Below are 144179 nucleotides of genomic sequence, written 5' to 3' on the forward strand. Positions count from 1 at the left end.
TGATAGGGGTGAATGGAGAATGGTTGTGTATGGATGATGCTGTGATGCATGTAAGGAAGTAGGTGGGGGATGGGGATGAGGTAGTATGTGTGAAAAATAAATTGACACAGCTCAAAGGGATTTCTCCTTGTCTTCTCCATTTCTCCATGAGAGGATGGAAAGGGGAAGTCACCAATTTAATGAAGCAACCTTGCTGTGGATGTGTTGTGTCTTACAACACAGCTTCTGACCCAGGGCAGTGGGCGAGATGCAGGGATGACCCATCATACAAGAGGAGCCAAGATAAGAGGGATGGATGGGAGTGGAGTATGTGGGGATGGAATGGGTGGGAGTGGATTTCGTGCCTTTTTTCTGGCTAACTCCCTTGTAAAGGGGAAAAAGCCTTTGGTATATCATGTATGTACGTATATATACATACACACACACACATACAAATATATATATACATACACACACATATATATGTATATATATTTATACATACATACATACACATATATAGATACATTTATATATATACATATACCAGTGGCTTTTTCCCCCTTACAATGAAGGTAGCTAAAAACAAATGCATAAAATCCACTCCCCCCCCATTCCATCCCCACATACTCCACTCCCATTCACCACCCCTCCCTCCCTTATATTCTGGTTCCTCCTGGATGACGAGTCATCCCTGCATCTCACCCACTGCCCTGGATTAGTAACAATGTAGCACGACACAGCACATCCACAGCAAAGCTACTTCATTTAATTGGCAACCCCTCTCCTTCCACTCATGCAGAAAAAGAGAAGATGGGGACAAATCCCTTTGGGCTGCATCAAAATATCATTCACACATACTCCCTTACTCAACCATTCCCCACCCACTCCCTTACATGCATCACAGTATCACCCATACACAACCATTCTCCACTCACCATCTTCTGTCTTCTCCCTTCCTTCCTCAACAGATATTCCACTTCTTCCCCATGCCCCTTTTACCCTATCCATCCATCTCATCCTTGGTCACCCCCTCATGTTCACTCCTTCCACCTCTGGCTTCCACACCTCTTTAACTATTCTTTCTTCACTCATTCTTTCCATGTGTCCAAACTATCCCAATACTCTTTCATTAACCCTATCTCCCAGTTCCCTTTCCACCCCCACTCTCCTCACCTCATTTCTCACTCTACCCAGCCTAGTAACCCTTACCATACTTCACAGGCATTTCATCTCAAACACATTTAAACTCTTCCTCACTTACATTCCCTGTTTCTGCCCCATAGAGTATTGTTGGCACTATCATGACTTCACACAATCTCCTCTTAGCATCCATTCCCAAATGTCTATTTCTCATCACACTTTTTAATCCCCAAAGGTATTTACTTGCTTCTCTCAACCTACATTCCACCTCCACTCCTTTTCCCACCATATTCACGCCCAAGTATCTAAAGCTACCTATTTCCTCCAGCCTCTCTCCCTTAATACTCACTTCCATTTTGCTGCCACATTCTCCCCTTGTACACCTCATCACCTTACTTTTACTCACATTTATTTTGAACTTCCTTCTTTTGCACACCTTCCCAAACTCTGTCAGTAACTTCCTTAACCCCTTCTCTGATCCTGCCACAAGCACAGTGTCGTCAGCAAACTAACTTATCTCTCATTTTCTCCATTTTCTTTAACCATTTGCAATTCCTGACTCATTACCTTTGTGTTTACCTCTCACACCACCCCATCCATGTATAAATTGAACAGCTATGGTGACATAACACATCCCTGGCAAAGTCCCACCTTTACCTCAAACCACTCTCTCTATTTCTAATTCTAACACAGGCTCTATTACTCTAGTAAAAACTCTTGACTGCTCTTAACAGCTTTCCTTCTCTCATATATCTGCAATTCCTCTCACAGTGCCTTCCAGTCTATCCTGTCACATGCCTTTTCCAAATCCCTAAAGGCCAAAAAAAACATCCTTATCTTTTCCTAACACTTTCTCACATATCTGCCTTACCACAAAAATCTGATCCACACCACCCCTACTTGTAACCCACCTTGTTCTTCACCAAATACTCCCTCTGTTCCTCTCCTAATCCTTTCAATCAAAACCCTCTCATAAGACTTCCCAACTACACTTAACAAACTGATTCCTCTGAAACTACTACTCACACTTGTCCCCTTTTCCTCCTCCAGTCCTCTGGCACTCTACCCTCTTTTAGACAAATATTAAACACCATTACTGTACCTCCCTTTTTTAGACCCCTGCATTACACCCATCTAACCCAGGTGCCTTGACTGCTCTCATCATTTGAATAACTACTTTCACCTCATCTTTCCTGATTTCTCTTCCATTTTCCTCATTCATCACTGTCATTTTCTTAGCGATTCCCACTAGAACTACCTTTCCCTCCCTTTCCTTTATATTTAGTAACTCCCTAAAATACTCTGCCCATCTTCCTCTTATTGCCATCTCTTCCATTAATTATCATCTCTCCATCTGCACCTTTTACTTTTTCTTTTCTACTTGATTTACCTCCCCTTCCTTTCTTAATTTCCTTCTAAAGCACCTTTTATTACTTTCAAAAATTTGTCATACCCTTACCCCATTTCACATCTGCTCTCCTTTTTGCTTCTATTATCTTATGCTTTACTTCTTTTTTCTTCGTACCTCTCATATGATTCTCTCATCCTATTTTGCAACCAATCTGTGAATGCTTGATTCTTCTCTTCTACATCCTTCTTTGCTTCATCATCCCATCACTCACTACCCTTCCTTCTACCTCCTCTAGTTCTCCTTGTTCCACACACCATCTTTGCACACCTTGTGACTCCCTCCTTGAAATGTACACACACACACATATATATATACATACATACATATACACACACACTTCAACGAATGGACGGCTTAGAAGACGTTCTGAAGAAAATTGCAGTTTTGTGGATCCCAACGCAAAGAGAAGTGCCTATTGTATTTACAGGGTGGGGGGGGGAAATTGCTCGTGAGGTAGTAGGAAAGTAGGGAAAGAGGAAAAGGGGAGGGATTACTGAGGGAAATGGAAGGAAATGAGGAAGGAGTAGACTTGGCCCAGGCAGACAGGCGAAAGGTAAACAAACGGCCCCCCGACGACGATGAAATGTCTAATAAAAATGTAAAGATTAGAAGTATAGATAAGAGCAATACAGTAGAAAGTGATGAGAATATTTTCCAGGGATTTAAAGAGGGTGGGGGGGACTTGGAGAAATTAATACAGGAGGGAGTTGAATACACTGAGGAAATGGAAATAGCGGAAATTATGAGCAAACATTTTAAATCAGTGTTTACAAGGGAGAACATACAACCTGAAGAGAACGAATGGAAAGAGAAAGTCCCCCCTATGGAAGAAATAGAAGTAACAAAGAATGAAATATTAACACACTTGAGTAATCTTGATGTCAGAAAATCGCATGGACCAGATGAAATAGCAAACTGGATACTGAAAGAATGCAGGAATGAACTGGCAGACAAAATACATAGCATACTAAATAGTTCCTTGAAAGAAGGAAAAGTTCCAGAAGATTGGAAAAAAGCAAATATAGTACCTATATATAAAGGAGGAAATAAAGAAGAACCTACCAACTATAGACCAGTCTCTCTAACAAGTACAATAGCAAAAATTTGTGAAAGAATTATCAAAAGTAGATGGGTAAAATATTTAGAAAAAAACAAAGTGTTAAATCCAAGGCAATTTGGATTCAGACAAGGACGATCATGCGTCACCAATTTAATATGTTTCTATTCAAGGCTAATAGATATAATACAAGAAAGAGATGGATGGGCAGACTGTGCATTTTTAGATCTAAAGAAAGCTTTTGACAAAGTACCACATAAGAAGTTGCTTAAGAAATTAGAAACTGAAGGAGGAATACAGGGCAAACTACTAAATTGGATGGAGGACTTTTTGCAAGAAAGAAAAATGAGAGTAGTGATAAGAAACCAGCACTCAAAATGGGATGAAGTAATAAGCGGTGTTCCGCAGGGAACAGTTCTGGCCCCAATAATGTTTGCTATATATATTAATGATATGGATGAAGGAATTGAAAGCTATATGAGCTTCTTTGCAGATGATGCAAAACTACTAAAAAGAGTGAAAACTGAAGAAGATTGTGAATCACTACAGAGAGATCTAAATAAAGTACAAGAATGGAGTAGGAAGTGGGAGATGGAGTTCAATACAAAAAAGTGTAGTATAATGGAATTTGGAAAAAGCAAAAACAGAATAACAGGAGCATATAAATTGGGAGAAGAAGGAATAAAAAAAGTAGAAAATGAGAAGGACCTGGGAGTCATTGTTATGAATAATATGTCACCTGAGAAACATATAAATAAGATTTTTGGAGAAACTTATAATTTAATAAGAACAATCAAAGTTGCATTTACATACCTGGATGAAGAAATGGTGAAGAAAATCCTAATCACCCTGATAAGACCAAGATTGGAATATGCAGCAACGATATGGTCACCAAGTACAAAAAAATGTATAAAAAAACTTGAAAGAATACAAAGAGCAATTACAAAATTGGCACCAACACTCTCAAAACTATCATATGAAGAGAGACTAGAAAAACTTGAACTACAGACACTAGAGCAAAGAAGAGAGAGAGGAGATTTGATAGCTATTTACAGAATCATGAAAGGCATAGAAATTACTGATAGAGAGAATCTGATAAAATGGGATGACAGAAATACATGAGGACACGGAAAGAAAATAAAAAAAGACAGCTATAGAAGAGATTTGAAAAAGAACAGCTTTCCTTACAGAGTAATAGACAGTTGGAACAAGTTAGATGAGAAAGTGGTGTGTGCAAAAACAATACATGAATTTAAAAATAGTTTAGATAAAATGAGATATGAAGACGGGACCCCACGAGCATAGCTCCCCTTCCCGTAAAATACAACTAGGTAAATACAACTAGGTAAATACACACAATTTATAAAATTATGAAAGGCATGGAAGTCCTTGATAGAAGGCTTATTAAATTGTGATAGAAGAAAAACACAGGGACACAAAAATAAACTGAAAAAGGACAGTTATAGATCTGAAAAAAAAAAAAAAATCCACACAGAGTGGTGGATGTCTGGAACAAATTGGATGAAACAATACTATGTGCAAACACCATACATGATTTTAAGAGTAAACTAAATGTTGCAAGATACAAAGATGGGACACCACGAGTATAGCTCCTCTTCCCACAGAATACAACTACAGTACATAAATACATACACATATACAGTACTTGTCAAAATTATGTGGTGCCTACCTCTTGCAGAAGATATTTTCTGAAGTGAAATTATGTAGATAGAATGTATCTGGTAACCCCCTGCTGCTACACTGGGCTAATAGAGCATGAGGGAGAACCCAGCCAGTCACTCTCACCCTGCTGTGGGAAGAGCATTTACAGATAACCTCTCTCTTTGGGACTTTGCCTTTTTTTACACTGATTTCCTTTATTTCTCAGGGATTTGTATCATTACCATGGACCCTACAAGAATTAACTAAATATATAATTGCCAAAATCATTGGACTAAAGAAAACAGGCCACTGACCTAAAGAAATCAGTGAAATGTTGAAGGTGGCTAAGTCCAAATTCAAGAGATTCATGGTGTGATTTTGGGAGGATGACTGGAAATACCATTCCTGTAACCTGGTACAGGGGGTCCTAAGATGACTTCTTCAGATATTTTGCTTTTGTCAGTAGATTTGACTCTAAAGTATGCTTTATTATGTTAAAAAACCCTTGCAGAAGTCTTCTTAGGATGCCCTACCCTAGGTTTCTGTGATAGTATCTCCAGCCATCCTTTCTCCCAAAATCACACCATGTATCTTTTGATTTGGACTTGGCCACCTTCAACATTTCACTGATTTCTTTAATTCCATGGCTTCCCTTTTTTAGTCCAATGCTTCAGACAATTATATCTTTAGCTAATTCCTTTGTAGAGGGCACAGTAATGATACGACTCTAGGGAAATGAAGAAAACCAGTGTGAAAAAAGGCAAGGTCCTGAAGAGAGGGGTTACCTGTAAATGCTCTACCATATCAATGTGGGAGCAACTGGTTGGGTTCTCCCTCACATCCCACTCTGTTGGCCCAGCATGAGAGCAGAGGCTTGCCAGATACATTCTATCTACATAACTTCACCTCAGAAAATGCCTTCTTATTTTTGTCAAAAATATGTAGATGCAAGGGGTAGGTACAGCATAATTTTCATGAGTACTGTGTGTATGTGTGCATATATATATATGTATATATATATATATATATATATATATATATATATATACACACACACACACACACACACATCGTCGGACTGATAGCAAAGATTGGAACTCCAGAAAAAAAAAGTGGATTTCAGCGACCAGGGAGTACCTGTGTTATATTATTAGGGAAGGGGAAAGCTTGTGGTGTAGTAGGCAGGTGAAAAAAAGGTGAAGAGGAGGCATTATTGTAGAAAATGGAAGGAAATGAGGATGGGGATGAACACACCCCAAACACCAGAAGGGGAGTGAGTAAACGATGTGCAAACGACACAGATGATGTCGATCATGCAATGCTGTTAAAAGTAGGAATATAGATAAGAGCAACTAAGTGGGAAGTGAAGATAAATATTTCTATGGATTTAATGTGGGAGGAGATGACAACCTCCCCTGATTAGCAAGTCTAGAAGAAAAACTAACAAAAATGAATGAATCATGGAAGATTAGGTTTAGCCAACTCGCAATAATTACACAAAGAGTTGATAAATTGGAAGAACTAAAGGAGAATCAAAACCTAACTAAAGAAATACATACATACATACATATACCAAGGCTTTTTCCCCCCTTACAAGGGAGGTAGCCAAAAAACAAAGACATAAAAACGATTCCCACCCATTCCATCCCCAATACACTCCACTCCCCTCCATCCTCCCTCTTATTTTAGTACCTCCTTGATGACAGATCATCCCTGCATTTTTTCCACTGCCCTGGGTCAGAAGCAGTGTCGCAAGACACAGCACATCCACAGCAAGGCCACTTCATTAAATTGGTGACCCCCTCACTGTCCCATGCAGAAAAGATGGGAAGAAATCCCTTTGGCCTGCGTCAATTTTTTCTCACACATACTACCTCACCCCCTATCCCACACTCATCCCACCTCATGCATCACAACCTCATCCATATACAAACATTTTCCATTCACCCCTGTCTTCTGTCCTCTCCCGTCCTTCCTCAACAGACATTCCTCTCTTCCCCAAAGTCTGTTTTACCCCATCCATCCATCTCATCCTAGGTTGCCCCCTCATGTTCACTCCTTCCACATCTGCCTCCCATACCTCTTTTACTAGTCTTTCTTCACTCATTCTTTCCATGTGTCCAAACCATCCCAATAGTCTTTCATCCACCCTATCTCCCAACTCCCTTACCACCCCTGTTCTCCTCACTTTCTCATTTCTCACTCTATCCAGCCTAGTAACCCCTATCATACTTCTCAGACACCTCATCTCAAACGCATTAAAACTCCTCTCTTCCTCTCTTATATTCCATATTTCTGCCCCATACAGTGCTGTCGGCACAATCACTCCTTCATACAATCTCCTCTTAGCTTCCATTCCCAAATGTCTATATCTCATTACACTTTTGAATCCATGAAGGCACTTACTCGCTTCTCTCAATCTACATTCTACCTTCACCTCCACTCCTCCCTTTCATGCCACATTCGCACCCAAGTATCTAAAACTATCCATTTCCTCCAGTCTCTCACCCTTAATGCTCACTTCTAGTCTGCTGCCACTTTCACCCCTTGTACATCTCATCACCTTACTTTTACCCACATTTATCTTCAACTTCCTTCTTTCACACACTCTCCCAAACTCTGTCACTAACTTCAATCCCTCCTCTGATCCTACTACAAGCACAGTGTCGTCTGCAAACAAAAGCTGGCTCACCTCCCACTTTTCTCCATTTTCTTTGACCATCTCCAATCCCTGATCCACCACCCTTGCATTTACCTCTCACACCACCCCATCTATGTATAAGTTGAACAGCCAGGGCAATATAGAATTAAAAAGACAGATAAGAGAAGTAAAGGATGAGAATGAGGAATTAAAGAGGAATAATAAATAAAATAAAGAGTCCATAACAAAAGAGGTAAGAGGTTGGAAAAAAGTACAAGGAAATAACAAAATTGAATTTAGAGATATAGTGAAACAACAGATGAGGGAACACACTCAGGATACAGTTATCAAATAGATGAGAGAGGAGAATATAGTAAGAGACTTATCAGATAAAAAGAAATGTATAATTATATTAGGAATGGAGAAGCATAATCCAAACAGAACTACAAGAGTTTCTAAGAGATGAGAAAAAGTAAACAAGGTATTAAAAATATTTCAAGAAGGTGAACAGGAAATAGGGAAAGAAATTGAAGAAATATATAGACTAGGGAAATGCATACACAAGACCAGACCAATTAAGGTTAAATTCAGGTCACAAATGACAGCAGAGAATGTCTTATCAAAAACAGGGAAACTAGCAGAAAGTGACCAGTATAAACAGGTATGGATAAAAGGATGAATAAAGAGGAAAGAGAGGAAGAGAAAACAAAAAGAATCAAAACTAAAAAAAAAAAAAAAGAGAACAGAAGAGTCAAAGAGAAATTTTATTGGATAGTGGATATGAAAGTGAAGAAATGGTTCATAGGAGAGAAAAACGGGGGAAACAAAACAGGATGGAGGTAACAGAAAATTAAAAGTGCCCTTCACAAATATAGATGACTTAATAACAGGCTTGAATGAACCGAATGATTACCTGAAGTAAAAAAAAAAAAAAAAAACTGACATAATGGGAGTTGTGGAGACAAAATTGAAAGGTCCATTACCACCCAACAGTGTAGGGCATGGTGTATATAACTATTGGATTAGAAACAGAGAAGTAAAACAAGGTGGTGGGGTTATGTTCCTGACTAAGGATATAAATGTGAGAAATGTTACATATGGAAAGAGTAGAGTGGAGATGATTATGATGGAAGTTGAGGGCAGGGATGGGAAGAGCAGGAAGTTTGTGGTAAATTATGTTCCTCCTAAAACAGCTTTGTGGGAAGAGAGAGAACACAAGAATATGTTAGAAGACACAAGGATAACACTAAATAAGATAATGGAAGATGAAGGAAGAATAGTTATAATGGGTGACTTTAATTGTAAAGAAATCTGCTGGGAAGAGATGACAGTGAAGGGTGGAGACGACCTATGGGGAAATGTACTACTTGATATGATTATAGAACATACAATGACACAATGGATACAGGAGAATACTAGGTATAGAAATGAGGAAGAACCACTGAGACTGGTCCTAATAATCACATCAGAACCTGAAATAGTGGACAAGATTGAATATAAGACACCACTTAGTAAAAGTGACCACATATTAGTTGAACTGGAATTAAGTGAAGAAAAATACATGGGAAAAACAAACAATATAGAAAGGGAAGAATGATGTATGGAATTTTTTTTTTTTTATATAAAATGGAAAACATATAATGATTATAGAAATGAATACATACAAGTGCGCAGAGAAGAAAAAAGAAAATATGAAAAGGATGTCATAGAAAAATGTAAAGATCAACCAAAAATATTTTATAGATTTGTAAACAACTAACTGAAAAACAAACAAGAATTAGTGAAACTACGACAAGGAGGAATAGAATACACAGATGATATAGAAATGGCAGAAATTACGAACAAGCATTTTAAATCAGTGTTTACGAGGGAGAACATACAACTTAGAGACGTAAAGTGGGAAGGGAAAGTCCCCCCTATGTAAAGAGATAGAAGTAACAAGGAATGAAATTTTGAATCACTTGAGTAATCTCAATGTTAGAAAATCACATGGTCCAGATGAAATGTCAAACTAGATTTTGAGAGAATGCAGGAATGAACTAACAAACAAAATACAAAGTCTAATAAGCAGTTCATTGAAAGAAGGAAAAGTTCCAGAAGATTGAAAAAGAGCAAATATAGTACCAATATAAAAGGGGGGAAACAAGGAAGACCCTACAAACTATAGACTGGTTTCTCTTACAAGTATGGTAGCTAAAATTTGTGAAAGAATTATCAAAATTAGATGGGTAAAGCATTTGGAAAAAAAACAATGTACTAAATCCAAGGTAGTTTGGATTTAGACAAGGAAGATCATGTGTCTCAAACTTGATATGTTTCTCTTCAAGACTTATAGATATAAGAGATGGATGGGCTGACTGTGCTTTTCTAGACCTGAAAAAAACTTTTGACAATGTGCCACATAAGAAATTGCTAAAGAAATTAGAAACTGCAGGAGGAATACAGGGCAAACTGCTGAAGTGGATGGAAGACTTCTTGCATGAAAGGAAAATGAGTGGTGATAAGAGACAAACATTCCAATTGGGATGAGGTGATTAGTGGAGTTCCACAAGGAACAGTTTTGGCCCTAATAATGTTTGCTATATATATTAATGATATGGATGAAAGAATTGAAAGTTGTATGAGCTTCTTTGCAGACGATGCAAAAATGTTTAAAAAAGTGCCAAAGAAGATTGAAAGTGAACACTGAAGAAGATTGTGAGTCGCTACAGAGTGATCTCAATAAAGTATGGGAATGGAGTAGGAAATGGGAGATGGAATTCAACATTAAGAAGTGTAGTATAATGGAATTTGGAAGAAGCAAAAAAAGAATAGTGGGATCATATACATTGGGAGAAGAAGAAATAAAAAAAAATTGAAAAAGAGAAGGACCTAGGAGTCATTATTATGAATAATATGTCCCCTGAGAAACATATAAAAAAAAAGTTTGGAGAAACTTATAACTTGATAAGATCAATCAATGTGTCATTTACATACCTGGACAAAGAAATAGTGAAGAAAATACTAGTCACTTTGATAAGACCAAAATTGGAGTATGCATCGATGACATGGTCACCAAGTACAAAAAAAATGTATAACAAAGCTAGAAAGAATACAAAGAGCAATAATGAAGTTGACACCAACACTATCAGAATTACCATATGAGGAGAGGCTGGCAAAACTTGAGCTACAGACATTGAAACAAAGAGGAGAGGAGACTTGATAACTATTTATAGAATCATGAAAGGCATGGAAATTACTGATAGAGAGGATCTATTAAAATGGGATGGAGGAAATACAAGAGGACATGGAAAAAAAAAAAAAAAAAAAAATTATAGAAGAGACCTGAAAAAGAACAGCTTTCCCCACTGGATAATAGACGTATGGAACAAATTGGATGAAAATGTGGTGTGTACAAAAATGAGATATGGAGATGGGACACCACGAGCATAGCTCCCCTTCCCGTAAAATACAACTAGATAAATACACACACATATAAATATTAGCTGCATATTATTGTGAGTTTAAAACCTGCTAAGTAGCATGCAGCTGAAAATTTAGGGTCTGTATGGGGCACCTTTATGGACCAGAGCCACACATCATTTTGTCTGTGGTAGACGAAATCTCTATTCACAGAAAAATTATACTTTATTATACTGCAACTTTCCCTCCATTATGCTGTCCCCTCACTCTTGTTACTGTCCTGTACCATATTCTCTGAATATTAATTTTCTCACCTTAAAAAAAAAAAAAAAAAAAAAAAGGCATAATTAAGAGGGCCTAGAAGTTTTCCGACAAGTACCCTAAGGTTTAGGTCTTTTAATGTGTGTGGATGTGGTACAGATGAGAGTAAAAGGGAAGAGATAGGCAGTATGTTTGTGAGAAAAAAGATGGATGTGTTGGCATTGAGTGACACTAAGTTGAGAGGGAGGGGCGAGCCTGAGTTTGGGAGTGTAGTTGGAAGGATCTCAGGAGTGAAGAGAGGACAAGAGAGAGAAGGGGTGGCTATACTAGCAAGTGAAAAAAAACAGGTAAGCATGTGGTGGAGTGGAAGGTTTCTTCAAGGTTAATGCGGATGAAGGTGAAATTGGGAGGGGAGATATGGGTTTTTTTAAGTGCACATGGGCCTGGTAGTAAGAAGAGTGTAAAGGAAAGAGACTTTTTGAATAGATTTAAATGAGTACATAGAGGGTTTAGGGACAAATGTCAATGTAGTGGTATTGGGAGACCTTAATGCTAGGGTAGGAAATGAACCAATAGATGGGGTGGTTGGGAAGTGTGGAGTTCCAGGAAAAAATCATAGTGGAGAGTTGATGGTGATGTATCTAGAGAATTGATGATAGCAAATACAGTGTTTAGGAAGAAAGTCAAGCATAAGTACACATGGAATAGGGTGGTGGATGGAAGGAAAGTAGAGTGTTAACCACTTCTATACGGTGTCGCCTACGTAGGCGTCATGAGGAGCAAGTGGGTACGCGATGATGCCGACGGCGGCGTCTTGATTATATTCATTGTAGTTGTACCTACGTAACCTCCATTCTTTCTAAACTGGCTTCATCATATTTTCAATGGTTATCAAAATTCACGGGTGAAAGAGAACGAACGATTGAGCACTGACTTTATTTTCTATAATGCGATTATTATGACGCAACATCGCACGTCGGGCAGCTAATGCTGCCAGACGTGCGATGTGCCCCGGAGTGAAGAGGTTAATGGACTATATAGTGGTAACCAGGTGAATAGTAGTAAGAGTTAAGGATGTACATGTTCTAAAGGGAGGGGGGGGGATATCTGATAACTTTTTGATGGAAGGTAAGTTGAGAGTGGAGGATAGATGGAGAATGAGGAAAAGGACGGGAGGTAGGGAGGTGCTTAAAGTGAACTACTTAAATGAGAAAGAAAAGGAGAATGAGTACAAGAAGCTGATAGAGGAGTGTTGTGTAGGGCTGTTCAGGCTTTAAAACAGTCAAACCAACCCTTACTGGCACTGAAAGTTGACCCATCCTTAACTTCATATCCTTTCTTATGTACATTATTATAAATTGAGAGGGCTTTTGTTGTCACAAGGGAGGTATAAGAGAATTGCTGCAGCAAGACAGGTCATCAATCCAAAGCCATTTCCTCCATTATTGGTTCCCTCTGCCTTGTCAGCATCTTTGCCATTAATGTAGAAGCTGTTTCACCAGTTTTCTTTACACTACCTCCTCATTTGATTATTGTGGAGACAGTTTGTTGATTGGGGCAACTGCATGATTCTGGTGATGGACTTAGCCCCTTCACCTCCCTCATGGCACTTAACAATTTCAATTTTTTTTCCCCAACAATAAACTCTTCCTCAGTCTTTTGGGCTTTATCTCACCAGTAGTAGTTGTTGCAGGCTGCTTGGAAGCCACCATGTTATGTATTACTCTCATAAAAGCAACAGTGAATGTGAAATAGTAGCACAAAACACAGACACTGATACATGGGCTGAGGGAGTAAACACAACTGAATAAAGAGCAGGAACAAGTTTCAGTGGATGGCACTGCGATTGTGGTGCGTTTGTTTACAGTTTGGTGATCATATAATCGAGCGCCTACATAAAAAAAACGAGCAAGTGGTATTAATTCAAAAGGATCATATAAACAAAATATCAGATATCAAACCACTGAATAGTGAGGGAGACCTGTACATATTTATATATATATATGTATATGTATATATATATATATATATATATATATATATATATATATATATATATATATATATACATATATATATATATATATATATATATATATATATATATATATATATATATATATATGGAGAGAAAGAGTAAGCAAAAGTATGGAAAGTGGTGGGTGGAGTAAACATGAGGGAAATATAAGAAAATGAGGTGGATGGACAGTATGAAAGGGACACTGGGTGCAAGAAAAGTTGTTGAGGAAGGAAGGAAAGGGCAAGATATGGGTATAAATGGAGAATGATTGTGAAGGGATGAGGAATTGATGTGGTCCAAAGAGATTTCTTCTTGTCTACTCTGTGAATTTTCAAATGCATGAAAAAGGGTGTGGATCATCATATAATAATCAGCGGAGATAAACCAATTTTGGTTGCCAGATCCTGCTGTGAATCAGCTGTCTTGTACACACATACTTTATACACATAACATAATCAAATAATATGCATTCAACAATCCCTCCTATTTCAGTACCTCAGGGATGAAGGTACTTTCCCTGCCACATTGCTTGGGTCACATACAATGCAGTGATAGCTCTTCTTTAGCAGGGTAAGACAGCCATCTAGCTTACTCACCACATCTTCATATGATGACTGTCCCCCTCATCCAGCCAGATTAGAAAATTTCTTTGGTGTTGTGTCATATTTTCATCAATTCAAAATCTTCTTCCATTCACTTGTCTTTTATTTTTTTCTAATCAACAGACATTCCATATGCATCAAAAATCCCAGTCACCCCATCCATCCATCTCATTCTTGGTTTTCATCTCAACTCACTGCATTCACTTCTGCTTTCCACTCTCTTAGCTAGTCTTCTTTCATTCATTCTTTCCATAAGCCCAAACCACCTTGTCATTCTATTTTACCCTAACCAACAACTCCTTTCCCATCCCAATTCTATACCTCTCCTTCACACTTCTCACTACTTTCATTCTTCTAACAGCAGTCATATTTCTCAGACATACAATGGCTTTTTCCCCCTTACAAAAGAGGTAGCCAAAGTCAAAGATATAAGTCCATTCCCACTCATTTCATCCCCACATATTCCACTCCCATTCACAACCCCTCACTCACTTTTTCCTTGGCTCCTACTGGATGATGGGTCATCCCTGCATCTCACCCACTGCTCTGGGTCAGAAGCAATGCAGCAAGATGCATCACATCCACAGCAAGGCCACATCATTTAATTGGTGATCCCCCTCTGTCTCCTCAAGTCATCAAACTAGTGTCAGACTAAGCCTTTCCTTTAAACAATCATTTCATATATTTAGTTGATTTATCTAACTGAAGTTTGAGAGATACAGAAGTGCTGAGCTATCTTGAGCAGTAGTCACATAACTTGTAATATTCCCTGTTGATGCTCTGCTTCGGCTTGCTGTGAAACTTGTATCTGAGAGCACAAGTTCTCCACCATTCTCGGTCAGAATATCCTAAGAAAAGAAATATTATATCACATCTCTGCTATAGCAGCTCAATTTATACATAACCAATTAATTATTATAACTAAAACCAATCCTTTTGTAAGGCACCATCCTGGCTCCAAACAGACCACAAATAATGTATAATATAGTCAAAGTTCTGAAACTTTCTGCAACTTATTTCAAAAGCTTTTAATATTCTAATTCTTTTGTTGTCGTTTTTAATAATAAAAAATATTGCCTAAGTTTCAGTAACTGGAAACTTGAAACCCCAAAGCAATTGGAAACAGTGGATAAAATGGAATACAGAACACCAATTGGGAAGAGTGACCACATACTAATAGAGTTCAAACTAAAAGAACAAATTGATCTGAGAAGAAATGAGAAACATAGAAAAGGAAGATTAATGTACAACAGAATGGATTTTGAGAAATTCAGAAAATTCTTTCAAAATGTAAATTGAAAAAACTTTTTAAATGAAGAAACAAAGAAGATGGAAGAGAAATGGAACATATTAAAAGGAACTTATAATGAGGGAATAGACAAATACATACCAAAGCAGAAGCAAGAAAGGGTGTACATTAAGTGTTGGTACAACAAAAAATGCAGTGAGGCTAAAGATAGAAGAGACAAAGCTTGGAAAAGATGGGAAAAAAATTAGTAAGTGGCAAATATATATCAAACTAAGAAATGAATATGTAAAAATATGCAGGGAAGAAAAGAGAAACTATGAAAAAGACAATAAAAAAAAATCAAGGACCAACCTAAACTATTCTACAGGTATATGAATGGTAAACAAAAAGATGAACAAGAAATAATTAAATTGTGTCAAGGGAATAATGAATATATAGATGATGTAGAAATGGCTGAAATTATGAACAAACATTTTAACCCCTTCCATACGGTGCCGCACACGTAGGCGTCATGAGGAGCAAGTGGCTTCGCGACGCTGCCATATCGGCGTCTTGATTATATTTATTGTAGTCCCTCCTGTGTTTTTACATTCTCTCTAATCTGCTCTTAATCCCATTCTCTGTGGTTTTCAAAATTCACGGGTGAAAGAGAGAACGATCGATATAAGCCGTGACTATATTTTATGATGCAAGTATTATTACGACACATCGTATGGCTGGCATTGGCTGCTGCCCGCGAGATTTAAGTTCCGTACCGAAGTGGTTAAATCTGCATTCACAATTGAAAGTACACAAAATTGGGAGGAAGGACAGAAAGATCCCCCCAATGAAAGAAATAAATGTGACACAGAAATAAATATGGGACCAAATAAAAAAAAACCTTGACATCAGAAAATCACACAGTCATGATGGAATTACAAATAGGATATTAAAAGAATGTATTATAGATGAACTAATGGACAAAATATATAAGATAATTGAGTACTCACTCAAAGAAGGAAAGGTACCACAAGATTGGAAAAATGCAAATATTCTACCAATATGTAAAGGAGGATACAAGGAAAATCCAACTAACTACAGACCAGTCTCCCTTACAAGCACAATAACAAAAATATGTGAAAAGTTATCAAAAGTAGATGGATTAAACATCTAGAAGAAAATAATGTACTGAATCTAAAACAAGTTGGCTTTAGACACAGAAGATCATGGGCCACTAACTTGATTTGCTTTTACTCGAGGCTAATAGAAATAATGCCAGAAAGGGATGGATAGGTGGATTGTGCTTTCCTGGATCTACAAAAAGCATCTGATAAAGTATCACACAAAAAGCTACTCAGAAAAATTGAAACAATAGGTGGTGTACAAGGAAAGTTATTGGAATGGATGGAAGATTTCTTGAACGGGAGAAAAATGTGGGTGGTACTTAGAGACAAAAACTCGACCTGAGAGGAAATGATTAGTAGAGTCCCACAATGTTCTGTATTGGCTCCAATAATGTTTCCCATATATATAAATGACATGGATGTTGGTGTGGAATGCTATATGAACTTCTTTGCAGGTGATGCAAAACTACTAAATAAAGTACAGAGGAAGACTGTGAATCACTACAGAAAGACCTGGATAAAGTCTGGGAATGGAGTCAAAAGTGGGAAGTGAACTTCATCAAGAAATGTAGCATAATGGAGTTTGGAAAAAGTAAAAATAGAATATCAGGACAATATAAAATTGGTACAAGAGAAGTTAAAAAAATTTAACTTGGAAAGGGACCTAGGAGTAATTATCAACAAAGACATGTCACCAGACAAGCATATCAACAAAATAGAGAAACCTTCAATTTACTAAGATCAATGAAAGTGGCCTTTGACTACTTGGATGAAGAAATGGTAAAGAAAATATTAGTTACACTGATAAGACCAAGATTGGAGTACACTGTGACACTATGGACACCCAGCATTAAAAAGAATACAAAGAAATTAGAAAGAATTCAAAGAGCAACAACAAAGATGGCACCACCATTCTCTAAACTGACATACAAGTATTGTCCAAACTGGAACTACCAATCCTGGAACAAAGAAGAGAAAGAAGAAATCTATTGATCATTTACAGAATTATGAAAGGGATGGAAGTCCTCGACAGAGATGATTTATTAAAGTAGGATAAGAGAAAAACAAGAGGACATGAAAAGAAACTCAAAAAGGATAGTTACAGAAGAGATCTGAAAAAGAATAGTTTCCCATACAAGAGTGGTGGATATCAGGAACAAATCGGATAAGGAAACAGTGAGTGCAAAAACTATACAAGAATTTAAGAACAAACTTGATGTTGAGAGCATAGCTCTCTTCCCGTATAATACAACTAGGTAAATGTAATTATGTACAAATTAAAGTGTGAGAGGTGGTGAAGGATAGAGGCAGGAGTGTAAAAGGAATGGGGGTGTTTCAAGAAAGGAGTGACAAGGTGTGCAAAGATGTTATGTGAAACAAAGAGGATGGGAGGGAAAAGAAGGAAGGGCAGCAAGTGGTGGGATGATGAAGTGAAGAAGGTTTTACAAGAGAAGAAGTGAGCATTCAGGGGCTGGTTGCAAAGTGGGATGAGAGAAACATATGAGAAGTACAAAGACAAAAGAAGAGAAGCAAAACATAAAATATAAGAGGCAAATGAAAGAACAGATGTAAAATTGGGGAGGAGTATGACAGAAACTTTTGAAATTAATAAAATGATGTTTTGGAAGGAAGTCAAAAGAGGAAGGGGAGGTGAGTCAAGTAGAGATGAAAAGGTAAAAGGCACATATGGATTGATGTTAACAGAAGAGGAGGCAGTGGGGGGAAGATGGGCAGAGTATTTTAGGGAGCTGTTAAATGTGACAGAGAATAGGGAGTGATTGGTGGTAAAAGTGGGAGGCACTAAGAAAATGAAGGTGTGGGAGAGAATGGAGGAGAAATAAGAAAAGATGAGGTGAAAGTAGTTTTGAAAATAGTGAGAGCAGGTAAGGTTAGATGGGTGTCATGCGTAATGTCTGTTTAAGGGAGGAATGGTAATAGTGGACTGGCTAGTGAGGTTGCTTAATGTGTGTCTAAGGGAGGGTAGAGTGCTGGAGAACTAGGGGAACACCTGTGTAGTTCTGCTTTACAAGGGAAAAGAGGATAAATGGGACTGTAGTGGTTTCAGAAGGATCAGTTTGCTGTGTGTAGTTGGAAAGGCTTATGGGAGGGTTTGAGAGGATTAGGAGGGGAACTGATGAGGAGTATGGGTTTAGGAAAGGTAGGGGTTGCATGGATCAGATATTTGTGGTAAAGCAGATATATGAAAAAGCTTTAGAAAAATTAAGGATGTTTTTGGGCCTTGTATTTGGAAAAGGTTTATGATAGGGCAGACAGAAAGGAACTGTGGGAGATTTTGCAGATATACAGGATTGGGGGAAAGCTGTTAAGGGCAGTCAAGAGTTTTTATGAGAGTAATAGAGCCTGTGTTAGCATGGGAAATGGAGAAAACAAGTGGTTTGAGGTAAATGTGGGGCTGCATCAGGGATGCATTATGTTGCCATGGCTGTTCAATGTGTACATGGATGGGATGGTGCAGGAGGTAAATGTGAGGATAAAGGGCAGGGAACTGGAGATGGTTAAAGAAAATAGAGAAAAGTGGGAGGTAAGCCAGTCATTGTTTGCTGACAACACTGTGCTTGTGGCATGGTTAAAGGGGGGTTTAGGGAGTTTGTGACAGAGTTTGTGAATATAAGCTATAAGAGAAAGTTGAAGGTAAATGTGGTTAAAAGTAAGGTGATGAGATGTACAAGGGGAGGATGGCAGCAAGTTGGAAGTCTTAAAGAAGAGAGGCTGGAGGAAGTGGATAGCTTTTGGTATTTGACATCGCATGTGTTAGGAAAGGGAGAACTGGAGGTGGGGATAATTTGTAGACTGAGAAGCAAGTACAGAAGAACTCCAAAACTATGGACACTAAAGCAATGGATTTCCATTTTGGAAAGAGTTAGTGCCAGTTTTGTTAATGCTCTTTGTATTCTAATTTTTTTATATTCTTTTTGGTACTGGGTGTCCATAGTGTTGCTGCATACTCAAGTTTTGGTCTTATTAGTGTAGTTAATTTTTTTTTTATCATTTCCTCATCCAAATAGACAAATGCCACTTTTATTGACCTCAATAAATTGTAGGTTTCTCCAACTATTTTATTAATATGCTTGTCCGATGTCATGTCTTTGCTGATCATCACTTCAAGGTCTTTTTCCAAGTTTACTTTTTTGACCTCTTCTTCACCAATTTTATAATCTCTCAATGTTCTGTTCTTACTTTTTCCAAATTCCATAATACTACATTTCTTGATATTGAATTTCACTTCCCACTTTTGAGTCCACTTCAAGACTAATAGATATAATACAAAAAAGAGATGGATGGGCTGATTGTGCCTTTCTAGACCTGAAAAAAAGTTTTTGATAAGGTGCCACATAAGAAATTGCTAAAGAAATTAGAAACTATATGAGGAATACAAGGCAAACTACATAAGTGGATGGAAGACTTCTTGCATGAAAGGAAAATGAGTGGTGATAAGAGACAAACATTCCAATTGGGATGAGGTGATTAGTGGAGTTCCACAAGGAACAGTACTGGCCCCAATAATGTTTGCTATATATATTAATGATATGGATGAAGGAATTGAAAGTTATATGAGCTTCTTCGCAGACGATGCAAAAATGTTGAAAAAAGTGAACACCAAAGAAGATTGTGAATCACTGCAGAGATCTCAATAAAGTATGGGAATGGAGTAGGAAGTGGGAGATGGAATTCAACATTAAGAAGTGTAGTATAATGGAATTTGGAAGAAGCAAAAAAAGAATAGTGGGATCATATACATTGGGAGAGGAAGAAATTAAAAAAGTGGAAAAAGAGAAGGACCTAGGAGTCATTATTATGAATAATATGTCCCCTGAGAAACATATAAACAAAACTTTTGCAGAAACTTATAATTTAATAAGATAAATCAAAGTGGCATTTACATACCTGGACAAAGAAATGATGAAGAAAATACTAGTCACTTTGATAAGGCCAAAATTGGAGTATGTAGCAATGACTTGGTCACCAAGTACATAAAAATGTATAAAAAACTTGAATGAATACAAAGAGCAATTACATAATTGGCACTAACGGTCTCAGAACTATCATATGAGGAGAGGCTGGCAAAACTTGAGCTACAGACATTAAAGCAAAGAAGAGAGAGAGGAGACTTGATAAATATTTATAGAATCATGAAAGGCATGGAAATTACTGATAGAGAGGATCTAATAAAATGGGATAGTAGAGATACAAGAGGACATGGAAAGAAAATCAAGAAAGACAATTATATAAGAGACCTGAAAAAGAACAGCTTTTCCCACAGGATAATAGACGTTTGGAACAGGTTAGATGAGAATGTGGTGTGTGCAAAAACGATACACGAATTTAAATGAGATATGGAGACGGGACACCATGAGCATAGCTCCCCTTCCCGTAAAATACAACTAGGTAAATATAATTGTCCTGGTACACAGTTGTCCAGATATACAATTGTCCAGGTCCCAGTTGTCCAGGACACAACTGTCTATTCACCCCTTCATCTATGTATGTTACACTCAACACACAGAACCTACAGACAAACAACTAATGAAACAGTAGTCAACCCCTTTAGTCCATTGCTTCAGGGTTCTGGATCAAAAATTGTCATGAGAAATAGGCATCTGGGAGTGATTGTGTTGATAGCACTGTATGGGGAACTGTACTTGGAATTTAAGAGAGGCTGAGAGGAAAAGTTTAAATGTGTTCGAGATGAAACACCTGAGAAGTATGGTAGGGCTTACAAGGTTGGATAGAGTGAGAAGCAAGGAGGTGAAGAGCAGGGCAGGGAGGGGTTGGAAAAGGAGATGGCAGATAGGACTGATGAAAGAGTACTGGGATGGTTTGGACACATGGAAAGAATGAGTGAAGAATGATTAGTAAAAGAGGTGTTGTAGGTAGAGGTGGAGGGAATAAACTTGAGGGGATGACTGAGGACGAGATGGATGTATGGGGTGAAAGGGGTGTTGAGCATGAGGGGAATCTCTGTTCAGCAAGGATGATGGCAGGAGATAAGGCTTTGTGGAGAATGGCTGTGTATGGATATTACTGTGATACAAGGAAGGACAAGGGTGGGGAATGTGGGTGCTTACGTGTGACTGATATTTTGACACAGCCCAGAGGGATTTCTCCCTGTCTTCTCTTTTTCTGCACAAAGGGGCAGAGAGGGAGTTTGCCAATTAAGCAAAGGGGCTTTGCTGGGGTTTGCCGATTAAGCAAAGGGGCTTTACTGGGGTTTGCCGATTAAGCAAAGGTGCTTTGCTGTGGTTGTACTGTGTCTTGTGCCTCTGACCCAAGGCAGTGGCAAGATACAGGGATGACCCATCATCCATAAGGAGCTAAGATGAGAGGGAGTAAAGGATTGTGGATGAAAATGGAATAGGTGGGAGTGAGTATGTGCCTTTTGACTTGGCTATTTCCCTTGTAAGGGGAAAAAAACCTTGGTATAGATGGACTATGTATTGAAAATAATTACACTTAATTATGCATCCCCAGGATGGTATCCAGCAATCAAGAAAACAAAGACAATCTACAAACAACATAAAACAAAGCTTTATGAACAAGAACTGGCTACATTAAAACAAAACCCAAAACCAAAATACCAGAAACTTAAATTCTTCTTCCAAGAGTACAACATATGAAATATCTCTTGAAGACCTACCCACACATACACATACCATGAAATGCAACATAAAACAAGCAGCCTTCTATTTAACCATCTACAACAACTTACAGCAGTACTCCACAATATTTCCATGCAAAAAACAAAAAATATATACACTAAGATCACAGAACAGGCACTCCTTAATGCATACATACCGAGTTAATGACATGGACTGCTGAAGGGACAGCAAGAGCACTGGGATTTGATGGATCTTCTATGGTATCATGGCTGCTTCCAACCAAAAGGGCATCTGTTTCTGCTGTGATTAAGAAAACGAAAATGACAGATTACATTGCTGTAAGACAATACTACTATTACTATGATCATCAGCCAAATGTTGCTTGCCAATGACATGTTTGCAGCTGAGTTGAAAGATGGACTAAAGCAGTTAGTGGTGGAATCTGGGAAGGTAAATGAGAGGAGGAAACCGAAAAGGTGAGGAAAAGTAAGCTGATGAGATGTACAAGGGGTGAGGGTGGAAGTGGATTGTAGGTGAGTTTAAAGAAAGAGAGGTTGGAGGAAGTGGATAGTTTTAATTGTTTCGGGTCTCAAATAGCAGGGAATGGAGAAGTAGGGGTGGAGGTGAAATATAAATGCTGTCTTGCTGTACTGCCTCCATCCTAAGAAACATGGTGAGGGAGAGAACATTCATCTATGAGCAGCTAAAATGGGAAGGGCAACAAATGTTTGGGTGTATTCTTTGACTCAGCTATTATAAGGAAGAAAGGGCCTTAGGTATTCATATTTTTGTGCATTAGTCATGCATGTTCTGTGATATCTAATTTATTTTGTATTTTTTATTCTTTTTTTTCATGTGTATACAACAAATTCATATTATGAAAAGTTCTCAATATAATCTTAAATCTAATATCATAATCAACCATAGAAAATGACTGCTTTAACATACCTTCAACTACTGGATTATCAGTTTCAATAATTGTTGGCTCGGCTTCCATTCTTGGAATAATAAATGCTGGCTGACCATCTATAGTTATTTGATATGCAGAGGAAGAGGGAGTAGTCTCACCAGTGGAGGATGATACATTAGTTACTGGATGGCAGCTATGAACACCACTTGAGGGTGATGTGAGTGATTGTACAGCACTAGTAGTTGTGGTACTACTGATGTTGGAACTAGAGGTAACACTATCACACCCACTTACAATAACTGATGACTCAATCTTTTGAACACAGACTTGAATATCTTTTGCAAAGTTTCTATTTTCAGTGCTGAAATAAGAAGAGTTAAAAATCTTGAGAAAAAACATGCTCAACTGATTCTGTCTTTGATTTCCAATATAACTAACATGAAAGAAGAAAAATAACTGTTACTGCACTTTTAAGCAATACAAAGGTCTAAAGATTTGTTGTTCAAAACAGCCAGAGGAAAGAAAAATTAATGGAAAGGGAAAAGAATGCCATCACCATGTCCTGCAAGTGTTGTAAAAAGCAACTACATGGAATGGAGCGATGGGACTAGGGATCCCCGTTCTGTATTTTACTCCAACAGAAAATCAAGGCATTAGAGAGTTTTGCAGGATGATTGTAACCACAACCATAGTAATTGGATTGTTAAATGTGCATAAATATGATATGGACAACAGCAAAAAGGAAGATATTAGCAGCATGTTTGTGAGATAAAAGATGAATGTATCATCTTTGAGTGAAATGAAACAGGAAGGGATGGGTGAGCTGGAATATGGGAGCAATGTGGGTAGGGTGTTGGGAATTGTGGAAGGGAAAGGGAGAGAAAGAATAACTCTGTTGGTTTTTGATGAGATGTATAAGTGCATAGTGGAGTGAGAGAAGTTTCATCAAGGATAATATGAGTGAATGTGAGACTGGGCATTTTTTAGTCCATCTGGCCCTGATGTATGGAGGAAAGGGAGGCATCTTGGATTAATTTATATGCATGAGTTCAGTCTTGGGATAAATGTACTCGTAAATGTAGTGATATTTAGAAGTTCTTAATGCCAGAGTAGGAAATGAGCTAACAGATAGAGTAGTTGAGAGGTATGGGGTGGCAGGAGGGTACTATAGCTGAGAAGATGTTACAGATATATACTGAAAGAGGAACAATGATAATGAACAGTGTTAAAGAAGAAAGCCAAAGTATTCATGGACCAAGTTGGTAGGTGAAAAGGAAGTTGAGAGGGTGTTAATGGACTATGCATTGGTAAACAAAGGGAACATTGAAAGATCTGGATGCAAACGAATTCAGAATAGAGGGTAGTGTACTGTCAGATCACAATCTGGTGAAAGGGAAATTGAGAGTGGAGGTATAGTAGAGAAGAAAAAAAAATAGAGGCAGAGAAGTACTGTAGGTGAGCAAATTAAATAAAGTACAGGAGGAGAAAATGCCAAAGCTGAGAGAGGTATGAGATGTAGTGAAGGCTAAAGGAGAAACAGGAGCAGATAGAATGGGTATGTTTCAAAGAGTAAGTGCAATGGTAGTAACAGAAAAGAAATATATGAAAAATAGTTGCAAAGAAGAAATGGAGAAGAATACAGGAGGTACAGAATAATCATAGTAGAACCAAAATGAAAGGTGGGGAGGCCAAGAGGAGAGCTATGTAAGATGGGGCAGGTGACTCATGGAGAATTTTGAAAAGAATAAAAAATATATATTCTGTCTACAGCTAAGAAACATGCTATGAGAAAACAATCACATGCATGAAGTACCTTATTGGTAAACAAAAAGATTGCTTAATGTCTAGTAATACAATTACTGAATAGGATACATGCACATAGAGATCAAGCCAACAATGGCTATTACTGACCCCCCAGTATGTTGCTTCATGTGTCTTCGCAAGGCAAACTTTGTGTTGAATTTCTTGTGGCACACACTACAATGAAAAGCTCGAGGATGCCGGTGAATAGTCTGCACATGATTTCGCTGTACTGACCGTGTTTTGAATGATGCACCACAAATTTCACAGAGGAAGGAACGTTCTTCCGAGTGAGTTGCCTGATAATTACAAAAGGGGTGAAAAAAACAAAAATTAATGACTAACTCCTTCTATACCATGTGTAAGTTATCTCTTTATCCTGACTACCACCAGGTAATTTCAATAGGTTATGAAGGGGGCTTTGGGGAAGAGGGGAATGTCTGTTGAGGAAGGATGGGAGAGGACAGAAGACAGGGGTGAATGGAGAATGGTTGTATATGGATGATGTTGTGATGCATTAGGTGGAATGGGTGGGGGGATGGGGGGTGAGGTAGTATGTGTGAGCAAAATTTGACGCAGCCTGAAGGGATTTCTCCCCTTCTTCTCCTTTTATGCATGGGGGGATGGAGAGGGGGGGTCGCTGATTTAATGAAGCAGCCTTGCTGTTGATGTGCTGTGACTTGCGACACTGCCTCTGACCCAGGGCAGTGGACAAGGTGCAGGGATGACCTGTCATCCAGGAGGTGCTAAGATAAGAGAGAGGGTGGAGGGGAGTGGAGTGTATTTAGGGATGGAATGGGTGGGAATGATTTTATGCTTTTTTTTTTTTTTTTTTTTTTGGCTACCTCCCTTGAAAGGGGGAAAAGCCTTGGTATATGTATGTATGTATGAACCCCCTTACAAGGAAGTTAGAAGCCTTTGGTATATAATTATGCATAATAACCCCTTTGAAAAGAAAAGTGTTAGACTGATCATAACTTGGTGGTCTCTTCTCTTTACCTTGGCTGCTACCATGTTATTCTAGTCTGTAATGCATGACCCTTTCAGTACCTAGGGGGTTAAGGATTTATAGGTGGAAATAATAATTGCTGCCTTAGTTTCACTGACAAAAACATATCTATATACCAAGGGCTTTTTCCCCCTTACAAGGGAGGTAGCCAAGCCAAAAGGCACATATCCACTCCCACCCATTCCATTCCCATCCAATGCCCTTTACTCCCTCTCATGGATGATGGGTCATACCTGTATTCTGCCTACTGCCCTGGGCCAGAAGCAATGCAGCAAGACACAGAACATCCACAGTAAGGATGCTTCACTTAACCAGTGACCTCCCACTTCTCTGTCCCCTCATGCAGAAAAAGACAAGATCAGGAAAAATCCCTTCGGGCTGCATCAAAATATCATTCATACACAACCACTCCCTAACCCCACCCCACATCCCCTTCCCTTCCTATTCAACTCCACACAGCCATTCATCACTCCCCACTATCTCCAGCTTTCTCTCTTCCTTGCTGAACAGACATTCCCCTCTTGCTCAACATCCCTTTCACTTTATCCATCCATCTCATCCTGAGTCATCCCCTCAAGTTCACTCCCCGCACCTCTGCCTTCCAACCTCTTTTACTTATCTTTCTTCACTCATTCTTTCCATGTGTCCAAATCATCCCAATACTATTTCATCATCCCTATCTACCATCTCTTTTTCTACCCCAGCTCTCATCCTTGCCCCCTTGTTTTTCACTCTATCCACCCTTGTAACCCCTACCATACTTCTCTAACATTTTATCTCAAACACATTTAAACTTTTCCTCTCTGCTTCTCTTAAATTCCAGGTCTCTGGCCCATACAGTGCCGTCAGTACAAGCACCCGTTCATATCTTTGCATCCATTCCTAAATGCCTATTTCTCATGACACTTTTTAATCCCCCCAAGGCATTTACTTGCTTCTCTCAATCTATAATTTACTTCCACTACCACTCTTCCCTTTCCTGCCACAAGTAATCCCAAATACCTAAAGCTATCCACTTCCTCCAGCCTCTCTCCTTTAACCTATACAGCACCGGAGCCAAAATAATCTTTTTTTATTGCTTAAATCAACTCAAAATGATGTAAAACCAACAAATCTTGCTTATTTTGATTCACCTTAGCCTAGAAGTGGAGAAACTGGGTCGATATTGTCGAGATATGCATACAAAAGTTTGGTAGAACTCCGTAAACTTTTTTTCGCTCCTCATGCGGGTTGAACAAGGTTGTATTTTTCGGGAAAGCTTCGTTAGAATTTCAGTGAGTGTAGGAATTTTACATTTATGATGTTTCAAATCAATGTACAGTCACCCATTATAGTCTGACACTTATGGAAAATGTGTTTATAAATAGTTTTTGTGGATTTTTTGGCAAATATTTACGACTTTGTTGTGGTAAATTGATTTTTTCTATATTCTTTTTTATAATTTCATGGAGGATAGGTGATTGTGATGTTTCTTATTGTTTTGGTAAATGTTTTAGTAAGCATCCATCACACCATTATTGCCTGTCCACATTTTGTATTACGCATTTATTACAAAAAACTGGCAGTGCGAAATTGCCAGTTCTATATATCTGAATATGTACTAAATAGCACCTGCCTTACTGTTTTAGTACAACTTCACCTCCTCATACTTCATTTTGTACACTAGAGTTGCCTAAATCACGTCCTAAAGGCCAATTTTATACCCCAATTTACCCCTGAACAATTGCTGCCGGGGCTGCTGGTTTTCACAATAATTAAAAAAGTTTGGGTGTTTTTTATAGCCAATGGATAGGGCTACTTGGTCATTACCATGGATTTGACCCTTCATATAATGCCTATTTTTGGCAAATTTTTTAATTTGCAGCATACAACATATGTCGCTGATGCTGTAGGGGTTAAGACTTATTTCCAACTTTCTGCCATCCTCTCCCCTTGTACATCTCATGACCTTAATTTTACCCACATTTACCTTCCATAGCAACTTGACACATCCCTGTTGTAGTCCCATCTTTACCTTAAACCAATCACTCTCTCCATTTCCAGTTCTAACACTTGTAAAATCTCTTGACTGCCCTTAACATCTATCTGCAAAACCTCCCTCAGTGCTTTTCTGTCTTCCCTGTCATAAGCCTTTTCCAAATCCATAAAGGCCCCAATAACACCCTTACCTTTTACTAAAGCTTTCTCACATACCTGCCTTACCACAAATATCTGATTCATGGAACCCCTACCTTTCCTATACCTATAATATTCCTCATCAATTACTCCCTATGCCCCTCCTAATCCTCTCAATAAAACTCTCCCATATGCCTTCCCAAATACACTCAACACACTGATCCCTACGAAACTACACTCATATTTGTCCCCTTTTTCCTTTGTAAAGTGGAACTATACAGGCACTCTTCCAGTCCTCTGGCACTACCCACCCTTACACATTAAACAATGTCACTAGTCAGTCCACTATTACTGTTACTCCCTTCTTCACGCTCTGCATGACACCCATCAAACCCAAGTGCCTTATCTGCTTTCATAATTTTCAAAACTACTTTCACCTTCTCTTTTCATATTTCTCCTCCATGCTCTTCTCCCATCACCTTCATTTTCCTCCTTCCACTGCTACCACCAATTCCTATCCTCCTCCACATCCAACATCTAAAATACTCTGCCCATCTTTCCCTTACCACCTCCTTTTAACATCTGTCCATCTGCGCCTTTTACCTTTCCTTTTCTACTTGACTTATCTCTCCTTCCTCTCTTAATTTCCTTCCAAAACACCTTGTTATTACTTTCAAAATTTTCTGTTTTACTCCCCCATTTCACAGCAGCTCTTCTTTTTGCTCCCTTTATTTTTTTATACCTCTCATATTTTTCTCTTATCCTACTTTGCAACCAGTCCCTGCTTGTTTCTTCTCTTCTATTTTCTTCATTTAATTATTCCACCACTGACTACCCTTCCTTCTATTCTCTCCTATCCTCCTTGTTCCACATACCATTTTTGCACACCTTGTCACTCTCTTTGAAACACTCCCATTCCTCCTCCACTTCTACCTCTACTCTACCCTTCACCACCTTCCACACTTCTCTCAACATCTACTGGTACTCCTGCTCCTTTTCCTTCTCATTTAAACATCTTACTATAAGCACCTCTCTACATTCTGCTCTTTTCTTCTTTCTCCACCTATCCTCCACTCCCAACTTACCTTCCACCAAAAAATTATCTGATGTTCCCCCACTCTCTCCCTTAACCACTTCAGTATGAGTCAAATTCTCACGTGCAGCATTGGCTGCCAAATGTATGATGCAACACACTACTCACATTATAAAATATAAACTCACTGCTGTATTACTCATTCTCTTTTACTCTGAGTAATAATGAACACAGAAAATGTGGTCAAACCAGTTCACAGAATCTGGGGGTAACATGTACAACTACAATAAAAAGTATGTATATAATCAAGATGCCAATGCCGGCATCATCATGTATCTACTTGCGCCTCATGATACCTACGTAGGTGTCATCGTACCAAAGTGATTAAGAACATGGATATCCAGAACTCTTCCTTCTCTTGTCCTGGATATCACTACATTGTCCATTAATGTCTTATCAACTGCTATTCCATTCACCACCCTCTCCCATGTGTACTTATGCTTGACCTTTTTTCTATATACTGTGTTAGCTATCATTAACTCTCTAAACACATCTCCACCATTAACCACTTCCATATGGTGACGCCTACATAGGCGGCATGAGGAGCAAGTGGGTATGCGATGATGCCGACGTCGGCATCTTGATTATGTTTATTGTAGTCGTACCTACGTAACTTCCATTCTCTCTAAACTGGCTTCATCATATTTTCTATGGTTATCAAAATTCACGGGTGAAAGAGAACGAACGATTGAGCACTGACTTTATTTTTTATAATGCGATTATTATGATGCAACATCGCACGTCGGGCAGATAATGCTGCCAGACGTGCGATGTGCCCTGGAGTGAAGAGGTTAACTCTCCACTATGATTTCTAACTGGCATGCCACACTTCCCAACTATTGCAGCCCAATAATAGCCAACAAAGAGCCTCAGGTCCTGTCATAGATTTCTCTGGGAAGAAATCTTGGATTGTCTGTGTTGTATTAGTGTGGGCCTGTTTCTATATCATCAGACTACAGTAATAGGAGGAGAGAAATCACCAGTTGTCAGCTCTCCTTATGTGAAAAGATGGAGAAATACATCTGAAATTGATAGAGTGATCTTGGGCCAAGTCCAGAAATTGACTGTTAGCCCCTCAAGGCTGAATCCCCAGATATAGGTGAGAGCATGCTGATAGATTCTGAAGATGAACAGCAAGGAAATAATTCTCTGATGCCCATTTCTCAAGACCATCACTTGCACTGGTCCCATCCAAATGTGTTCTATATTCTTTTCTTATCTATTCTATCATATGCCTTCAGATCCCCAATACACAGGTATAATTTCATCCCTTACACTTTTTTTTTACTGAGTTTATTTAAGAGTGAATATCTGACGCAGCCAGAAAGGATTTCTCCCTGTCTTCTCCTTTTTTGCGTAAGGGGATGGAGAGGGGGGGGGGGTCACCGATTTAATGAAGCAGCCTTGCTGTGGATGTGCTGTGTCTTGGGACACTGCTTCTGACCCAGGGCAGTGGACAAGATGCGGGGATGACCCATCATCCAGGAGGTGTAAAGATAAGAAGGAGGGAAGAGGGTGAAGGGGAGTGGAGTGTATTAGGGATGGAATGGGTGGGAGTGGTTTTTATGCCTTTATTTTTTGGCTACCTCCCTTGTAAGGGGGGAAAAAGTCTTTGGTATATATATGTATGAATATCTGATCTATATAACCTCTTCCTCCACTCCACTCCATACCATGTCAAGAGCACAATCAGTCTCATACAATCTATCTACAAACCAAGGACCTCTTCTACCTTATAAAGGAGGTAACCCTCTACTACACAATCAACCCCATATATCTATTTCTCATAATACTTTTCATTACACCTGACATTTACTAGCCTCCTTTATTCTATAATTTACCCCTACCTCCACTCCTCCATTCACTGCTACATGTGACCCCAAATAAGCTCTCCATTTCCTTCAGCCTCTCACATTTCAAACTCACCTCCAACCCACTCATGTTATCACTCCTTACACATCTCATTACCTTACTTTTGCTCACATTTACTTTAAATCTAATCCTGAGAAATGTGGAGACAACAGAGTGGGGGATGTAAACATAGCTGTTAGATAGTGCAAATCAAAGAGTGACGAGATGGTTTGGGCATATAGAAATAATGAATGAGGAAAGACTACTAAAAAAGAATGGAGAAAGCAGAAATGAATGGAGAGAACTCACGAGGAAGACCAAGAATGCAGTGAATGGAGAGGGTGAAGAAGGCACTGGATATAAGAGGAATGTTGAACAATGAAAAGAGTGTAAAAGATAAGTGGGAAGTAAACCAGCTAATGCTATTGGAACCTGCCATGGAACCAGTGTCTCACTGTGGTGGCCTTGACCTGAGTGGTGTGGTGGGGGGGACAGGGTACCCTTCATCCATGAGGTGCAATGATGGGAAGGGTGGTGAATGGGTTAGAAGCGTGTGGGATGGGTATAAGGTAGGTGTATGGATCATGGATGAGCTAGGTCAAACCACCAACTTTTGTGAGATTGGTTTTTGTGGGAGAGGAAGAAAAGTCTGTAAGAAAATGAAAGTATAGATATGTGGGTGTATTATTTGACTCGGCCACTGACCACCCCTTACATGGGGGAAAAGGCCTTTCAGTACTTATGTATGTACAATTCCATACTGTTCTCCTATCAACTCCCTTATTTCTTTCATTATTATCATTTCTTATGAGTATGAGTCATAGTTTCCATCAACTAAGACCTGATTGAACTTAATCATCATCAGTTAATTACAATACCAATTAATCCAAATATTATAAAATTGTACTTTCAATTAATATGTGGATAGAATGAAGATATCTTATATATAATTTAACATGATTTACTTTCACATAATCCCCTTACCATATGCTCCTTCAGGTAAGCAGATGATCGACATACTTTCTTGCATACATGACACACATAGCCAATACACGAAGCTGCAACTCTATCACTGTCACCATGCTGCTGATAGTGAGTCACATGATGCTGTCTGTAAAAGGATTTCCCATAACCTTTACAATTCATACAAACCATATCTCAAGAAAAATAAAGTTGCCCTACTTGCATTATCCATCTTCAAGTTTAAATACATGATACAATTTTTGAATGGAATGTTCAAAAAAGCCAAAACACAAACCTAAAATTATATACATATAGCAAAAGGCCTTTTTCCCTTTCATAAAGGAGGTGGCAAAGTTAGGGCACATACCCATCCTTCAAGCATTTTATTCCCATTTGTTGTCCCTCCTATCTTTGCTCCTTATAGATGAAGGGTATTGCATGTCTCCCACCCACTGCTTGGGTTAGAGACATTATAGCAAGATACACATCTCCAGGGAAGGTCCCAATATCCAAAGCTAGTTTACCCCCACCGTTTCATTACATGGCAACCCTCTCCCCTCATCCAACTGAGTATTACAAAGCAGACAAGAAGAAGTAACTTTGGGTTGCATCACTTTCTTGTCTACTCACAGCCACTCTCTACTCGCACCTAAATCTTGCCCTCTCCTTTCCTGGTTTGACAGACACTTCTCTTGCACCCAACACTTCCTTTCATCCAGTCCATCCACCTCATTTGTGCTCTTTCCCTCCAGCTTACTCCAGCTAGCTCTACCTTCCACACTCTTTTTGCTAGTCTTTATTCACTTATTCTTTTGTTATGCCTAAACCATCCAAGAAGCTTTCATCAACCCTGTTTGCAAGCTCTTTCCACACCCACTCTCTGCCTCACTTCCACATTTCTTACTCTATCCTAGTACATCCACTCATACTTCTTATGCACTTCATCTGAAAAATGTTTGGGCTCTTTGTTTTTGTTCCTACATATTTCAAATCTATGCTCCATATAGTGTCATGGGCACAACTGCCAATCTGCACAGTCTTCTATTTGTACTCATCTCCAGATACCTATTTACGATGACACTTTTCATTCCCCTAGACATTTGCTTGTTTCTCTTACTCTATAATTCACACCCACCCTGACTCCTCCATACCTTGCTATAAATGACCCTAAATACTCAAAGCTCTTCACTTCCTCCAGCCTCTCTCATTTTAAATTCATCTTCCACTGCCACCCTCTCCCTTAGTACATCTCATCATCTTACTCTTGGCCACATTTACTTACAGCTTTCTCCTCTTCCATACCCTACCAAACTCTGCCACTGCTTCAACCTCTCCTTTGACTTAGCTACTAGTGCATTGTCATTCACAAACAACAGCTGGCTCACCTTCCACTTCCTTCCACTCTAACTTACCAGCACCAAACCCTTGCCCTACACCTTCACATTTAACTCCTATTCCACCAAATCCATGTACATGTTGAACAACCATGATGACAATACACAACCCTAGCACAGCCCCACCTTCACTTCAAACCATTCAATCTCTCCATTCCCACCCTCACACAAACTCTTCTACTTGTGTAAAAACTTTTGACTGCCCTCAAGAGACTTACCCCTATCCTGTATATCTGTAACACATTTCCTAATGCTTTTCTGTCAACCCTGCCATATACTAAATCCATAAATCCAATAGGCACCCTTACCTTATGCCAAAACTTCTTGGATATCTCCCTTATTATAATAAATTAATGTATGCACCTCTTTTTTTTCCTAAACCCACAGTACTCTTCCCTAATTATTTGTCCCTTTTTCCTTTATATAGTGGAACTATACATGCACTCTTCCAGTTCACTACAACTGCTCCTCCCTTCATCAGAAAATCCATGTGACAACCATCTAACCTAGGTACCTTACAAACTTTTATCAATTTTGCATCTCATACTAGGAAAAGCTGAAAGCAGTAAGGGAGGTACTGAAGAATTAACAAAGAAACAAAAGTAGAAGAAGAATGGGTAAGTTTCAAGGAGGAAATCTGAAGAGATGGTATGTGGGATGAGATGAATAGGAGGGAACAGTAGAGGCAGCAAATAGTGGGATCAAGAGGTGAAGGTGGTGGTGGAAGAAAATATGCAAGCATATAAAAATTGGATGCAAAGCACATAATGAAGAGAGTAGAAACAAAATGCAAGGTGAGGGAAGCAAAGAGGACAGCAGATGTACATCTTATAAATACAAATAATTTAATGTATTAAAAGAAAATAAACAGAGAGCCTTACTTGAGGGCATCCTGGCGTTTGAAGGCTTTCCCACACACATCACACAGATATGGGCGGTGATTCTGATGAACATTATTGATGTGTCGAAGAAAATGTTCTCTCCGTGCTGTTTTGTAAGAACACTGTAAAATCAAAACACCCACAAATATTTAAAACAATTGTTTGTTTATCCTTTTACTAAACACTGTATGCATTTCATTATTTACTAAGTGACCTAAGGGTAAAAAATCAAAACACCCACAAATATTTAAAACAATTGTTTGTTTATCCTTTTACTAAACACTGTATGCATTTCATTATTTACTAAGTGACCTAAGGGTAACTTTGTGGTTATGATTGGAATCCTGTGGGCCATGGTCTCCAGCAAGAGAGATTTGGATCAATGGAATGACTGATTGCACCTTGTATCTATTTAAAACCAATCTCCAATATTGAACAAAAAATTCATTAAAAGTAAATACTAATTTTAAATCTGAAAAGAAATGTGTCACCAAAAAATTATAGGACCACTGACAGATACATGCTAGTAGCAGCCCTACAAGATCCATGTCAGAAACTCATCTGTCACTACTCTTCAAAACTTATCAACACACTCACCTCCATCTGAAGGTGCAGCCCTCAGGGACTGGCACTAGGTCTCCAGATGAGGCCCAAGATCTCTCTGTGTCAACTTTAACTATATTTACTTCACCTTTTCACATAAGGAGTGCTGACAACTGATGACTGTTCCCCTTCTCCTACTACTATAAAATAACAACACAGAAACTGCCCTACACTAATACAACATAGGTAATAGCCCAAAGTTCCTTCAGAGAGAAATCTGTGGAAGGGCTTTTGTACCACTGCCAGCCACAATGCTCACTCCAGTCACTAAACCTATTGCCCCTAGTCTCTCTTGCAGGAGACCCACAGTTCCCAGGTCAGCTAACTGCAGACAACCATTGAAAAACAAATAAGTAAATATGATACCTGTCTTTCAACACACACCTCATGGACCTAATAATGAAAATCAACATACTAAGAGTGGTAGTAAGCATAGTTTTTGATAAGCAGAAAGACTAATCACAATCACAGTCTACAAGAACTTCTTAAGATCCACACTAGACTATCCCTCCTTAGTATGGTTCCCTAAAATCTGGAAAAACATACACTTAAAAAGAAAAAGAAAAAAATTATAACAAGATGCATTAAAACCACCCAATAATACATATACACACAGAAACAAAATTTCTCTCCACAGAACAAGAAAACGATAGGCAAAGGTGTATGCACAAGCCCTTAGTCCCATACATCCACCATATACACAAGCTCAATCAACTGACCTAAAAAAAAACACTGGCAGTATACTACCCAAACACCACCACCACACAACACATTCATACAAAAGCACACACAGTCGTAAGCAGTCGCAGAGGAAGGTGTCAACAGCGAGCTCCGAATTAGTGCTTTGTTGCTATTACAGGAAAAACGCCTTGTTGTCATTTTCGGGGTAAAACAATATGTTTTCGTGGGACTGGCAAGGTATGTATATGATCCAGTTCTTAGAATCATATTTTTAGCACAAAATAGAAAGTAACAAAGAAGAAATAAGGATTAACGAATCAACCAAGAGGGGACTGGATATATCCAGAGTTGAGTCCCCATTGGGAATTATACAAAAACATGTTTAAACGATACTCCGAGGACAACTGGCAGGTACATCAATGATGATTTATTCTCGAGATTTAGGAGGCAAGAGGAAACAATGGATAAAACTACGGACACTGACAGAGATATTAGGATTAGCAGGGCAATAAGGAATTGAGAAATTAACAACTTAGCAGAAGAATTGATTGATTTAAGATTAGACCATAGCTTTACAACTAGAGGTATCCAACTTATGCACAACTAACGAGGTGATATTAAGACAATCAAACGAGCTAAAAAAAGAACCGAGTGTGATAAAAAGAGAAAATGAAAGAAAGGAAAATGAGGTTAGAATTACAAACGAAGAACTGAAGAAAGAGGTTAAAGAACAATTACAAGCAATAACTGAAAAGATGGAAGAATCAAAGAGACCAATCTGAACACAATAAAAAATCACTGGAAACAGGAACGTGAAAATCAAAAAATCTCATTCAAAGAAATAGTACAGCAGCAGGTAGAAGAGAATGCAAAGGAAACAGTGATCAAGGTGATCAAAGAAAAGGAAAATTGGGTGAGAGACATAGTGAACAAAAAGAAATGCATTGTGGTTTATGGTATCAATGAAAAACACAATGTACACAAATACCAAAGAGAAAATAAGAGAAATTGCGAAGGAGATACTAAAAAAAAGCGGTTCAAGACAAGGGTCAGAATCTGGAAAAGGAAATCAATGACATGCATAGGATAGGTACATACTCAAAAGAAAAAAACTACAGACCAATGAAAATCAAACTAAGAGCTCAAATGATAGCAGAAGAAATACTATCAAAAGTGGCAAAACTAGTAAACAGGGAAAAATACATAAATGTGTGGATAAAATAGGAAATGAATGAAGATAAATAGAGAAAGATAGGGCACTGAGAAGTAAAGCCAAGAAAAAAACGAGAAAAGAACGAAGACTGAAAAAAATTAGTTTTTCTGGAGAGTGCTGGATCTGAGATTGAGAAAATAGTACATCAGAAAAATGGAAACATAAACCAAAAAGGAGAAGAAAAGAAAAAAATTAAAAGTGACATATACAAACATGGACAGTATGATTTCTGGAATAAATTAAATGAATGACTATCTGTCAATAGAGAAACCAGACATAATGGGAATTGTGGAGACAAAACTAAAAGGTCCTATACAATCAAGTATGGTGGGACAAGGTTTACAGCCTTTGGTTGAAAAATAGAATGGAAAACAGGAGGAGGAGTCATGCTATTGAGTAGATAGGACCTAAATGTAATTAAGACAACAGAAGGAAAGGATAATGTGGAATTGATCACAATTAAAGTAAAAAATACCAGTATGAAAAGTAGAAAATTCATAGTTGTATATGTGCCCCCAAAAACTAAGGCTTGGACTGACAGCGAACACTCAAAATTACTAGAAGACACAAAGAATGAATTAACAGAGACACTGAAATATGGAGAAAACATAGTAATTATGGGTGACTTTAATGCAAAGGAAATAAATTGGGAAGAATTGACAATGGGAGGTGGAGAGGAACACTGGGGCAATGTCCTACTGGATATGACCATTGATTACACATTGACTCAATGGGTCAAAGAAAACACTAGATATAGACAAAACAAAGAACCATTAAGACTAGACTTGATATTCACCTCTGAGCCTGAAATTGTGGAAGAAATAAACTATAAGACACCAATTGGAAAGAGTGACCACATACTAATAGAGATCAAGCTTAAGGAACAAAATGTTGTGAGAAGGAATGAGAAACATAGAGAAGGAAGATTAATGTACAACAAAACTGACTTTGTAAAACTTAGAAAAAAAAAATCAAAATGCTAATTGGGAAAAATTTGCAAATGATGAAACAAAGATGGAAGAGAAATGGAACATTTTTAAAGAAATATATAAGGAAGGTACAGATAAACATGTGCCTAAGCAGAAACAGAAAAGGGTGTACATAAAGTGCTGGTATAATAAAAAATGTAGTGATGCTAAATATAGAAGAGACAAGGCTTAGAAAAGATGAAAAAGAGAAAAAAGTTACTAAATGGCAAACATACATCAAAATGAGAAATGGATACATAGACATATGCAGAGAGGAAAAAAGAAACTATGAAAAAGATATAATAGCAAAATGCAAAGAGCAACCTAAACTATTTTACGGATATGTAAACGATAAACTAAAAGACAAACATGAAATAGTGAAACTGCATGAAGGGAATAAAGAATACACAGAAGATGTAGAAATGGCTGAAGCAATGACCAGACACTTTAAGTCTGTATTTACAGTTGAAAGCTCACAATTGTGGGATGATGGTCCCCAAGAAGGATCCCCCAAAATGAAAGAAATAACAGTGACACAGAAAGAAATAAGGGACCAAATAAAGAAACTTGATGTCTGAAAGTCAAATGGGCCAGGCAGAATAGCAAACTGGATATTAAAAGAATGCATAGATGAACTCACAGACAAAATACACAAGATAACGTTCTCACTCAAAGAAGGAAAAGTACCACAAGACTGGAAAAATTCAAATATTGTACCAATATATAAGGGAGGAGATAAAGAAAATCCAACAAACTATAGACTGGTATCCCTTACAAGCACAATTGCAAAAAAACGTGAAAGAGTTATCAAAAGTAAATGGACTAAACACTTGAAAGAGAACAAAATACTAAACCCCCACCAATTTTGATTTAGAAGTGGAAGATCATGTACTACAAACTTAATATGCTTTTACCGAGTGGTAGAAATAATACAAGAAAGAGATGGCTGGGCAAACTGTGCCTTCCTGGACTTACAAAAGGCTTTTGACAAAGTACCACACAAAAAGCTATAAAGAAAAATTGAAACAATAGGTGGAATACAGGGAAAATTACTGGAATGGATGAAAGACTTCTTGAACGAAAGAAAAATGAGAGTGGTACTTAGAGAAAAGAACTCAAATTGGGTAAATATGGTAAGTGGAGTCCTGCAAGGCTCCATATTGGCTTTGATCATGTTTGCTGTTTATATAAACAACATGGATGAAGGAATCAAATGTTATATAAACTTTTTTGCAGATTATGCGAAACTATTGTAGAGAGTAAGTAAAGAAGAAGATTGCAAATCTTTTCAAGAAGACCTGGACAAAGTCTGGAAATGGAGTATAAAGAACGAAGTGAATTTCAATATTAAGAAATGTAGTATAATGGAATTTGGAAAAAGTAAAAATAGAATATCTGGTCAATACAAAATTGGAACAAAGGAAGTTATAAAAGCAAACTCAGAAAGAGACCTTGGAGTAATTATCTCAAATGACATACCACCAGACAAACATGTAAACAAAATAGTTGGAGAAACTTACAATTTAATAAGATAAATGAAAGTGGCCTTTGACTACATGGACGAGGATATGGTAAAGAGAATACTAGTTACCCTGATAAGACCAAAATTAGAATATACAGCATCACTATGGACACCCAGTACAATAAAAAATATAAACTAGAAAGATACAAAAAGCATTGACAAAGATTGCACCAACACTTAGCAAGCTGATATACAAACAAAGATTGGACAAACTAAACTTACTAACTCTGGAACAAAGAAGAGAAAGAGGCAATTTGATAACCATCTATAGAATTATGAAAGGGATGGAAATCCTTGATAGGATGATCTACTTAAATGGGACAGAAGAAACACAAGAGGACACGAGAAGAAACTTAAGAAGGACAGTTACAGAAGAGATTTGAAGAAGAGCAGCTTTCCACACAGAGTAATACATGAAATAAATTGAAAGAGAAAACAGTGAATGCTAAAACTATACATAATTTTAACCTCTACCATACGGTGCCGCCTACGTAGGCGTCTTGATTATATTTATTGTAGTTGTCCCTGCGTAACTGACATACTCTCTAAATTGGCTTCATCACATTTTCTATGGTTATCAAAATTCATGGGTGAAAGAGAGAATGATCGATATAAGCGGTGACTATTTTTATGATGCAACATCGTACATCTGGCAGCTAATGCTGCCCGCGAGATTTTGGCCCGGAGTGAAGTGGTTAAGAAAGAACTGGATGAGGAAAGATACAACTGCAGGTCACTACGAGCATAGCTCTTCTCCCACAAAGTGAGATCTGAAAAAGACCAGGGGTGATCATCACAAAAGATATGTCCCCCAACAAGCATATAAACAAAATTGTCAGCAAAACCTATAACTTGCTAAGATCAATAAAAGTGGCTTTTACTTACTTGGATGAAGAAATGGTAAAGAAAATACTAGTCACACTGATAAGGCCTAAATTGAAGTACACAGCAACACTAAGGTCACCCAGTACTAAAAAGAATATAAGGAAGATTGAGAGAATCCGAAGAGCAACTACCAAGATGACCCCAACACTATAACTGTTATATGAAGAAATAGTCAAAACTAGAGCTACCGACTCTATATAATTCACACCCACCCTGACTCCTCCATACCTTGCTATAAATTACCCTAAATATTTAAAGCTCTTCACTTCCTCCAGCCTCTCTCATTTTAAATTCATTTTCCACTGCCACAGAATTATGTGAGGTGTGGAAATCCTTGATAGAGATGACTTACTACATTGGGATAAGAGAAGCACAAGAGGACATGGAAGGAAACTCAAAAAGGGCAATTATAGAAGAGACCTGAAAAAATACAGCTTTCCCCACAAACTGGTGGATGTATGGACCATACTAGATGAAACAATAGTGTGTGCAAAACAATACAAGAATTTAAAAGGAAATTAGATATGGCAAGATACAGAAACAGGATACCACAATATGTAGCTCCCCTTCCCATAAGATACAACTAGGTAAAAAAAAAAAAAAAAAAAACTCCCCCAGATATTAGTCCTACAGAGAAATCACTGTCAGAAGGAAGAACTACACTAGTTGTATTTACATACTTGTTTTATACAGGAAGAGAGCTATGTGTGGTGACCCATCTTTGTATCTTTCAGCATCAAGTTTTTCCTTAAAATCTTGAGTAGTGTTTATACACACTGTTTCCTTATCTAACTTATTTCAGGTATCCACCACTCTATGTGGAAAGTTTTTTTTCTTCAGATCTCTTCTATAGATATCCTTTTTGAGTTTCTTTTCCTGTCCTCTTGTTTTTCCAGTGTCCCATTTTAATAAATCATCTCTATCTAGGATTTCCATTCCTTTCATGATTCTAAAGTCAGTAGATCTCCTCTTTCTCTTCTTTGTTCCAGAGTTGGTAGTTCCAATTTGGACAAGCTTTGTTTGTATGTTAATTTGGAGAGAGCTGGTGCCAACTTCATTGCTCTTTGTATTCTTTCTAATTTCTTTGTATTCTTTTTAGTACTTGGTGTCCATAGTGCTGCTGTGTACTCCAGTTTTGGTCTTATTAGTGTAACTAATAATTTCTTATCCATTTCCTCATCCAAGTAGTCAAATGACACTTTTATTGACCTTAATAGGCTGAAGGTTTCTCTGACTATTTTATTTATATGTTTGTCCTGTGTGTCTTTGCTATTATTACTCCAAGGTCTCTTTCCAAGTTCACTTTTTTGACTTCTTCACCAATTTCATAATTCCTTGTATTTTATTTTTACTTTTTCCAAACTCCATTATACATCCCACTTTTGACTCCATTTCCAGATTTTGTTTAGGTCTAACTGTAATGATTCACAATCCTCCTCTGCTCTTACTTTCTTTAGTATTTTTGTGTCATCTGCGAAGAAATTCATATAGCACTCCACTCCTTCATCCATGTCATTTATATATACTGTATATGGCAAACATGATTGGAGCCAATACCAAACCTTGTGGGACACCAATTATCATTTCTTCCCAATTTGAGTATTTGTCCCTAATTACTATCATCATTTTTCTCCCTGTCAGGAAGTCTTCCATCCATTCCAATAATTTTTCTTTGATGCCACCTATTGATTCTATTTTTCTTATTAGTTTCTTGTGTGGTACTTTATCAAATGCTTTTTGTAGGTCAAGAAAGGCACAGTCCACCCATCCATCCCTTTCTTGTATTATTTCTATTAGTCACGAATAGAAGTAGATCAAGTTTATTGTACATGATCTTCTTTGTCTAAATTCAAATTGTTTTGATTACATTTGTATTCATGCTACCATTCAGCTATAAACACCATGAACACAGATTAGTCTTTATCACAGATGCTATCACCACACAGAAGATACTCAATGCCTTTACATTGCCCAACTTTAGCCTTACCCAAAGAACAACACATTATCTCTTCAATAAGTGACTTGTGGGTCAATCCAGTGCCTACTCATGGTTACCTGGGAACAACTGTGCTCCTGCAGGAAAGACACGGGGCAATGGATTGACTGGCTAAAATTATAAATGCTACCATTATATCTACATGTAGTTCCTACAAATGTATCAGGTTTCCAATCCATACAACCCTCTCAACTGTATACAATATAATGAAACAATAACAGACAGTAAACCCACCTGTGGACAAGTATGGAAAACAACGACTTTATTGGAGAAATGAGATCTCTGGTGCCTCTGGAAAGCATAAAACCAACTGGTTTTGTATGCACACTCCTCACATTTGTATTCTTCTAGTGCAGCCCCTGACTGCAAATAAATAAGCATTATATAATCAATACCAATCTGAAATATACCTATTATCAGTATTGTGTACATGAAAGACCCTTTCCCCTTAACATGAGTGGTAACTAAGCCAACTCATGCATTCACATATAAAATAGAGAAGAAGAAGAAGAAGGAAAAAAAAAAAAAAAAAAAAAAAAAAAAAAAAAAAAAAAAAAAAATCCCTCCCAGCTTAACACCTTGGGGCTAAAGGGTCACCCTATCCCCTCCCTCACTGCTTGGGTCATAAGCAGTACAGTGAGGCACAGTTCTTTCAAAACAGGGCCATCCCTTCACCATATGAGGACATCCTCTCTCATCCATTTACGAATTGAGCCACACAATTCCTTCATTCAATTACAGTGGCTCTCCATTAATTTCTATCTTTAGCACTCTCTCTTTCTTACCAAATAGAAATATGTGCATCACTTCATTCCATCCATCTCATTCTTGATTTCATAATGAATATAATTTTTACCATTAAAGGTCAGGTTCTCTATGCTTTTCATGTAATCAAGCCACTCTAGTGGCTAAGACCCTAAAGGTAAATTTTTCTAGCTCTAGTGGAATGAAATAAGGATGTGTGAAACCTCGATAAAATGAGGAATATTAGCCACATTCATACACATTTTTTTCTCTTAAAAACAGAATGTTTCTATTCTAATGAAATGCGACAGTATCTACATAGTATTCCTAAACTAATACTGTACATACATATACAAAAGGCTTTTTTCACCCCTTACAAGGGAGGTTGCCAAAAAACAAAGGCATAAAAACCACTCACACCCATTCCATCCCTATCACACTCCACCCCCCTCCACCTTCTTCCCTCCCTCTTATCTTGGCACCTCCTGGATGACAGGTCATCCCTGCATCTTGTCCACTGCCCTCGGTCAGAAGCAGTGTCACAAGACAGCACATCCACATGAGTCCCCTCATGCAGAAAAGGAGATGGGGAGAAATCCCTTCTGGCTGCATCAAATTTTTCTCACACATACTGTACAGTGAGACCTCTCATTAACGGACGTTAATTAGCTGTGTTTTCAGTATTTTGGAGTGGTTTTTGGGTGGCATAGTGATTGCACACACTAAACAACAGCACCAAAAACACCGAAAACACAGCTAATTAACGTCCATTAATGAGAGGTCTCACTGTACTTCCTCACCCCCAACCCATTCCACCTCATGGACCACAACATCATCCATAAACAACCATTCTCCATTCACCCGTCTTCTGACCTCTCCGGTCCTTCCTCAACAGACATTCCCCTCTTCCCCTAAGCCCCTTTTACCCCAACCATTCATCTCATCTTAGGTCACCCCTTCATGTTCCCTCCTTCCACAAGCTGCCTTCCACACCTCTTTTACTAGGAGTTTTTATAATACATGGTGAAAAATAAAATATAAGGATAATTCCTTCAGTAGATATATGCTTTTCAACAGTCATATCATTGTGCAGACCAGGTGTCCTAAGAGGTCAAGGTCAGGTTGGCCTAATTCCATTGTTAATTGGGACTCCAGTCAGGTTCTAGTTAAACCTGATGCTCAACAGCCATTCGGTGCTCCTCGTGCGGCATATGCAACATTGTATGGTTTGCTATCTTCTTGTAGTGTGACATCCTATGATGTGTAATATATCAACTTTCTACTATGTTTTTTACCTGGTACTCCAAACTTCCCAAACTCTCCATCTTTTGGTTCATCCCCTACTCTACTCTAGCATTGAGATCTCCTAATACCACTCCATTGACATTCGTCTCAGAAATCTCTAAGCACTCAAATAAATCCAAAAAGCCTCCTTTTTTTCTATATTTTCTCACTACCAGGCCCATATATATTTACAAAGACCGACATCTTCCCTCCCAGTTTCACCTTCATCCACATTAACCTTGAGAAAACTTCCTTCCACTCCACCACACAATTTCCTATCTCTTCACTTTCTAGTAGAGCCACCCCTCTCTCCATCATCCTCTCTTCACTCCCAACATCCCCCCTCTCCACAACTGCACTCCCAAACCCAAAATCACCCCTTCCAACTTGGTTTCACTGATGCCAACACGTCCATCTTCCTTCTCAAAACTATACTGCCTATCTATTTCCTTTTATTCTCATCTGTACCACACCCAAATCTTGGGGTTCTGGTTGGAAATCTCCTCCCAGACCCTCTTACACCTTTGACTTCTTATGCAGAGAACAGGATACTTATTCCCATCACTTCATCCCATTTTAGCCACCTTTTATAACCTACATGGGAAACTTGGTGGCAGAATTCTTTCATGTCCCACCACAGGGGACAGAGGCAAAAAATAGAAATATACACTCAAAACAGTAGTATAAAACAGTTTCAAGAGGGGGCAGCATAATAAAGGGACAATTGCAGTACAAAAAAAAAAGCATATTTCTCTAGTAGAGATTTTCTCTAACATAGGCAAAATGATATGTGGCTCAGATCCATAGGGGTGCCCCACATAGACCCTAAAAAATTTCCTGCATGTTAGTAAGCAATCTACACTGCACAATAACATGCAGCCAATAGCCAGCTCAGGGCCAGATTTTACTTTTGATAAAGAGAACATCAATTGACCACAGTATGTAGTTATTCCAAGTACAAAGGTCTACACAAACAGATTAATTCCAAACATACCTCTTCTTCATTTTGTTTGACTGCAGGGAAGTGTTTCACTCGCATATGTTTTGCAAGAAGCTTGTGGTCATCACAGGTATAAGTACAATGACTGCAGTGTAAGGTTTCTTGAGCATGTGACATTTTATGCCTTCGAAGATGACTCAATCGAATAGACACAAAATTACAATCATCACAATGAAATAAAGTTTGGACCTGCAATCATAAACAGAAAATATCTGAATATCTAAACCAATGAATCAAATCTGGATATAAAAAGGTAATACCTTTGCAGCAAATTACATCTCATAACTGTAAATTAGAAATCTATCCTTATAACATTTTCTACTACTACATGTGATTGTGTATAGATACCCATGACCCCAGTAAGGATAGTGTCAGAGTCAAAGCGTACCTTTGTTCTTTGGAAGAGAAAAGGGCAGAAAAAGGGATCCTTAGTCCCTTCACTCTGTCCCATTTAATCACATTTTATAACAAATATAGTAACACAGAGGTGACATTTCTATCTCCCCACCACAGGAGCACAAGAAAAGATGTGAATTTGCTTTAACATGTGATAACCTTCACAAATATATCAAAATATATCTACCTCAAAATTTTACCCACAAGTACAAAGAATTACATAAAATAAAACCTCATAATTACCCAAATTCAAATTCCTATTTGAGTCAGTATCTTACCTTATCATGTAGCCTCATATGTTTGATATAATGATTTTCTCTCATACTTTTGTATGAGCATATGTTACAGGAAAACTTGTACTCTATTTTAGGTTTTTCTTCTTTATTCACAGCAAAAGAATCTTCTTCACTCTTGACCCATACTTCTGAGAATTTATTTACTTGGCTAACACATGGCTTAGATACTGTCAGAGCCATATCTTCTGTAGATGGACTGACTAGATCCCGTGCTGAAAGATTATGGATCTCACCAGAATATTCTTCTTCTGTATCTTGCACAGCCACATTTTCCTTGTTATTTCTTTTCAATGTCTCACTAGGAATTCCTCTATTCTGTCTAATTATCTTTGGAATTAAATAATCAGAGCAACCTTTTTTGCCTGTTCTAAGTGTTGTTTTAATATTAAATGTACTGTCTGGCTCTCCATCACACTCTGGAACCACTTCTTGTTTGACTTTCAGAAGTGTTGGATTTTCAATTCCTTCTTTTTCCACATTAGCTGGACCACTGAAATGTATATTATTTGGAGAGGATGGTCTACACTGAAAAACCTTGTTAGGTAGTTTTTGTGGGTAACCTTTGCTATAAGTATTGGGTATAACACCATCCCCATCAGTTTGCCGTAAGTTTGTTGATAGATTTCTCATACTAGACATCAATTTACTATCGTTAATTTCATTGGTTAAGAAATTTCCTTTTGCACTGCACTGAAAGTTTGGACTACATGAATCTAAACAATGGAGTGATGTACTGAGGGGTTTATGTTCAATATCCTCCTTTGAATCACTAGTTAACACAATTGTATTATGACCATCAGAACCACAAAGCACATCACTGTTGGAGTCAAAGTTCTTCAAGTTTGGTTTAATGTCTTTAAGTGAGGGTTTTACAGGACTCAGATTTTTTCGCTGACCTATTCCTGAACGACCCTGCCTTCGAGGTCTTTTCCTGGGTGGTGGTGGTTCTGGTGACAGTGGCTGGGACAACACCAAGTGATACCGCCGTGCAGTTCTGTCTAGGCCAAGGGAAGAAGTAAAGTGTCCACTTGGAGAGTGCAAGTTACACATCACACCCACATCAGTGGAAGGTTCACATTCCTCCATAACATCTTTTCCAAGATTCCTTAACTGTGTCACAATTGCTCTCTGCAAATGAAAAATAAGAAACATGATAAAACCATAAATAACACAGTTTTTCAAACCACTTGGACCTGTGGTATACCATTTTGTTCCAGCTTATACCAGTAGATCGTTAATTTTACATTAACACACACACAATTATCATATTTAATTTGAATTCTTGTACTGTTCAAGCTTGGGCTATATCAGGTGATATAACCCAAACTTGAACAATATATTAATTCAAATCTAAATATAATAACTGGAAATCAAGGATATAGATTAAGTTGAAATTGTGCATTCTCTTGGATATCAATGATTTTACAAAAGATTATAAAGGTGGAGCATGCTGACCTTTTGATCCATAACTAGGTCGGATATAAAAAAGATAAAATTATAATAATAACAAATAAGTAAAAATTATAATAATATAAATGATAATAAATAAAATAAATGCATAGGTATAGTTAAATAGTAAATGAACAGGTAAATAGTAAATAATAATAAATTGATATATAAGTATTTGAAAATCAAGCAAATAATATTAAACAGACAATAACAAACAAATAAACAAATAATATAAGATAAATGGCAGGCATTACAGCATCTTGCTTAGGTGTTTATCTAAAAGCTTATCTTAAAGCTTTGAACTGAACCACATTGCACTGCCTCTGCAGGAAGTTTATTCCATTCATTGACTATGCAGTTGGTACAATATAGATTAAGTTGAAATTGTACATTATCTTGGAAATCAAGGATATAGATTAAGTTGGAATAGTACATTCTTTTGGAGAGAACGAGTGAAGAAAGATTAGTAAAAGAGGTGGGGAAGGCAGAGGTGGATGGAGTGAACATGAGGAGCACCTGTGGATGAAATGAAAGGGCATCGAGCAAGAGAAAGGAAGGGAACAAGCAGGAGACAGGGGTGAGTGGAGTGTAGCTGTGTATTGATGACACTGTGATGCAAGGGAGTAGGTGGGGGATGGAGGTTAGGGAAGGGTTATGTGCGAATGATATTTTGAAGCAACTCGAAAGGATTTCTCCCCATCTTATATTTTTCTGCATGAGGGGATGAAGAGGAGGATTTGCTGATTAAGTGAAGTGGCCTTGCTGTGGATATACTGTGTCTGGCTGCACTGCTTCTGACTCACGGCAGTGGGCAGGATACAAAGATGACCTGACATCCATGAGGAGCTAAGATGAGAAGGAGGAAAGGGTGGTGGATGGAAGCAGAATGGGTGAGGATGAAATGGGTGGGAGTGGGTATATTCCTTTTGACTTTGGCTACTTCCTTGGTAAGGGGGAAAAAAAACTTTGGTATATGGATGAATGGAAATTGTACATGAAATTGAGACTAGAATGATAAACTAGAGTAAGTGACAGGACCCAACAAATGTTGCTCCTTTCCTGTATGCTACGATTAGGTAACTACCCAAACAATGTATAGAGAAATGAGCGAGTTGAAAAAACAAAATGCAGACCTAAAAAAAAAAAAAAAAAAAAAAAAAAATGAAAGGATGAAAAATGAAGATACTAGCAAAGGTGAGGCTTTGAAAAGAGAGGTAAACAAATTAAAGTGGTGATTGAGAAAGTTGGAGATAGTATAAGGGAAACAAATCTTCAAAAATTAAAAACCAATGGAAATTAAATCAGGATAATAAAAAAATAGCTTTTAAAGAAATTGTACAACAAATACAAGAAAATGCAATGGAAGTAGTTATTAAAGTAATCAAAGAGAAAGAAAATTGGATCAGGAACACAAGACAAAAAAGTGCACAGTGGTACATGGTATAAAAGAAAAACAATTTAGCTAGGCACTTAAGAGAAAGAGGAAAAAGAAATAGCAAAAGAAATTCCGAAAGAAGTACAAGATGGGGGGCAAGAAATAGAAAAGGAAATAGAAGTGCATAGAATGGGACAATACTCAAAAGAAAAGAATTGACCTCTAAAAATTCAATTAAGGTCACAAATAATAGCAGAAGTATTAGCAATAACAGAAAAATTGACAAAAAGTGAAAAATACAACAAAAAGTATGGTTAAAAAAGGAAATAAGCCAAGAGGAAAAAAGAGAGCAAATACACTAAAAAATGAAGCTAATGAAAAAATTGAGGGAAAAAAGAAAGAAAAAAAAGACCAAAAGGGAATCTTTATGGAGTGTTGGCCTTGAGGATGAGAAAATGGTATATCAAGAGAAAGGAAATGCAGGAAACAGAAAACAAGGAGGAAAAGGAAAAAAATTAAAAGTAATTTATATCAACATGGACGGTCTGATTTCAGAATTAGATTAATTACATGATTATCTAGAAGAAAAACCAGATATAATGGGAATTGTGGAGACAAAATTAAAAGGTCTAACACCAAATAATGTCGGACATGGTTTATAATTACAGGATAAAATATAGAGGTAAAAACAGGGTGAGGTCATGTTTTTGACTAAGAGCTTAAATGTGACAAAGATTATGATAAAAGTTGAAAATAGTGACATGAAAAGTAGAAAAATTGTGATCTATGTGCCCCTGAAAACACATTCTTGGAAAGAGAGTGACCATTCCAAAATGTTGGAAGACACAATGCATACATTAAATGAAATGCTGATAAGAAGAAATCTAGTAATTATGAGTGATTTTAACTCTAAATATGTTGGGAGGAGACGACAGTGAAGGGTGGAGAGGACCTTTGGGGAAACATACTACTGGACATGACCATTGAAGACACAATGACTCAATGGGTAAAAGAAAATACCAGATATAGAAATAATGAAGAACCGTCAAGACTAGTTTTAATATTCACATCAAAGCCTGAAATTGTGGATAAAATTTAATACAAGACACCGATTGGAAAGTGACCACGTACTACTTTAGCTCGAACTAAAAGAGGAAATATATATGGGGAGAAACACAGAAAAGGAAGACTGATGTATAACAAAACGGATTTTGGGAAACTTAGAAAATTCTTTCAAAAAGAGAGTTGGGAAAAATTCTTTAATGAAGAAACATAGGTGGAAGAGAAATGAATAATTTTAAAAGAAATCTGTAATGAAGGAGTGCATATGTACCAAAGCAAAAACAGGAAAAGGTGTACATTAAATGTTGGTATAAGAAAAAATGTAGTGATGTAAAAGATAGAAGAGACAAAGTTTGGAAGAGATGGAAAAAAACAACTGGAAAGTGGCAAATATCAAACTAAGAAATGAATGTGTAAAAAGATGCAGGGAAGAAAAAAAAAACTATGAAAAAGACATAATAGACAACTGTACAGATCAACCTAAATTATTCTATAGATATGTGAATGGTAAAAAAGAAAATAAATAAACAAACAGAAAATAGTAAAAATACATCAAGGGAACATGGAATACACTGAGGATATAGAAATGGCTGAAATTATGAACAAACATTTCAAATTTGTGTTCATTAAAGAAAACATACACAATTGGGATGAAGGAAGGGAAGAAAGATACCCCCATGAGAGAAATAATTGTGACACAGAAAGAAATAAAGGACCAAATAATGAACCTTGATGTCAGAAAATCACAGTCTGGAAGGAATTGCAAACTGGATACTAAAAGAATGTATAAATGCACTAATGGACAAAATATACAAAATAATAGATTGCTCACTCAAAGAAGGAGAGGTACTAGAAGACTGGAAAAATGCTAATATCGTGCAAATGTATAAAGGAGGTAACAAGGAAGACCCAACAAAATATAGATCGGTCTCTCTTACAAGTACAATAGCCAAAATTTGTGAGAAAGTTATCAAAAGTAGATGGACTAAACATCTGGAGAACAATATACTAAATCAGAGACAATGCGGATATAGACAGAAAAGATCATGTGCCACAAATTTGACTTGTTTCTATCTAAGGTTAATAGATATAATGCAAGAAATGGACAAATGTGCAGACTGCTTTCCTGGACTTACAAAAGGCATTTGATAAAGCACCACACAAAAAACTATTAAGAAAACTTGAAACGACAGGAGGTATACAAGGAAAACTATCCAAATGGATGGAAGATTTCTTGCATGGAAGAAAAATGAGAGTGGTGCTCAGAGGTAAAAACTCTACTTGGGAAGAAATGACAAGTGCAGTCCTACAGGGTTCAGTACTGGCTCTGATAATGTTTGCTATATATGTAAATGACATGCATGAAGGTGTAGAATGTTACATGAACTTCTTTGTAGATGACGCAAAACTACTAATGAAAGTATGGAAGAATATTGTGAATCGCTACAGAGAGATCTAAACAAGGTCTGGGAATGGAGTCAGAAATGGAAAGTGGACTTCAACATTAAGAAATGTAGTATGATAGAATTTGGAAAAGTACATACATATACCAAAGGCTTCCCCCTTACATGGGGGCTAGGAAAAAAAAAAAAGGGCATAGAAACCACTCCCACCCATTCCATTCCCTACATATTCCACTCCCCTCTATCCTCCTCTCTCCCTCTTACGTTGGCACCTCCTGGATGATGGGTCATCCCTGCATCCCGTCCACTGACCTGGGTCAGAAGTAGTGTCGTAAGACACAGCACATCCACAGCAAGGCCGCTTCATAAATTTGGCGACCCCCCCTTTCTGTCCCCTCATGCAGAAAAAGAAAAGACGGGGAAAAATCCCTTCGGCTCCCATCCCCCACCCACTCCCCTTCATGCATCACAGCACCATCCATACACAACCCCTCTCCACTCACCCCTATCTTCTGTCCTCTCCTGTCCTTCCTCAACAGACATTCCTCTTGTAAGAAGCCAGCAGACAAAGGTAGACATTTAAGTAGATAGAGGGATAGGTGAAAAGATATGCAAATTTTATTACTTGGATGTTTTGAAACAATGGCCGATAGGAAGTGCAGAGTTGCATATTATGGGAAGTGCAGAGTTGCATATTCTCGCTACTGCCTAAAGTTTGTAAATACAAGTTAGGATATCAATAACAGTGATGATGGGATGAAATGTAAACATACAAGCCACACTCAGCTTGCGACAGATTGCTTGCGTAAACAGTACTGCTTGAGACAGTATAACAGCCTTTCTGATTGAAGAAAAGGGTGGAGAAAAATTATTGGTGCATGGAGGTAAAGTCACACCCTTAACCCCTTCCATACGGTGCTGCATACGTAGGCGGCATATGGAGCAAGTGGATACGCGAGGCTGCCATATCGGCGTCTTGATTATATTCATTGTAGTTGCCCCTCCGTAATGACATACTCTCTAAACTGTCTTCATCACATTTTCTATGGTTATCAAAATTCACGGGTGAAAGAGAGAACGATCGATATAAGCGGTGACTATATTTTATGATGCGAGTATTATTACGACACATCGTACGTCTGACAGCTAATGCTGCCCGCGAGATTTTGGCCCGGAGTGAAGAGGTTAAAGGGTGGCATTTATTTGTAACATTCAAAGCTATTGGATGAATTAAATTGTGACATCGGAGCAGGCTTGGCTTGGTGGGTGTAAGAAGATCCCAGGTGGGAGTCCTCTGGTGTACCTAATCTAATAATGATGTAGAGAATTAATGAAGAAAAAAATCAAGAAGATTTATGTCCAGTTTGCTTACCCCATCCAGAAACATTACTAACTTGTTACAGAAGATATGGTGGAAACATAATTAAAGAGAAGGACAAGGCATGGGGCCTACAGAAGAATGAAAATTACTAAGTGTTTGAGCCAGCGGACCTAACACCTCTCTTTTGTAATGCCCCTTTCACCTCATCCATCCATCTAATCCTAGGACGCCCCCTAATATTCACTCCTTCCACACCTCTTTTACTAATCTTTCTTCACTCATTCTTTCCATGTGTCCAAATCATCCTAATACTCTTTCATCAACCCATCTCCCAGCTCCCTTTCCACTCCTGTTCTTCTCCTCACCTCCTCATTTCTCACTCTATTTAGCCTAGTAACCCCTATCATACTTCTCAGACATTTCATCTCAAACACATTCAAACTCCTCTCTTATGTTCCATATTTCTGCCCCATACAGTGCTGTTGGCACAATCACTCCTTCATATAACCTCCTTTTAGCATCCATTTCCAGATGTCTATTTCTCATTACACTTTTTAATCCACCAAGGCATTTACTTACCAGGACAATATAAAATCGGTGCAAAGGAAGTAAAGAAAGTTGGTTCCAAAAAGGACCTAGGAGTAATCATCACCAAAGACATGTCCCCAGACAAGCAGATAAACAAAATAGTGAAAATACTAGTCACACTGATAAGACCAAGATTGGAGTATGCAGCAACACTATGGACACCCAGTACAAAAAAGAATATAAGGAAAATAGAAAGAATCCAAAGAGCAATGACAAAGATGGCCCCAACACTTTCAAAACTGACATATGAGCAAAGATTGTCTAAACTGGAACTACCAACCCTGGAACAAAGAAGAGAAAGAGGTGATCTGTTGGCCATTTACAGAATTATGAAAGGCATGGAAGTCCTTGATAGAGAAGACTTATTAAATTGGGATAGAAGAAAAACAAGGGGACATGAAAAGAAACTCAAAAAGGACAGTTATAGAAGAGATCTGGAAAAAAAAGCCTTCCACAGAGTGGTGGATGTCTGATACAAATAGTGTGTGCAAACACCATACATGAATTTAAGAAACTAGATGTTGCAAGATACAAAGATGGGTCACCACAAGCATAGCTCCCCTTCCCATATAACACAACTAGGTCAATACACACATATAGTATGTCGATCGTCACAGTGACAACACATAAAACTGGAGCTCCCAAGAAATACTTTAAAAATGCAATGTCCTAACAGTGCTACAATACCAGGATACCTAGATTGTGTTAACTGGGAAGGGGAGTGCCCATGGATACCCGAAATGGTTAAATTACAATGTAAATAGTGAGTTTTGAAGTAAAATGGAACAAAATTATGACAGGCCAGAAAAGCCCCATGATGGTGGTCCATCACATTACAATATAAACATGTACCCAAAGCCATCTACCAGTGCATAAGCGAAGCAAAATGTAAATATAGGCTTCAGGTCGCTGCGAGGTACAAAAAGATTTCTATTAGATAGTGGAGACGAGGGACATTTTTCTGGAATCACTGGGTACGAAAGAAGACTTCTAAGTACAATTATAGACACAGAGAGGGAGATGAGAATTATGAACAAATCATGGAAACAAGAAACTAATTAACTATGGAGGATGAATAAAGAATTAAACAAAGAGGTGACTTAAAAAAGTAAGCACTGAAATAAAAGAAGAGGTAAATGCACTAAAAAAGAATTGTGTTAAGAAGGAATGAGTAACATAGAGAAGGAAGACTGATGTACAACAAAACTGATTTTGTACAACTTAGAAGAAAAAAATTCAAAAAGCCTGTTGGGAAAAATTTCCAAATGATGAAACAAAGATGGAAGAGAAATGGACCATTTTCAAAGAAATATATAAAGAGGGAACAGACAAAGATGTGCCTAAGCAGAAACAGAAAAGGGAGTACATAAAGTGCTGGTATAATAAAAAGTGTAGCGATGCTAAAGATAAAAGAAACAAAGCTTGGAAAAGATGGAAAAAGAGACAAAAAAGAGACTAAATGGCAAACATACATTAAACTGAGAAATGAATATGCAGACATACGAAGAGAGGAAAAAAGAAACTATGAAAAAGATATAACAGCAAAATGCAAAGATCAACCTAAACTATTTTAGAGATATGTAAACGACAAACTAAAAGACAAACACGAAATAAAAAAAACCTCATGAAGGAAATCAAGAATACACAGATGTAGAAATGGCTGAAATAATGACCAGGCACTTTAAGTCTGTTTTTACAATTGAAAGCTACACAATTGTGGGATGATAGTCACCAGGAAGATCCCTAAAATGAAAGAAATAATGGTGACACAGAGAGAAATAAGGGACCAAATAAAGAAACTCAATACCAGAAAGTCACATGGGCTAGACAGAATGGCGAACTGGATATTAAAAGAATGCATAGATGAACTCACAGACAAAATACACAAGATAACAGACTTCTCACTAAAAGAAGGAAAAGTACCACAAGACTGGAAAAATGCTAATATTGTACCAATATATAAGGGAGGATATAAAGAAAATCCAACAAACTATAGACCAGTATCCCTTACAAGCACAATTGCAAAAATATGCGAAGGAGTTATTAAAAACAAGTGGACTAAACACTTGGAAAAGAACAAAATATAAAACCCCAACCAATCTGGATTTAGAAGTGGAAGATCATGTACTACAAACTTAATATGCTTTTACTCAAGATTGATGGACATAATACAAGAAAGAGATGGCTGGGCTGTTTGTGCCTTCCTGGACCTACATAAGGCTTTTGACAAAGTACCACACAAAAAATCTAAATAATAGGTGGAATACAAGGAAAATTATTGGAATGGATAGAAGACTTCTTGGAAGGAAGAAAAATTAGAGTGATACTTAGAGAAAAGAACTCAAAATGGTTTAACATGATAAGTGGAGTACCCCAAGGCTCTGTGTTGGCTCAGATAACGTATGCTATTTATATAAACGACATGAATGAAGGAATTACATGCTATATAAACTTCTTTGCAGATGATGCAAAACTATTGAAGAGAGTGAGTAACGAAGAAGACTGCAAATCTTTTCAGGGAGATCTGGATAAAGTCTGGAATTGGAGTAAAAAGAACGAAGTGAATTTCAACATAAAAAATGTAGTATGATGGAATTTGGAAAAAGTAAAAATAGAATATCCAGTCAATACAAAATTGGAACAAAGGAAGTTACAAAAGTAAACTCAGAAAGAGACCTAGGAGTGATCATTTCAAATGACATGATACCAGACAAACATGTAAACAAAATAGTTGGAGAAACCTACAACTTAATAGGATCAATGAAAGTGGCCTTTGAACACATGGACGAGGAAATGGTGAAGAAAATCCTAGTTACACTGATAGGACCAAAATTAGAGTATGCAGCGTCACTATGGACAGCCAGTACAAAAAAAACATAAACTAGAAAGAATTCAAAGAGCACTAACAAAGATGGCACCAACACTCAGCATGTTGACATACGAACAAAGATTGGACAAACTAAACTTAATAACTCTGGAGCAAAGAAGAAAAAGAGGCGATTTGATAACCATCTATAGAATTATGAAAGGGATGGAAATCCTTGACAGGGATGATCTACTTAAATGGGACAGAAGAAATACAAGGGGACACAAGAAGAAACTTAACCACTTCCATACGGTGATGCCTACATAGGTGGCACGAGGAGCAAGTGGGTACGCGATGATGCCGACGTCGGCATCTTGATTATATTTATTGTAGTCGTACCTACGTAACCTCCATTCTCTCTAAACTGGCTTCATCATATTTTCTATGGTTATTAAAATTCACGGGTGAAAGAGAACGAACGATTGAGCACTGACTTTATTTTCTATAATGCGATTATTATGACGCAACATCACACGTCGGGCAGCTAATGCTGCCAGACGTGCGATGTGCCCCAGAGTGAAGAGGTTAAGAAGGACAGTTACAGAAGAGATCTGAAAAAGAGTAGCTTTCCAAATAGTGATATATACTTAGAATAAATTGAAAGAGAAAACAGTGAGTGCTAAAACTATACATACATATACCAAAGGCTTTTTCCCCCTTACATGGGGGGTAGACAAAAAGAAAAAGGCATAGAAATCACTCCTACCCATTTCATTTCTCATATATTTCACTCCCTTCCACCCTCCTTTCTTGGCACCTCCTGGATGATAGGTCATCCCTGCATTCTGTCCACTGCCCTGGGTCAGAAGCAGTGTCGCAAGACACAGCACATCCACAGCAAGGCCGCTTCATAAATTCGGTGACCCCCCCCCCCTCCCTAAAACTATACACGACTTTAAGAAAGAACTGGATATGGAAAGATACAACTGCGGGTCCCTACGAGCATAGCTCTTCTCCCGCAAAATACAACTAGGTAAATACAACCATTATGAAAGGAATGAAGTTCTTGATAAAGATGACCTATTGAAATGGGACAAGAGAGAAACAAGAGGACACGATTAAAAGCTAAAGAAGGACAGTTACAGAAGAGACCTGAAAAAGAACAGTTTCCCGCACAGAGTGATCGATGTCTGGAATAAACTAAACAGTGAATGCCAGAACTATACATGAGTTCAAGAATAAATTGGATGTGGAGAGATACGAAAACGGGTCACAATGAGCATAGCTCCCATCCCGTAAAGTACAACTAGGTAAAGTAGGTAAATACACACACTGCAGAGAAATTTGTTGGGAGGACAAGACAGCAAAAGGCAGAGAAGACTTGTGGGGTAATGTATTACTGGACATGACCATGGAATATACAATGACACAATGGGTCAGTGAAAACACCAGATACAGAAATAATGAGGAGCCATTGACACTAGATTTAATATTTACAACAGAACCTGAAATTGTGGAAAAAATCCAATATAAGAACACCAATTGGAAAGAGTGACCATATACTCATTGAGACAGAACTAAAGGAAGAAATATACAGGGAGAGAAATGAAAAGCATAGGAAAGGAAGATTGATGTACAGCAAAACGGACTTTGGAAAACTAAAGAAATTCCTTCAGAATACAAATTGGGAAAAATTTTACATGGAGACAAAAGTGGAAGAAAAATGGGATACCTTCATGAATAATTACAATGAAGTGGTGAATAGGCACGTACCAAGACAAGCTAGAGTGTACATTAAATGCTGGTTCAACAGAGGATGCAGTGAGGCAAAAGATAGAAGGGACAGAGTTTGGAAAAGATGGAGAAAAGATAAAAACCTGGAAAATGGCAAATGTATATAAACTATAGAAATGAGTATGTAAAAGTGCAAAGAGAGGAAAAAAGGAACTATGAAAAAGACATTATAGATAAATGCAAAGAGCAACCCAAGCTATTCTATCGATAAAATGGTAAACTTAAAAATAAACAGGAAATTGTGAAACTGTGCCAACAAAATATAGAGTAAACAAAAAATTTAAAAATGGCCGAAGTCATGAATAATCACTTCAAGTCTGTTTTCACTAGAAAGCACAATATTGGGACAAAGGAAATGAAGTGCAATCTCCCCCCATGAGCAAGATAATAATAACACAAGAGGAAGTGATGGAACATCAATCAAACCTTGATGTCGGGAAATCACATGGCCCGGATGGAATTGCAAATTGGATTCTAAAAGAATGCAAAGAAGAACTAATGAACCAAATACATAATGAGTTGCTCACTTAAAGAAAGAAAAATACCAAAAGACTGGAAAAATGCTAACATTGTACCAATATATAAAGGAGGAAATAATGAAGAACCAACTAACTATAGACCTGTCACACTAACAAACACTATAGCCAAAATTTGTGAGAAAATCATCAAGAATAGATGGGTAAAACACCTGAAAGAAAATAATATAATAAACACAAGACAATTTGGGTTCAGACAAGGAAGATCATGTACCACCAACTTAATATGTTTCTACTCAAGATTAATAGACATAGTGCAAGAAAGGAATTGATGGGCTGACTGTGCCTTCCTGGACTTACAAAAAGCTTTTGACAAGGTACCACACAAAAAATTATTAAAAAAAACTGGAACATATAGGAGGATACAAGGGAACCTACTAAAATGGATGGAGAACTTCCTGATTGGTAGAAAGATGAGAGTAGTACTCAGAGAAAAATATTCAGGTTGGAAAGAGGTGATCAGTGGAGTTCTGCAAGGATCTGTATTGGCTCCAATAATGTTTGTTATTTATGTGAATGACATGGATGATGATGTGCAATGTTACATGAACTTCTTTGCAGACAATGCTAAATTGTTAAGGAAAGTAAAAACTGAAACGGATTGCGAATCACTACAGGATAACCTGAATAAAGTATGGAACTGGAGTCAGAAATGGGAAGTGGACTTCAACATTAAGAAGTGTAGCATAATGGAGTTGGGAAAAAGTAAAAATAGAATATCAGGACAATATAAAATTGGAACTAAGGAGGTAAAGAAAGTGGGATCTGAAAAAGATTTGGGTGTTATTATCTCAAACGACTTGTCCTATGATAAACAGATAAACAAAATTGTCAGAGAATCCTATAACTTACTACATACATACATATACCAAAGGCTTTTTCCCCCTTAGACGGGGGGTAGACAAAAAGAAAAAGGCATAGAAATCACTCCCACCCATTTCCTGTCCCATATATTCCACTCCCCTCCAACCTCCTCCCTCCCTCCTATCTTGGCACCTCCTGGATGACAGGTCATCCCTGCATCCTGTCCACTGCCCTGGGTCAGAAGCAGTGTCGCAAGACACAGCACATCCACAGCAAGGCCGTTTCATAAATTCGGCGACCCCCACTCTCCGTCCCCTCATGTAGGAAAGGATATGACGGGGAAAAATCCCTTCGGGCTGCGTCAAATTTTTTCTCATCCATACTTCCTCACCCCCCATCCCCCATCCACTCCCCCTCATGCATCACAGCCTCATCTACACACAACCCTTCTCCATTCACCCCTATCTTCTGTCCTCTCCTGTCCTTCCTCTACAGACATTCCTCTCTTTTGTAAAGCCCCTTTCACCCCATCCATCCATCTCATCCTAAGACGCCCCCTCATATTCACTCCTTTCACCTCTGCCTTCCACACTTCTTTTACTAATCTTTCTTCACTCATTCTTTCCATGTGTCCAAACCATCCTAATACTCTTTCATCAACCCTACCTCCCAGCTCCTTTTCCACCCCTGTTCTTCTCTTCACCTCCTCATTTCTCACTCTATCTAGCCTAGTAACCCCTATCATACTTCTCAGACATTTCATCTCAAACACATTCACACTCCTTCTCTCTTCCTCTCTCATGTTCCATGTTTCTGCCCCGTACATTGTTGTTGGCACAATCACTCCTTCATATAACCTCCTCTTAGCATCCATTCCCAGATGTCTATTTCTCATTACACTTTTTAATCTACCAAGGCATTTACTCGCTTCTCTCAATCTACATTCTACCTCCACCCCCACTCCTCCCTTTCCTGTCACATTCGCACCCAAATATCTGAAACTATCCACTTCCTCCAGTTTCTCACCCTTAATGCTCACTTCCAGCCTACTGTCACTCTCTCCCATTGTATATCTCATCACCTTACTTTTGCCCACATTTATCTTCAGCTTCCTTCTTTCACACACCTTCTCAAACTCTTGTCACTAACTTCCTCAATCCCTCCTCTGATCCTGCTACAAGATCAGTGTCGTCGGCAAACAACAACTGGCTCACCTCCCACTTTTCTCCATTTTCTTTAATCATCTCCAACCCCTAACCCACTACCCTTGCATTTACCTCTCGCACCACCCCATCCATGTAAAGATTGAACAGCCAGGGCAACATAACACACCCCTGACAAAGTCCCACCTTTACCTCAAACCATTCACTCTCTCCATTTCTAATCCTAACGCAAGCTCTACTACTCTCATAGAAACTCTTGCTAAGATCAATAAAAGTGGCATTTACATATTTGGATGAAGAATTGATTAACAAATTATTGGTCACACTGAGCCTAGACTAGAATATGCAGTGACATTGTGGCCACCAAGTACCAAAAAGAATATATAGAAAATAGAAAGAATCCAGAGAGCAGCCACAAAAATGGCACCTGCACTTGCAAACTTGTCATATGAGGAGAGGCTGTCTAAACTGGAGTTACCAACTCTGGAGCAAAGAAGAAAGAGAGGCGACCTACTGACCATCTACAGAATCATGAAGGGCACAGAAATACTAGATAGAGAGGACTTGTTAAACTGGGACAAGAGAAACACAAGAGGACATGGAAAGAAAATAAAAAAATATATAGTTATAGAAGAGATCTGAAGAAAAAAAAAATTCCACATAGAGTGGTGGACACTTGGAACAAAATGGACGAAAAAATAGTGTGCACAAAAACCATCTTTCCTATACTCAGGAATCAGTTCGATTCCAGGTTTCAAGGCTTTAAGTCTCTGTTGGTGTAATGGGCTAAGGCTCTGTGAAGGTGATCTCATGGGTGGCCAAAAGCAGTGGGTTCGAATCCAGCATGCAACTGTCATGAAAATTATCGGACTGATGTCGCTGTTACTAGCAAATTTCTCTCATAGTTACAATGGCGAAAAGCGTGAAAGAGATTTGTTCCGAACCTTACCCCTTGCCAACTGGTAGATTTGGGCTTTGTGTAAAACAGGAATTGGGGTCACAGATTAGTGATCTTTCCTATCCTCAGGAATCAGTTTGATTCCAGGTTTCAAGGCTCTTAAGTCTCTGTTGGTGTAGTGGGCTAAGGCTCTGTGAAGGTGATCTTACGGGTGGCCGAAAGCAGTGGGTTCGAATCCTGCATGCGACTGTCATAAAAAATTATCGGATCGATGTCGCTGTTACTAGCGAATTTCTCTTATACATATATATATATATATATATATATATATATATATATATGTACATATATATTTACATATGTACATATATATATATATATATATATATATATGTATATATATATATACACACACACATATATATATACACACATATGAATGATGTGGGTGGGATGAGGAAACACTGCTCAGTGGGAGAATTCTTTCTTCTGTCTACCACTGGGAACAAAGACAAAAAATGGAAATTTATACCCACAGAGGTGATACAAGACAGTTTTATCCCCTTCCATATGGTGATGCCTACGTAGGCATCATGAGGAGCAAGTGGGTACGCGAGGATGCCGATGTCGGCGTCTTGATTATATTCATTGTAGTTGTACCTGCGTGACCCCCATACTCTGTAAACTGGCTTCATCATATTTTCTATGGTTATCAAAATTCACGGGTGAAAGAGAGAATGATCGATACAGCTGTGACTTTATTTCTTATAATGCGAGTATTATGACGCAACATCATACGTCTGGCAGCTAATGCTGCCCGCGAGATTTTGGCCCGGATTGAAGTGGTTAAGAGGGAACAGCACAACAGAGGGCCAGTCACAGTACAATAAAGTAGGCAGAGAGGAAAATTTCAAATGTGTTTGAGATGAAATGTCTGAGAAGTATGGTAGAGGTTACAAGGTTGGATTGGGGAAGAAATGAGGAGGTAAGGACAGTAGGGGTAGAAAAGGAGAAGGTATATATGGCTGATGAAATGAAAGAGTATTGGGATGGTTAGGACACATGGAAAGAATAAGTAAAGAAAGATTAATAAAAGAGGTGTGGAAGGAAAAGGTGGATGGAGTGAATTTGAAGTGATGACTGAGAATGAGATGGATGGGTGAAAGGTGCATTGAGCAGGAGGAAAATATCTATTGAGCAATGAAGAGAGAAGGCAGGAGATAGGGGTGGGTGGAGAATGACTGTATACAGAGTGAGGGACAAGGGAGTGGGGTTTGGTTGTGTGTGGATGTTCTGAAGCAGTCCAAAGTGATTTCTCCATCTTCTTTCTTTTCCACAGAAGGGGACAGAGAGGGGGGTCACCAATTAAGTGAAGTGGCCTTGCTGTGGTTGTACTGTGTCTTGCTTCATTCTTTCTGACCCAAGGCAGTGGGTGGGAGACAGGGATGACCCTTCATCCACTAGGAGCTATGATGAGACGGAAACAAGGGGGGTGGATGGGAATGGGTTTGTGCCTTTTGATTTGGCTTCCTCTCTTAAGGGAGAAACGCCCTTGGTATATAGATAGTTTTGTAGACAAGCTTTCCCAAAGGAATGGTGTACAAGATGAGTGGTGGGCTTTTTGTACATAAGTACCTCTCCCAGTGGATGGTACTTTAACTAATTACCAGCATTGTAATGACAAGAGAGAGATGATGATTACAAAAAATAAAATTATAATAATGGTAATAAACAACATAAGTAACATCCACCTAAAACACATTGGACCACAAGGTATATACGCACTCACAAACATTGCAAACTACAGCTGTTCACACAACACTATACTCGACATTTGGAAGCATGATAAAATAATCACCATTCCAAAACCGAACAAAGACCCAACAATCCCAACATCGCACCGCCCAATCACACTTCTCTGCACCCCCTCTAAAGTCATTGAATGCCTAATACTTCAACTTGTCACACCACATATTCCCCTTGCTGACTCACAACACGGTTTTAGGCCACTACACTCCACAAACACTCTTCTGATAAACCTCACACAAAGAATTTTAGATGGCATCAATTCAGATAGGCCCCACCACAGAACACTTCTTATAACATTAAACATTAGTAAAGCTTTTGATGCTATCCCCTGCCACAACCTAACAAATAAAATATATAACACAGACATGCACAATAACACCAAAAGATGGCTGGCCAATTATCTGGCAGGTAGGAATGCTTGTGTGTCATATAATGGCCAATCATCGCACATCAGAAACATTAAGAATGGAGTACCACAGGGCTCTGTTCTATCCCCCACACTCTTTAATCTATACATGCATGACTTACCCACACCAGACACCTCAGAAATACAAATCTCTTCCTACGCAGACGACATAATCACATGCACACAAAGCTGCAGAAATAATCCAGCCATACCTTGATACACTCAACACATGGTTCATCACAGACTCAAAATAGCTCCAATCAAATCTACAGCAACACTTCTCACCAACTGGACAAAAGAACACAAATACATACCTCATCTCTACATCAACAACACTTTAATACCACACACAAACACACCGAAAATTCTTGGTGTAACATACGATACATCCATGTCTTTCAAACAACACATCACAAACATAAAAAACAAATGCATACCTAGACTTAACGCACTTAAGTCAATCACTGGAACAACATTTGGACAAAACAAAGAAACTAATACAACAATATACAAACAATGCATACGCTCAGTGATGAATTATGTGAGTCCTGCATGGGCTCCTAATCTCAGTGAGGCACACAACACCCTTCAAATCATACAAAACAAAGCCCTAAAAACAATTACAGCCTGCACAAATACAACACCTACAGACCATTTACACCATGAAACAAAAGTCCTCAAAGTCAAGGACCACCTCGACATGAGAGGCACACAAACACTTGCCGCAGCCACCACAAACACATCACACCTGCTACACTACATAGCAGAACACCCTCACACACCAAGAAACATTAAAACACCCAAAGACCTGTATCACACACAGATACTCTCTTCTCTTCCTCCACAACCACCAAATACCAGCCTCCGGAAACATATTCATAATCATATCACTCACCGCTCCATTAACACACTGAAAGACAACACACTGCTGCATGCCAGGCCCCCTGATATCCACCCTTCTGAATCCTCTCTCCCACTAAAGGACAGAGTCCACCTGGCCAGACTGCGGTGTGGCCACCACCCAGCACTTCTAAGCTACCAGAAGAGGCTGGATGACCGCATTGTGAACAGCTGCCCAGGATATAACACTTCACCCCATACCATACAACACATAATGGAAGACTACATTATACACAATCATGCACGCAAACAACAAAACATACACTCTATAAAGGATTTGTGGGAAAACCCAGTTTCGGCTGTGGCATTCCTTGGGGAGACGGGACTGCTCGGACAGACAGTCTAGGGAACGACAACAACAACTATGTAAATACAAAAACAATTGTGAAAAAAGAGAAAGAGAAAACTAGGAAATGATGATAACAAAAATGAAGATGTAACATGAGGAATAATGGAACATCTAGATTGAGTCAAGTGGAATAGGGTTCCATTCCTGGAGGGTAAATGTCACTGTGCCTTTTGTCCATTTGAGATCTGTCTCTCTTCTGCAAAAGAGACCAGGGGCAATGGATTGATTGTGAGAACTATCCTTGTTGGTATCACTCTTGGTCTTTTTGGTCAAATGTCTTACCTTTTTCCCTGTGTCATTGACTACATCGAGTCCTGTAGGTCTTTATGTCCTGCTGAGCATATGAGAAAGACCAGAGTTAGGAACCACAAAATATTGCAAGTCTGATCTTTATACTCTTTCCTTTCTCTGATCTAAATGGCTTTCCACAGGTACAATTACATAAATCTGTCTATATATCAAGAACTTCTTCCCCCTTATAAGGGAGGTAGCCAAGTCAAAGGCAGGTACCTATTCCCACCCATTCCACTCCCATCCACCACCCTTTCCACCCTCTCACCCCAGTTCCTCATGGATGCAATGTAGCAAGACAATACATCCACAGCAAGGCTGCTTCACTTAATCAGCGACCCCCCTCTCCATCCCCTCATGCAGAAAATGAGAAGACTGGGAGAAATCCCTTTGGGCTGCATCAAAATATCATTCATACATAAGCACCTCCTACCTCCTATTCCCTGCCCCACTTAATTGCTTATCTCAATCTACAATTTACCTCCATATCTACTCCTCCCTTTCCTGCCATATGTGACCCCAAATACCTAAAGCTATCTACAGTGGCCGCAAAAAAAAAGTACACATTTTCACCGCAATAAATATGCACACACGCGAAACCGCGTGTACATTTTTATTGCGTTCCCACCATAGGAATAGTGGGAGGAGCTAGGGAATGATGTAGCACCCACGTGATAGGCTGACGTCATGCTTCCCTGCCACAGCAAGCATCAGTGAGCTTCAAAAGCTCGGTGAGTGGGGATTAAATTTACGCGCTCCTCAGTGCCCGCTTTTGCACTCGCTCACCAACTTTGACGGCCTATAACTCCACAACCACTTGCCACAATGGGACGAAATAAACTTACAATGGAGGAGAAGACTCGTGCCATCACCCTACTGGAGCAGGGGTGGTCTGTGATACGCATGGCCGTAGACCTGAAGGTGACAAGAAGGGTCGTCTACAACCTGAAGAAGGCAGCTGCCAGCGTCCCACCTGGCACCATTCCACCACGAAAGAAGGGCTCTGGAGCACCAAGAAAGACCAGCCCACGAACAGACAAGGTCTTGAAGCGTGAGGTGTTAGCTGAACCATCCATTACTGCCGTGGAACTAAAGGAGAAGCACCCTGACCTCCTGAATAAGGTGTCTGTTCGGCTCCAGAGCCCTTCTTTCGTGGTGGAATGGTGCCGGGTGGGACGCTGGCGGTTGCCTTCTTCAGGTTGTAGAGGACCCTTCTTGTCACCTTCAGGTCTACGGCCATGCATATCACAGACCACCCCTGCTCCAGTAGGGTGATGGCACGAGTCTTCTCCTCCATTGTAAGTTTATTTCGTCCCATTGTGGCAAGTGGTTGTGGAGTTATAGGCCGTCAAAGTTGGTGAGCGAGTGCAAAAGCGGGCACTGAGGAGCGTGTAAATTTAATCCCCACTCACCGAGCTTTTGAAGCTCACTGATGCTTGCTGTGGTGGGGAAGCATGACGTCAGCCTATCACGTGGGTGCTACGTCACTCCCTAGCTCCTCCCACTATTCCTATGGTGGGAATGCAATAAAAATGTACACGCGGTTTCACGCGTGTACATTTTTATTGCGGTGAAAATGTGTACTTTTTTTTTGCAGCCACTGTATTTTCTCCAGCCTCTCTCATTTTAGACTTACTTCCAACTCAATGCCATCCTCTACCCTAATACATCTCATCACCTTGCTTTTACCCACATTCACCTGCAAGTTTCTCCTATCACATACCTTTCCAAACTGTCACTAACTCCCTTAATCCCTCCTCTACCCCTGCCACAAGTGCAGTGTCATCAGCAAGCAGCAACTGGCTTGCACTTTTCTCCATTTTCTTTAACCTTCTCCGGTCCCCTGCCAATCATCCTCACCTTTACCTTTTGTACCACCCCATCAATGTACACACTGAACAGCCATGGTGACATAACACATCCCTGATGCAGTCCCACCTATACCTCAAACCATTCACTCTCTCCATTTCCAATTCCAACACAGGCACTACTACTCTCATAAAAACTTTTGACTGCCCTTATCAGCTTTCCCCCAATCCCATATACCTGCAAAAGCTCCCACAGTGCCTTCCTGTCTACCCTGTCATAAGCCTTTTCCAAATCCATAAAGACCAAAATACCCTAAACTTTTCCTAAAGCTTTCTCACATACCTGCCTTACCACAAAAATCTGATCTGCACAACACTCACCTTTCCTAAACCCACACTGTTCCTCACCAATTACTCCCTCTGTTCCTCTCCTAATCCTCTCAATTAAAACCCTCCCATATGCCTTCCCAACAACACTCAGCAAACTGATCCCTCTGAAACTACTACACTTATATTTGTCCCCTTTTCCCTTGTAAAGCAGAACTATTAAGGCATTCTTCCAGTCCTCTGGCACTCTGCCCTCCCTTAAACACATATCAAACCTCACTAGCCGGTCCTCTATTACTGTACCTCCCTTCTTCTGACACTCCACATGACACCCATCTAATTCAGGTGTATTAACTGTTCTCATAATTTTAAGAGCTACTTGCACTTTATCTATACTTATTTCTCCTCCATTTTCCTTTCCCATCACCATAATTTTCTTGGTGCCTCCCACTGCTACCACCAATCCCTCCCTATCCCTCTTCACATTCAACAGGTCTTTAACCACTTCCATACGGTGACGCCTACATAGGCGGCATGAGGAGCAAGTGGGTACTTGATGATGCTGACGTCGGCATCTTGATTATATTTATTGTAGTCGTACCTACGTAATTTCCATTCTCTCTAAACTGGCTTCATCAATTTTCTATGGTTATCAAAATACACGGGTGAAAGAGAACGAATGATTGAGCACTGACTTTATTTTTTATAATGCAATTATTATGACGCAACATCGCACGTCGGGCAGCTAATGCTGCCAGACATGATGTGCCCCGGAGTGAAGAGGTTAAAACACTCTGCCCATCTTCCCCTTACTGCCTCCTCTTCCTTTAACCCCTTCCATATGGTGCCGCATACGTAGGCGTCATGAGGAGCAAGTGGATACGCGAGGCTGCCATATCGGCGTCTTGATTATATCTATTGTAGTTGCCCCTCCGTAATGACATACTCTCTAAACTGTCTGTAATCACATTTTCTATGGTTATCAAAATTCACGGGTGAAAGAGAGAACGATCGATATAAGCGGTGACTATATTTTATGATGCGAGTATTATTACGACATGTTGTACGGCTGGCATCAGCTGCTGCCCGCGAGATTTAAGGCCCGTACTGAAGAGGTTAAGATCTGTCCATCTGTGCCTTTTACCTTTTCTTCTTTACTTGACTCTCCCCCTCCTCTCTTGATTTCCTTCCAAAATATCTTTTTATTGTTTTCAAAATTTTCTGTCATACTCCTCCCCATATTACAGCTGCTCTCCTTTTTGCCATCTTTATATTTTGTTTTGCTTCTTTTCTTTTCTTTATATCTCTCATCCTACTTTGTAACCAGTCCTTGAATGCTTGCTTCTTCTCTTCTACTACCTTCTTCATTTCATCATCCCACCACTCGCTACCCTTCTATTCCCTCCCATTCTCCTTATTCCACATACCATCTTTACACACCTTGTCACTTCCTCCTTGAAACACCCCCATTCCTCTTCCACACCTATTAGGTAAATACATACATTAAAGAAACTTTCCCTCTAATAAGGGGATGGCCAAGTCAATGCACACACCCGATCACAAACATATAAAACCCATTTAACCACCACTCCCATATCAGCACTTTGGGGATGTAGGGTCTCCTTGTTTCTTGCAACACTGATTGGGCCTTAGAAAATGAAGTAAGACAAAGCTCTTCTACAGAAGAACCTGACAACAGGAGCTGGTTTATCTCTACCACTCACATTCTTTCTAACAACCAACCTACCTTTGATTTCAATATGGACATCAAAGATCCTGATATTGTGACCTTTCCATCATCTGATTCTATGATATTCACTGAATTTCTTCTTTGGATATTTGCCATAATATCATGTCTTCCTTCAAAACCAAGCAGTGAAAGTATTTGTTGACTTAATGTTGCTTCTACTTTCTCAAATACCTGTCAGATAAGGATGAAGACCATTTACAAATGCCACAGTTACAAAATAAGAATAAATCATAACTAAACAGATAATTTTGCACATATACCCACAAGCCTGCATAATGTTAGGAAAAATGCATAATTACTGACATTTTTACATACATCTGATGAATTGTACACATCAGGAATGTTTTTGTCCTTCTGAGAGGGTGTGACAGCTACTTTATCTAGATTTTGGAGTTTCTGCATCACTTCATCCATCGAATTGTTGCTCTTAGCTATTAGAAAAATAAACATGCAAATTAGTAAGTGAATGAATATACAGATAACACTCAATTACTTTTATAGTTTTTATTCAAATATATCAAGTCACAAATTGGGACTGAGCTTACAATTATTCACAACATTAACTTTTATATGCTGAGGTGTTGAGACACATGAAGAAGGCAGCTCCTTTGTTTCTGTGATGGTGATAATACGACTTGGGTAATCATCAAAGGATTCAGTACCACGAGGAGCAAGATCAATGAAAGAATCCACTTGCTCCTCTTTCTGGCAAACATGTTCAACAGATTCTAGTTGTTGGTCCATCTTTGTAAGAGAAGGCAAAAATGTTTCATGAGTGTCATCTTCAAAATACCCATTTATATATTTCTACAAAAAAGTAACATTAACATACCCATTTCTTATTGTATGATAATTATCAATGAAAATAAAAATGAATACCCAGTTTAAGAAATGTATTTCCTATTAATCTGCTACCTCCCTTGTAAGGGTAGTCCTTAATATGAAGATATAAAGACAGGGAGATAAATAGACTAATTAGCAATGTATACCTACATCTGATATCCTACAACCCTTTGATATCTTGATGCCATTTTCCGGTAATATATTTGTTGTTTTCCTGGGTCCTTTAGGTATAAGCAACCCTCCATCAAGTGAATGATGCTTGCCTTCACCTTAAGAAAAAAAAAAAAGAATAAATATATATATATATATATATATATATATATATATATATATATATATATATATATATATATATATATATATATATATATAAAATATATATATATATACATATATATATATACATTATTATATATATATATATATATATATATATATATATATACTATATATACACATATATACATATACATATATATATATATTTATATATATATATATATACTGTATATACATATATATATATATATATATATATATATATATATACGGGAAACTGTGATGTTATAACACATTTGTAGATGTACACTTAACCCATTATCAGAGAAATAATATCAGAAGTACAGGAAAACAGTATATTTCAACTACTATCTGTGGTACTCCCCAAGGCAATCGTAGCTCCTCTTGGGGATCGGTGCCACCTGCGTAGAACCGGTGGCCAGGGCTGGTTGGCGCCGTTTGGCCCCCAACTCTTGGGGTTGGGGAGTGGTCCAACAACATAGACGCGACGGGATAACAATCACTTGCACACATCGTAACACAGACAAAGCTGCAGAAATAATCCAGCCATACCTTGATACACTCAACACATGGTTCATCACAGACTCAAAATAGCTCCAATCAAATCTACAGCAACACTTCTCACCAACTGGACAAAAGAACACAAATTCATACCTCATCTCTACATCAACAACACTTTAATACCACACACAAACACACCGAAAATTCTTGGTGTAACATACGATACATCCATGTCTTTCAAACAACACATCACAAACATAAAAAACAAATGCATACCTAGACTTAACGCACTTAAGTCAATCACTGGAACAGCATTTGGACAAAACAAAGAAACTAACACAACAATATACAAACAATGCATACGCTCAGTGATGAATTATGCGAGTCCTGCATGGGCTCCTAATCTCAGTGAGACACACCACAACACCCTTCAAATCATACAAAACAAAGCCCTAAAAACAATTACAGGCTGCACAAATACAACACCTACAGACCATTTACACCATGAAACAAAAGTCCTCAAAGTCAAGGACCACCTCGACATGAGAGGCACACAAACACTTGCCGCAGCCACCATAAACACATCACACCCGCTACACTACATAGCAGAGCACCCACACACACCAAGAAACATTAAAACAACACCCAAAGACCTGTATCACACACAGATACTCTCTTCACTTCCTCCACAACCACCAAATACCAGCCTCCGGAAACATATTCATAATCATATCACTCACCGCACCATTAACACACTGAAAGACAACACACTGCTGCATGCCAGACCCCCTGATATCCACCCTTCTGAATCCTCTCTCCCACGAAAGGACAGAGTCCACCTGGCCAGACTGCGGTGTGGCCACCACCCAGCACTTCTAAGCTACCAGAAGAGGCTGGATGACCGCATTGTGAACAGCTGCCCAGGATGTAACACTTCACCCCATACCATACAACACATAATGGAAGACTGCATTATACACAATCATGCACGCAAACAACAAAACATACACTCTATAAAAGATTTGTGGGAAAACCCAGTTTCGGCTGTGGCATTCCTTGGGGAGATGGGACTGCTCGGACAGACAGTCTAGGGAACGACAACAACAGCAACAACTACTATCTGTAGTCCTCTTCTGCTGATATTGTTCAAATATCTTAAAAAAAATCCATCTCTAACTTACCATCATTAACAGCATCAACTTTGATGCTTTTGGGAAATGCAATACAAGATGATGCAAGTTCCTTGTTTTCTGTAATGGTGATGACATGCCTAGGAAAATCCTCTGTTAGCTCCATATTTGCACGAGGGTCAAGGCTAATGAAGGAATCCACTTGTTCCCTTCTTGCATGTACTGGTGTAAGTGTATCCATGATGAGGTGACAAGGCTATATCAGTGCAAGAGATGGCTGTCTGGTATTGCTTTCTTCAACTTTGCCAGTTCCTCTCTCTGAAAATTTAAACAAAAGTACTGGTTGAGCAGGTTAGGACATCGTTACTTGCAGTGAAGGTCAAGGGGATGGCAGTTCGAATCCTGCTACTGGAAGTTGAACCAAGGACATGGTTCATTAAATTCCATTCTACAAAGTCTGTGAGGGACACCATTCTAGGTTTCCAATATGGGGGGGGTTGTGATGTTAAACCATATCATTTCACCAATTATGGAAAATGTTATCTATATTACTAATACATATACCAAAGGCATTTTCCCCCTTACACGGGGGGATGGGGTAGCCAAAAAGAAAAAGGCATAGAAACCACTCCCACCCATTCCATCCCCTACATATTCCACTCCCCTCCACCCTCCCTCTCATCTTGGCACCTCCTGGATGACAGGTCATCTCTGCATCCTGTCCACTGCCCTGGGTCAGAGGCAGTGTCGCAAGACACAGCACATACACAGCAAGGCTGCTTTATTAATTCGGCGATCCCCGCCCCCTCTCCGTCCCCTCAAGCAGAAAAGAAGACGAGGAGAAATCCCTTCGGGCTGCATCAAATTATTTCTCATACATAGTTCCTCACCCCCCATCCCCCATCCATTCCCTCTCATACATCACAGCCTCATCTATACACAACCCTTCTCCATTCACTTGTATCTTCTGTCCTCTCCCGTCCTTCCTCAACAGACATTCCTCTCTTTTGTAATGCCCCTTTTACCTCATCCATCCATGTCATCCTCGGACACCCCCTCATATTCACTCCTTCCACACCTCTTTTACTAATCTTTCTTCACTCATTCTTTCCATGTATCCAAACCATCCTAATACTCTTTCATCCACCCTATCTCCCAGCTCCCTTTCCATCCCTGTTTTCCTCCTCACCTCCTCATTTCTCACTCTATCCAGCCTAGTAACCCCTAACATACTTCTCAGACACCTCATCTCAAACACATTCAAACTCCTTCTCTCTTCCACTTTTATGTTCCATGTTTCTGCCCCATACAGTGCTATCAGCACAATCACTCCTTCATATAACCTCCTCTTAGCATCCATTCCCAGATGTCTATTTCTCATTACACTTTTCAATCCACCATGGCATTTACTCACTTCTCTCAATCTACATTCTACCTCCAACCCCACTCCTCCCTTACCTACCTGCCACATTCACACCCAAGTATCTAAAACTATCCACTTCCTCCAGTCTCTCTCCCTTAATGCTCACTTCCAGCCTGCTGTCATTCTCTCCCATTGTACATTTAATCACCTTACTTTTGACCACATTCATCTTCAGCTTCCTTCTTTCACACAACTTCTCAAACTTTGACACTAACTTCCTCAATCCCTCCTCTGATCCTGCTACAAGCACAGTGTCATCAGCAAACAACAACTGGCTTATCTCCCACTTTTCTCCATTTTCTTTAACCATCTCCAACCCCTGTCCCACTACCCTTGCATTCACCTCTCGCACCACCCCATCCATGTATAGATTGAACAGTCAGGGTGACATAACACTTCCCTGACGAAGTCCCACCTTTACCTCAAACCATTCATTCTCTCCATTTCTAATCCTAACACAAGCTCTACTACTCTCATAAAAACTCTTGACTGCTTTTAACAGCTTTCCTCCTATCCCATATATCTGCAGTACCTCCCACAGTGCCTTCCTGTCTACCCTGTCGTAAGCCTTTTGCAAATCCATAAAACCCCAAAAAACATCCTTACCTTTTCCTATATCTGTCTTACCACAAAAATCTGATCTACACAACCCCTACCTGTCCTAAACCCACACTGTTCCTCACCAATTACTCCCTCTGTTTCTCTCCTAATCCTCTCAATCAAGACCCTCCCATAAGCCTTCCCAACTACACTCAACAAGCTAATCCCTCTGAAAGTATTACACTCACACTTGTCCCCCTTTCCCTTGTAAAGCAGAACGATACAGGCACTCCTCCAGTCCTTAGGCATTCTACCCTCTCTTAAACAAACATTAGATAATCTCACTAGCCAGTCCACCATACCTGTATCTCCTTTCTTCAGACATTCTGCATGGCATCCATCCAGACCAGGTGCCTTACCTGCTCTCATCATCTTAACAGCTGCTTTCACTTCATCTTTCCCTATTTCTCCTCCATTTTCCTCACTCATCACTCTCTTTTTTTTTAGCATTTCCCAATGCAACTACCTTGCCCTCCCTATCCTCCTTCACATTTAGCAGCTCCATAAAATACTCTGCCCACCTTCCTCTCACTGCCTTCTCTTCCATTATCATCTCTCCATCTGCACCTTTTACTTTTTCTTCTCTACTTGATTCGCCTCCTCTTCCTCTTTTAATTTCTTTCCAAAACACCTTTTTATTACTTTCAAAATTTTCTGTCATACTCTTACCCCATTTCACATCTGCTCTCCTCTTTGCTTCCTTTATCTTATGCTTAACTTCCCTTCTCTTTACTTTGTACCTCTCATATGATTCCTTCGTCCTAATTTGTAGCCAATCTATGAAAGCCTGCTTCTTCTCTTCTACACTCTTCTTTGCTTCTTTATCCCACCACTCACTACCCTTCTATTTCCTCCTGCCCTCCTTGTTCCACACACCATTTTTGCACACCTTATGACTCCCTCCTTGAACCATCCCCATTCCTCCTCCACTACTAGTTTTATTCTATCCTTCACTCCCTCCCACTCCTCTCTCAGCTTCTTCTTATACTCCTCCTTTTCATTCTCATTTAAGCAGTTCACTATAAGTACTTCCCTACCTTCTGCCCTTTTCCTCTTTCTCCACTCTCAATTTACCTTCCACCAGAAAATGATTTGATATTCCCCAACTCTCTCCCCTTAGAACATGCACATCCTTAACTCTTCCTACCATACTCCTGATCACCACTATATAGTCCATTAACACTCTATCTGCCACCCTTCCATCCACCACCCTCTCCCATGTGTACTTATGCTTGACTTTCTTCCGAAACACTGTATTTGCTATCATCAACTCTCTTTCATGACACATCTCCACCATCAACTCTCCACTACGATTTTTACCTGGAACTCCATACTTCCCAATCACTCCATCTATTGGTTCGTTTCCTACCCTAGCATTAAGGTCTCCCAATACTACATTGACATTTCTCCCTAATCCTTCCATGCACTCATTTAAATCTACCCAAAAAGCCTCCCTTTCCTCTATGCTCTTCTCACTACCAGGCCCATATGCACTTACAAAAACCCACATCTCCCTTCCCAGCTTCACATTCATCCACATCAGCCTTGAAGAAACCTCCTTCCATTCCACTACACGCTTACCTATCTCTTAACTTACTAGTATAGCCACCCCTTCTCTCCCTTGTCCCCTCTTCACTCCTGAGAACCTCCCAACTACACTCCCAAACTTACACTTGCCCCTCCCTTTCATTTTAGTTTCACTCAAAGCCAGTACATCCATCTTTCTTCTCACAAACATACTGCCTATCTCTTCCCTTTAACTCTCATCTGCACCACATCCACACACATTAAAAGACCCAAACCTTAGGGTACTGGATGGAAAACTCCCATACCCTCTTATGCCTTTACTTTTTTTAGGAATGTCCCCTTTGGGGCTACAGGTAGAAGGACTCCTAATCCCATCCCCTGTCCCGTTTTTTTGTCGCATCTTATGACTCAAGTGGGAAGACTTGGTGGTAGCATTCTCTTCTCCCACCACAGGGTAGGCAAAAAAAGGAAATGAATATTCAGAGAAATGGTACAGGACAGTAACAAGGGGTTGGGGGACAGCATGACGGAGGGATAGTTGTAGTATAAAAGTGTCATCATTTCTCTATGAAGAGTTTTTCTCTATCACAGACAAAATGATGAGTGGCTCTGGTCCATAGGGGCACCCCATATAGACCCTAAAGTATCAACTGCATGCTACTTTGCCACAATAACATGCAGCCAATACCCCAGATGGGGGTGACCAAGGATGAGATGGATGGATGGGGTAAAAGGGGCAGTGAGAAAGAAGGGGATGTCTGTTGAGGAAAGGAAAAGACAGAAGATAGGGATGAGTGGAGAATGGTTGTGTATGGATGATGCTTTGATGCATAGAAGGGAGTAGGTAGGGGATGGGGGTTAGGGAGTGGTTATGTGTGAATGATATTTTGATGTAGTGTGGTGAGTGTTGGAGGAGCAAGAAGCTCTTTGTGCTTTGTGTGTAGTAGAGACAAGTGTGCCCAAGTGACATGGCAGCCATAAGCTCTGCTCATGAACTGTGCTGCTCTGGGAGATGATTGGCCGAGACCCTGGGCCAAAACCCAAGCTACCCCAAACATGCCAGTCACACACCATGAACAAGATAATCTCTACTCCTCCCCCTTTGTAGCAACATGCATACACTCCAAACCATACATGACAGAACAAAATAAAATATAGCACTAGAACCCTGAGTTTGTATTTGCCTCACCCCCGATGCCATGAACTTACCATAGTGATGGTGGCCATGGAATAGAGGCAATACACTCTATACATGTACCCAAATTCTAAACTCGGTGCACATTTTTACAAGAAACAAATCACCCTCTTAGGAGCACTCAGTGAATGCAAAAGGAGCAATATTATTTTTCTTTTTATTAATATGTCACCCAAGCATAACAATAGACCTCAGGAAACTGGCCACATGGACAACCAGTCCAAGGTGCTGCTGGATACAGCGGACATTCCTCTGTTACTTTCAATGGGGATAATGCAACACCCAACAAATGGGCACCCAGCATGCTATGATGTGCAAACATGGCTCAGTCTCTTGGAAGAAAGGTGGTATCCAGAGATGAGCAACATCAACAAGATCGGTGTCTTCCATAAAATATCTGTTGACGATCTTGCTATGTCCACTAGGTTAGCATGAGGTAAATATCCCAACCATTGGGGAAATTTTAAGGAGGCATTCTGCCAATTCTTTTACTCACCTGCTTTGGCAGATAGTATCAGAAGCCACCTGGACACTATTGAGATGAAGGCTTCTGAGACACTCACCTTGTATGTAAAAATCATGAGTGAAAAATGAAGGGGACAGTAGAATATTGCAAAAAGATCTAGATACTATTTTTGCATGAAGCCAAGAATGGGAAATAAAGTTCAATACCAAAATATGCAAAGTACTGGAAATGGGCAAGAGCTGCTAAAAGCCATCCTTAACCTATTCCTTAGGAAGCGAACACACTACAAAAGCAAAAGAGGAGAAAGACTTGGGAGTGTTGATAAAAGACAACCTGTCACCTGACAGACATATCAGCAGGATTGTGGAAGAGACATGGATACCGCAAAAGATTAAAGTAGTGTTCCATTATGTGGATGAGGAGATGATGAAGGACTTGTTGAAACCCTGATATGTCTAAGACTGGAATATGCACCAGTAGTATAGTCCCCATACAGAGTGAAGGATATAAGCAAGATTGAGAGAATACAAAGGGCAGCAACCAAACTGGTCCCCAGCCTGGCAGATAAACTATATCAGGAGAGACTAAAGGTACTGGGTCTGCCAACCTTGAAAGATTGAAGAGAAAGAGATGACATGATTACAGTGTTCAGATCACTAAAGAAGAAATATTCTGATCAAAGACAGGAAGGTTTAAGAGGTCATGGATGATTAAGAAAGACCACATGTTGAAAGGATGTGAAGAAATACAGTTTTTCATATAGATGTATAAATATGTGGAATAACTTAGGTAAATATATGGTTGCTTCATATGCAATTTACCATCCTGACAAGGAAGAGCACACCATTGTTGTCACCATCAACAAATCAATGGCAACCATGCCCCACAATTTGCGAGGGTACTCACTTAGGATGAAGAATCGTCTACTCAAGAGGTTTAACGTGCTGCCATAGATTATGCACAATAGCATAACTTAACCATAAAGACTGAATATTCCAGCAAAGGGATATTTGGCACTAATATTATAACCTGCCACGAGAGACATCAAACAATCACCATGTACACCCCCAAGGCATTCCACCCCCACAGCCCACAAACAAATTTTTCCTTGCCTCACCATTTGCGAGAGATAGAGGCACTCCCTCCAGAGGAAGACAACCCCTCCCCCCCACAGGGCTGGAGGACTCAGAAAGATGTGGGAAAGGAGCAGTGGGCATTATACAAAAAATTGGTGGCATCCCTATTGCACCCATTGTCAGAAACTGGGCCACTCTAATGAGACATGTTACTCTCGCCCCCGCGGCCAGCCACGCAAGCCATGCCATGCTTGTGATTGCACAGGTCACGTATGAGACAAAGGCTAGTCAGGCCTTTTGACCAGTGGCAGCAAGTCAAAAAACTTCTTGCGCAGAGGGAAGACACCCCCCCCCCCCCGATGACAGCCAAGCCTAGGAAGAATGTGGACGTTGTTCACATAAATTTTTCCAGTGCTCATAGTGCTGTGGGAGGGCCATGGTGGCAATTCAGTTGTTTGGGATGAACGCCACCCAGTTGGTTAGTGCTTTGTTGGACAATGAAGCAGTGTTATCTCTAATTCATAGGAGCAACCTGCCCATTAACGCAGAGGACATAAAAGTGGGCACTACTAGAATATTAGTGGCCAATGGTTCGGAGATACCAAACCTTGGTAAATTTATTGTAAGGACTGGTCTAACGGGTTTACAGTTTATGCACTCATTTTTTGTAATCCCAGTAGAGGGCTTTCCCACTAAATTGATATTAGGAATAGATGTCTTGCCAGTGCACAGACTTTAACATTCAAAATTGAAGGCAAGGATATTCCAATAATCTTTGCAGGGACAAGTGCTTCAACAACGCCAATGCTCACCATCTTAGAGGAGAGATAGAGTCATCAGGAAGTAAGAGAGGTAGACAAATTCCCAGTTAAAGCCACTGAGGCTGGAAGGGTACCAGGATTCTTGGGTGGAACACTGGAATTGGCCTCAGAGAGAGCAAACAAACTCACTCCCACAAGTCAGGCAATCTCAGCATAAATATATGCTGAGGGGGCCAGCCTGCTCGGCCAGGGAGTAGTGGAGCTACACAGAACAGAGGAAGGAAAGGCCTTGTGCAAGGTTCCATTTCTGAACTTGGGACTTGATGTCTTTGAGATCCAGAGAGACCACATGGTTGAGGAACTTACACTCCTGAGGTTAATCAAATAGGTACACAGAAGAACAGACTTATCTGTGGGAACAGTGCAGGCAACCAAGAAAGTGGATATAGTAAGAAGGGATAAACTAACACAGGAAGTTATGAATTTCTTCGCCAGCCCAAACAGCAAGGAGAGTCTAATTTAGACCACTCTTGTGGTCGAATATGGCAATGTTCTTGCCTTACCAGGGGACCCACTAATGGTTACACCTCACTTTTTCCACAAGATCAGGACCATTAGACCACCTGTATACTGTAAATCTTATCCCATTCCTGATAAATTCTGAGAGGAAATACGGGAACAGATAGGAGACATGTTACATAAGGGGATCATCTGTCCATTCTAATCCCCATATAATGCTCGTCATCCATGTGGTAAAGAAGGACAACATGGTTTAGCTCTGTCTCAACTTTCGAGCACTAAACAAGAATGTGGTAGAAGAGAGGTTCCCATTCCCACATATCAACTCAATGTTACAGAGTCTCAGCACCAGCATCTTATTTTCCCTGTTGGATCTTAAATCCAGGTATCTCCAGATCTCACTGAGAGAGAGCAGCTGTGAGAAATCTGCATTCTTAACACCCAAGGGTCACTACTAGTTCATATCTCTCCCCTTTGGGTTGAAAGATGTTCCATCCTGCTTTCAGTGGGTATTGAATCAAGTGCTTATGGGGCCGTTAGGGATTAGCATGATGGTGTACATGGATATCGTTGTTCTGGGAACCACTTGGGACGACCACCTCAAGAATCTTAAGGATGTCCTACGGAGGTTCCAGGAGGCAGGCCTCTCTTTGAGGCTGGTATACTGTCACTTCTTTCTGTGTCGCCTACCTAAGGTATGTAATATCCCAGGACGGGATCAAGCCTCAACCAGAGAAGGTTCGAACCATCAAGGCTTTCTTGCAGCCAACACATCAGAAAGAACTGCTCTCTTTCCAGGGATTAACAGGGTACTATAGAAAATTCATCCCAAATTTTTCCAAGATTTCAAAACCTCTAGTAGATATAACAAAAACTTCCCCCATGGACATCCGTTCAGCTGGATACGTTTGAGTTCCTAAAAACACACTTATCCAGTACGGTGGTCCTCCCTTACCCCAATTTTGCAGAACCTTTCTTACTCACTACAGATGCCAGTGCATGGGCAAGCAGGGACATGCTTCAGCAGGAGGACAAGGGAGGTAGGAGACAACCACTCCCTATTTCAGTCGCACTCTAAATGAGTACAAGAGATGGTATAGCACCACTGAAAGAGAAGCATTAGCAGCAGTTTACAGTCTCACTGTAAATTGACCTCTGATGATGGGATATCCAATTAGACTACTGAGCAATCATAGGCCTTTGGTCTGGCTCTTCACTGCTAAGGGCACAAACACTCAGATTCTCAGATGGCAAAGGGCAACCACTGATTTTTATCTCGAAGTCAATTATGTCTGGATTATGGGGAGCTGACCACCCTAAGACACCTTCATAGCATCGCCCATAACCACGGGTAGCCAAGGGAACTCAAATAATGAGGATGACCACGTCAAATGGGACAAATTAGCAATCCAGAAGGGACAGAATGAACACAATGACTGGGGAAATATAAAAAATTATCTCAAAGGAGACACAATGGTAGAGCCAAAGGTTCCTAGATTAAGAGTGCCAATCAAGGGTCCCAACTCCTCCCTGACAGACTTTTATACCACTCGCACACAAATGCATATCAGTTAGAGAATCTTTGCCTGGTAGTCCATGATGGAGCTAAGAAAGCTGCATTGTGCACTGTCCATTTGTCTCCCAATGGCAAGTTATGGAGAAATCCAAGTCACTCTTGAGCGGTTGCAAAAGTTCGCCTTTTGGCTAAAGATGTCAGAGGATGTTAAGGCATTCATAAAGAATTGCAAAACTTGCATCATGTGCAAGCCCTATGACCTCCCAGCACCTCTCAGACAGTTTCCTGACATGGCAAGTCTGTTTGAGAGAATGCATGTTGATCTCATAGGGCTGTTAATCACCATTTCTGATAGTACAAAGTACATCCTCATTGTGGTATATGTCCTAATCTATTTCTTGGTCACTGTGCATATAAGTTCCAAAGAAGCATGGGTAGTGGCTTGGGCTTTCATAACCCATGCACTATCCATCCATGGTGCATCAAGTGATCTCAGACAGGGGAAGGGAGTTCATGAACAAAATGTTCAAGGCAGTATTGGAAATGGCAAATATCAAACACAATGCTATAACACCATATCACCCACTGAGCAACTTAATAATGGAGAGGGTAAATGGGACCATCATTAAAATCCTAGTCCCTTGTCCAAGAGCACCAAACAGGTTGGGATCAGATGCTCCCTCTCATAGTATTAGCCTACAACTCCGCCTACCACAGTCCTGCAAGACTCCCCTCGCTTCCTTTTCTTTCACTGAGACTCCATTCTCCCTATTACAGAGTTCACAAGGCCAAACACCCCTTGGTATAATGTCAATAATGTGGCAGCCGAAACTATAGCAATTGCTAATACCTGCTTCAAATGCTGTTGGAGGTTTCTCGAAGCAGTGACCATAGATTGGCAATAAAGGAGATCAAGGGCGAGAATAAAACAAAATGTGCTAGGAAACAGAGTCTACATCACCTCCTGATCCAGGCAAGGTGTTGCAAAGAAACTCCAGCCTTTGTACCAAGGACCTTTTAGGTTGGTTAAAAAAGTTAGTGACATCATCTATCGCATAAAGCACATCCACTCAGCCTATGAGTTCTCCATCCACACAGACAGGATCAAACAAGAAGGGAACCTCTCAGTGTACAAAAATAAGAATGCAAAGAGAGCGTTCCTCACATATAAGAAGGAACCATTGGACCTACTAAGTAGTAGTAAATAATAGCCATAACATTTATCTTCCCCCATGTGTAGCGATTCTAAGTGAATGATTAACATTAATCATAAGTTGAGCAACTTCTCAGTGTGTGAAAATACAAACACAAGGAACCATTAGACCTACTAGATAGCAAATAATAAACACAATATTTACCTACCCCATGGGTAGCAATTCTAAGAGCATGATTAACATTAATCATATGTTAAGTAACTTCTCTGTATGTGAAAATATGAACACAAGAAGAGCATTCCCCACACAAGAGGGAACCATTAGACCTACCTAATAGTGAATAACAAACACACTATTTACCTACCCCATGGGTGGCAATTTTAAGTGCATGTTCAACATTAATCATAAGCTAAGCAGCCTCTCAGTGTGTGAAAATATGAACACATAAAGGGCACATGTGAGAAGGAATCAAAACCTACCATCACTGGTAGCAACACCAAAACCTACTGTTACTGAGAGCGACATTAAAACCTGCCCTCACTGGTACATACATATACCAAATACTTTTTCCCCCTTACAAGGGAGGTAGCCAAAAAAACAAAGGCATAAAATCTACTCCCACCCATTCCATCCCCTACATACTCCACTTCAATTCACCCCCCTCCTGGATGACAGGTCATCCCTGCATCTTGTCCAATGTCCTGGGTCACTGGTAGTGTGGCACCATCACTGGTAGCGACATTAAAACCTACTATCAATGTAAGCAACATCAATTAAAACCTACTGTCACTGATAGTGACATTAAAACCTACTGTCTACTGGTAGCAACCTTGTGAGGCATAGGAGATTGAATTTAATTGCTAAGCCCTCTCTCCCACTTTCAGAGGAATCTCCTACCCAAAGGTGCGAGTTGGAGACAAATTTTTAGCCACAAAATTGACAGATCCTAGATCATGTAGCACAATATGAGTGTGTCTATGCCCTTACCTTTTTTTTTATAATATTCACTTTTGAAGTTTCTTTCATAAAATGAGCAAAGGCACTCTCTACTCTAGTATCTTCTTGGTGGTCATTTACAATGATATTGTAAGCAGAGGGCATTTGTATGAGCATGATCTGCTACTAACTCCCTTACTCCCCTCTATGCAAGGATTCTGCCAGTGTTGATTTTTACAGGTCCTCTAGGAACAGGTTACCAACGCAGAGCACCGAAAGTTGAGAGGAGAAATACCAGCACAGAGCACCACAGCAAGCTGAGAGGAGGAGGACCAGCACAGAGCCCCATGGCGAGTGATCATCTTTTGACCACCCCCACATAAACAAATTGATTTTTCTGTGTTGCTGGTGAAGGGTTTTCTCATTGGTGTGATTGTTGTACATAGGAGGCTACTCACTTGTCATCTGACAACACGCATGCACCAATTTTTCCCTCTCTTTTTTTTTTTTTTTTTTTTTTTTTTTTAGGATTTTGTTGACAGAGGGGGAGGGGTGTGGTGTGTGTTGGAAGAGCAAGAAACTCTTTGTGCTTTGTGTGTAGTAGAGACAACAGTGCCCAAGCGACATGGCAACCATAAGCTTCGCCCACAAGCTGCACGAGCTAGGTCAAGTGGATGCTACTCTGGGAGATGATTAGCCAAGACCCTGGGCCAAAACCTAAGCTACCTAAAGCATAGGTCACCAGGGTCAGAGGGGCGTCATTACACTTCAAGAAAGCACACATGCCAGTTACACACACCATAAACAAGGTAATCTCTACTCCTCCCCTTTTGCAGTAACATGGATACACTCCAAACCATACATAATAGAACCAAATAAAATACGACATTAGAAGCCTGGGTTTGTATTTGCCTCACCTTCGATGCCATGAACTTACCATAGCAGTACAAAGGGATTTTTCCCCATCTTTTCTTTTTCTGCATGAGAGGATGGAGAGGGGGTTTCACCAATTAAATGAAGTAGCCTTGCTCTGGATGTGCTGTGTCTTGCTGTACTGTGAGATGCAGGGATGACCCATTATCCAAGAGGAGCCAAGATAAGAGGGAGGGAGGAAGGGGTGGTGAATGGGAGTGGAGAGGGTGGAGATGAAATGGGTGGGAGTGGAATTATGCCTTTTGACTTTGGCTACATCCCTTGTATCGGGGGGAAAAGCTCTTGGTATATGTAAGTATGATTTTTTTCATACATGTCAAACTCTTTAATCTCTCACTTATCATTTAATTGGTCTAATACCTACAAAATTCAATACACTTCAGGAGCAAACTATAGCAAGCATCCAATCAGTTATATATCTATAGATCTATGATGTAAAAATAAAGATGCATGCATTTGACAATTTCACCGTTTACACTGAAGGACCATTTTATATACAAGAGTATGTTTTGAAAAGCCCCTCTGGTATATATGTGGCACATAAACTATAATAAAAATCAGTTTTTTATAATAATTCCTTGTCAGAACAATAACTACAACCCAACAACTAAACAAACCACTAATCTTTTTAAGATGTTTTATCCAAGTCTCACATTACATAAAAAGAAATCAGTCAATGAGTAAAATGAAAGTAGAAAGTAATCTACCTTTTCCATTAATGTTAATAGAGCAAGCCCTGTAACTCTATCTGCTTGGACCTGAATTGCACAATGAGGATCATCTGAGACATCCATCTGAAAAGCATAAGTTAAATCTAGAACCTTATAACATACAAGTTTTTCTTATTTAAATAGTGATACTGTATTAAAAAAATCACTTGTTACTGCACACCTACATAAATCTTATTTATACCAGTGTTCACTTATAATCTTCAGCTCACACAAATATTCTTAACACATTCAAAACATATAGATAAGGAAGAGAGGAGACTGATGCTCATGGTGTCCTTCATCTGTTCTACTTACATTTTTGGGTCTTCATTTCTCTGTGTAAAAGGAGAGCAGACCAATGAAAAGGTGAGTGGATGGGGTAAATGAATCCATAAGAGGCCACAGTACGATTAATCAATCAATCCATTGTCCCTGGACTGGCCCATAACTCATGTATTGAATAGATATTATGATGGTCTGGATAAGGCTAGAGCAGGGCAATGCAAGATGAAGTATTCAATGTCTTTTGTATTGTGAATATGGGACAATTTGCATATGTGGGCCTACTCTATGTTGGTATTGTTTTAGTGCTAGATGGTGGCCTGAACTCAAGACATAATAGCATGGTGCTTATAAGAGGAAGAGGCCTACCGATGTATAGAGATTTATTCATTATTAATATTATCTTATTTATATTTTCTTTATATATTATACACACACACACTTCAACGAACGGACGGCTTAGAGGACGTTCTGAAGAAAAAGTGAAATTTCGTGGATCCCAAAGCAAAGGAAGTACCTATTGTATTTACAGGGTGGGGGGGAAATTGCTCGTGGTGTAGGGGAAAGTAAGGAAAAAGGAGAAGGGGAGGGATTACTGAGGGAAATGGAAGGAAATGAGGAAGGTGAGGACTTGGCCCAGGCAGGCAGACGCCATCTAAACAAACGAGGTCCGGACCAATTTAGCGATGACGAAATGTCTAACAAAAATGTAAAGATTAGAAGTATAGATAAGAGCAATACAGTAGAAGATGATGAGAATATTTTCCAGGGATTTAAAGAGGGTGGGGGGGACACAAACCCCCCCCCCGATTAACAAGACTAGAAGAGAAGCTCGATAAGATGATCGAGCACTGGGAATTTAGGTTCGGTCACGTTAACAACATTGTGCAGAGGGTTGAAAAATTGGAAGAACTAGAGAAGGCGAACATAAACTTAACTAAGGAAATTGAAGAATTAAAAAAACAGTTCAAAGAAGTAAAAGAAGAGAATAAAGTCTTAGAGGAGAATAATAAGGAGAACAAGGAGGGTTGGAAAAAAATCCAAGAAAATAGCAAAGTTGCATTTACTGACATAATCAAACAGCAAATGAATGAACAAACTGAAGACTCAGTTATTAAAGTGATGAGACAGAAGGAGAATATAGTAAGAGACTTAGCAGATAGAAAGAAATGTATAATTATATTAGGAATGGAAGAGAAACATAACCCATATAGAACCACAAGAATCAAAGAGGAAAATGAAAAAGTAAGAAATTTACTAGAATTAGTTCAGGAAGATGAGCCAGAAATAATAAAACAAATTGAAGAGAAATTCAGGCTCGGGAAATATAGTACAGACAAGATCAGACCAATTAAGATTAAATTCAGGTCACAAACTACGGCTGAGAATATCTTATCCAAAACAGGGAAACTAGCAACAAGTGAACAATATAAAAAGGTATGGATAAAAAGGGAAATGAATAAAGAGGAAAGAGAGGAAATAAGGAAAAGACATGAAGCTAAGAAAAAAACGAGACCAGAACGGAGACAGAAAAACAAGAATTCTACTGGAGAGTAGTGAATATGAAATTGAAGAAATGGAACATAACAGAGAGAAACACAAAAGAAACAGAGAATACAATGGAAATAACAGAAAGTTAAGAGTATCCTACACAAATATAGATGGATTAATAACAGGACTGAATGAACTGAACAAATATCTGAAAAAGATCCGGACATAATGGGAATTGTTGAAACAAAATTAAAAGGTCCACTACCACCCAACAGCATAGGACACAATACATATAATTATTGGATTAGAAACAGAGAGAAAAAACAAGGGGGTGGAGTTATGTTCCTGACTAAGAAGGATATAAGCGTGAAGAATGTCACATATGGGAACAATACAGTAGAGATGATTATGATAGAAGTAGAAGATAGAGATAAGAAGAGCAGAAAATTTGTAATAAACTACATCCCCCCAAAAACAGCCTCATGGGAAGAGAATGAACATAAAAGCATGTTAGAAGACACAAGAATAACACTAAACAAGATAATGGAAGATGGAGGAAGAATAGTTATGATGGGCAACTATAATTGCAAAGAAATATGTTGGGAAGAGATGACCATAAAGGGTGGAGAAGACTCATGGGGTAGTGTTCTACTAGAGATGATTACTGACCACACAATGACACAATGGATCCAAGAGAACACCAGGTATAGAAATGAAGAACCATCGAGACTAGACCTAATATTCACATCAGAACCTGAAATAGTGGAAAAGATAGAATACCAGGCACCAATAAGCAAAAGTGACCACATATTGATAGAACTAGAACTAAATGAGAAAAAATACATGAAAAGAAATGAACAATATAGAAAAGGAAGACTGATGTATGAAAAAGCAAATTTTGATAAAATAAGAGAATTCTTCCAAAATGAAAACTGGGAAAAAATACACAAAGAAGATACAACAGTAGAAGAGAAATGGAATATTTTGACAAAAATCTATAAAAAGGGAGTAGAAAAGTATGTCCCAAGACAAAAACAGGAAAAATAATATATAAAGTGCTGGTACAATAAAAGTTTTAGGGAGATAAAAGACAAGAGAGACAAAGCTTGGGCCAAATGGAAGAAAAACAAAAGACCAGAAAAATGGAAAATATATACTTGTTATAGAAATGAATATGTACAAGCGTGCAGAGAGGAAAAGAGAAAATATGAAAAAGATGTCATAGAAAAGTGTAAAGATCAACCAAAACTATTTTACAGATTTGTAAACAACAAACTGAAAAACAAACAAGATTTGGAGAAATTAAGACAAGGAGGAATTGAATACACAGAGGAAATTGAAATGGCGGAAATTATGAACAAACATTTTAAATCAGTGTTTACAAGGGAGAACATACAACCTGAAGAGATTGAATGGAAAGAGAAAGTCCCCCCTATGAAAGAAATAGAAGTAACAAAGAATGAAATATTGAAACACTTGAGTAATCTTGATGTCAGAAAATCACATGGACCAGATGAAATGGCAAACTGGATTTTGAAAGAATGCAGGAATGAACTGGCAGATATAATACATAGCATAATAATCAGTTCATTGAAAGAAGGTAAAGTTCCAGAAGATTGGAAAAAAGCAAATATAGTACCTATATATAAAGGGGGAAATAAGGAAGACCCTAACAACTATAGGCCAGTCTCTCTAACAAGTACAATAGCAAAAATTTGTGAAAGAATTGTAAAAAATAGATGGGTAAAATATTTAAAAAACAACGTACTAAATCCAAGACAATTTGGATTCAGACAAGGACGATCATGTGTCACCAATTTAATATGTTTCTATTCAAGGCTAATAGATATAATACAAGAAAGAGATGGATGGGCTGATTGCGCATTTCTAGACCTAAAAAAAGCTTTTGACAAAGTACCACATAAGAAGTTGCTTAAGAAATTAGAAACTGAAGGAGGAATACAGGGCAAACTACTAAATTGGATGGAAGACTTTTTGCAAGAAAGAAAAATGAGAGTAGTGATAAGAGACCAACACTCAAAATGGGATGAAGTAATAAGCGGTGTTCCACAAGGAACGGTTCTGGCCCCAATAATGTTTGCTATATATATTAATGATATGGAGGAAGGAATTGAAAGCTATATGAGCTTCTTTGCAGATGATGCAAAACTATTGAAAAAAGTGAACACGGAAGAAGATTGTGAATCACTACAGAGAGATCTAAACAAAGTACAGGAATGAAGTAGGAAGTGGGAGATGGAGTTCAATACAAAGAAGTGTAGTATAATGGAATTTGGAAAAAGTAAAAACAGAATAACAGGATCATATAAATTGGGAGAAGAAAGAATAAAAAAAGTAGAAAATGAAAAGGACCTGGGAGTCATTGTTATGAATAATATGTCACCTGAGAAATATATAAATAAGATTTTTGGAGAAACCTATAATTTAATAAGAACAATCAAAGTTGCATTTACATATCTGGATGAAGAAATGGTGAAGAAAATTCTAATCACCCTGATAAGACCAAGATTGGAATATGCGGCAACGATATGGTCACCAAGTACAAAAAAAATTATAAAAAAACTTGAGAGAATACAAAGAGCAATTACAAAATTGGCACCTACACTCACAAAACTATCATATGAAGAGAGACTAGCAAAACTTGAACTACAGACACTAGAGCAAAGAAGAGAGAGGAGATTTGATAACTATTTACAGAATCATGAAAGGCATAGAAATTACTGATAGAGAGAATCTGATAAAATGGGATGAGAGAAATACAAGAGGACATGGAAAGAAAATAAAAAAAGACAGCTATAGAAGAGACCTGAAAAAGAACAGCTTTCCTCACAAAGTAATAGACAGTTGGAACAAGTTAGATGAGAAAGTGGTGTGTGCAAAAACAATACATGAATTTAAAAATAGTTTAGATAAAACGAGAAATGAAAACGGGACACCACGAGCATAGCTCCCCTTCCCGTAGAATACAACTAGGTACAACTAGGTAAATACACACACACACACATATATATATACAAGCCCACTGGCTGCGCCAGTCCCGGCTACGCCGGAGGTCTTGGCCTGCGGCGCCCCCTTTGTTATACCTCTAAACGGTTTAAAATGCACACTTTGTTCTACCTCTTGAATGTGTTTGAAATAAAAGGTTTTATCATTTTAACTTATATTTACATCAGAAACTTTAGTTTCATCTATAATTTGTTTACTGCTTTGAGGCGAAGGAGACGAGACATCCTCGACATCGCTCTTTTATATTCCATTGTCAACTTTCTTCTTTTTTCGAGACGGAGACGATGCAATATCTGTCATCGCTTTGCCGCTTGACCGTTTCCTTGATTTCCTCCATTTTCTTAGTCATCTCTTCTTTTAGACCCATAATTAATTCTTCCATTTTTTTCGTGACAGGGTTTTCAGCTTCATTACTACTGTTACTTTCTTCTTTATTTGAAACGTTTTCTTCGAAGGCAAAATCAGGTAAGATCATCTTGACGGCGTCTTCTTCTGAAATGTTATAAGCGTCCTTTGGTATTGGAACTACACCTAATTCGGGTTCTTCTTCAGCTATGGGGATAAGTTCTTCTGTTTCTTCGCCTGTTACTGCAGAAGCAGGAGGTGATGCTTGAATGTTCACTACGCTATCCGAGAAAAGTTCTTTATATACACAGTTCGTGGCAGGTCTTAACCGGTATTCTTTATTTACTTTATGCCAGCCAGTATAGACGAACAAAAAATTCCACGATGTTACTCTTGAACAGGTGACATAGAATTGACCATGAGCGAAACACTGAACTGTATCCAAGAGTATTCCACACCGTTCGAATGTTTGCCCTTGTGACTTGTTTATTGTCATTGCGTAACTTAATTTGACTGGAAATTGTTTTCTTTTGAAGCTAACTGGAGTGTCTTGAGCTTCTAACGTTATTTTAGGGATCATAACCTGTTCACCATGATAATTACCCCCTAAAATTTTACCAACTATAATATTCTTCTTCAGATTAGTAACTAAAAGCCTCGTTCCGTTGCACAGTTTCGGAGGGCAAATGTTTCTAACAACCATCACTACACTTCCAATTTTCACTTGAAGTCGATGAGGAGGCAGAGAATGACTTATCATGGCATTAAATACCGAAGTTTGAATATCGGTCCCTTCTTCCACTGCTCTATCAGTACTGTAATAAATTACTTCTTTTTCCTTTGATTTGTCATAGATCATGAGATTCACACTGTCAACATCGTCGTTTGTAGGTGATATTATAGCTCGTTGTTCAAAATATTAAACGTTGAGATGGTTGTCTTCCAAGTCCCCGTAGATACTATTTATCAATTCTTCACGGGATTTTACTTGAACACCAAAACCTTCCTCAAGTTCCAAAGGCCCGTCATTTTGTGATCCGATTTCTAACAATTTTTGTGCAAATTTAATGTTGTTTGTATCATTTTTCTTGAGGCGTACGTTCTTGGTTAATTCCAGTTTTGTTATATCCCCACATGTAACTCGATTTGATACAGTATTCGAGTTTATCGTTCTTACCGCCACCACGTATATCGGGTAAAATGTCGGAAATCTCCAGCACAAACAAAAACTTTTCCTCCCATAAACTTATAATTTTCAAGAATATCCCTCAATCGAGTTACATGTGGGGATATAACAAAACTGGAATTAACCGGAAATCCCTCAAGGGGACACGTCCCCTCCGGCCCCGGTTGTGTGAGTCGTATATATATATATATATATATATATATATATATACAGTGCTCGACAAGGAAGTACGAATGGTTAGCGAGAATGAGTGATGAGGAGAATGAATGAGTCATAAATCAATAAACAAAAGCTCACTTTGTACCTCTTATACTTTGATGGGTGGCCTTTACGTGCAATGATCTCACCAAGGCGGTTTGGAATGGAAGTGGCATACTTGGCAAGATGTGCAGGGATTATACTAGCCCAGGATTGGCGAATGGCTGCCTCGGACTTGGGCACAGAGCTCATATCTTTACCCTGCAGGTCTTGTTTAATGTGGTTCCACAGGTTTTCTATTGGGTTTATGTCAGGACTATTGCCTGGCCAGTCTGCTATGTAAGGTATATGACAGTCTTTAAGCCACTGAGTAACACTACGAGCAGTGTGGAGTGGGGCGTGATCTTGTTGAAAGATGTTAACACCTGAGCTATTAAAAGAATCCTCCAGGTGGTCATTTAAGAGTTCATAATAAACATATTGGTTCTTTTTTTAATTTTTCGGTAGTACAACAAGGCTCCCAAGTCCTCCTCCACTAAAACTTCCCCATACCATGAGAGAATCTGGGTGTTTCACTGTTTGTTGAACGTACCAGGGGTCAAGAGGGTCGCTACCCACACGTCGATACACGTTTCCACCCCTATTGCCAGTCACAGTAAAGGTGGACTCCTCAGTCCAGAGAATATCCAACCACTTGTCATCATCCCACTAAAGATATTTCTTGCAAAACTCGACCCTATGGCGCCTCTGGTTGAGAGTGAGAAGAGGCATCTTCACTGGGCGGTGGCTTCTGTACCCAAGGTCGTGAATGTGGCTCACACACTAACCTCCCCAAAGAGTCCCGGGTTACTTTCTTTCATTTTTCTGGCCATAACACATGGATTATGCTCTAACTGTCTCTTGATAACATTAGTAGCACGAGGGGATGTCTTTTTGGGGTACTTTTTCCTTGGTTTGTAACCGGGTGTGGCACAGCCACCTTCCTTCTTAAAAATGGCAACCCACTTGCACACAGACGTCTTGCCAACCCCATCCTGCTCTATTATTTCCTTTGTTTGGTGACCAGATTTATGTAAAGCTATGATCTGGGTTATTGTCTCTTGTGATAAATACTTGTTCTTGCCCATATTAAGGCTAGAAAGCACCTCTGTCTGCAAAAGACACTGACACTCTTGACCCCCGGTACATTCAACAAACAGTGAAACATCCTGATTCTCTCATAGTATGGGGAAGTTTTAGTGGAGGAGGACTTGGGAGTCTTGTTGTACTACCGAAAAATTAAAAAGTGAACCAATATATTTATTATGAACTCTTAAATGACCACCTGGAGGATTCTTTTAATAGCTCAGGTATTAACATCTTTCAACAAGATCACGCCCCACCCCACACTGCTCGTAGTGTTACTCAGTGGCTTAAAGACTGTCATATACCTTACATAGCAGACTGGCCAGGCAATAGTCCTGACATAAACCCAATAGAAAACCCGTGGAACCACATTAAACAAGACCTGCAGGGTAAAGATACGAGCTCTGTGCCCAAGTTCAAGGCAGCCATTCGCCAATCCTGGGCTAGTATAACCCCAGCACATCTTGCCAAGTACGCCACTTCCATTCCAAACCGCCTTGGTGAGATCATTGCACGTAAAGGCCACCCATCAAAGCATTAGAGGTACAAAGTGAGCTTTTGTTTATTGATTTATGACTCATTCATTCTAATCACTCATTCTCGCTAACCGTTCGTACTTCCTTGTCGAGCACTGTATATACATGTATATATGCATATATGTATATATGATATATGTATAATGTATATATATGTATATATGCATATATATATTTATATATATGCATATATATATATATATATATATATATATATTTTGGGGGGGAGGTTATATAATGAGATGTGTAGAGCTCAGATCTTTCATAGAACTGTGCCTACAATTATGTAGTGTTTTAGGGAGGTTTTTGGTTTCTGTGTGTAGATGTTCTATTAATGTAATTCTAGTGCATACTTGTTGTTTTTCTTAAGGCTTCGTTTGGTGTAGTTTTTAGGGTGTCTTATATTTTCTTGACTGTAAGGAACTATGCCACAGAGGCACAGTCATGTGGTTCTTAACCCCTTCCATACGGTGCCGCACACGTAGGCGTCATGGAATTAGATCTCGGTGGCAGCAGCCAATGCCAGCCGTACGACGTGTCGTAATAATACTCGCATCATAAAATATAGTCACCGCTTATATCGATCGTTCTCTCTTCACCCGTGAATTTTGATAACCATAGAAAATGCGATTACAAAAGAATTAGAAAGAATGTCATTATGGAGGGGCGACTACAATAAATATAATCAAGACGCCGATATGGCAGCCTCGCGAATACACTCGCTCCCCATGACGCCTACGTGTGCGGCACCGTATGGAAGGGGTTAAGAACTGTTTGAAGAATATGATTAGTTTCCTTTTGTTAACCAAACCCTGTGTTTGCTACTGATTTTAACCACTTCAGTATGACTCAAATTCTCCCATGCAACATTGGCTACCATGTATAATTTTCATCACACTACTCACATTATAAAATATAAAGTCACTGCTGTATTACTCTGAGTAATACCAATAATAAATACAGAAAATGTTATCAAACCAGTTCACAGAATCTGGGGGTAACTCATGTACAAATACAAATACAAATATATATATATATATATATAAACATGTATATATATATAATATATATATATATAGGTTGAGACATTATGGCAAGTTGAAAAAGGTGGAAAAAGAGCGTCACAGGTCTCGTTCCGAGTTTATTCCTGACCGGTTTCGCTTGTAGCTTCTTCAGAGGCTACAATTCCTCTGAAGAAGCTACAAGCGAAACCAGTCAGGAATAAACTCGGAACGAGACCCGTGACTCTCTTTTTCCACCTTTTTCATATATATATATATATATCTTTATATATATACATATATATATATATATATATATATATAAAGTTGTCGATGCTGGCACCTTCATGTACCCACACGCGTCTCATGATGCCTATGTAGGTGTCATTGTACCAAAGTGGTTAATATATTTATTTTCTTACTGATTTTCACCATTAGGTCCTTGATGTGTTGTTTAAAGGACACATAAGTATCACAAGGTCATGGTTAGAATGTCTTAACAGACCTACTTTTTTCTAAAGAAATTATTTTCCATAAAAGATTATTGGAAACAATAACAGCATTATTCAACTTTCAAAATTATAAAACTAACACATCAATACTGCAAGTGCAAATAATGTAATTATTACACTTATTTACTCCAATCTCTCACACAGAAAGGGATAGGAAATTGAAGCATGTCAATAACCATTCTCCACTCTATGGTATGTCCTAGGTTTAGTTAGGCTATCGATCAATTTAATGTCCCTGGTCTCTTTTGAAGGAGGCCCACAACCCCTATATCACTGACTACAGCCACTGGTTTAGTGCATAAGTCATTCTGAGAATAGATTTTGTGTTGTTGTCAGGATAGGGCAAAAGTAGGGAGTGCAGATGAGGTTCTATGTGTCTTCTGTATGGTGGCAGCATGAGGGACAGGTGGAATCTACTGCTAGACCAATTCTATTTTGGTACCATTCTGTTAATGTCATGGAGTTATACCTTGCCTAAGATGTCTATGATGAGGAAGAACAGTACAAGATAACAATGCACCACACAAATTCAACTTGCCAACACCCCCATCTCCATCCATAAGTTCAACCCTAGAGGGCTGGTAACTAGATTCCAGAACAGCCCTAAAAACAGGTGAGGTTAGCTTGGGTTAGATTAGGTTAGTTATTTTAGGCAACACAAATCTTGACAAAATGGCATGCACTCTCAATTGCTATGTACCAATTTGATTAACTTATATATCAAATAGTGCTATTATTTGTTCAGACAATTTGTTGCTGAAAACATTTTCGTCTAAGAAAAATCTCATTAGCATAACAGAGAAATAATATGCCTAATGACCATCTGAAACCCTATATTTTCAGTTAGATTAGTTTAAGATTATGATAGGTTTGACCAAATACAGACTGCAAGTTTCAAAATCTTGCATTTTTCATCAGTGGCAACTGGCACAAACATGGTATATGATTTACACTTTTGGCAAATTTTCTGCCAGAAAATGGTAGAGCACTAGATATTGTTTACAGCTTTGGTTGACAATGAATAACCAAATCTTATTTTGACCCACCTACAAGGAACAGGGCAGGACTGGTCATATGGTAAAAATACTGTATCATTCACAAAAGGGGATTCTGCCCCCACCTTAAAATTCTGTATTCCATACTCCTAGTGTCTATCTTGCACTGTACACTGCATCATTAATCTAACCTTATAACCTTAATGGCAAGTACCCTCAGGCTATCAGCCTTGTATTGGGTATTGATTGCATAAGTTTCATGCAGTCAGTACTCTAGTAACTGAAAAGATAGCTCAACAGACCATGGTGCCATAATATCTTTTTCTGATCTGAGGCAACTATTCACTTAAAAATGAATATTGATCTTCTTTTACCTCTATAATCCCTCCAATTTGATACCCTCTCTAAACCTCTCCTTCTCCACCTCTATGACTACATCTCTTTGGTGTAATATCAGTAAAATTCCAGAATCACTCAAACACAGATATTTAACATGAAACTTACTATATTATCATACTATTATCACTAAGCAACCTGACCTAAGGTAAATTCTAGAAGTGCACATCTATGCAATATAGCAATACAAAATTTAATATTGATTGTATAAATTATAATACATCAATGTAATATACATTTTTCTTGGTGGAAATCAATAAGAGAAAAAGTTGCTAAAAGTGATACACAAAAGAATGTAGCCACTGTGACTGCTTGAGATATCATCTTTGTATTTGTAGTTGCGGAGGTCGAAGAAATTAAAGTACATTAAATTTGTCTATCCTATTCTAACCTAACCTGCATTTAGTAATGCAGTACTTGTAATTCTAGAGGTTATTAGGATCATCATTGTTGTCGTTGACCTCCAAATCTATCAAAACAAAAATAGCATCTCAAGAAGCTGCTGCAACTTCATTCGTGCATCACTTTTAGCAACGTTTTCTGTTATTGATCTCTGCCAAGAAAAACGTATATTACATTGATATATTATAATTTACAAATCTAATATTTAGTTTTCTAATACTATACCACATAGATGTGCACTTCCATTAAAAAAAAAATCTAATTTGACTTAGAGAGGAGGGGGTAAAATGTGCAGATGGAGAGATGGAAGAGAAGGCAGTGAGAGGAAGGTGGGCAGAGTATTTTAGGGAGTTGTTAAATGTGAAGGAGGATAGGGAGGGAAAGGTAGTTGCAGTGGGAAGCGCTAAGAAAATGAGAGTGATGAGTGAGGAAAATGGAGAAGAAATAGGGAAAGATGAAGTGAAAGCAGCTGTTAAGATGATGAGAGCAGATAAGGCACCTGGGATGGATGGATGCCATGCAGAATGTCTGAAGAAAGGAGGTACAGTGATGGTGGATTGGCTGGTGAGGTTATTTAATGTTTGTTTAAGAGAGGGTAGAGTGCCGGAGGACTGGAGGAGTGACTGTATAGTTCCGCTTTACAAGGAAAAGGGGATAAGTGTGTGTGTAGTAGTTTCAGAGGGATTAGCTTGTTAAGTGTAGTTGGGAAGGCTTATGGGAGGGTCTTGATTGACAGGATTAGGAGAGGAACAGAGGGAGTAATTGGTGAGGAACAATGTGGGTTTAGGACAGGTAGGGGTTGTGTAGATCAGATTTTTGTGGTAAGACAGATATGTGAGAAAGCTATAGGAAAGGGTAAGGATGTTTTTTGGGCTTTTATGGATCTGGAAAAGGCTTACGACAGGGTAGACAGGAAGGCACTGTGGGAGGTACTCCAGATATATGGGATTGGAGGAAAGCTGTTACGAGCAGTCAAGAGTTTTTATGAGAGTAGTAGAGCTTGTGTTAGGATTAGAAATGGAGAGTGAATGGTTTGAGGTAAAGGTGGGACTTCATCAGGGATGTATTATGTCGCCCTGGCTGTTCAATCTGTACATGGATGGGGTGGTGCAAGAGGTGAATGCAAGGGTAGTGGGTTAGGGGTTGGAGATGGTTAAAGAAAATGGAGAAAAGTGGGAGGTGAGCCAGCTGTTGTTTGCTGACAACACTGCGCTTGCAGCAGGATCAGAGGAGGGATTGAGGAAGTTAGTGACAGAGTTTGAGGTGGTGTGTGAAAGAAGGAAGCTGGAGATAAATGTGGGCAAAAGTAAGGTGATGAGATGTACAAGGGGAGAGAGTGACAACAGGCTAGAAGTGAGCATTAAGGGTGAGAGACTGGAGGAAGAGGATAGTATAAGATACTTGGGTGCAAATGTGGCAGGAAAGGGAGGAGTGGGGGTGGAGGTAGAATGTAGATTGAGAGAAGCGAGTAAATGCCTTGGTGGATTTAAAAGTGTAATGAGAAATAGACATCTGGGAATGGATGCTAAGAGGAGGTTATATGAAGGAGTGATTGTGCCAACAACACTGTATGGGGCAGAAACATGGAACAGAAGAGTGGAAGAGAGAGGGAGTTTGAATGTGTTTCAGAAGAAATGTCTGAGAAGTATGATAGGGGTTAATAGGCTGGATAGTGAGAAATGAGGAGGTGAGGAGAACAGGGGTGGAAAGGAAGTTGGGGGATAGGGTTGATGAAAGAGTATTAGGATGGTTTGGTACACATGGAAAGAATGAGTGAAGATTAGAAAAAGAGGTGTGGAAGGCAGAGGTGGAAGGAGTGAATATGAGGGGGTGTCCTAGGATGAGATGGATGGATGGGGTAAAAGGGGCATTACAAAAGAGAGGAATGTCTGTTGCGGAAGGACGGGAGAGGACAGAATGGAGAAGGGTTGTGTATGGATGATGCTGTGATGCATGAGGAGTGGGTGGGGATGGGGGGGTGAGGAAGTATGTACGAGACAAAATTTGACGCAGCGTGAAGGGATTTCTCCCCGTCTTCTCCTTTTCTGCATGAGGGGATGGAGAGGGGGGGTGGCCGAATTCATGAAGCGGCCTTGTTGTGGATGTGCTGTGTCTTGCAACACTGTTTCTGATCCAGGGCAGTGGACAGGATGCAGGGATGACCTGTCATCCAGGAGGTGCCAAGATAAGAGGGAGGGAGGAAGGTGGAGGGGAGTGGAATATGTAGGGAATGGAATGGGTGGGAGTGGTTTCTATGCCTTTTTCTTTTTGGCTACCCCCTGTATGACCTAATGTAACCATTCCATTCACAAACAGACAGACACACACACATGCATCCCAGGGCTGAAATAATTTCAGTATTACTGCACTAGGAGTTGTTACTCCAACTCTCATGGGTGGGGAGTTGGGATGTGTGTGTTAGGTCACTGCATTACCCATAGATCAGTCATATATGAGCTCTGAGCTCTCATCTGGGAAGGTAAAAGCTATCGATCACAGTCCAACATGTGATCCAAGACCATGGACATGGTGAATTACACACACACCATCTTTCAAATTCAGGTATTATTTTAGTTCTGCACAACTATGAGATATAGCATTAGAAAATTAAATATTAATTTTGTAAATTATAATACATGAACATAGTATGTGATTTTCTTAGTGAAATAAAAAAATAAAATATTGCTACAAGCAAATCTACTAACAAACGAAGCCACTAGGATACGATCCAGGTGCTATGCAGTTGTCTGTCCAGTCCCGTCATTGTCAATTAGACGTTGACTTTCTTGTTGTGGACTGGGTGTTCTACAATTCCAGGTGACATTAATATGAGCTGTTACAAAGATAATAGGGCTTACTTGGACTTTATGAGAGAACACAGGGTTCTGCCATCATCTGTTAATTGCCCGAGGTACATTAATAATCAGGCCGTCAGCATCCATGACAATGACAACGACCCTGATGATCTTTAGAATTTGAGGTACCGGATTACTATACATTGATTAGGTTATGTAGGTTAGATAGGTTAGGTTAGGTTAGAATAGATGAATTCAGCATCTTTTCATTTCTTTGACCTCAGCATCTATTAAAACAAATGTGGCATATCATTCAACCACCACGACTTCATTCATTAGTAAATAGGTTTTAGCAACTTTTTTGTTATTGATTTCCACCAAGAAAATTGCATATTATGTTGATGTATTATAATTTACAAAATTATTATTTAATTTTCTAATGCTATATGATTATATCGCGTAGTTGTGCACAACTAAAATACCCATCTTGAATCTTCCTATCATGTATCAAACTTTTTACATGTATCAACTGAAATTTGGCATTATAATAAAATATCTCAGTGCCACATAATCCCCAAACTCCTATACATAAATTATTAAATACTTCTCTTTTGACTTTTGTTTTGTTTTTTCATCTATGATCTTAGACTTAGACTTAGTAGATCCATAAGTAGTAAAAGTACCTATAAATACTAAAATAGATACTATATATCACACATTTTTTTATATGAATATTACTATATTTGGAAATATCTCTTACAGATCTGTAGTATTCCATTGTTATTAATGATTGCAATTTATCACTGATTAAAATTAACTAAAGTTTTGTAAACTAACATAACAAAAATTATCACTGGACTAGTTATTTCATATTATACTAAGCGTCTTTACTTTGTCCTACAATAATATAGCATTTCGAAAATCTAATAGCATTGTTGAAAATAAACATATGTATCAATGAATCTTACCATTCAAATTACACAACTAAATTCCTATGTTTACATACAAAGCACAGCATAACAACACCTTCCCTTTGACCCCTGCTTTCCTCGTATGGAGAGTTTTCAGAATTTATCAACTACAAAGCCACAGAGTTGCCTATAGGTAAACATTTCTTACTTGATGTCTGTTTTCTGGTCTCTGTCAAAGATTAAAGTATCATATTCTGGTTTTCCTTGTTATTTTATTATTATTATTTAATATCATAATTGTCATTATTTCAAAAATTACTTGCATTGTTTATAATATAAAATCCTTGATCATGCCACTTCTCATTCAGGTTTCCTTATTTTTTGTTGCTGTCCTATATCTAGAGCAGCGTTTCTCAACCTTTTTTACCCTTGCGTAACCTTTAAAATAAATTGCATGTCAAGGAACCCCTCCGCAAAAAAAAAAAAAACATATACCATATCTTTCTCATTTTATTTTCATTGTAATAAGAGGTTAGATAGGATGATGTCTATATTACATTCTTACAATAACCAAGAATATGTCGTGCGTGTTTAATTGTATAATATATATGAAATTGAATAAAAAATAAAAAATACATTAGATTATCTTACTTGTCCACGCGGAACCTTAGGGACCTTGTGCGGAACTTTAGGGTTCCGGGGAACCCTAGTTGAGAAACGCTGATCTAGAGTGTCTCAAATTCACCTAGATGTCTCTCACCTAGACATCACCGTGATCCCGTGTGGTAAATTGGTATTTATTGTATTATTACTTTATTCTTATTTTACAATAGACTTTGTGTTGGTGTATAAAAATTGTATACTTATGCTGTAGGTTCCTTACATACCATTCGATTCTCGTGTGTTTGATACTCTATGGTATGTTTTGATACTCTATAACATCTGTTGGCGTTGTTTTTATGTTTGAATTCTTTATAGACGTGTTTTGTTTTTGTTCAAGTACTGATACTATGACGTCAATCTTTGCCTTTACACGTTTGTCTGCTAAGCTCTCAAAGAAGAGCAACTTGAATCCCGTTTTTCACTCAGCTACCTCAGCCATGCTGCAACAGTGGCGACGAGGATTTGAGATTTTGCTTGTGGATGGACCAGTTACTGTTTTGGAAGACGGAAATAGCTGTCATTTCTATTGATGGTGGTGATATCCAAAGAGGAAGATATTTCTGCTCGCCGATTCCCGCTATCATGGGTCGTCCATGCCACTACTGCCGATTCGCAGATAGCCTAGGATTAGTAGGCTACAAGAGTTGTTTGTTTCACAGTGATTAAACAGGATTTTACTACATATCAATTACAATGGCCAATAACTCAGATAGGATTGACTGTTTTGACCCCAAGAAAAGTTAAATGGGAGATATGGCTAAGTATGTTGCAGGCTCATTTTGCACATAATGGAATCACAGATGACGCCAAGAAGAAAAATTCTTTATTAGTTTCGTCAGGAAGTGAAACTTATATTACATTAGCCTCCTTGAGTTCGCCTGATTTACCTCATGAAAAGAACTATAGTGATTTAGTGAAGCTTTTAGAATCACATTATAAGGTTAAGCCTAGCTATCATCGGAGCTTAATCAGATTTCAAAAGGGAAAGAAAAAACCTGATGAAAGTTTAAGAGACTTGTATGCTGACTTAAAAAAATCTAGCCAAGGATTGTAGTTTTAGTACTTTATTTGATGCACGAGTAAGAGACCAATTATTATTTATGGCTGTGGATGCTGAAGTGTATTTCCCAAACTTAGTGGCTGAGAATTTAGATTTGCAAACCATGTCTTCCACGGAGACTTAGAAAATTTTTTAAATTTTGAAAAAGCTCTTGTTGGGGAAAAGCTCCCGACTACTGAAGTCAAGAAAGTGGGGGTTAGTTCTGAATTTTTCAAGAGTCAGAAAAAAGAAGGATGCAAGCATTGTGGGTATCCACATAAAAGTGAGAACTGTCGTTTTTCACATTTAACATGTTCAGTTTGTAACACTAAGGGACACCTCAAAAGAGTGTGCCATTTTGATAAGAATTTTTCTGGTAAATACACAGGTTCTCAAGGTAAGCCTAGTGATAGCAGTGTTCAGAAAGAATCTTTTGGAAAATTTAACAAGAATAAGAAGTTTGATAAAAAGAAAACTAATGCTGTTTTTGAGGAAATTTCTCAGGAAGAGAGAGATACTGGTAGTGATGATAATCAGTTGCCTAGCCTTCCAGAAGTGGTTGGTGTTGATTTTTCACATGAATCTGTACACAGTGTTGTAGGTAATATTTTGCCAGTGAGAAATAAAATTGATATTATTATTAAAGGTCATAATGTGCCTTATGAGATTGACTGTGGGGCCAGTGTGTCTACCCTAGCCTTGCATTGGGTTAAGAAACTGAATTTAACTTTGGAGCCTAGTGATAAAAATTTAAAGGCTTATGGTAATAATGATTTACATGTTTTGGGTAAGGTTTATGCATATGTGTTTTATAATGGTCACAATGTATTTCAAAGTTTGTATGTAGTCGAGTCTAATAACTCTAACTTATGTGGAAGAGATTTAATGCCTAAAATTGGTATTGCACTCACAGGTATAGAGGAAGGTGTTAATGTTTTGGATTCCAAGGTACAATTAGAAAACATTTCAGCTGATTCTAGATTGCCCATTTCATGTGTTGTAGCAAAGGTACACCTAAAGAGTGGTGCTGTGCCTAGTTGGAAAAAAGCAAGGCCTGTGCCCTACCACTACAGAAAACTAGTGGAAGATGCATTAAATGAGTTAGTTGATAACAATATCATTGAACCAGTAAATTCTAGTACTTGGGCAGCTCCAATTGTACCACTGATATAAGCTGACAAAAAGTCAATGCGTATTTGTGTAAATTTCGAGGAATTAAACAAAAGTATTTCCTGTGACCAGTACCCTCTGCCTAAGGTTGATGAAATCCTTGCTGTTGGTAAAAGCAAAATATTTCTAAAATTGATTTAAAGGATGCTTATTTACAGGTGCCAGTAGATGATGAAAGTCCAGAATTGTTAGTTATTAATACTCATAAAGGTCTTTTTAGATATAAAAGATTACCCTTTGGCTTTGCATCATCTCCTGCCATCTTCCAGGATCTCCCAGTTATTGATGGATAATAATGGGGTAGTTGCCTTCTTGGATGATATTTTTGTTGGTGTTGAGACTAAAGAGGAGCATGATAAGAGATTAGATAAAGTGTTGAAGGTTTTTCAGAAACACAATGTTGCTATTAACAAAAAAAAAAAAAAAAAAATGTTTTGAATACCAGCTCCTTAGAATACTTAGGCTATGTCATTTCAGGTGATGGTATAAAACCTTCACCAAGGAAACTTGCTGCCATTTTAGAAGTTCAATCTTTTTTGGGTCTAGTAACGTATTATTGTAGGTTTTTGTGAGAAATTTTTCAAGTGTATTACCTCCACTGTATGGTTTACTGAAGAAAGGTGCAAAATTTAAGTGGTCTTCTGTTGAAGCAAATGCATTTATTACTGTTAAGGAAGAGTTAGCCAAATCTGATTTACTCGCCAATTTTGATGGTAAGCATGATGATATTGTTGAGGTGGATGCTTCACCAGCTGGAGTGGGATGTGTGTTAATAAAAGAAATTAATGGTTGTTCACGACCAGTTTACTTTGCAAGTAAAAAACTGTCTGCCGCTGAGCTAAATTATTCTCAATTGGACAAAGAAGCTCTAGCGTTAGTGTACGCAGTAACCAAGTTTAAGTATTTTTTGCTTGGCCGTAAGTTTGTGACCCGTACAGATCACAAATCTCTGCTTGGTTTATTTGGTAAAGATAAACAGATTCCTGTCAGTGCAAATGCAAGGGTACAGTGTTGGGCATTATTGTTATCCCAGTATGATTATAATTTATGTTTTAGTGTTAGCGGCAGATGATTTCTTTCACGAGAGGCCCATCGAAGAACGACCCATTCATCGCGTGGACTTACCTCCTCTTCCAAGAATAGAGGCCTTTCATTACGAGAGGCCCATCGAAGAACGACCCATTCACCGCGTGGACCTCAGCTGCGCTATCAGAGGTCACCTAGTGACCTCCTTCTCCATACATCTTTCAAGATCACCAAACAAACATGAGAACTCGCTCAATCCAGGGGTCGGAGTTCACACCTACGGCTCTGGGCCCCTCCTGCACCTCAAGACATTCTATTGGCTACCCTTCTCGGGGGGCACGCCCTTTTTTTCATATAATTGGCTGCCTTCTTGTGGTCACGCCCATTTCTTAATTAGATTAAGTTTAGCTAGGAAAATCTGGCACCTCTAAAGTTGACTTCGGAGCTGCCAGGCCAAGATTGTATCAGATCAGGCTCACCCCAATAAACCGGAAGAAACCTATCCGCGTTTTCCACCAAAACCCCCTCCAACATTAGATCTGGCAAAGAAAATGTTGTGGCAGATGCCCCAAGTCGTTTGCCTGTGTCAGATTCTGTTTTAGACTCAAATACCCCTGCTGAGTATGTAAATCTTGTTAAAAATTTGGAAGATCAAAATATTTCCTATGAAAGGGTTAAGGTTATGACAAAGAGTGACCCTGTTTTGAGTAAAGTGTTTCAGTGTGTTAAATTTGGCTGGGTATCTGATCCTGTTATTTCTGAGTATGCAGCAGTTAAAGCTGATTTAAGTATATATGAAGATGTGTTGCTATTTAGGAACAGAGTTGTTATACCAGCTGAGTGAAGAGGTAGTGTACTTTCACAGCTGCATGTAGGCCATAATGGTATCAGCGCTATGAAGGCTGAAGCCAGGAATCGGATATGGTGGCCTAAGTTAGACCAAGATATATCAGAGGTTACTAAAGCCTGTTTAATTTGTTAAAAAAAAAAAACAAGGTTCTCAGGAAGTCACCTTATCTTGGCCTGAGACTGGTAAGTCTTGGTGTAGACTCCATATAGACTATGCAGGTCCAATCAATGAAAATTATTTTTTAGTAATTGTGGATTCACACTCTAAATTTATGGATGTTCATGTAACAAAGTCTACAACATCTACAGTAACAATTTCTAAGTTGAGAAAAACTTTTTGTAATTTTGGGTTACCTGACATTGTGGTTTCAGATAATGCTTCATCTTTTGTATCTGAAGAAATGGAGACTTTCTTTAAAAAGAATTAAATTAAACATATGACTCCTGCCCCTTATAACCCATCATCTAATGGTTTAGCCGAGATGGCTGTAAAAAAAAAAATTAAGGAGGGATTAAGTAAATTTAAGGAAGGTGATATACGAACCAGAGTCTGTAGATTTTTATATAATTATAGACGTTCAATCCACTGTTCCACAGGTAAGTCTCCAGCTGAGCTAATTCAACCGGAACTTCAGAGGTATTATTGAGAAAATTAAACCACAAAATAAGAAGGAAAGGGTTTTTGAAAAAGAGTGTAAGTTTGAGAAGTCTGAGTATAAGATTAATGATGCTGTTTTTGTAAAGAATTATGGCAAAGGTCATTCATGGTTGGAAGGGAAAATGATTTAAGTTCTAGGTGTGAGGAATTACAAGGTTATGTTAAAGGATTTTGGTAACATTGTTTGGAAGAGACATTCTGATCAACTAATGCCAACTGTTCCCAGTGATGACACTGTACCTAAAGATAACTCATGTAGCAGTAAACCTTTTGTGCCTATGTCTCCTTCAGGTCAAGGACACTGTCCTTCTAGTTCAGAAGTAATTGATAAGGCTGTAAGTAATGGCAATTCTTCGGTAAATGTTGATAGTTTTGATAGTCCTGTTAATGTACAAGGTCCACAACCTTTGAGAAGGTCTAGCAGAGTTTTGAAACCACCTGATAGATTGAATAGCTGATTTTTGGTGCTGTAATGTCTTTCATTCATGAAGATTTATTTTTCAGTCGTGTTCCTATTGATACTCCTTTTTCAATAAGGGAAAAGGGATATGGTAAATTGATATTTATTGTATTAATGCTTTATTCTTATTTTGCAATAGACTTTGTGTTGGTGTATAAAAATTGTATGCTTGTGCTGTAGGTTCCTTACCATTCGATTCCCGTATGTTTGATACTCTATAATATGTTTCGATGCTCTATAACATCTGTTGGTGTAGTTAATATGTTTGGATCCTTTATAGACGTCTTTTGTTTTTGTTCAAGTACTGATACTATGACGTCAATCTTTGCTTTTTCACGTTTGTCTGTTGAGTTCTCAATAAAGAGCAACTTGGTTCCCGTTTTTCACTCAGCCACCTCAGCCATGCTGCAACATCCCGCCTAGTCGCTGCGAAGCTTCCATACTGGATGAGCTCTGTATTTCTATTCAATTTGATGTACATACTAATTAGGCGATTCTTGCAACAATACGGGTTTGCAGAATGAGGTACATGTTCAAGTTTGTTGGTCTTTTAAGGACATGGAGATGAGTGATCACTCTTGACCTGAGACAAGAGACGTTCTATCAACAAATTCATATAGTTCCTGGGGCCGATTTATAAAATATCCTAACCCTATCTCTTCACTTGCTAGTATAGCCACCCCTTCTCTCCCTCATCCTCTCTTCACTCCTGAGAACCTCCCAACTACATCCCCAAACTCACACTCGCCCCCCCTCTCAACTTAGTTTCACTCAAAGCCAACACATCCATCTTTTTTCTTACATACTGCCTATCTCTTCCCTTTTACTCTCATCTGTACCACATCCACCCACATTAAAAGACTCAAATCTTAGGGTACTGGATGGAAAACTCCTAGACCCTCTTATACCTTTATTGTTTTTAGGAATGTCTCCTGTGGGGCTACAGGGAGAAGGATGCCTAGTCACAATCCCCGTCCCGTTTTTCTCGCCTCTTACGATTCAAGTGGGAATAGTTGGTGGCAGCATTCTATCCCCCACCACAGGGTAGGCGAAAAATAGGAAATGAATATTCAGAGAAGTGGGACAGGACAGTAACAAGGGGTTGAGGGACAGCATAACGTAGGGACAGTCGCAGTATACTGTAATAAAAGTGTCATAATTTCTCTGTGAACAGAGTCCTCCTCTATCACAGAATATGTGGCTCTGGTCCGTAGGGGCGCCCCATATAGACCCTAAAGTATCAACTACATGCTACTTTACCACAATAGCATGCAGACGGTGTACAATATATATATATATATATATATATATATATATATATATATATATATATATGATGAGGGAGCCCAACTGTCAGCTCACTTCTAGTAGTCAACTTAAGACTTAGTTATCCGGTCTGTATCCAGATAAAAATGTATGACCAGAAGTAAAAAGGTAACAAAGACGGAATATTCCAGAAAAGAATAAACTTGAAGTTAAAAGTATATTAAGAGAACAAAACAATACAGGTATAATACAATAACACAGAGAATGGGAATCTGGGTCAATTAGACCAGCATGTAAATATATGACATACGAACACAAAGAAGATAAGGTAATCAGGCAATAAGAATGTAAGACAAACAAGAATTACCCTAATGGCCATAAAAAGGTGTGAAATGGACAATTGGTAATTTCAAAGAATCTTCTCATAAGACTATGATAATCAAAGATATATGTTATCAATGACAGAGGGGAAATGACTATATCAAAGAGTCTTCTCATGAGACTAAGGCAATAAAAAATATGTGTCTATGAGAAACTTAATAGGAAAAATGCGAATATAAATGGCAAGTGCAGATTTTTTGTAATCACTGACCCGGATCTGGCATACATGACAATCTACGCAATGGGAGGGAGGAGGAGGCTGAAAACTACCTCTTTCGAGCTACGCACTTAGAGACAGGTGTCAGAAACTTGTGTAGTGCCACCGCTGACACCCAAGCTGCCGTCAAAATGTGAAATTAATGAATGGGTGGGCGATATGTTTCGTACGCCTTTTAAAACAGTGTTCCCTCAAGAGTACCTCCTACGAGGAAAGTCAAATATATCTTTATAATGATGATTTGGAAAATATAAAATTAAATCTAATTGTTTTTATTAGTAATGCCACCACCCAAAATTCTCTGTTATTTCAATATAACTTGACTCTTTAGCAATTCTTGAACAAACACTATTTTTGTTCCATCCTCCCACTTTACGACTGTTTTGCTGTTAAGTCCGTATACGCCAGGTTGAGTAAATAAAGAATATCTCAAGTTTCAATCAGTTAATTATTAAATTGTACTAAAAATAACATCACATATGTGTATTATATTCACTACTACAGTAGACACAGTTGATTGAAACTATTAGACCTGAACCTGGTCCTGGATTATTATCTTTGAATCAATGATGTGCTGGGTGACGTGTTAGGGGGTTATACAATTTATAGCGATGCCACTATGTGAAGAGGAAGAGATTTTGGTGAGTTCGTTTCCTTTATACTTAAGGCTGAACTGATTTTACACGCGACAGGAGCCGATATATATACCACGTGTATAGTCACCCGTAGTGCTTAATTACATAATTGCACTTGATTAGGTTAGGTGGGGTCAAGCAGGGTCGCTCTGTCAAAGTCGCGTTAGGTCCAACCTTGTGGGCGACATGACGCGCGTTCCATGCCACGTGGTTATCGTGGTGTGCACAATATTCCCCTCTCAAAATTGCTTTGGCTTCAGAAGGCGTCCTGCACCTGAGAATGTGGTGGGCGGAATGTCGAGGTGTGCCGGTTTTAGGCGGTCGATGGAAACCTATTCCGGCCTGCCGGAGATAGAGATGCGGAAGGTCTTGACCTTACTTTTAAGGACAAGATGGGGGCCAGTGTAGGGACGGGTGAGTGGTGGTGTGTGAGCGCTCATCCTCAGAAAGACGTGCGTCGAGGTGTGGAGGTGTTTTGGGAGGTATTCCTTGACCTCCCGGTGATGTGTCAGCACGCATGGGGCGAATTTGCCGACAGTGTGTTGCAGCTGCTGCAGGCTCTCGGAAGAATCCTGTAGAGAGAAGAACTCTGCGGGCACGACGAGGGTTTGGCCGAGGACCATCTCTACTGGAGACACATTGAGGTCATCCTTGATGGCTGTCCGAAGGCCAAGGAGTATCCATGGTAGTTGGGGTAGCCAGACGTTGTTGCAACGTGCAATAAGAGATGCTTTGAGTGACCGGTGGGTTCTTTCAACCATGACGTTGGCTCCAGGGTTGTAGGAGGTAATGTGGTGGGCTGTAGTACCCGGGAGTTCAGCGAGGGAGTGCCACAGCCGCGACGTGAAGCAAGCTCCTCGGTCGGAGGTGACGTGCTCCAGGAGGCCAAATCTGGCGATCCATCCACTGAGAAAGGCTGTAGTGCAGGACGAGGCGGTACTATCCTCCATGGGGATGGCCTCCAACCAGTGTGTCGATCTATCAATGGCGGTGAAGAGGTAGCGATGGCCTTCCGACGGGGGATTAGGCCGACGACGTCGACATAAATATGTGCGAAGCGTCGTTTGGGCTGATGGAATGATCCGATCCCTGATTCAGTGTGACGATGAATTTTGCCTTGCTGGTAGGCGATGCAGGATCTGGCCCACTCTTTTGCCTCCTTATAGGTACTGTGGCGGATGAATTTCTGCTTCAGGAACTTCGCAGTGACGCGCCCTGAAGGTTGAGACAGGCCGCGTATTAAATTGAACAATTGACGTTGGAAGGCGGCTGAGATGAGTGGTCGTGGGCGGCCGGTACTGATGTCGCAGAGGATGGTGTGGTTGTCGTGGAAAGAAACGTCTTGCCACTTAAGGGATGTGACAGTTATAGCTGGGCACCTGGTGCAGGGGAGGAGAGGGCGGTGGCGCGGGCAAGGGCTTTTTTGGCGTTGATGAAGGCAGCTTGCATGGTGATGTTCCATAGGAGGTCCTTCAGTTTTCCATGAAGGGCGTTATAGAGTGGGTGCAGCGTTTGAGCGATGTTAGGGAGGAAACGTTGGTAGAAGTTGACCATCCCAATCAATTCCCGCAGGGCTTCCATGGTAGTGGGTTTGGGAAATTTGTCGACTGTGGCGACTTTATCCTGCAGGGGACGAACGCCGTCTGGAGAGATGGGGTGTTCCAAAAATGGGGAGGACTTTTTCCCGAAGCTGCATTTGTCAAAACGGACGACGAGGCCGTTGTCCTGGAGACACTCGAGGATGGTCCGCAGGTGTTGGATATGCTGGTCAGGCGAGATGGAGAAGACCAGAATATTGTCGATGAAGCAGACGCAGAAGTCGAGGTCGCCGAGGATGCCGTCCATTAGGCGCTGGAAGGTCACACCCGAGTTTCGCAAACCGAAGCAGAGTAATTAAAGGTGTACGTCCCGAAGGGGGGTGATGATGGCGGTCTTCGGGATCTCGTCTGCATGTACCAGAGCTTAGTAGTAGCACTTCAGCAGTTCCAGTGTTGAAAATATCTTGGCGCCGTTGAGGTATGTGGTGACGTCAGCGATGTTTGGGAGTGGGTAGTGGTCAGGTTCAGTCATCTTGTTCAGCCGTTGGTAGTCTCCACAGGGGCGCCAGGAACCATCGTTTTTCTTGACGAGGTGGAGAGGGGAGGACCAAGGGCTGGAGGCCTTTTGGCAGAGGCCTAGTCTCTCCATCTCTTGGAAAGTTTTCTTGGCGACGGCGAGTTTCTCGGGTGGTAGGCGGCGGTATTTGGTACCGGGGGCCCAGACGTCTTGATGTAGTGGTACACGCCATATTTAGCTGGCGTCTGTGGTGTCTGTCGTAGCTCAGGCTTGAAGACGTCGGGGAATTCCGTGAGCAGATGGGCGTAGGGTATTCTAGTGTCGATGGTGACGACCGTGGTTGGCTGTGGCGCGATTTGTAGGGGTATCAAAGCGCATGCTGTTGCGCGGATTAGGTGGCTGTTGGCGACGTTGACCAACCTGTAGTGGAGCGAGGAAGTCAGCACCGAGGAGGGGCGCCTTGATGTCTGCCAGGATGAAGTTCCAGGAGTAGTGACGACTCCCGAAGGTGAGGTGCAGGCGTTTCCACCCCTAGGTGGCTATGGTAGTGCCATTAGTGGCGACGAGCATAACGTCGACGCTCTTGGGGACCCGGCGTTCTGCAGCGGATGCAGGAAATATGGACCTGCAAGCGCCAGTGTCGACAAGGAAAAGACGTTTAGAGGCCTTGTCGTTGATGTAGAGGTCCATTGCGCCTGTAGAGGCCACCGTGATAGACGGTGGCCTTTTTTTTTTTTTTTTTTTTTTTTTAGGTACCTCCTGGTTAGCATTTCTTGGCGAAGGCGCCGAATCTTGTGTGGTAGTAGCACAGGTGTAGAGGGGCGGTGATCCAGCGTCATTGTTTTTGTTGGCGCCTGTTGGATGGCGATGCTGTTGCGGTGGTAATTTCCTCTTTGACGTCATTAGCAGAATAGACGTCCTGACTCCTTGCTGCGGCGGCGTGGGCATTGGCGAGATGGTCCTCCCTCTGCGAAACTTCGACGGTGGTCATGTCTACAGCGTTGTCAAGGGTGGATCGGACGGGCGCTGGGAGGCGCATGGGCCACATTTGACGAAATATACCGATGTTCCTGCTGGCTCCGTTGGCTGTGGGTAGGAGGTGGGCAATAGACATCATCTCGAGGTATGCTGTACTTGGTTTAATGTCCTCCAGTGGCTGTTGGGAGAGATGGGGGATTTTGGCGGCTCTGGACTACGCTGACGGCGTGAGTTCCTGAAGCAGGTACTGTTTCAGTGTTATACTGGATAGCGTCGTCGTATTGATCGATCCATTGGGAGATAAGTGGGAACACATCCCCGGGGATCGCCTCGAGAACATAGTCTGCCTTCGTCTGGGACGCGCTGATATTCCGAAGGCAGAACTGAATCTCCGCCCGGCGAAACCAGGAGAGAGCATCGATCGTGGAGAAGGGTGGCAGTGTCAGGGAGACAGTGTTGACGGTGTTGGTAGCGGGCAGCGTGGCGTCGGGGGTGGCAGCGGTAGATGGGTCTATTGTCGCTCCGAATAGCCACTAGTGTAGCGATGCTACTGTGTGAAGAGAAAGAGGTTTTGGTGAGTTCGTCTCCTTTATTGTAAGGTAAGGCTTAATTGAATTTACATTCAGCAGGAGCCGATATATATACCTCATGGGTAGTCACTCGTGGTGTGTAATTACATATTTGCACTGGATTAGGTTAGGTCGGGTCAAGCAGGGTTGCACTGTCAAAGTCGCGTCAGGTCTACCCTTGTGGGTGACATGTGTAACGGGATGGGTGTAACGGTATCGTTACATGATCTCCATCGAGCGTTACTTGTAGACACAAGATGTAACGGGGTCGTTACATCATCTCAGAAAGGGGTTACTTCCACACACAATTTGAGTTTTGTTCTTTATTCTTCACACTTCAAGATTACTTAGTCACACTCTGTTACACTGTCTTAACACTAGGGTACGTCACTGGAACCGACTGTCGTCCGCGTCTTGTCAGAGAGTTTTGTTCCCCGGAAGTGCTGAATGGACAAGTTCTTGAGTTGCCTTTAATCGTGATCTTAACATTTATCTTTAGTTATTTTGTTGTCCCACATGGGTGGGGCAACTGCATTAATTACGTATTGATGTCTACTATCATACATGTTAATTATATATCCAGGGGGAGGACCGTCAGTATACGTAATATCGTATGTCAGTACTGGGTGGCTACTAGATTGATCGCGTGTGTTCGTCTGTGTGTGTGTGTGGTTTGGTGGTCGACAGTGCTGTTCACACGAGCACGTAATGTTGAGTCGGCTAGTTTGTGAGGAGTGCTTAGGTCAGCGTTTGATGCTTGTGGTGGACAGTGAGTTAGTGAGTGAGGAAGTGGGTTATATGACTGGGCAATACTACTCGTCATGCATATGAGGCGTATACATATCGCTCTCCCCCTGGGGTTAGGTGGCTCCCGGCACCTAGGTTACATGGTTTACAAAAGTAATTCATATGGGTAATACATCGAGAAAAGGTTCAGAGACACAAAATCCTGGGTGATTATATGTGGAGATGGGGGGTTGTTGCTGAAGTGAATCTGAGGTCCCAAGGGGGATCATGAACTGTAAATAAGGGTAGCAATGTTGTGTCTCAGAAGATTAACGTTGTGTCTCACCAGATTACATGTTATATTAAATATCATATGAATGGTTTCACTATATATTTGATAACACTGTTGAAATCACTTTCTAAATGTTATGGCGTTCATGTGTTTTACACTCTCACTGTAGGGAGTGTCATTTTCTAAACACTGTTCTATGGTCAGTTTGGTGTGTCACATCGCACTTGTTTTATTTCATAGTATGTATATAGTTTCTCGTAAGAATTATTATGTTATTTAAGATATTGGGTGAGACACAAGAATAAACTTAATCTAGGTTTACAGTAAATCGGGAATGGGGGTTGAAAGGTTTTGGAGGTTTTTACTTCGTGCAACAGAATTTGGTCAATATTACCAGTATAAAGAGAATGATTACGAGTGAAAGGGCTGTGGAGGTATATGGCAGTACCTGTAGTGTAGGTCAAGTGAGTCCATGTCAAGAGTAGTCGATTTATTTAGTAGGTGTACCATGTCTATTTTACTTGGATTGATGGTAGCGGGGACCTTAGGTATGGGTGGTTAGGGATAGATTTCCGAAAGGGAGAATCTCTTGATCGGGTCTATAGGTATGTTGCTAAGAATAATTTTTTGAAAGATAGTTGATGTTCAAGGTGGGTAATTAATGATGTATTTCATTTTGGAGGATGAAGGTTATGTCTCAGTGAATGAGGATATGTTTATCTGACTCTCGCTAAGGTTATATTGGTCGGAAGGAAGTGGAGAAGTTTCATTAGATATGCGGAAAGGAGTTCTTATTGGAAATGGGCCATTTTAACCTCCACTGATAGATACATGACGTCCTGCATCTTCAGGGGCGAGAGCTAGAGTGCATGTTTAGTTGCGTCGACGCAGAGTCATGGGATGAGACTTGCGTTTGGGTGAGTTATGTGTGGTCGTGGTAGGTGGGTTGTTGATGGGAAGTGGGATTGGGTCGAGGTTGAGTTTGACCTTTCTCAGCTTCTCTCCATGTATGGTCACGGTTGTGTGATCGGAAGGATCTGTTAGTAGAAAAACATTGTTAGGGAGTGAGCTTGTGACTGTGAAGGTACCTAAGAACTTGGGTCTGAGTTTGTTAGTCCTGGTTGAGTCTTTGACCATGACAGTGTCACCAAGCGTTATGTCAAGTGGGATTGAGCGTTTGTGTTGTTTTGTCTTTGTCTTTTCCTGGGCTTCTTTCAAATTTGCTCTAACTTGTTTGTAAATGGTTTGCATACCTCTTTTGATGCAGTGTGTGAGGTTATCTAGGTTGTATAAGGGTGGGGGTGGTTGGTTGAATATTTGGCAGGGTAGGCGCATTGGTTGGCCAAAAATGATCTCATGTGGGGACATCTTTGTTGCGGAATTGACTGTGCTATTGATACTGGCTTGTACCTGTGGTAGCCAATCTTCCCAACTGTCCATGAGGTCGTTGACCAAGGGTCTGAGAACCTCTAGGACCTTGCGATTTGTTCGCTCAGTCAGACCATTTCCCTGTGGGTGGTATGCAGTGGCAAATGTTTGGTCAATGTTGTAGAGGTGTGCTATTTCGCGCATCACCTGGATTTTAAATTCTGATCCATTGTCAGATAACATTGTGTGTGGTATGTTGTATCTACAAAAGATATTGTTAACTAGGGCTTTGGCTACAGTCTCTGCTGTTTTGTCTTGGAGTGGTATTAAGATTGTGTATTTAGAGAAATATTCTACTGCTGTGAGTACATAGTTGGAACCTTGATGGCTCGTTGGCATTTTCAGTAGGTCAATGCCAAGTGTTTCCCATGGCTCAGCAGGGAGTGGGATGTCTTTAATGTTGATTTGTTTCGGGTCAGGGCCTCTGAATTGGTTACAAGTTATACAAGAATCTATGTGCGTGGTTATATCTCTTTTCATGTTAGGCCAGTAATATGTGTGCCTAGCAGTGTTTAGTGTCTTATCTCTGCCTGAGTGGCCTCCCATTGCACTGTCGTGCAATATGTGTAGGGCCTTGGGGACTAGGGCTCTGGGGATAACAGTAACCTCTCTGGTGTTAGTGGTTCTCCTTATGACTCCGTCGACCAGTTTGAGTTCCTCTATAGGGACAGGTGGTCGGGACTGTAAGGGGGTTTGTGAAAGGAGATGTTGTTTTATTGGAGACCATATAGGGTCTCTTTCAGTTTCATCTCTGAGTTCTTGCATAGGTATGCATGTGGTTTGGGTTATGGGGGTGATGTAGGTTTGTCTGCTCAGGCAATCTGCCACTACGTTAGCTTTCCCAGCTAAGTATACGATCTTGGGATCGTAATCAAGGAGAGTTGCTTTCCATCTAGCAACTCTCCCATGTAGGTCTTTGGAGTTAAAAAGATAGACTAGGGGTTGGTGGTCTGTTAGTATGGTAATCTTGTAGCCTAAAATGAGGTATTTAAAGTGTTTTAGTGCCCATATGATTGCAAGTCCTTCTTTGTGTGTAGTTGAGTAGTTATTTTCAGCTTTATTGAGGACTCTACTTGCGTAGGCTATGGGGTGCTCTTTGCCATTTTCATCTTTCTGTTGTAGGACTGCGCCTATTCCTTTAGAGGAGGCGTCTGTGTAAAGAAAGAATTCTTTCTTCATGTCAGGGAAGGCTAGTACAGGGGCTGTGGTTAGAGAGTGTTTCAGTGTGTCGAAACTTTGTTGTTCTGTTTCTGACCATTGAAATGGTTCGCCTTTCCTTGTGAATTTGGTTAGGGGGGAAGCTATGTGTGCAAAATTGTAAATATAGTGTCTGTAGTATGAGGCTAGCCCTATGAAACTTCGTGTTTCATTTGCGTTTCTGGGGGTTGGGAAATTGTTTATTGTATCTATTTTATCTGTGTTTGTATGAATCCCCTTTGCATCCACTTTATGGCCTAGGAAGGTGAGTTCCTTCATGAGGAATCTACATTTCCTTAATTGAATCTTTAACCCCGTATATTTGAGACGTTTGATGACAATCTCTAAAGTGTTAAGGTGGTCTCTTTCTGTGGGACTATATATAATGAGGTCGTCTAAATAGACGAATAATGAGACTCCTATCATGTCACTGAATATGCGGGTCATCAACCGTTGTTGGGTTGAGGGGGCATTCTTGAGGCCAAAGGGCATACGTTCGAAATGAAAGTGTCCCTTATCAGTGGAGAATGCAGTTACGGGTTTAGATTCATCAGATAATTCCACTTGCCAGAAGGCAGACATAAGGTCGATAGTGGAAAATTCTGTATTCCCGTTGCCAATGCCTTGTAGTACATCTTGCATGGCGGGGAGGGGGTGTGGGTCAGATTGAGTGAGGTGGTTGACTTTCCTAAAGTCCACAACAGGGCGTAAGGTTCCGTCTTTCTTAGGGACCAAAAAGAGGGGACTGTTCCATGGGGAGTCTGAATGGGAAATCACGCCTTGGTGTATCATCTCTTGTACACTGCTATTGACTTGGGATTTCCTACTGTGAGGAATGCGGTAAGCGGGGGTGTATGAAGGGGGGGTGTTAGTGGGAATTTGGATGTGATGTTTGATTATATCACATTTGCCTAGTGGTTCACCTTCTAAGGCGACAGCTGATCTATTCCTCTGTAGGAGAGCTAATAGCTCGTTATGAATTTCTCCGTCAGCTGATGTTATGATTTGGTCTGGATTGATAGGGGTGAGGGGTTGTGTTGGTCTTACTGGGTTGATGTGTTGAGGGAGTGGTTCCTGGATAGGGGAATTATGGAGGTGGACTGCGCAAATGTTAGTATTCTTCTTGATTTTACGGTGTTGGTCTGAGAGGTTAGTTAACATGGCTAAGGCCGTTCTATTTTCCTGGATTATGTCCCAAGAGTGTTCAATTGAGATGTTGGTAAGTCTAGACGTTTCTGAGTCAATTATGGCGTCCTGATGTCCGATTGCTCCGGGTATGAATAGTGGGACAGTCATGGAATGTCTAGGGGGAATGATGACTGTGTTAGACATCAATGCCTTTGAGGTGACAGAAGGGGGTGGTCGGAAGGAATAGCTGTTAGTTGGAATTGGAGTATTTGAGGAAGGGAGACATGAGAGAGATTGTGTGTCTGAGTCGGGTGTCTCAGTGACAGTTGGCTCATCATTCACATCTGAGAAGGAGATGTTATTTTTGTCTAGGTCTATAATAGTTTTCCATGTCCTCAATGATTTTAATCCTATTATACCTTGTTGATCGAGACTCCATTCGTCAGCTATGTGGAAAGGTGTGAAACCTACTTGGAAGTTGTTGACTTCTATGTTTAAGTCTATGGTGTCGTGTAGAGAAATGGTGCTCCCTTCTATTAGGAGTCCTTCCATATTGGAAAATTGAATTTGGGGTGGGTCATTTAATGCTTCATAGAGAGCTCTTGGGATGATGTTCAGGTTTGTTCCTGTATCAACCATCATGTCAACTGTGAGTTGATCTAAAGTCACTTTTAGGGTGACGTAGTTGTGTTGTGTGTGAGATATCCCTATGGTGGTTTGGTGCGTGAGGCTGGTACACGTTCCCCCAATCGGTGTTGAGTTGTGTGTGTCGTGTGGGAGGGAACTGTTTGTCGAGGGGTGGTGAACGGTTTGTTAGTTCTCTGGTGAGGATGTGGTTGTGATTTCTGTAGGTAACACTCTTCGTTGGAGTGAGTTGTTGTTTTGTGTAGGCTGCAGTATTTGTTTGGATGTGTTGGTGTAGGTAGGAGTGGAGGTATAGGGGGGGGGTGGAACTTGTATGGTTTGATATTGCACCTTGCATTGCGCATCCGTATGGGAGGTAGTACCATGAACTGAGCAAGGGATGGGGTGGTGTTGTCTGCGGGTATTGTTGTTGCTGTGTTCGACACTGGGCATCGGTGTGGGAAATGGATCCATGAACTGAGCAAGGGATAGGGTGGCGTGGTGCCTGTGTTTGCTTTTGTTGTTTTTGGTTGCAGTCTCTAGTGTTGTGACTGGGTGATGAATGGTAGGAGCACCACTTAGAAGGTTGTTCTTGATTGGTGGGAGGGGGCTGTTGTCACTGAAGGCTATTTAGTCTGGGGAGATAGTGGGGGGTGGATAATGATACATTGCAAGCATTGATGATGTCTAAGATATAGGTATAAGCTAGAGGGTTTCTAGTGTTTAGTTCCCTTTTGGAGGCTTCCTTTAAACACTTTGGAGGGAGTTGGGAGAGATAGAAACCTATTTCAAAGAATGTTAGTAAGTTTTTTGTGGTCATGACCTTTTGACCAAATTGGTCAGTGTGGATCCAAGGAGAGTTATTCTCCAGGTCCTCTCTGACTTCTTTAATTCCGTTTGCTACGAAATCCATAATGTTCGTAACGGAATGTGGTTGGATTCTAGTGTTATTGAGGAAAGTGAGAAGGAAGGTGATGTTGTTTGTTTGTTTGTTGTGAAAGACATTTAGAAGGTGGTGTTTATATTCTTGATATGTGATTCCACATGCAACTAAACTGTCTAGCATCCTTGCCTTTGAACGGCAAATGTCAGATGGGTCTATTTTCTGACGGCACAAATTTATATTATCTGAGTCAGAGTAGTGTTTGTTTTTTTAGAAACAGGTCACATGCTGTCAAGAAGTCATTTATGGATAATCCACTATCTTGGGAAAAGGTTGGGATTTCTGTGAGGGGGGTTATGGTTTGATAGTTGTTAATTATTGTTGGGTGAGGTTGTGGGTAAGGATAATATTATGGGTTTGGAGGAAGGTTAGGTGGTGGTTAGTGGTATGGTGTGGAGGTGGCTTGACCAGATGGGGTATGGGGAGAAGGAAAGGGGAAGTTTTGGTACTGTGGCTGAATGGGAGGGGGGTTATTGTGTGTTGGGATATGGGGGTTGGACTGACTATGGCTTATAGGAGGTGTAGTTTGCATATTTGGCTGGATGGGAGGAATGGGTGGTTGTAGTTGTGAGGGGTGAAAGGGGTCTATTTGAGGTTGGTTAAAAAAAGCTAAGATATCATTCTCATAAAGGGGGATTGTAGGGGTACCTGCCTTAGGGGCGTCGTGGTCGGGGGTAAGTGGGCGGTTATGGTCTAAGGACTTTGTGGTAATGTCAACCTGTGGATTTAATTGGTGAGGATCTGGATTGTCTTTGTCTATTTTTGAGTTGCTTGATGGGTTTTCCTCTTGAGATTTAGAGAGGATGGTTTCTAGCGCTTTTTTGAATTTGCTTCTCGTTCCTGTTGCCATGTTAGTGGTTAACTAGAGATGCATGTATTACTTAATAGTTAGGTGAGATGGGTGGTCTAGTTTAAAATAGTTAAATTAGAAATATTTGGTATACAGTAGCTAAGGGGTAATATGTTATGCTTAGATAGGGGAGGGGGGTATAGGGTGTCAACGGTTATACAGTATAATGGGATTACATATGTAAAATCATAAAAATATGTATATACATATAATAATAATAAAATGTGGAAATAATATGATATAGTAAGGAGTTAATTATTGTGATATTATGTTTATAATAGAATTAATTATGGTTGTCATGAATTTTTTTTTTACAGCAGTAGAATAGGTTACATTGATAAAAATGTATAAGTTCTATGTAAATATAAATGGGTAATACGTAGTGAAAGCAATTAAAGGTTATTGTATATATAAATATATATATAGTTTAGACAAGAATTACTTAACTGTAAGAATGCATATGAATGTGATATTATGTAATAGTCAAATCTAGTAAAAGTTATTGCATATATATATATATATATATATATATATATATATATATATATATATGAAATGGAATTAGGAATATATGAAATTGCTATTTGATAAGTTGTAGCACTGTGTTAAGTTTAAAATTAGAAATTACAAAATGCTTGTAACATGTTAGATTCTTCTAGCTAAACAATGTTATGATTGTGTGGCTAGTGATATTGAGTGTTATACAATAGATACAATACAATCAGAAATGTTATATATATATAAAAGATATACAATGTAAAAAGGTCATATAAAATATTGGGAAGAAAAATTATTTGATATTGGCAAAAAAATTGTGATTATATTAGTTATTGAGAATTATTTTTAAAATATATTATTCTAAATAATAAATTGGGACAGTACAAGATAGAAGTATGCAAAAATGATTTTAACTTACTTGTGTAACTTAATTAAGTAACTTAAATTTATAATATGATAATGTTGTTTGAATTATTAAATCACTAAAGACTGAATTATTAATCAAAGAGGGGAAAAATTAGATTTTTAGTTATCTTTTAGTTATTGGTTATCTTCAGGTTCAAAGTGATTTTTACATTTGTTTTATATATGTAACTATAGAGTACCTTTATGGTTATATTCCCGATTATTAATAAATATATCGATGTGCGTGCCGGTCCGTCAGGTGTGGCTGTGGCGGCCCGTAGACTTGTTTATCCTTACGTATGATGTGATTGGATGTGTGCAATCATTATTTCGTGGTAAGGCTTCCGGGGGGTGTGTGCCTCATTGATGTGCTCGTAAAAGAAGGAGATAAGGCAGTATCAGGGGGGGTTTGAATGGGTAATGTATGGTTATTATTACGGAATATATTGGAATTAAGTGGAAGAATTTTATGTTACCTTGATATTGTTGATTTTTGTAGTGTGGAATCGGTTGTGACGATTGCCCTGGATTGTGTAGTGTGAACTAAGTTCTTGTTCGTGGAGAGCGGTTTTTTTCTTTATAGAACACCGTAGTCTCTTCGGAGAAGATGGGTTGCGGGATTCGCTGCCACCAGTGATGTAACGGGATGGGTGTAACGGTATCGTTACATGATCTCCATCGAGCGTTACTTGTAGACACAATATGTAACGGGGTCGTTACATCATCTCAGAAAGGGGTTACTTCCACACACAATTTGAGTTTTGTTCTTTATTCTTCACACTTCAAGATTACTTAGTCACACTCTGTTACACTGTCTTAACACTAGGGCACGTCACTAGAACCGACTGTCGTCCGCGTCTTGTCAGAGAGTTTTGTTCCCCGGAAGTGCTGAATGGACAAGTTCTTGAGTTGCCTTTAATCGTGATCTTAACATTTATCTTTAGTTATTTTGTTGTCCCACATGGGTGGGACAACTGCATTAATTACGTATTGATGTCTACTATCATACATGTTAATTATATATCCAGGGGGAGGACCGTCAGTATACGTAATATCGTATGTCAGTACTGGGTGGCTACTAGATTGATCGCGTGTGTTCGTCTGTGTGTGTGTGTGGTTTGGTGGTCGACAGTGCTGTTCACACGAGCACGTAATGTTGAGTCGGCTAGTTTGAGAGGAGTGCTTAGGTCAGCGTTTGATGCTTGTGGTGGACAGTGAGTTAGTGAGTGAGGAAGTGGGTTATATGACTGGGCGATACTATTCGTCATGTATATGAGGCATATACACATGACGGACGTTCCATGCCACGTGGTTATTGTGGTGTGTACAAATTCAACGCCTAATGACATAGTAGGAGGCATGGATTTTTACGATCTAGCCTTCTGGCCACCTGTTCAATGTTTACCTCACCTACGCCTAACCTAACCTTATTACAAAAATCTTTTACTCTATCTTTGGGAGAGAGCCCTCTCGTCCACAATCCCACTTTACAAATTTCACATCATTTACTATAAGAGATTCTTTCGATCACATGCTCCCATGTTTGTTCGTGTTGTTTATGTGTTTGTTTATACTCCCTTTTCCACTGTTAGGGAGTAGGGTTCTGGGTTAACACTCGTATGATTAACTTATAATATTATATGAAAATGTATATTCATCTATACTCAGATATTTTCATTAATCTTAACAAATCCTATTAAAGATTAACACATACCTGGTAGGGAGGATGATTTGGGTCAGCACTATTTTCCAAACGCAATACCCATCTATGCCCTTGAGTGTTCGTATCCTTCGGTAAAACCCCGACTGGTACTTCGTACTATAAGTCAAGATTCCGATATCTCTTTTCTTGATTTAATATCTATGTATCATAAATCCCAAAAATTATTCCTCTAATGAAATCCTGAACTGGAGGTTGGGAATTTTTCTCATTCTCCTAAATCAAAGGTTCCTAGTCTATGTTTACATCCGAATAAGTTCTAATGACGTCACGGAGGGGTGGAGTTAGAGTTTACCCACAATGCCTACGCGATATCGCTTCTAGAATTTTGTAGAAAAATGCAAATAAACGAAAATAATAATTTCTAACCTTACACGGCCGTACGTTCCCCTGGAAGAAAAATTCCGCAAAAACACGTGAAGGATTTTCTCTGATTTGATCAAACCCCGCAATAAGCCTCATCCTATCGTCTTTAGAGAATGACTACCTTTTGATTGGTTGATGAGGTACTCTCCAACTCCGCACACTAGTAGCTGCCTAGTGTAGGTCTTATGGTCTCTTATGTCATTCTTATGTTCATTCTTATGTGCAAATCGTATGTGACCCTTGGGTACACCGATTTACTGTAAATACCTTCACAGTTTCTCCACCAGCCTTCGTGTTGGCTTGATTCTCCAACTGACCTCTTACAGACTTGACTTGTCTGGACATGCACAGTCGCTGTGACCGAGCTATGCTACGACTCTCTCTTGTGAATTTGCCCCATGGGTGGTGCATTATTCCTCCTGCGGACTCACTTCTGCGCTATTGGCGATTGTCCACCAGGTCTTGAAGTCTTACATCCCTATCAACCGGGTAATTGGGAACTAAGTTGGGTTTGCGACCTCAACATGAACTAAAGAATTTCCCTATTTTTTAATACTACTCCAATTGAGAGTCTTCGATAACCATCATGTGTAGTCTCTCTCCTAGACCACGATATGAACTTCTTCATCCTCCTTTAAAATGATATTAAGTTCCTTCAGCTGTCTATTGCTAGCATTTTCCTTTACAACACACACACACACACACACACACACACACACACACACACACACACACACACACACACACACACACACACACACACACACACACACACACACACACACACACACACACACAAACACACACACACACACACACACACACACACACACACACACACACACACACACACACACACACACACACACACACACACACACACACACACACACACACACTTCAGCGAATGGACGGCTTGGATGACGTTCTGAAGAAAACTGAAGTCTGTGGATCCCAACGCAAAGAGAAGTGCCTAGTGTTTTTGCAGGGTGGGGGGGGAAATTGCTCGTGGAGTAGTGGGAAAGTAGGGAAAGAGGAAAAGGGGAGGGATTACTGAGGGAAATGGAAGGAAATGAGGAGGGAGTAGACTTGGCCCAGCCAGACAAGCGAAAGGTAAACAAAAGACTGAGTGAGGATGAAATGTCTAATAAAAATGTAAAGATTAGAAGTATAGAGAGGAGCAATACAGAAGAAAGTGACGAGAATATGTTCCAGGGATTTAAAGAGGGTGGGGGGGACACAACCCCCCCCCCCCGACTGATAAGACTAGAGGAGAGAGTTGATAAGGTGATCGAGGACTTGGAACGTAAGTTAGGTAATGTAGACTCCATTTTCCAGAGAATTGAAAGGTTGGAACAACTAGAGAAGGCTAACAGAAACTTAACTGAAAAAATAGAGGACCTAAAAAGACAGTTAGGAAATGTAAAGGAGGAGAATGAGAAATTGAAGAAGAATAGTAATGAAAACAGAGAGAAAATAGCTAAAGAAGCTAAAAATTGGAGAACAACCCAAGAAGGGAATAAGGTTTCATTCACTGACATAGTCAAACAGCAATTGAAAGAACATAATGAAGACTCAGTTATTAAAGTGATGAGACAGAAGGAGAATATAGTAAGAGAATTAGCTGACAAAAAGAAATGTATAATTATATTAGGAATGGAAGAGAAACATAACCCAGATAGAACCGCAAGAATCAAGGAGGAAAATGAAAGAGTAAGCAGTTTATTAAAATTAGTCCAGGAAGATGAACCAGAAATTATAAAGGAAATTGAGGAAAAATTCAGACTCGGAAAATATAGTACAGATAAGACCAGACCAATTAAGATTAAATTCAGGTCACAAACAACGGCAGAGAAAATTCTATCCAAAACAGGGAAACTAGCAACAAATGATCAATATAAAAAGGTATGGATAAAAAGAGAAATGAATAAGGAGGAAAGAGAGGCAGAAAAGCAGAAAAGACTTGAAGCTAAGGCAAAAAACGAGGAAAGAACGGAGTCAGAGAAAGAGAGATTCTATTGGAGAGTAGTGAACATGAAAATAAAGCAGTTCGACATACTAAAGAAAAACATAAGGGAAACAGAGAACACAATGGAAGTGGCGGAAAACTAAGAGCGTCTTACACAAATATAGATGGATTGATAACAGGATTGAATGAACTGAATGATTATTTGAAAGAAAAATAACCGAACATAATGGGAATTGTAGAAACAAAATTAAAAGGCCCACTACCACCCAACAGTGTAGGACATGATGCATACAATTGTTGGATTAGAAACAGAGAGAAAAAACAAGGGGGTGGAGTTATGTTCCTGACTAAGAAGGATATAAACGTGAAAGGTGTCATATATGGAAAGAATACAGTAGAGATGATTATGATAGAAGTGGAAGACCGAGATAAGAAGAGCAGAAAATTTGTGATCAATTATGTGCCTCCGAAAACAGCCTCATGGGAGGAGAGTGAACATAAAAGTATGTTAGAGGACACAAAGATAGCATTAACTAAAATAATGGAAGACGGAGGAAGAATAGTTATGATGGGCGACTTTAATTGCAAAGAAATCTGCTGGGAAGAGATGACAGTAAAGAGTGGTGATGACTCATGGGGAAATGCTCTACTTGAGATGATTACTGACCATTCAATGACACAATGGATACAAGAGAACACTAGGTATAGAAATGAAGAAGAACCATCGAGGCTAGACTTAATAATTACATCTGAACCTAGAATAGTGGACAAGATTGAATATAAAACACCAATAGGTAAAAGTGACCACATATTGATTGAACTGGAACTTAATGAAGAAAAATATATGAAAAGAAATGAACAATATAGAAAAGGAAGAATGATGTATGAAAAAACAAACTTTGATAAAATAAGAGAATTCTTCCAACAAGAAAACTGGGAAGAAATATACAAAGAAGAAACATCAGTGGAAGAGAAATGGAATATTTTGACAAAAATCTACAAAAAAGGAGTGGAAAAGTATGTCCCAAGACAAAAACAAGAAAAAGAATATGTAAAATGCTGGTACAACAAAAGTTGTAGGGAATTAAAAGACAAAAGAGACAAAGCCTGGACCAGATGGAAAAAAGACAGAAGACCTGAAAAATGGAAAATATATACTGGTTATAGAAATGAATATGTACAAAAGTGCAGAGAGGAAAAAAGAAAATATGAAAAAGATGTTATAGAAAAGTGTAAAGATCAACCAAAACTATTCTACAGATTTGTAAACAATAAACTGAAAAACAAACAAGACTTGGAGAAATTAAGACAAGGAGGAGTTGAATACATTGAGGAAATGGAAATGGCAGAAATTATGAACAAACATTTTAAATCAGTGTTTACAAGGGAAAATATACAACCTGAAGAGATTGAGTGGAAAGAAAAAGTCCCCCCTATGGAAGAAATAGAAGTAACAAAGAATGAAATATTAACACACTTGGGTAATTTTGATGTCAGAAAATCGCATGGGCCAGATGAAATAGCAAACTGGATTCTGAAAGAATGCAGGAATGAACTGGCAGACAAAATACATAGCATAATAAGCAGTTCCTTAAAAGAAGGAAAAGTTCCAGAAGATTGGAAAAAAGCAAATATAGTACCTATATATAAAGGAGGAAATAAAGAAGAACCTACCAACTATAGACCAGTCTCTCTAACAAGTACAATAGCAAAAATTTGTGAAAGAATTATCAAAAGTAGATGGGTAAAATACTTGGAAAAAAACAACGTACTAAATCCAAGGCAATTTGGATTCAGACAAGGACGATCATGCGTCACCAATTTAATATGTTTCTATTCAAGGCTAATAGATATAATACAAGAAAGAGATGGATGGGCTGATTGTGCATTTCTAGACCTAAAAAAAGCTTTTGACAAAGTACCACATAAGAAGTTGCTGAAGAAATTAGAATATGAAGGAGGAATACAAGGTAAATTGCTAAATTGGATGGAAGACTTTTTGCAAGAAAGAAAAATGAGAGTAGTGATAAGAGATCAGCACTCAAAATGGAATGAAGTAATAAGCGGTGTCCCGCAGGGAACAGTTCTGGCCCCAATAATGTTTGCTATATATATTAATGATATGGATGAAGGAATTGAAAGCTATATGAGCTTCTTTGCAGATGATGCAAAACTACTGAAAAGAGTGAAAACTGAAGAAGATTGTGAATCACTACAGAGAGATCTAAATAAAGTACAAAAATGGAGTAGGAAGTTGGAGATGGAGTTCAATACAAAAAAGTGTAGTATAATGGAATTTGGAAAAAGCAAAAACAGAATAACAGGATCATATAATTTGGGAGAAGAAGGAATAAAAAAAGTAGAAAATGAGAAGGACCTGGGAGTCATTGTTATGAATAATATGTCACCTGAGAAACATATAAATAAGATTTTTGGAGAAACTTATAATTTAATAAGAACAATCAAAGTGGCATTTACATACCTGGATGAAGAAATGGTGAGGAAAATCCTAATCACCCTGATAAGACCAAGATTGGAATATGCAGCAACGATATGGTCACCATGTACAAAAAAATGTATAAAAAAACTTGAAAGAATACAAAGAGCAATTACAAAATTGGCACCAACACTCTCAAAACTATCATATGAAGAGAGACTACAAAAACTTGAACTACAGACACTAGAGCAAAGAAGAGAGAGAGGAGATTTGATAGCTATTTACAGAATCATGAAAGGCATAGAAATTACTGATAGAGAGAATCTGATAAAATGGGATGACAGAAATACAAGAGGACACGGAAAGAAAATAAAAAAAGACAGCTACAGAAGAGATTTGAAAAAGAACAGCTTTCCTCACAGAGTAATAGACAGTTGGAACAAGTTAGATGAGACAGTGGTGTGTGCAAAAACAATACATGAATTTAAAAATAGTTTAGATAAAATGAGATATGAAGACGGGACCCCACGAGCATAGCTCCCCTTCCCGTAAAATACAACTAGGTAAATACAACTAGGTAAATACACACACACTCCACCGAACGGACGGCGTAGAGGACGTTCTGAAGAAAAAGTGGAATTTTTGTGGATCCCAAAGCAAATGAAGTACCTATTGTATTTACAGGGGGGGGGTTGCTTGTGGTTTAGTGGGAAAATGAGGAAAAAGGAGAAGGGGAGGGATTACTGAGGGAAATGGAAGGAAATGAGGAAGGAGAGGACTTGGCCCAGGCAGGCAGACGCCATGTAAACAAAAGAGGGCCGGACCAGTTTAGTGACGATGAAGGGTCTAATAAAAATGTAAAGATTAGAAACATAGATATGAGTAGCACAATAGAGGGTGAGGATAATAATTTCCAGGTATTTAAGGAGGGGGGGGGAGGATACCAACCTCCCCCGACTGGCAAGACTCGAAGAAAAACTTGAACAAATGACTGAACTTTGGGAGAGTAGGTTCGGTAGAATGTCAAAAATGGCTGAAAGGGTTGAAAGATTGGAAGCACTAGAGAGGGCAAACAAAAACACAATTAAGGAAATAGAAGAACTAAAAAGACAGTTAAAAGAAGTAAAGGAGGAGAATGAAGAATTAAAAAGGAATAATAAAGAAAACAAAGAGGCCATAGCTAAAGAAGCTAATGGTTGGAAGACAATCCAAGAAAACAGTAAAGTTGCATTTACTGATATAATTAAACAGCAAATGAAAGAACAAACTGAAGACTCAGTTATCAAAGTGATGAGACAAAAGGAGAATATTGTAAGAGACTTAGCAGACAAAAAGAAATGTATAATTATATTAGGAATGGAAGAGAAACATAACCCAGATAGAACCTCAAGAATCAAAGAGGAAAATGAAAAAGTAAAAAGTTTACTACAATTAGTTCAGGAAGATGAACCAGAAATAATTAAACAAATCGAAGAGAAGTTCAGACTCGGAAAGTATGATACAGATAAGACCAGACCAATTAAGATTAAATTCAGGTCACAAACGACGGCAGAGAATATCTTATCCAAAACAGGGAAATTAGCAACAAGTGAACAATATAAAAAGGTATGGATAAAAGGAGAAATGAATAAAGAGGAAAGAGAGGAAGAAAAAGAGAAAAGACTTGAAGCTAAGGAAAAAAACGAGAACAGAACAGAGTCAGAAAAAGAGAGATTCTATTGGAGAGTAATGAATATGAAACTAAGGAAATTCGACATACAAGAGAAAAACAAAAGGGAAACAGAGAACACAATGGATGTGGCGGAAAACTAAGAGTGTCTTACACAAATATAGATGGATTAATAACAGGATTGAATGAGCTGAATGATTATTTGAAGGAAAAAGATCCGGACATAATGGGAATTGTAGAAACAAAATTAAAAGGTCCACTACCACCCAACAGTGTTGGACATGATGCATATAATTATTGGATTAGAAACAGAGAGACAAAACAAGGGGGTGGAGTTATGTTCCTGACTAAGAAGGATATAAACGTGAGGTGTGTCACATATGGAAAGAATACAGTAGAGATGATTATGATCGAAGTGGAAGACAGAGATAAGAAGAGCAGAAAGTTTGTGATAAATTATGTGCCTCCGAAAACAGCCTCATGGGAAGAGAGTGAACATAAAAGTATGTTAGAGGACACAAAGATAACATTAAATAAGATAATGGAAGATGGAGGAAGAATAGTTATGATGGGCGACTTTAATTGCAAAGAAATCTGCTGGGAAGAGATGACAGTAAAGGGTGGAGACGGCTCATGGGGAAACGCTCTACTTGAGATGATTACTGACAATACAATGACACAGTGGATACAGGAGAACACTAGTTATAGAAATGAAGAAGAACCATCGAGACTAGACCTAATAATTACATCTGAACCTAGAATAATGGACAAGATTGAATATAAAACACCAATAAGTAAAAGTGACCACATATTGATTGAACTGGAACTAAATGAAGAAAAATACATGAAAAGAAATGAACAATATAGAAAAGGAAGAATGATGTATGAAAAAACAAACTTTGATAAAATAAGAGAATTCTTAAAAAAAAAAAAAAAAACTGGGAAGGAATATACAAAGAAGAAACAACAGTGGAAGAGAAATTGAATATTTTGACAAAAAATGATAAAAAAGGAGTGGAAAAGTATGTCTCAAGACAAAATCAAGGAAAAGAATATGTAAAATGCTGGTACAATAAAAGTTGTAGGGAGTTAAATGACAAAAGAGACAAAGCTTGGACCAGATGGAAAAAAGACAGAAGGCCTGAAAAATGGAAAATATATACTGGTTATAGAAATGAATATGTACAAGCGTGCAGAGAGGAAAAGAGAAAATATGAAAAAGATGTCATAGAAAAGTGTAAAGATCAACCAAAACTATTTTACAGATTTGTAAACAACAAATTGAAAAACAAACAAGACTTGGAGAAATTAAGACAAGGAGGAGTTGAATACACAGAGGAAATTGAAATGGCGGAAATTATGAACAAACATTTTAAATCAGTGTTTACAAGGGAGAACATACAACCTGAAGAGATCGAATGGAAAGTAAAAGTCCCTCCCATGAAAGAAATAGAAGTAACAAAGAACGAAATATCAAAACTCTTGAGTAATCTTGATGTCAGAAAATCGCATGGACCAGATCAAATAGCAAACTGGATACTGAAAGAATACAGGAATGAACTGGCAGACAAAATACATAGCATAATAAACAGTTCCTTGAAAGATTGGAAAAAAGCAAATATAGTACCTATATATAAAGGAGGAAATAAAGAAGACCCTACCAACTATAGACCAGTCTCTCTAACAAGTACAATAGCAAAAATTTGTGAAAGAATTGTCAAAAGTAGATGGGTAAAATATTTAGAAAAAAACAACGTGCTAAATCCAAGGCAATTTGGATTCAGACAAGGACGATCATGCGTCACCAATTTAATATGTTTCTATTCAAGGCTAATAGATATAATACAAGAAAGAGATGGATGGGCTGATTGTGCATTTCTAGACCTAAAAAAAGCTTTTGACAAAGTACCACATAAGAAGTTGCTTAAGAAATTAGAATATGAAGGAGGAATACAGGGCAAACTGCTTAATTGGATGGAAGACTTTTTGCAAGAAAGGAAAATGAGAGTAGTGATAAGAGACAAACACTCAAAATGGGATGAAGTAATAAGTGGTGTTCCGCAAGGAACAGTTCTGGCCCCAATAATGTTTGCTATATATATTAATGATATGGATGAAGGAATTGAAAGCTATATGAGCTTCTTTGCAGATGATGCAAAACTACTGAAAAGAGTGAACACGGAAGAAGATTGTGAATCACTACAGAGTGATCTAAATAAAGTACAGGAATGGAGTAGGAAGTTGGAGATGGAGTTCAATACAAAAAAGTGTAGTATAATGGAATTTGGAAAAAGCAAAAATAATAACAGGATCATATAAATTGGGAGAAGAAGGAATAAAAAAAGTAGAAAATGAGAAGGACCTGGGAGTCATTGTTATGAATAATATGTCACCTGAGAAACATATAAATAAGATTTTTGGAGAAACTTATAATTTAATAAGAACAATCAAAGTTGTATTTACATACCTGGATGAAGAAATGGTGAAGAAAATTCTAATCACCCTGATAAGACCAAGACTGGAATATGCAGCAACGATATGGTCACCAAGTACAAAAAATGTATAAAAAAACTTGAAAGAATACAAAGAGCAATTACAAAATTGGCACCAACACTCTCAAAACTATCATATGAAGAGAGACTAGCAAAACTTGAACTACAGACACTAGAGCAAAGAAGAGAGAGAGGAGATTTGATAACTATTTACAGAATCATGAAAGGCATAGAAATGACTGATAGAGAGAATCTGAAAAAATGGGATGACAGAAATACAAGAGGACACGGAAAGAAAATAAAAAAAGACAGCTATAGAAGAGATCTTAAAAAGAACAGCTTTCCTCACAGAGTAATAGACAGTTGGAACAAGTTAGATGAGACAGTGGTGTGTGCAAAAACAATATATGAATTTAAAAATAGTTTAGATAAAATGAGATATGAAGACGGGACACCACGAGCATAGCTCCCCTTCCCGTAAAATACAACTAGGTAAATACAACTAGGTAAATACACACACACACACACACACACACACACACACACACACACACACACACACACACACACACACACACACACACACACACACACATATATATATATAAACATGTATGTATGTATGTATGTATATATATATATTGAGACATTGTGATAGGTTTGAGGAAGGAGGAAAAGAACGACACGGGTCTAGGGCCGAGTTTATTCTTGACCGGTTTCGCTTACAGCTTCTTCAGAGGAATGTTGATCCTGGATGACGTTGTCGGTATACATAGTAGTCCGACACCACAATCCCACCAACTGGGCAAGCAGACGACAAACTGTTATTTCAAGAACTGTCTAGTTTCTGCAACCGGGATTTATTGATAATGGGTGATTTCAATTTTACTGACATTGATTGGATGACCCTTGAACATGGCCATATAGGTAGTCGCTTGATTGATTTTCTTGGTGACAATTACTTAATTCAGCATGTAAAAGAGCCCACAAGATATGGAAACTTACTCGATTTATTGATCACTAGCCGCGAAAGCATGGCAACTGATGTAGAAGTCGGTGAATCTGTTGCAAATAGCGATCACAACTTAGTCAGATTCAAACTCCTAAACAATTTTAGAATAGATACTTGTGCTTCTAAAATACCCGATTTCAGTAAAGCTCAGTTCATAGAACTACGTCAGGAGCTTCAGCTTACAGATTGGGAGGAAAAATTAAACGAAAGGCCTGTAGATCAGATGTGGGAAATATTTCAAAATACGCTCACTAAGATGATTCAAACTTACATTCCTTTTAAGGACAGACGTCCCCCAAATCAGGCTCGCCCAAAGTGGCTCGACAAAGAAACTGAAAAAAGTATTGCTAAAAAGAGACAGGCTTATAAGAAATATAAGTGCTCGGGTGCATCTAATGACTATGAAAGTTATGTATCAATACAGAGAGATTTAAAAAAGACAATAAGAAAAAGAAAACGACAATACGAAATGAACATCGCTGAGAAATCCAAAGAGAATCCCAAAGAATTCTATAGTTACATTAGAGATAAAAAGGTTGTTAGGAATCACATTGGTCCACTATTATCTGCTGACGGTCAACTTGAATATTCAAATGAAGGAATGTGTAATATCTTAAACAATTATTTTAGCTCGGTATTCGTAGACGAAACACCTCAAAGTGAAATCCAAACTGAAACCTGTGAAAAGTCTGGGGTAAACTTACTACGGTAAATATAACAAAAGAAAAAATTAAATGGTGCATAGATAAACTCAAAGTTAATAAAACACCAGGGCCTGACGGTTGGCATCCAAGAATCTTAAAGGAAATGAAAAATGAGATTGTTGTTCCATTAGAAATTATTTTCAAGAAATCCATCATATCCGGAGATGTCCCAAGAGAATGGAAGCTAGCTAACGTTACTCCCATATTCAAAAAAGGTGACAAAAAGAAACCAAATAACTATAGGCCTATAAGTTTGACTTCGATCGTAGGAAAAATAATGGAAACTATCATCAGAGATGCTATCGAATATCATTTAGAAAGTAACCGTTTGATAAATGATAGCCAACATGGTTTCAGACGGAAACGTTCTTGCGTGACTAACTTACTCGAATTCTACAACACAGTTGTCTCGAATTATGACAAAAGAAACAATATAGATTTAATATATCTAGACTTTGCAAAAGCTTTTGATACCGTCCCACACGAAAGACTACTTACTAAATTAGCTTTGCATGAAATAAGTGGTAGCCTATTAGGTTGGACTAGTAATTGGTTGAAAGGTCGAAAACAGAGAGTTGTTTTAAATGGAAAAACTTCTGGATGGAAAAGTGTTGCAAGTGGAGTTCCTCAGGGTTCCGTTCTTGGGCCACTTCTATTCATAGTATATATAAATGATATAGACCATGGACTAAAATCTACTGTTTCCAAATTTGCTGATGATACAAAACTGTGCGGAGTGGCAAATGATCACTCAAACCAATTAGATATTCAAGAAGATTTAGATAAATTACAGCAATGGTCTGAAAAGTGGCTAATGAAATTTAACACAAGTAAATGCAAGGTAATGCACATAATAGTAAAAATAACACAAGTTATTTGGAAATTCGTTAACAAAAGTGGATAGTGAAAAAGATCTCGGCGTAATTATCAGTAACGACCTCAAATCATCCAAGCAGTGTATTTCAGCCTCTGAGAAAGCAAATAAGATTCTGGGATTGATTGCGCGATCTTTTGATTTCAAAAGTCCATCACTCATTAACAAGCTATATAAATCGTTAGTTCGTCCACATTTGGAATATGCTGTTTCCGTATGGTCACCGAATCTCATTAAAGACATTGACAGACTGGAAAAAGTACAACGGCGAGCCACAAAACTGATTCCAAATATAAAAAATAAATCATACGAAAATCGACTTAAGCACATGAATCTGTTTTCCCTAAAAAAGCGTAGACTCAGAGGTGACTTGATACAGGTCTTTAAGATTATAAAGGGAATTGACAACATCAAAAGTGACCAAATTTTCACATTGAATGAGAATCAGACAAGAAACAATGGTCTCAAACTGTCCGGAAATAGATTCAATTTGGAAGTAGGTAGAAACAACTTTGCCAACCGTGTAGTTAATGAATGGGACGTGGGTCGGTGGACAGAGACCTGTAAATGATTAACTTATTAAATGAGAATGAATAAAATAAGATAAAATGAGTTTCTCAAACCATTTATTCAAGATGAGTAAGAATGTAAAATTAATGAGAAAACGTACGTGAGTGTGAAACTTTGAACCTGCCGGACAAAAGATCACCGGACGTTTCGACCACCGATCTAAGTCGGCGCCGTGTTTGTGTTATTCCTAACGGCTGCGTATTTCGCTATTCATGTAGACCATTTTATGTCCCCTACCTTTTGGTTTCTTTGCTGGATTGGTTAGTGGAACGTTTTGTGGTTATTTAGGGGCTGAAGTAGGATTTGGTAATATTACTATTTTTATTGTTAATATGCATGTTTTGTATTTTGCCTTTATATAGGTTTTAAAATTCTAAGGGTTTAGTGATTTGTCCATTTGCATGGGGGGAAGGGAGTTACTCTGTTTTCACATGCATATTTTTATGATATCAAGGGCGATTTATATGGACAAACACTTGGAGTTTGTGATGTTATTCATTATCTTTATTTATTTATTTTATAATATTGGTCGGGGACTTGTATAGTCCTTTTGTACCATCGAACGCTCAGTCACTAGCGTCTTGGCTTCGTGTTTATGAACGTACAGGTCAGGGTTGGAATCCCTCGGCAGAGCTTATAAAGTTAGAATCTTTACATGTGGCCCGAAGCCGTATATATATATATATATATATATATATATATAATATATATATATATATATATATATATATATATATATATATATATATATGTGTATATATGTATATATATATATATATATATATATATATATATATATGTGTGTGTGTGTGTGTGTGTATGTGTGTGTGTTCACCTTGGTCTTTGGATCACGTGTTGGACTCGTGATCGACAGCTATTTCCCTCCCGGAAGAGAGCCCAGAGCTCGTATGACCGATCTATGGGTAATGCTATGACCTTTCACACACACACACACACACACACACACACACACACACACACACACACACACACACACACACACACACACACACACACACACACACACACACACACACACACACACACACACACACACACACACAACTCCCCGCCCACGAGAGTCAGAGTAACGACCCGAGGCACAGCGATACCGAAATAATTTCGGCCTTGGGCAGGATTCGAACTGGGTACAGCGAGCACTATCGTACTTCCCAGTCCAGCGCTCTACCAACTGTACCACAGAGAGAGAGAGAGAGAGAGTGTGTGTGTGTGTGTGTGTGTGTGTGTGTGTGTGTGTGTGTGTGTGTGTGTGTGTGTGTGTGTGTGTGTGTGTGTGTGTGTGTGTGTGTGTGTGTGTGTGTGTGTGTGTGTGTGTGTGTGTGTGTGTAACGCGTGTGGACAAGCCCCCGCAGTGCATGATTATCGCTAATTGCATTGGGTATTTTCAACGCTGGATCAAGCTTATTGGACAGGTATGCGCGTCAGATCGCGTCCTTTCTGGTGCAAGCGGCGTGGTTCGCACAATTCCTACACTTCTTTCCGATTTCTAATAGTGATTGCTATCTACCCAACAGTTATGAGCATAGGGTAGAGGTGACGACTTTAGTCGTAGCTACTTTTCTATCTTCATAAGAATTAAAAACCATAAGAGTACCTGCTGTCAACGATCCTCTGAACTCTTGTTTCGTGTTTCTTTGTCTCCCAGTGGCAAGAATGGAGTCAATTGGTGCTGGATAACCTTTTGGTCATGCTGGAAGCCGTGCCAAAGTTGCGAGGTCACCCAGTAGTGGACTACATTAGTGCTGTATCGGGCAGCACCATCAACAGAGTGAGTAACACGATTTCTTATTCCTTCTTGCAGCAGTAAGTTACCGGGATAATTTTCCAATTTGGGTTTTCTAATGTATTTCTTTTTGTTCTACAACCATCTACAAGTTAGGATTAAAGGTGATCATTAATTGGTTAATATCCAGTATAAACTTCTTTTCAGTATTCAGTCTAGAATGACACAGTTAATTTTCACTGAACGAGTTTCCGATGAATTCTCATTTTTCCTTATTTTTTCTCCGTGAAAATATGTTGTGCTGTGTAGTGTTTGCCAGTAACTGGATGATGACAGAGGACCTAGCATAATTTTTGGATTACCACGTACGATTATTTTAAACTTATTTCTTTGCAGAACCATATAAATCAATTTGTCTCTCAGACATAAATCAAGTTGCCTTATGGAGTAAATGAAAGTTCTGTGCAAGAGACTGTAATAAAATTCAGTAATACAACAAGCCAACACGATTATAACGAAACTGAGTCCAAATAAAGAGTAATGAGTGAAGGAAACATCGCGTTGGAGCTTGTCCACGTTAATTTTGAAAAAAAAAAAATATATATATAGAACAATTCGACCATTAAAATAAAGCCGTAAGTCATAAAACAGAATGAAAACATTGAAAAGGTGGATTCTCATCTCGGAAAAAATGTAGTGTTTGCAAAGGAAAAGAGAACATGAAACCCGTATGTCAAGATAGGCTTCAACTATAAATTGCCAATACATAAAGATACAAACTGCATTTCACCATTATAAATCGGACACAATCCATGAAAATACCACATCATTGGATCGAAATGTGCCTTACCATGGAAAATAGCAACAGCTCTAAAAGAAAGCAAATTAAATTATTTTTGTTTCAAGAAATGTGAAAAATTCGTGCTAGGGTGAGAACTTTGATGAAATAAACAACATTTAATACCCTCCCAAGCTGGACGTAGAATCACTATAGAAATTTTCTGTATCTTAGTTTGCAGTGAAGAGGGTGGATGAGAAGAATAAGAGAAGAAAAAGGGAGAATTCAGAGAGGAGATGTGGATAATCATAGATACTTCGCATGATGAGGGATCCTTGAATGTCAGGTGCCTACAGACTGGCTGAAGCACTGATCATAAATTCATTGATGTTGAAGGGCAAAATGCGTTTGCACGTTTAGTCCCTTATTTATTTTTTTTTTCAGCAGAATTTCATGTCTCGCATGAATACCATTTTTCTCGATCTTATGGATTCACACTGCTACTTAGAAAATTAGTTTTCATTTCTGCTAATCCTCATTTAGACTCGAAGTTTAGATACTCGTACAAACTATGTCCTATAAGAATGTTTTTTTTTTCAGGATGAAAAGGTTATAAACAACATGGGGTTTTCAATATCTTAGTACTACTAAAAAATCAATTGGATGGGTTCTCTGACTTTTGGGTGGTTTTGCAAAACGCCTCGCGCCCCTGTGTTGACGTGGTGATTTTGTAACGCTTCTCAAGCCAGAGCCAGTAAGCCATGGACGATCATCGTTGAGTTGAGCCATGGACGATCATCGTTGAGTCAAGAACGATCATCGTTGAGCCATGGACGATCATCGTTGAGCCATGGACGATCATCGTTGAGCCATGGACGATCATCGTTGAACCATGGACGATCATCGTTGAACCATGGACGATCATCGTTGGGCCGTGGACGATCATCGTTGAGCCGTGGATGATGATCGTTGAGCCGTGAACGATCATCGTTGAACAATGGACGATCATTGTTGAGCCATGGACTATCATCGTTGAATCAAGAACGATCATCGTTGAGCCATGGACGATCATCGTTGAGCCGTGGACGATCATTGTTGAGCCATGGACGATCATCGTTGAGCTGTGGACGATCATCGTTGAGCCGTGGACGATCATCGTTGAGCCGTGGGGGATGATCGTTGAATCGTGAACGATCATCGATGAGCAATGGACGATCATCGTTGAGTCAAGAACGATCATCGTTGAGCCATGGACGTTGTTGAGTCAAGAATGATCATCGTTTAGCCGTGGACGATCATAGTTGAGCCGTGGACGATCATCGTTGAGCCGTGGACGATCATCGTTAGGCAATGGACGATCATCGTTGAGCCGTGGACGATCATCGTTGAGCCGTGGACGATCATCGTTAAGCAGTGGACGATCATCGTTGAGTCAAGAATGATCATCGTTGAGCCGTGGACGATCATCGTTGAGCCGTGGACGTTCATCGTTGAGCCATGGACGATCATCGTTGGGCCGTGGACGATCATCGTTGAGCCGTGGATGATGATCGTTGAGCCGTGAACGATCATCGTTGAGCAATGGACGATCATCGTCGAGTCAAGAACGAACATTGTTGAGTCAAGAACGATCATCGTTGAGCCGTGGACGATCATCGTTGAGCCATGGACGATCATCGTTACCAATAATAAATTAGATTAAACCATTTCAAAGGTGACACATTTTAAAAATGTTACATGTCTTGGAGAGGAAGGTCTGTAAGTCCTCCGAGGTCGTAAGTTCTCCAAGGCAGTAAGCCTTTAGAGGCTGTAAATTCTCCGAGGGTACAAGTTCTCCGAGGGTGCAAGCCCTCCGAGGGTGCAAGTCCTCCCAGGGTGCAAATCCTCCGAGGGTGCAAGTTCTCCGAGGGTGCAAGTCCTCCGAGGGTGCAAGTCCTCCGAGGGTGCAAGTCCTCCGAGGTTGCCAGTCCTCCGAGGGTGCAAGTCCTCAGAAGTTTTTGACGATTATACGACTAGGTGGTCGACGAAATACCAGGGGAACCCGACGCCGTGCAGAAGAAGCGACAACGCCACTTTTGGAAATGGGTGACATGTCAGAAAAAAAATCAAAAAGCCGACCTACAATCCAATAAACGGTACCTTTGCCAGCTAAGTGCAGAACACAGCAAAACATTCCCCGCTCTATATACTACAGTCAAACATTTCTCGACAAAAGAGTCGGTAAGACAGTTTCACCGAAAAGTCCTTAAGCCGAAAACTTCATGCAGGACAAAATTAATTTCCCTGCAGGAATTCGGAGAAGAACCCCACCAGCTGGAGCCTGGGTCACAGCAATATGATTGCTGCACCTTTTAAAGGCTCCTCACGTTGTTGCATCGGCCATTGATATTGGCTCAGGCGAGAAACCTGCCAGCTAACAACGGACCCTCAAGTGAGGGAAATTCTTCTGGCCCCAAGCCCCAAAAGTAGTGATCGAAGAAACTAACAACGTATATCAATTTCCATCTGTACACGCAACCCAGATATGTTCAATATTGGGTGTCATGACATATATATATATATATATATATATATATATATATATATGTATATGTATATATATTATATATATATATGTATATAATATATATATATATATACATATATATACATATATATATATATACATATATATATATATATATATATAATATACTGTATATATGTGTGTATATATATAATATATATATATATAATATAGTCTTTGTGTGCGTGCATGTTTATGTATATATATACATATATATATTTATATATATACATACATATATATATATATATATATATATACATATATATATATATATATATATATATTGTGCGTGTGCGTGCATGTGTGTGTGCGTGCGTGTGTGTTTGCGTGCGTGTTCGTGCGTGCGTAGGTGTGTGTGTGCGTGTGTGCGTTCGTGTGTGCGTTCGTGTGTGTGTGTGTGTGTGTGTGTGTGTATGTATGTGTGAGTCTATTGGCGAATACCATAAAATTGAATATTAGGATTTAGAGGAATTATTAGAAAAAATTAAAGAAGAAATGAAGAAGGTGAAGAAGGGGCAAGAAGGAATGAAGGACTTCATCGTGAAGGCGGTAAAGAGATGGAGTGACGATGACGACAATGATGATTCGGAAGACGAAGTTAGGACTCCACCACGTAAACGACCTAAAGCGTCCAAAGATGTTGTTATTACCGGTACTGAATAAAAAAAAACCTGTATGGGTTCCTCTCTTTTATTATCTAAACCAAACCGAACAAATCATACATTAAAACAATGAGGGCGGAGCCCTGGGGCGCGAAGCACCCCGAAAGCGAAGCAAACAGCGCCGCAGGCCAAGCAACCATGGCGGAGCCATGGCCGGCGTCAGCCGGGTGCTTGTCTTTAATAAAAAATATATGCAGTGGATTAATTTGTACATGTATTCCTTCATTTTACTGCATAACTTGTTATTAGATTCCTTTGTCTTGAATTTGGGAATAGAGATATATTTATCAAAGCTAAATTTTTGCTGCAGCTGGCAGAGTTGTGGATGGACACGGAAGCTGAGCGCGAGACTTCCTTGCAGATGCTAGCCGACTTGATCAGTTTCTTCGACAACTTGTTCGATCAAGAAACCTCTGGATTAACATTAGACGAGGGGTGAGTATTGAAACAAATAGAGTTATTCAATTTGTCCATTCAATATGTATCTCAACAACCCTGTAACTATCATGATTTTTCTTAATCAGGATCTTCGCCCCCGAGAAGGGTATCCTCCTGAATTATGTTCAATACCTGCCCGTGCCTTGGTTAAGCTTCACCCAGCCACCGGACTGGAGCAGCCTAGAAAACATTGTCAGTTCTAGGAGTGAGGAACGTATAAGAAGGATGCTTGCCTTAACGCTGCAGGAAATGGAAGGGGGCTGGATCGCTGTTGGGAGTTCTGGATCTTGGGTTCCTCCCTTCATCGCCATTATAGGACAGCAGGTGACCACCTTCGACCAGCGCCACTTTGAGCTCTTGGGAACATGCTCGTACCTCTTGACAAGGGATTTCCATGAGAAGAGCTTCGATGTCATCGGGCATTACCAAAGTGACCAGGGAGTCGTCAGCCTCGAGTCCGTTACACTTAGGACACTAGGAAAGCTGATGAGACTCACCATTGATGGCCGTCTTTTCGTCAACGATAACGAAACGGAGATTCCATATGACTCAGAAGGCATGCACATGGTTAAGCGAACCAGCGCTGGTGTGCACATGGCCTACGACAAGGGCGCGCTCGTGTCATGTTGGCCTGCGACAAGGGGATGCAGTGTGATGGTGAGTGCAAAATTCTTTGGGAGATTAGCAGGACTAATGGGCAATTTCAATAACGAACCAAGTGATGACCTGCAAGGACCAGGACTGACGGACACCTACAGTATCAGGCACTTCTCTTCTCTATGGGTGGTCAATGACAAGCCCGGCTACTCGGCAAACTACGCCATTCAAGTAGTAACAGTGGACGTGTGTGTGTGTGTGTGTGTGTGTGTGTGTGTGTGTGTGTGTGTGTGTGTGTGTGTGTGTGTGTGTGTGTGTGTGAGAGAGAGAGAGAGAGAGAGAGAGAGAGAGAGAGAGAGAGAGAGACAGGGAGACAGAGAGACAGAGAGCATGCTTCGTGTTTTTATATCAAGTCTGTGTTGTTGTTGTTGTTTTTATATTAGTTTTCATAAATGGGTAAATCTCTTAAGATAAAGCACCCACTGCCATTCATTTTTTTTCAGAATCGATTCGAAGATGGTTCTGCAGATGAAAACTGCCACAAGATCTTCCTTTCTAAGTTTAGTCTCCTGAAAGAATGCTTCTCTTTTGTCAATCCCATTCCTTATTTCTGGAGGTGTGTCAATGACATGAGCCGAACTACTCTTGGGTATGAAGAAGAAAAGAGCGTTTGCAGTGCTTCACGCAGGGTATCATGGTGCCGCAGCTGCAGGAGTGCAGTAAGTCCTGGCGCGTTTCCCATTCAAAGGAAAGCTCTACTTCCATGCGGAACTGTGCATGATAATACTTCTAACGGCTCTTATCTTTTTAGAACGCTGCGTGACATCATCGGGTGAGAGTGTCAAGGTCGGCTGGAAGGAGAAGGTGGAGGCAGCTGCGACACCCAAAAATCAAGCCGACATAGCCATAGTCGGGATCGACGCAGATCATGTGCACAGAGTGTTCACAGGTAAGCTGCCCGGTGCAGGCCTCCACCCCCATGTGTGAGATAGGAACCTACGAGCATGAAGGTAAGGGGACCTAGTAAAGAATATATGTGAGGACATATGAGGCGTTCAGAATCAGAAGGGCATCCCCGCCACTTTTACTGCGCTCTCTCTCTCTCTCTCTCTCTCTCTCTCTCTCTCTCTCTCTATATATATATATATATATATATATATCCCCTCGACACCCAAGACGGTACAAGAGGACGGATAAAGTAAAGTATATATATGTATATATATATATATATATATATATATATATATATATATATTTATATATTGGTTGAAGTCAACTGCGCTGATAGATTTGAATATCTTCAAATGAAGGTTCTTCAGCTTATAAAAGGATTCCTTTTCTTCGTGGTTAAGAAATGCACTGATGTGTGCCGACAATTATTATTCTTGAGAATGTAACAGTGTGAAACTGTTGCACAAATACACCGAAAACTTCAAAGTTTTTTCGCCTCACCAGGAGGCTTCTTTAGGGTGAGAGGACTTCATGGTGAATCGAGGAGGTCTACTATTTGTGGAGTCGTGGAGAAGAATGAAGCAAGCATGTGTGTGTAATTCGGGAGTGAAGCTCCCACGGGCTTTTGATGTGAGCCCGTTTGGAGGGTGATTTTACATACGAGTGTGTGTGTGGGCCCAACCACACACACTCATACATTCACAAGATGTGCATACGCATGTAAAATACGTGTGCACATCTCGGCGAATGCATCCTTTCTGATCTAACGGTGTTTGGTGTTACAAGAGGTGATACAGTGAATACATGTATAGATATATATATAGATTTACAGGGGGGGCTGACACTCCACCAGCCGACGCAGTTCGTAATCGCTTAGGTGGCGGCATAGGCGACGCACAAGACCATCAGATGTTGTCGGAAACCCTCTCCTCAGAAAAGCAGTTGCGGGGCAATGCTTGAGGTAATGCTTCAGGGTGGCTTCAGGGTGGCTACAGTGGTGGCATCTTCTTTCTTCAGGTGTTGGGTTACTTTTGATTTGCCAGAAACGACGGTCCTCCAGTCGCAGACGGAAGAGCAGAGTTTCCACTTTTCTAGGTGTGGAGCGAGGAAGTACAAGGGGCTCGTAGTCTGTGACTGCCCTATACCACCTCGCCCTCTCTGACACCTCTGCCTCCAGTCTGTGCTGAAAGAACCGTTGTACCTGATTAAGAGCCCTGGTGCGTATGCGCAACTGATTTCTGCTGAGAGGGATGACAACATCGACTTCGGGTCTTTGGCGCGCCGCTTCAGCTGCGGCGTCGGCTAGCTCGTTACCTGGGACACCTACGTGGCTTGGCACCCAGTTGAGCGTAACACTCCTGCCTTGCTGATGCAGCTTCAGCAGGAGTGCTAGGATGGAGGTCAGTAGGCGTACATTGTCGCTGGGCTGTATCGATTCCAAGCTGCCTAGCAGAGACTGTGAATCCGTGTGGATCACCACAGGACCAGCTCGAGATATTAGAGCATGCTCTAACGCTCCTTGGACCGCTATGGCCTCAGCTTGGAGAGTGGACGCATGATCAGATACTCTCCTGCCGTAGGTTAAACCATCCGTCACGAAAGCAGCCCCCGCACTGCGAGGCCTGTTGGGGTCTACGGAGCCATCCGTATAATAGACCGCCATTCCAGGTTCCGACAGTGCGCAGATGCCTTGTAGGGCCTGCGCTCGTACTCTTTCCTGGTCACATAACTTCTTCTTACTGGGAAGCTTTGCGACAACGAAGGTTGCAGGTATCGACAGCCATGGTGGTGGGGGCTTGAACTCTGGGTGTGGAGAGTCCCTACCCTTCTCAAGGAGAACGCTGGTGAGCTTGAAGGAGTCCAGGAGCCCAGCCGCCTGTGATAGCCAGGTGTCAGAGTGGATAAAAGTACCCACCCGTCCCAGAGCTATCACAAGGCTCTGACTCAGCTCGGTTATCCTGGGGCTCTGGACTATCTTGGCAAGAAAGTCGACCTCCAGCCTTCTGACCCGTGATGTTAATGAAGGCAATGAAGCCTCCATCTGGAGGTTATCAATCTTGGTCCAAGGTTGAGCTCCTAGGATAATTCTTGCCGCGGCATTTTGGCAAGACTCCAGGTCTTCAAGCTTGGCAGTCGCCACATTTATGAGAGCTGGGGCAGCGTAATCCACCAAGCTGCGGACAGCTTTCGCATAAAATGTGCGAAGGACCTGATGCGTGGCACCAAGTGCCTTCCCCGTCATTGCTCTCATAACTGTGGTTCTTGCCTTCAGTCTCTCCTTGAGATAGGTTAGTTCCTTCTGAAAGGTGAGCCTCTCATCAATCCAGACCCCCAGGTACTGAAACTGGTGAACCCAGTCCAGCCTAAGTTCCTGGATGGTGAGGTGCTTCCCCTCTTTCCAGAGTCTCAATGCCATGGCCTTTGATTTTGTAGGGGAGATCTTTAACCCTAACCTGCAACATTCTGTCGCTACAGTGTTTAAACAGCGTTGAGCCCTGTTGAAGCACTGCCGTTTCCCAGTAATTATGAGCGCAATGTCATCTGCATAGCAAATGATCTTACACCCATTGGGTAGAGGTAGCTCCAAAATGTTGGAGACGAGCACGTTGAACAGAGTGGGGCTGAGGACCCCCCCCCCCCTTGTGGAGTGCCATTCTCCAGCATTCTGGCCTCTGATATATGACCCTGAAAGCGTACTTTCGCAGACCGGTGACTGAGATAATCAGCAATCCAAGAAAGCAGCTTGCCTTTTACGCCCTTGCGAGCAAGGGTGTCTAATATCACAAGTGGACTGGCCAGCTCAAACGCCTTTTCCAAATCCAAAAAGACCACGATGGACGGTGTGCCACTGACAGCATTGAGGAGTGTTGCCCTTGCAGTAAGCATGGATATGCTCATGCATTGGGCCCAGTTTCCACAACAGTCTGTTTAACACCATCCTCTCCGCTGTCTTCCCCATGCAGCTTGTCAGGCTGATGGGGCGATAAGCACTAGGTTCCTTTGGCTTTGGAACTGGCGTTATGATTGCCGTCTTCCAGACTGTTGGTAGCTTGCCAGTCCACCAAGACGCGTTTATCACCCTTAGAAGTGCCTCGTCACCCGCTGGCCCAAGGTGGGTCATTTGGGTGTAGGCCTTATAAAGGAGGTCTAAGGCTCAGGCTGATCGGCCCGGGCGGAGTGCTGAACG

The 144179-nt window shown here is 39.5% G+C and overlaps 1 protein-coding gene across 4 annotated transcripts; it reads right to left on the reverse strand.

The window, feature by feature from the left end:
* Positions 1-13673: 13673 nt before the first annotated feature.
* On the reverse strand, positions 13674-99620 carry LOC143041515 (uncharacterized). 4 transcript variants are annotated; one of them, XM_076213480.1, is made up of 17 exons: positions 99441-99619; positions 84179-84265; positions 83476-83592; positions 71417-71683; positions 69585-69703; positions 69137-69335; positions 68895-69022; positions 68589-68762; positions 45735-46880; positions 45055-45249; positions 42267-42395; positions 34165-34286; positions 31911-32037; positions 24970-25157; positions 23097-23419; positions 22345-22448; positions 13675-15026 (listed from the first exon to the last, which is right to left on the reverse strand). In XM_076213480.1, the coding sequence occupies exons 4-17, from the start codon at positions 71604-71606 to the stop codon at positions 14877-14879; spliced, it is 3294 nt and encodes a 1097-aa protein (XP_076069595.1). In that variant the 5' UTR covers positions 71607-71683; positions 83476-83592; positions 84179-84265; positions 99441-99619; the 3' UTR covers positions 13675-14876. The 4 variants fall into 4 exon arrangements, with proteins under 4 accessions (XP_076069596.1, XP_076069597.1, XP_076069595.1 ...); XM_076213481.1 differs by lacking the exon at positions 83476-83592 and having other exon boundaries at positions 13674-15026; positions 68907-69022; positions 99441-99620; XM_076213479.1 differs by lacking the exon at positions 83476-83592.
* Between the last annotated feature and the right edge of the window lie 44559 nt (positions 99621-144179).

The sequence above is a fragment of the Oratosquilla oratoria genome, chromosome 31 (genome assembly GCF_046742065.1).
Source record: "Oratosquilla oratoria isolate Oo_2021 chromosome 31, ASM4674206v1, whole genome shotgun sequence".
Classification (NCBI taxonomy): Eukaryota; Metazoa; Arthropoda; class Malacostraca; order Stomatopoda; family Squillidae; genus Oratosquilla; species Oratosquilla oratoria.

Excerpts from the sequence above, each read along its gene's own strand:
- LOC143041515 (XM_076213479.1), bottom strand. The coding sequence starts at position 71,606 with ATGGATACACTTACACCAGTACATGCAAGAAGGGAACAAGTGGATTCC. Across the intron at positions 45,250-45,734 it reads ATATGAGGCTACATGATAAG|GTCCAAACTTTATTTCATTG; the intron begins GTAAGATACTGA and ends TTATGATTGCAG. Across the intron at positions 32,038-34,164 it reads AAACGCCAGGATGCCCTCAA|ACAGCATCATGTGACTCACT; the intron begins GTAAGGCTCTCT and ends ATCCTTTTACAG.